The sequence below is a fragment of the Perca fluviatilis genome, chromosome 15, assembly GCF_010015445.1.
Source record: "Perca fluviatilis chromosome 15, GENO_Pfluv_1.0, whole genome shotgun sequence".
NCBI classification, from domain to species: Eukaryota; Metazoa; Chordata; class Actinopteri; order Perciformes; family Percidae; genus Perca; species Perca fluviatilis.
In genome coordinates, this window is record NC_053126.1 from 6272687 (window position 1) to 6416865 (window position 144179).

General features: G+C 41.1%; 7 protein-coding genes and 1 long non-coding RNA gene across 12 annotated transcripts; 7 read left to right on the plus strand and 1 right to left on the minus strand.

Annotated features, from left to right (window-relative positions):
* The first annotated feature begins 10061 nt into the window (after nt 1-10061).
* LOC120573897 (extracellular serine/threonine protein kinase FAM20C-like) lies at nt 10062-22481 on the plus strand. Its single transcript, XM_039823803.1, has 11 exons — nt 10062-10179; nt 12279-12809; nt 14104-14282; nt 16593-16671; nt 16873-16965; nt 17243-17358; nt 18540-18720; nt 20600-20709; nt 20908-20989; nt 21156-21215; nt 21840-22481. Exons 2-11 carry the CDS (start codon nt 12280-12282, stop codon nt 22087-22089), a joined length of 1680 nt encoding a protein of 559 aa, XP_039679737.1. The 5' UTR covers nt 10062-10179; nt 12279; the 3' UTR covers nt 22090-22481.
* A 1489-nt stretch (nt 22482-23970) lies between these two features.
* sp100.1 (SP110 nuclear antigen, tandem duplicate 1) lies at nt 23971-37268 on the plus strand. 4 transcript variants are annotated; one of them, XM_039825218.1, is made up of 16 exons: nt 23971-24536; nt 27362-27536; nt 27744-27959; nt 28307-28426; nt 29145-29278; nt 29415-29459; nt 29566-29602; nt 31842-31931; nt 32063-32191; nt 32290-32429; nt 33421-33489; nt 33653-33813; nt 35216-35333; nt 35417-35491; nt 36437-36580; nt 36711-37268. In XM_039825218.1, the coding sequence occupies exons 1-16, from the start codon at nt 24393-24395 to the stop codon at nt 36810-36812; spliced, it is 1899 nt and encodes a 632-aa protein (XP_039681152.1). In that variant the 5' UTR covers nt 23971-24392; the 3' UTR covers nt 36813-37268. The 4 variants fall into 4 exon arrangements, with proteins under 4 accessions (XP_039681152.1, XP_039681151.1, XP_039681153.1 ...); XM_039825217.1 differs by having other exon boundaries at nt 23974-24536; nt 27726-27959; nt 36711-37266; XM_039825219.1 differs by having other exon boundaries at nt 23974-24536; nt 27726-27959; nt 33674-33813; nt 36711-37266.
* A 2813-nt stretch (nt 37269-40081) lies between these two features.
* Nucleotides 40082-48603, plus strand: LOC120574777. The gene is made up of 4 exons (XM_039825221.1): nt 40082-40540; nt 40694-40762; nt 45399-45691; nt 47182-48603. The coding sequence occupies exons 1-4, from the start codon at nt 40318-40320 to the stop codon at nt 48061-48063; spliced, it is 1467 nt and encodes a 488-aa protein (XP_039681155.1). The 5' UTR covers nt 40082-40317; the 3' UTR covers nt 48064-48603.
* Nucleotides 48604-55607: 7004 nt separating this feature from the next.
* zmp:0000001062 (GTPase IMAP family member 7) lies at nt 55608-59824 on the plus strand. Its single transcript, XM_039824584.1, has 2 exons — nt 55608-55886; nt 58092-59824. The coding sequence occupies exons 1-2, from the start codon at nt 55772-55774 to the stop codon at nt 59057-59059; spliced, it is 1083 nt and encodes a 360-aa protein (XP_039680518.1). The 5' UTR covers nt 55608-55771; the 3' UTR covers nt 59060-59824.
* Nucleotides 59825-60825: 1001 nt separating this feature from the next.
* LOC120574282 (DNA ligase 1-like) lies at nt 60826-69017 on the plus strand. Of its 2 annotated transcripts, none has more exons than XM_039824582.1 (12): nt 60826-60937; nt 62291-62479; nt 62667-62729; nt 62821-62954; nt 63060-63113; nt 63219-63267; nt 63863-64093; nt 64229-64302; nt 66992-67043; nt 67657-68007; nt 68139-68196; nt 68300-69017. In XM_039824582.1, exons 2-12 carry the CDS (start codon nt 62320-62322, stop codon nt 68472-68474), a joined length of 1401 nt encoding a protein of 466 aa, XP_039680516.1. In that variant the 5' UTR covers nt 60826-60937; nt 62291-62319; the 3' UTR covers nt 68475-69017. The 2 variants fall into 2 exon arrangements, with proteins under 2 accessions (XP_039680516.1, XP_039680517.1); XM_039824583.1 differs by having other exon boundaries at nt 60836-60937; nt 61991-62479.
* Nucleotides 69018-72633: 3616 nt separating this feature from the next.
* On the minus strand, nt 72634-77578 carry ccdc97 (coiled-coil domain containing 97). Its single transcript, XM_039824585.1, has 7 exons — nt 77126-77578; nt 76831-77007; nt 76098-76257; nt 74866-74954; nt 74187-74376; nt 73887-74010; nt 72634-73155 (listed from the first exon to the last, which is right to left on the minus strand). Exons 1-7 carry the CDS (start codon nt 77276-77278, stop codon nt 73011-73013), a joined length of 1038 nt encoding a protein of 345 aa, XP_039680519.1. The 5' UTR covers nt 77279-77578; the 3' UTR covers nt 72634-73010.
* A 1357-nt stretch (nt 77579-78935) lies between these two features.
* On the plus strand, nt 78936-115678 carry LOC120574286 (myocardin-related transcription factor A-like). The gene is given in 21 exon segments (XM_039824586.1): nt 78936-79180; nt 81201-81376; nt 94433-94498; nt 101573-101628; nt 101883-101958; nt 102076-102237; nt 105406-105572; nt 106078-106194; nt 106715-106783; nt 106924-107108; nt 107646-107835; nt 108186-108321; nt 108324-108446; nt 108591-108733; nt 109168-110133; nt 110442-110639; nt 111314-111430; nt 113579-113728; nt 113879-113962; nt 114274-114322; nt 114478-115678. Coding segments are annotated over 20 exon segments (3744 nt in total). The 5' UTR covers nt 78936-79180; nt 81201-81237; the 3' UTR covers nt 115029-115678.
* Nucleotides 115679-129633: 13955 nt separating this feature from the next.
* On the plus strand, nt 129634-138278 carry LOC120574684. The gene is made up of 2 exons (XR_005641883.1): nt 129634-129674; nt 138085-138278. It is a non-coding gene; the product is annotated as an uncharacterized LOC120574684 (long non-coding RNA).
* Nucleotides 138279-144179: the final 5901 nt, after the last annotated feature.

The window sequence follows — 144179 nt, forward strand, 5'->3', positions numbered from 1 at the left end:
CCAGATGAAATATTCATGCCCATCCATACAGGGACTGTAGCAGCCCAAGCCACAGGAGTCAATGCTTTCAAAGACTTTGGGCCTCTGAAAGAGAGAGAGAGAGAGAGAGAGGTTGTGGGGGAGGAGGAGAGGGAGTAGGCATAAAACAAATGAGGAAGTGGAGGCAGAAGAGAGCAGGTGAGAGAAGAATTAGAGATAAGCTGTGACAGAGAAAGAGAAGAAAAAGACTAGGAGGCTGAGTGAAAAACCAAGGAGCACCTCCATCACATCAAACACCAAGCAACGCATGATGAAACGCTTCTTTTGCATTTCACACACACACACACACACACACACACACACACACACACACACACACACACACACACACACACACACACACACACACACACCATCATCATCATCATCGGCGGTCACTCGAAACAAGTATGACTGTCCTCTCCGTAGGGTCATCTTCTAGTGGGTCTTTAGATGGCTGTCCAGGCCAATACGTGATCCCCATATTTTGGTGCAGTGAGGACAGGGGAAAGTGGAGGTGGTGAGTGGTAGAGGAGCCGTTTTTCTCTTTTTCCTTGCTGTGCTGTCGCTTTGTCTCTGCGACACAGCGGAGTTCCATTTCATGGCGCACAGCTCCTTCCTGCACAGTTGTCTTCCAGCGACGCCTGTCCAAAGCGATCTGCTCCCAGTTGCTTAACACTGGAATTTTGAACTTCTTTAGGCTGATCTTAATATTAATAATTCATTATTAATTAATAAAATGAGGAAGTGAAGGCAGAAGAGAGCAGGTGATAGAAGGATTGGGGATAAGCTGACAGAGTGAGAAGAGAAGAAAAAGAGTAGGAGGCTGAGTGAAAGACCAAGGAGCCCCTCCATCACATCAAACACCAAGCAACGCATGATGAAACGCTTCTATTGCATTTCACACACACACACACACACACACACACACACACACACACACACACACACACACACACACACACACACACACACACACACACAAATATGCACGCACAGAGAGAGAGAGAGAGAGAGAGAAAGAGAGAGGAAATACTTGTAGTAAATTAGGAAAAATCTAAATGCATGACAACACCAATTTATCTTAATTATTCATCATGATGATAATGCCCTTGCAGTTTTAGATTGGAATAATGTAACTAACTGGGACAATGGTTTAGGGGTGTCATGGTTCATTAATCTCAGGGTCTGAGGTGTAATAGTGGTGTAAACAGATTAACTACGTTTTCAATACAGCATATTTAGGGAATGCCTGAGTGTGTATTTGGATATATTGCAGTGTTTGGAATTGAGTTGTATTGTATACAATTAGGCAGTGCTGTGCAATAGTACTGTAACGTGAAGGTTCGATATGTGGTGGTGGATCACTCTTTATGAGAATAAACAGCAGGATGGAGACGGATAACTTTCTCAAGCCGTACTTTACTGCACACTGCTCACAACAACAACACTTCCTTGTTCGGACCTCACACGTGACTTCACTAACCAATCAGAAGCGAGAACAGACTGAGGTAAACGTGATGGAATCGGAGAGGCAGATTCAACAGAATATCTTGCGTTAAATGTGTAAACATGTAAATATGTAACTAATAATTGTATAACATAAATATGTAAATGATTAACTGACTAAACATTGTAAATACATTTCTAGTAAATGAACTCACATATAACTTATATTAAATTCTATGCCTTGCAGCTTTCAAATATGAATTAACTCCACTTCTAAACCTTACATTTCCTCCCCCTCCCACAAAAGAAACGTCCCCGTTTCTCAGCAAATACATAAGTAAACAAACAAGCAACTGTAAACAATGACAATAAAGGAACTGAGTCACTTCAGAACATAGTCCTCAAGGAATCTGGGAGGCCTAACTGGACGTTTCCCAGGGCGTAGCGAAGAAACAGCATCTTGAGGCGTGGAAGAGGGGACAGTGTCAAACTGGCGTACTGGGCCAGAGGGGGGGGCAGACCAAGACTGAGTCAGGGGAGAGCGGAATTGGGGCTCCGGTCGGGGTTGCGGATGGCCAGTAGGAAGGGTTAATGAGGGAGTACTGCTTTGGCCAGATAAGTTGTAAGCTCTTCGTGGATGCCAACTTTGAAGGCTTAAAGGGCAAAGCACCTGACAATGCAGTCAAACAAGGGAGTTTAGGCTGCAAAGAATCACATGTAAGTGCCTCATGTCCACAATCTGGCACAGGAGCATGGTAGGGTCTGAGACGGTTGTAGTGGACAATCTGGGACTTATCAGACTGATCCAGGAGGTAGTGAATCCTATATGTCACTCCAGGAGAATCCACATCAGATCCAAGGCACTCCAATATTTCAAAGGGGCCTTTCCAGTGAGGAGCAAGTTTTTGCTTTGCTGTAGTGGGGTCATTTAACCAGACAAGGTCTCCGGGAACATAGGGAGTGTGCTTAACACTCTTGTCATACTGTCGTTTCTGCTGATTGTGGGCCCGATCTCTGTTCCATGCAGCTGAACGGAAAGCGGACTGAAGTTTCTGCGTCAACCGTGCAACATAGTCAGCAGGGGAACCTGTAGTAGGCGAAGATGGTGTGTTGTTAGGTAACAACATGTCGGCAGGCATCCTGGCTTCATGACCATGTGTGAGGAAGAATGGAGTAAAACCTGTTGTAGAGTGAGGGTTGGTATTGTAAGCCAACGCAACTTGGTTGAGGCAGTCATCCCATTCACCAGGCTGTTGAAGAAGTGTCTTAGCTAACTGATCAATAAGTGTCCTGTTGAACCTCTCAATCATGCCGTCACACTGAGGATGATATGAGCTGGTTCGTGTTTTCTTCACGCTCAGCAGTTCACACAGATGTTTCACCAGGTCAGACTCAAACTGACGTCCCTGATCGGTGTGGAGCATCTCCGGGATGCCATGTTCACAGATGAAGTTGTCAAACAGACATTTCGCAACTGTTATGGAGCGCTGGTCTGGAATGGCATAGAGGTTGACATACTTGGAGAAATAATCTTGGACAACAAGCACATACCTGTTTCCACGACTTGTGATGGGGAGCTCAGGTATGTCAGCTGCAACCTTTTGGAATGGCTCAGTAGCAACAATTGTTCTCATTGGAGCTCTCTGATGAGGTGTGGGACTCCGTCTTGCGTCACATGGAGTACATTGCTTGCACCACATCCTGATGTCACGTGACATAAAGGGCCAATAGCAAAGTTGCTGAGCACGTTTCAGGACTTTATCAGCCGATAGATGACCAGTCACTGGATGTCCATGCAGTATCTGCAAAACAGTGTCTTTCAAAGCATGAGGGACAATCGTTTGATAGAGCACTGATTTTGTGGATGGGTTGAAAACTTTACGGCAGAGAACACCATTATGAAAGGTAAGTCTGTGGAACTCATGCCAAAGTGCCTTCTCAACAAGTGTGCGTTTTTTCATGTGCCAATAATTTGGTTTCTGTCCTTTAACTTTCCAGCTAATGACCTCTGACAGTATGGAGTCTTGCCGTTGTTCCTTTTTGAAATCATCTTCAGGGAGCCGAAGCACCAATGTGGAGGAGACAGACTGTGAAACACACAGCGAAGAGTCTGGAGGAGGCTGTGGTCCAGTCAGGTTACAGCAAACTGGCCTTGTATCAGTACTGCAGAGACTGTGATGTTCAGAACTGACAGGACTAGACAGACTCACAGGACCTAAACTAGAATGTCCCTCGTCAGAGCGTGGATTACCGGGAGCACTGGAGAAGGTGCTCTGCTCCGTTGGTCTGATGTCAGCAGGGCGACGTGACATGGCATCTGCATTGAGGTGACTGTGGCCATCCTTGTGAATTACAGTCCATTCAAAAGGATCAAGTTCAAGAGCCCAGCATGCTCGACGACCAGTTCTGTCATTGTCAATGGGTATTTTCCTGAGACCCAGGAGAGGTTTGTGGTCAGTGACAATAACAAAGGGCTGTTTGTAAAGGTAGTGGCGGAAATGTCGCACGGCCCAGACAATGGCCCAGAGTTCTCTATCATATGTTGACCATTTTCTTTCCGCTTTTGTGAGGACATGACTAGCATAAGCAGTCACTTTTTCTTGATTCCCTTGTCTCTGAGCAAGCACAGCACCAATAGCAGAGCCGGAAGCATCTGTATAGAGGGAGAATGGCACAGTAAAGTCAGGGAATGCAACCACTGGAGGGTTTGTGAGCGCATGTTTCAGGTAAGTGAATGCATCCTGACATTGAAAAGTCCATTGAAAAGGTGCATTCTTTTCTGTGAGGGCGTGTAGAGGGACACTGTGATGTGCAAAGCTTCTGATGAACTTGCGGTAATATGAACAAAGTCCAAGAAATGCTCTTACTTCTGTAGCTGACCGTGGAATAGGCCAGTCTTGAACACTTTTCAAATTTCGCGGGTCTGGCTGAATGCCGTCTTTGGATACAACATGGCCCAGAAACTGTACCTGATCTCTGGCAAAACAGCATTTTGAGGGATTCAGCTTCAGGCCACTTGACTGAAATCTGGAGAGAATGTCTTCCAGGTGCTGGAGATGTTCACTGAAAGAGCGGCTGTAGATGAGGACATCATCCAAATACACTAGGCAGGTTTTCCATGGGAGGCCCCGAAGCACCATTTCCATCAAGCGCTGGCATGTGGCTGGAGCGTTGGTGAGACCCATTGGCATAACTTTAAAGTGATAAAGGCCACTACCTGTTGTGAATGCTGTCTTTTCACGGTCTTCCTCATCCAGCTCAACTTGCCAATAGCCATGTTGCAGGTCCATTGTGGAGAACCAGGCAGAACCTGACAAAGCATCCAGTAGTGCGGTCGACTCTTGGAAGAGGGTGGGAATCCTTGATGGTCACTGCATTGAGTTTTCTGTAGTCCAGGCAAAAACGCCATGTGCCATTTTTCTTGCGCACCAAAACAACTGGCGCAGCCCAGGGACTGTAGCTTTCTTCAATGATATCTGCTTTTAGCAGGTTTTCAACTTGAGTCTGTATTTCAGCTCTCTGTTCTGGTGTCACTCTGTAGGCTCTCTGTTTAATTGGTGTGGCATCACCGGTGCGGATTTGATGCCTGATGATGCTAGTGCGACCTCTGTCTTCTGAGTTTTTACTGAATACTGCTGAGTATTTCTGAAGCAGTGATTCCAGAGACAGAACTTGGGAAGGTGACAGGTCGCTGTGATTTATCCGAACAGAGGGAGCTAAATCATGTACGGGGGAGGTTGCACAACATGTCCCTCCCTCTGATATGATGTCAACAGATGAAGCCGAATGAAACTCACCCAGGTGTTGACCGGAATGCAGCTCAATGTCATCTCTGGAGGGATTTAAGAGTCGAACAACAGTTGTGCCATTTTGAACCTCACTGAGAGAATGTGCCACAATGATGTCACACGATGGGTTGGGCATGAGAACACCATAGTAGTCAGTTGGCATGGGAGAAGCAGGTGTGGCTGCTGACACACAGGCTGTGATGAGGGTTTCACTCATAGCTGGAATCTTAGTTGGCGTTAACACAGACACATTACAGCAGGCGGCCACTTCATGTCCTTTGGGCAGGAGAGGAATTTTCATGTCCCAAAGTTGCAGCACTTTGTTTTTGATGTCAAGGAGGGCATGATGCGTCCGCAGAAAATCAAAACCAAGAATGACTGGCTGGCAAGCACCTCTGAGAATTTCAAAGTCCTGTTGCCATACCTGATTTCCAAGACTGATCCCAATTGTTAACTTGCCTAAAATGTCCAGGTTCTGTCCATTCACTGAGCGAGCTGGCAGAGAGGAGGGTGTCATGGGGCGTTTTCTCAATGCTGGGTGAGAGTTACGAAAATCTTCACTCACAATGGAGACAGTAGAACCAGAGTCAATTAAAGTGCACACCTCAATGCCCTCAACAATAGCCAAGATCGTAGAAGAGACAGAATCATCATGTTGTGAGTCATCCTTGTCGGGCATTAACTCGGGGGAATCAGTCTGGGGCTGTGAGACAGTAGCTGATGTTTGCCCCTCAACAGCAGCTAAGGGAAGTTTCCCTGATGGTTGGAGCCAGAGTGTGGATATCTTTCAGGAGACTGGAAGCGAACACTGCCTCTAGTGTGCGGACTTGCATCTCTGTTTCTCTGTGGAGCAGGACTAGGGCTGCGTCTGTATCTGTTTGTGTCATCATTGTGATGGCGACCTTTTCTCTGGTGTTTTTAAAGGTGGCCGGAAAAAAAAGCCCTCCCCCCCCCCCCCCCCTTCATTGTCATGCCACTGACGGTCTCTCTGAGCAACAGGTGAAGGAGGACAACGTCCATAGCAGGACCCTGGATCACGACCATGATGCTGCTCAGGTAAGTAATTGTCTCTGCGGTGTTGTCTGTTATGGTAGGGTTGTGGAGAGACACTGCGCGCACTGTATCGAGCATCGTTGGAGGAAAACCCTTCAGGTTTGGAGTCTACACACTGAGCCAGGTAACTGTGTTCCTCACGTAACAGGTGTACTTCACTTTGTAAGCTGTTGACAGTAAGAGTCAGCAGCTCGACTGCACGCAGAAGCTTGTCATCAGTAGGTTCAGGAAGAACCATGGCTACCTGCTCTGAAGATTGAGTGTGTGGAGTCCCTACAGTCGTCAGTTCGAGCGCTGCACGGGCCCTCTCACAGCGGCTGGCGATACGCAGGGCTTCCTCCAGATCCTCAGCTTTTTGACTGAAGATGTGGGTCCAAGCCAGCAACAAAGCGGCGAAATTTTTCCCCCTCTAGTGCATTGTGGTCATAGTTGGGAAAGGCTTCTAGTACAAGACGAGTGATGTCTGCACTGTACACATCCAAACTTTCACCTGGTTTACGAGGTCGAGCATTCACATGTGTCTGGAAGAATGGCAGGGAGTATATTGGTCCGAAAACGTCCCTGAGTTTCTCCTTCAGCGAATCATAGTCCCTCTGGATTGAAGAAGGAAGGCTGTCCCAATATAGAAATGCAGCATCTGCTAGGCGAGTAGGGAGGACGGAGGCCATCACTGCAGGCAGATCCGCATCAGTTGAACTCATAGCCTGCACTGCCACTTCAAAGCGTCGAGACCAACTTGTGAATGATTCAGTCCCATCTCCTTTAAAAGCGTGCGGAAGATCAATTTTCAGGGCACTAGAGACAGCAAGTGTGCCTGGAGAAGCAGCACCTGTCCCTGTGACATCTTGCCGTCGTTGTGAGGGAGGAGACGGCAGCACATCGTCACTTTCATCAGCCGACATGGTAACAAAACGTCCAGTTCAAAAATCACAAAAAGCACGTAAAGCAGAAAAAAAAAAAAGTCCCGTAATATCTCCAAACTACGTTGTAGTTAATCCACTGCTCTCAAAGAGTGTAAAATCCAGACGGCACAAAAAGTGACTACATCCACAGTCCGTAGGAATAAACTCACCAAATGCGCAAGAACCACCAAAATAACACCACGCTGCCACCAAATGTAACGTGAAGGTTCGATATGTGGTGGTGGATCACTCTTTATGAGAATCAACAGCAGGATGGAGACGGATAACTTTCTCAAGCCGTACTTTACTGCACACTGCTCACAACAACAACACTTCCTTGTTCGGACCTCACACGTGACTTCACTAACCAATCAGAAGCGAGAACAGACTGAGGTAAACGTGATGGAATCGGAGAGGCAGATTCAACAGAATATCTTGTGTTAAATGTGTAAACATGTAAATATGTAACTAATAATTGTATAACATAAATATGTAAATGATTAACTGACTAAACATTGTAAATACATTTCTAGTAAATGAACTCACATATAACTTATATTAAATTCTATGCCTTGCAGCTTTCAAATATGAATTAACTCCACTTCTAAACCTTACAGTACTATAGCTCTGTGAGGCTGTACTCAAGCACTGTGGTGCTTTGAGCTAAACGCTGTACCGTACCAAGAGAGGAATATACAGTAAGCCTAACCCCTGACACAAAAACAGGGACTTTAAGGACCTGGCTGGAGATATTCCATATTTCTGTTACTGTCAAGAAATTCCATGAAAACACCAAAACGAGCCATGTGTTAGTCTGTCTCGCAACACTTGCTGTGTCTCTTACCCCCAAGCCCACTGGTTCCTACTGAAGGTGTAAATCTGTAAAAACATGTTTGGAGTAAATAGTGTTTTTGTTGGGGACTGTTTTCAGCTGTGGATTGGTATGCATTAGAGAGCTGTTTTTGGCAGCAGGGCTGCGACAGCATTGACCCAAAAATAATGGTAATGGAGGGAATATGTCACAGTTACCTTTTGATTTTAAAAACCTTGGGATGGGGAGTTGTACAAGCAAAGAGCATAGTAGAGGCTTCAGCTAACTGTGGGGCTTATAAAGCAGGAATGGGCTTGACATCTGATGTCACACAGGGCACAGGCATAATGAGAGCTCGCATACACTAGTGCATCAGTGCAAGGCATTCAGTATGATTAACTGTAGTGTAGCATTATGTAATGTGCTATTTTATTGCTATCTTTTTACATTTCTTCTACTCAAAAGGAAGATCCAAGGTCATTTCTGGGTCAGCTGCTTCACAACACCTACCAAAAGGAAAAATCATTGAAGGCATGGTGTTGCTTTTAATTTCTCTACAGCCTCTCTCCCACCTTTAATGCCTTTCTCCCATCCACACACACACACATAAAACACTCGCATTCAAACAGCCAAATCATCCTTCAAAACTTTGAAGACCCGTTTCCCTCACAGCAGTTGCAGCTTAATGTAGGTTGCTTGGAAACAACCCAGAATTTTGGCACCCAATTGGGGCGTGCGTGTGCTTTATCCAGCAGGCATGCGGACGGCGACTCTGTTGTGCAAACACAGGATAATAAGACAAAGTGAATTAAAGATCACATCTGGCACATGAGAGGGCGCACGAGCAACAGAGGGCATATCGGATCACGTGGAGGGTTGCCTCTGAGACCTTGTGCGTGTGTGTGTGTGTGTGTGTGTGTGTGTGTGTGTGTGTGTGTGTGTGTGTGTGTGTGTGTGTGTGTGTGTGTGTGCGTGTGCGTGTGCCTGAGTGCAAAAACTGCTTAAATGGCCTCATGAGCACCCAAGGGTGTAATAGTTTTTCGCTGTGTTTTAGCCAGTGTTTGAAGTGCTAGAGGATGCTGTATCTCTCTGTGGTTTTCTATCTGTCTGCAGGTGTGTGTGTGTGTGTGTGTGTGTTTATATTTTAATCTCATTTGTGACATTTAACAGTTGTTTACATGTAATGAAACACTCTCAGAGGCTGCATATAATGCCACAGCATATTGCTCCAGGTTTGAAAAGAATATCAGCCCACTCTTCTGGGACCTGCTGCAACATGCATAATGCATCCTCTCTCAGAGCAGAGTTAGCTAATTAACAGAAACATCGAGTCGGCTAATTAGCAGTAGGCGAAAGAACGATTTCTCAACCCTCAGAGGACAGAAAATACTAAAAGTCAGAGAGAAGGATTTAAAGTCATAGCAGGATATATAATGGATGATTTATGATAAAAGGGGCGAGGGAGAAAAGAAGAGGGGACAGGTTCAAAGTAAGACAAAAAGAGAGGCTGTGTTAAAGAGACGGATATTTGATTTGTGTTAGCTTTGGACAGAGCCTGGCTAACTGTTTCCAGTCTTTATGCTAAGCTAAGCTAAGCTAACCTAACCAGTTAACGGCTTCACATGTATTGTACAGTCAGGAGAGTGGTGCTAAATCTCATCTGATTCTAGACGAGAAAACAAATGACAATGGTTTCCAAAATGTCAAAGTATTGCTTTAGAGATTTAAGTTTAAGGTGGTGTTTCAAAATGATGTATGCTATTTTTCAGGGCTACCCCATCGACATTACCACACCTGTGTTAAGATTACTATCATGAGTCAGTTATGTTGTGTTGGCCCTCTGTACAGGACTGCTGTGCAGCACTGCCATAATCAGCCACACTGCATTGATCCAGGCAGACTAAAAGATCATTTGGCACTATAATGTGATTCCCTTTCTCTAAACTGTGGGTCACGTAGACACAGGTCACTGCAACCGCAACATGCCAGTCCTCATACTTCTGTTTGCATTGCAGTGACCGCATGATAACACACAAACAATCTTCCCTGGAAAAAAACTGGACAAAAAAGGGGGTAGAAATGTCACAAACTCTGAATATCTACCTCATTAACAGAGGAAGAGGAGAGGAATACAGAGAGGTCTTCAAGGGAAAGAGATGTAAGTAATTCCTCTAGCCTGATGGTCCACACAGGGAATTTGGGAGCAGTGAGTTGTTCAATAATGTATTGATTTTCTTAGTGAGCTCTTCTTTCTTTGAGAATTTGATGTAAATGATAGTCTGACAGTTTTTTTGTCTGGGTGTGAATGTATGTATGAGTGCCTGTCTCTCTGTCCATTCACCAGTCTGTCTGACAATGTAAATTAATCAGTGGAGTGTTTACTCTTCTAAATGTGTGTGTGTGTTGTGTGTGTGTGTGTGTGTGTGTGTGTGTGTGTGTGTGTGTGTGTGTGTGTGTGTGTAAAAATGTGTCTCTCTGTGAAAAATTGTGCGTATCAAACACATTGTTGCTCTAACTTTGCCTTAGGTACAGAGTGTGGAGAGTTACATGTACTGAATGTTTAAAGTCAAGGTGATGAAGGGAATCTTTTTTCTCTCTTTTGGGGATTCATTGTAGTTGTATATTGTTCCATATGAGCGTCTAGTTTACTGAAGGATAAAAGATGCAGAAATGTACTTAACACTTGTGTTTCTAAACGTCCCATAAGGTCTCCATTATGTTTGAACTTTAAGGTCCCATGGCACGAAAACTTCACTTTATGAGGTTTTTTAACATTAATATGCGTTATATCCCCAGCCTACCTATGGTGCCCCAGTGGCTAGAAATGGTGATAGGTGTAAACCGAGCCCTGGGTATCCTGCTCTGCCTTTGAGAAAATGAAAGCTCAGATGGGCTGATCTTGAATCTTCTCCTTATGAGGTCATAAGGAGCAAGGTTACCTCCCCTTTCTCTGCTTTGCCCGCCCAGAGAATTTGGTCCACCCATGAGAAAGAGACATCATGGCTTTCAAACAAGATAAAGTGGCAGTTGGTCAAGGCCACACCCCCACCCTCCACCTTGCCCTCCTCTCTCCTCCTCAATAGCATTTAAAGCTACAGACACAGAAATGGCACATCCTAAGGAAAGCTCATTGTGGGACTGGCTCTAGTGGCTGTAATTCTGCACCAAGGCTGAATTTTGGGAAAGAGACTTCAGATACAGTATTAGGGGACCACTAAGGTCTATATAAAAGAGACTTCAGATACAGTATTAGGGACCACTAAGGTCTATATAAAAGCATCCAAAGAGCACCATGTCATAGGACCTTTAAGAGGTCAAATCAGGTGTTTAACTGCAGCTGAATTGATGATCTTCTGACCTGACATTTTTGGTTTGGATTGAAATGTTGCCACAACTATTTGATGGTTTTTCAATAAATTGGTTGGACATTAACCCTCTGAGGTCTAAGGGCATTTTAAGACATCTTCTTGAATTCTCCTTTAAGGGTATTTGCATATAACTGATCCATGTGTGTTTCATATCAAAATGTTCAGGACAAACTCAGCTTTCTGCATAGTGATGCCCAACATTGTTCCAGAGCAATGTATAAAGAGATTATTTGGCCCTAAATCAGAAATATTTCTCAAATCTCTTGTGAAAACATACCTACACTCAATTGTTTTGGTGTCTTGGAAATGAGTTTTCAAAAGTCTTGGTAAGTCTATATGAATAAAATTGTTAATAAATGTCTAACGTGAAATTTTGGAATATTTTTTGAGTAGGAGTGTTGTCAAGCATTGCTTGGACTCGCCGCTGCGTCTTTTGTCATCAGAGGGTTGATGGCTCCCGCTGAAAGAAATGTGTCTAAGTTTGGTGATTCCTTAACTTTTCAAAGCGTCATTATCAGGTCACTTTCAACTATCCAGTACTTTGGTTTATGACCAAATATCTGAAACCTGGCTATAGTCCTCTTATCCATTTAATATGGCCAGTACTGTGCAAGTTGTATCATCAAGTGCTAATTGGCAGTTAATACAGGTTAATACAGATACCTTTGTGAGCAATGCAGTTACTTCAAAGTCATACTTCTTAGTCATCTGTTGATTTTCTTATTTTGTCTACTCCTCTAAGTGTGTGTATGAGTGGAATGCAATGATCAGAAAATGTTTCATCATGATAGTGTTTGAAGGGTTGGCAGGTCTGGATTTTAAATGTCTCTCTCTCTCTCTCTCTCTCTCTCTCACTCTCTCTCTCTGTTACTGCCTCTCTTTCCTCCAGCATGATACGACAGAACCTGGGTCGATCCATTCTCTCCATCTATCTGGTTCTGGCGTGTCTGTCTCTCGCTCTCCACCTCCTTCTGGCATTTTTTTGTCTCTCTGTCCTCCAGACAGTCTGTGTCCCTCCCACCTCTTCCTCTTCCTCCATTCCACGAACAGATATTCAGCAGCATCAGTCCATCTCACACTCCTCCTCTTCAGCTGTCTCCTCTTCACATAAACTGCCATCGATCTCCCACGATGAGGAGCATCACAAACTGAATGCCAACACCTTACACCGTAAAGAGAAAGACTCCATCAGTGATGCCACTGAGAGGGAAAAGAAACTGATTGGAGCTAGAAAAGGGATTCAAAAGGTCAAGGGCCATTCTAAGCTGGAGGCGTTGTTCGAGCACCCGCTGTACAACCTGCCACGTCCAGAGCTGCAGGACGATGATTGGCTGCTGAGGGTGAAGACAAATGAACATTCAAGTGATAGAGGAAGCGAGGAAGAGGAGATGAAAGAATCCAACGATGATGACAGTCAGTGGTAGGTGAAACACAACAAGAAATTGATAATAGATCAATCTATAAGTACGAACAACAAAAGGTCTGGACAAAAGCATGTCCACTGTTCTTCATCTGTATTAAATGTCCTTTAGATTATGCAATAACAATGTTTTTTGAATTAATAGTTCTTCACAAGGCTGGGGAATTGGAGAGGCACTGAGTTCCAAGTTTTCCACACTAAAATCTTCCCAAAATGTGAATATTAAAGGTTTTGGCTTGCTTTACAGATGAGATCATAAGCCTCTTTTTAGCCATTTTAGTGGCATGGCTCTGTGGATGGTCAGTTTGCCATTCGGTCCACCACTGGATTGTCATGAAATTTGGCCCAAACATTCAACTTTGGTGAACCCCTGAATGATTAGCAGGTCCGAACATTTAAGTGTCCAATAGGGTTTGCCGGTAATACGGTAATACGGTATACCGCAGGGACTTAAAAATAGCAACGGTATCAGTTTCAATACCGTCATTAAAAAAAAATGAAATGCACTTATATAGGAGACAAGGATTAAATATAAAATATAATTTATGTAATTATGTGTGGTTGTCATCACGTGACAGTGTGGAGGAGAAAGTAGTTTTTTTGTAAGTTGTTGTTATGTTATTATTGTTTCAGTATTAGTGTTTGGTATTCAGTTTCTGAATGGTGCACAAGCCAACAGTTTGGTGATACCGTCTGAGCCTTACGTCATCATTTTTATTTAGTCACGGTAATACCGTATAACACGGTAAAATAGGGAGGAGGTTTGACGGTATCAAAATTTGGATACCGCCCAACCCTAGTGTCCAACATTTTGTTTTATAGCTGCAAAACTAATGGCATTCCCATAGCTTGCTAACACACTAAATAAGATAGTAGACAGTACTTTGTTGTATGTGCTAATTAAAAAAAGCTAGTATTCAAACATGCTGAACTAAAAGGGTGGTCAGCATTTTAGCATTGTCATTGTTAACATGTTTGCTTGCTAATGTTAGCATTTAGCTCAACGCATCAATGTGCCTAAAATAGCCTCAGAAAGCAAGCATGTCTGTATGGAACAACATACTGTATTATTGTTGTCCCACAGTTTCATTAAAAATTGCAAAACTATGTATTATGCGTTGCTTTAGTTGCTAAAGTGTTGCTTTTTATAGAACATTCTTCATTACAAAGGTAACACATACAGCTTGTTTTATACCTCTGAGTCATCCTGAAACAAACTCTCTGAACTTCAGCTTGACTGTAACCTTAACTGGCCAGTTGTGCCTATTTATCACCTCCTCTTCCTCCCCCGAAGGCAGAGTGCCAGTGAAGAGGAAAGCTACGACAAAGTCACTTGGACGAGCGATGTGGAGACCCACCCTCCCTGGCTACGGTTCCACCTGGGCATCTCTCGCTGGGAGCTGTACAACAGGAAGGATCCCAATCTGGCCCAGCTGACTCACTATTTGGCAACGCAACGTGTCCTCAGTGCTGGTGAGCAAATGAGGGGGACGGGGGCTGACAGTTAGAGGACAAAGAGAAGGAAAGACAGAGCCAGGGAAGTCTAACAGAAGCAAAAGGGTGATGTTAGATGAGGATGCACACACAGTGACGAAGGTGAAGGATTACCAGTTCTATATATTAGATATCATTTCTCTCTCTTTAATCTTTCTGTTCCTAAAAATGCTTCCTGAAGTGTCAGCCAGAGAGAAATGCTTCTCAGTGGCACACAAAATGCTTCAGGCAATGATTCTTGAAATAGTATCAATGTTCTGCCAAAACCCACACCTGTATTTGTGTGAAAGCACTTCATTTAGTCATTAACATATTGAAGATCTGGATCTGTATTCGGCACCATATTTAGAATGCGATTGAGAAGGCTTTTACTGAAACAAAGCAGACTGTGGAGCCAGTTTTTATAAGTGGTGTCTAGTTTACTAGATTTTAATATGCATAACATTTAAATTAGATTGTATTACATTAGAACTCCTGTTTTTTTTATTTTCAGTGCCACTATCCCAATGTTTAGCTTAGTTTTACACATTTTGTTGCCTAGGTGGGTTCAAGGCAGCCCAGATAAAACACGGTACTTCAAACAGTACACTTCAGAGCTCAACATTGCTCAATACCCTAAAATTTCATTTCAAAACTGACCTTATCTTTACCCTGAATTGTCCTACAATATATAATAATCTTTATTTACTTTACAAGTGCTAAGGTTTGATTTAAGTAAGGTCTTTCAGATACCTCTTGATGCAATTACACAGTCACAACCAGGCTTGATTTCTCATTTTAACTCGAATCCCTTTATACAAACAAGCTCCTGAGCCAGAGGCAACACAGTATTGACTAAAATTTTCACTCTGTGAATACAGTAAACGGTGCCAAAGTTCATATTTAGAATTGTGAGGATTACAGTTTTTAGAAACACATACACACATTCACTCAAAGTTACACGAATCACAAAGCATATTTACTTAGTATAAAAAAAAAACAGGAGGATTCAGCACATTGTTTGATGACCCACAAATCCTTTCAATCTCAAAGTGAAAGTTTGAATAAGGTGGGAAAGCAAACATAGAGATGGCATGTTTTCTAGGCCATACATTTATTGTGTGTGTGTGCATTGTGAATATCTGTATTACATTTACTGTGTGTACTTTTGGTGTAGTGAAACACCCTCACGCACATAATACAAAGTCAAGGTTAAGAAAAAAGCGATGGCGTCTTTGAAAATACAGATAATCTTAAATCTTATTTTTTGTTGTAGGCTCATAAAAATAATCCTCCCACAACTTTACATTGACACCCACACACACACGCACGCACGTGCACACACACACTGAACCAAGTGCATGCGTCCCTCATATACACACACATAGGCACACGATTACCCTTGCATTAACACATACACATGCACATTTTGTGTTTACTCATCTCAGACATCCCCGTCTCCAGCACTCCGCACAATGAATAATGCATTGAGACGGTGCAGATTAGGCACTAATCTCAGCTACAGGCCGACTTTTCTTTAATGTTTAGCACTCACCACAGTATATATATCTTTACACATTTGAGTTCACATTCCTTTAATCAAAGTTATAAACAGGTATTATAAATAAATATGAGATCTCAGGATTTATATCTTTTGAATTATTTACTGGACTTGATCCTACAAGCATATGCATGCACCAACCAATGCAGTCTCTTCTTCTGAATGTCTGCCCAGTTGTGTGAGTTGAGGATGAGTTGGCTTAAGCCTTTTTTTTTTCTTTTTTTTTTGGATGAGAGACTCAAAAAGTGCCTCGGTGCCTAATTTACAGATCTCAGTGTTGCTAAAAAGAAATGAGTTGAAATGATTTGAAGCTAGCTAAAGTTCACTGTTTATGTGTTGCTGGGGTATAACTGATACCAAACATTCACCAAAGAGACCTTCAAGATGACACTTCATATTTTTTTACATAACAAAATGCATTATGGGAGCATACAACTACTAAAAATGCATCAATGGAACTGATTAAATCAATTACATAAAGCATTTTATCCAGCATATTGCAGTAATGTAACCCTAAATCCTAACCCAAGTGGAGGGTTTACTAACAGTTTGTGGTTTAACTATATAATAGGCTACCATGTCCATGTAGAGAAACAGGTGTACTGCACTGCATTAAACATATACCCCGTTCAGTACTCGTATAACCCTTACATGTACTGTCTCTTTAAAAACAAAATTGAATATGCAAGTGTGTGATGACTGCAGTATTTTAATGTGCACTCCATATTCACTTCATGCATATCTTTCAGTTCAGAAGACGGGAGGCACCCAGCTCAAACTGCTCCTGTCGTTCCCAAACTACGGAAAAGCTCTGCTGAAACCCATGAAGTAAGACTCCACTGTCCTGACACTGAAAACATAAATATTGGATTGGACTGAATGCGACAGTGTTTGTGTTGCTCCGGTTCAGTTAAATCATAACTAGAGGTCACATTTTTCATGAAACAACACAACACACACTTGACTATTACAAATGAGATCAGCATATAGCCTCATGCATTCCTGTTCATGTGTGATTTTGTTGCACAGACAATCCAGAGACGCCGAGACGAATGCAAACCTCTTCTACTTCTCAGACTTTGAAAGACACAATGCAGAGATTGCTGCCTTTCACCTTGACAGGTACGGAGCCTTTACACTCTGTCAGCAGGGCAGCAGGGGTCCTGCTGGGTAGACAGAGCATTCTGTATCCACCACAGCACTGGTGTAACTCTGAGTTTACCCATTCATGAAGCTACTGTACAGCATCGTAGCATCAGGATCCGAGAAAAAAGTGTAAATTGAAAAGAATTATAGTGTTTTGCTCTACTTATTTCTCATTCCATTGTTCAGCTCAGTCCTTTATTTTCGCTGATGCTCTCTGTCCTTGCTTCTTTTGTGTATCTTTCCTTTTTTTCAGATTGTTGGGCTTTAACAGGATCCCTCCAGTGGTCGGTCGACTAATCAATGTCACCTCGGAGATCAGAGAGATTACCACTGACCGCAGGCTGTCTAGGACCTTCTTCACTTCCCCTGGTATGTGTGGCCATGCATTTAGGACAGTATGTATCCATGCCTACACCCACCTGCACTACTTAGCAGTCCTTCCAGAAAAAGAGTTTTTTTGTGATTGTTGCGGGCAAAAATCCTTGATTATGCGGCACGTTTTCTTAAAAAATGCAATGGAATATGCGGGATATTTATGCAATTTTATGCGATGAAATTGCAGGAACTTGCAAAAATTGCGGGAACTTGCAAAAAAAAAGTGATTCCCCCACCACCCTGCTTTTCGATGATGTTCACGTTGCATAATTACGTCACTTCATAACATTCCCATGGCAACAGGGGAAAATGGCTGGTCTTGTGTGAAGTAAACGCAACATTTTTCAACTTTCTGCTAAGATATATGTGACTTTTTTGCAACAAAAATGCGGAGATTATGAAATCATGCAAGCCCCACATATTTTGAGCGGAAATCTGCAATTTATGCGGCGAAAGTGCGGCGTATTGGAAAAAATGCAGCCCCCGCATAAATATGCGGACGTTGGCTGATTATGCGTTGAATTATGCAATCGCATAATCGCATTTTCTGGAGGGACTGACTTAGTAACACCAAGTGACTGGCATACTAGTGTGGACTCGACTCACATAACTTGGAATCGAGTCAGACTCGATTCACAAATTTGCTGAATTTAGACTTGACTTGATAAAATCAAAAAAGATATGCAACTCACCTTTACTCTTTAACACCAATGACTCATGACTTCACATGGACTTGAGCCTTTTGACTTGATACCGTCCCCCAAGCCCAAAGATGAAAGTATATTATTTGAAAGCTGTTCCAATCAATTCATTTCCTGAATCTACTAACATTAACAATATTCATATTTGGTCTTTTCCATCATAGGGCCAGGAGATAACACAAAAAGCACAACCCTATGGGGGAATGCAACAGATGCATTTGTGAGCAACTGTTATGTTTCTCTAACGCCATCTCTCTTTCACACACACACATACACACACACACACACACACACACACACACACACACACACGACTTGGAACTTGCCTGTCTTAACTTTGAATTTGACTTGGGACTTGAGTACAAAGACTTGAGACTTACTTTGTGACTTGCAAAACAATGACTTGGTCCCAACTCTGCTGTCCATAAAAACTGCCCGACCACTAAACTCAACCTGTCGCCCCTCTGACTCCAGTGGGGAACGTGTGCTTCTATGGCCAGTGTGAGTACTACTGTTCAACAGAGCACCCAGTGTGCGGTCAGCCACATGCGCTGGAGGTTTCCCTGGCTACCATGCTGCCTGACCTCGCCATAGCTCCCCGCAGATCCTGGAGGTCACCATGGAGACGCTCCTACAGCCGCTCCAAGCTAGCACAGTGGGTACACTCTCTGATATTTTTGTTTAAAGGTATCAATATTGGTGTCAAAAGCCACGTCATCGCCAACTGCATTTATGCATTCATCCACTTGGTGGTGGACAGAATATTGGAAACACATCTCTCTGTTTTAAATGTTATATATTTTAATGTTTCTATCTTGTTGCTGTTGGAGTTTAAAGTGCTCATATTATGCTCATTTTCAGCTTCACAATTGTATTTAGAGGTTATATCAGAATAGGTGTACGTAGTTTAATTTTCACAATACACCATATTTTTGTTGTACTGCACATTGCTGCAGCTCCTCTTTTCACCCTGTGTGTTGAGCGCTCTGTTTTAGCTACAGAGTGAGGCATCTCACTTCTGTTCCATCTTTGTTGGGAGTCGCATATGTGCAGTAGCTAGGTTAGGACTACTAGCCAGTCAGGAGCAGAGTATGAGGGCGTGCCACGCTAGCAGCTAGGCGAGCATTACAACGTGTGTTACAAATTGGCGCACATTCGTCATGGAAGTAAAGCTGTTTGGAGCAGTTTGTGAACAGTGTTTTCTGTTGGAGATGGTAAGTCCCTTTGGGGTGGACTTTGGGCTTTTTCACTTTGTAAACCTATAATGTGCACAAGATATATATATAACACAATAAAGGAAAGGGGAAAAAGCAAAAAAGCATAATATGAGCACTTTCAAATTAATGATGAGTGTATGTAGAATCATGAGTCTTCACTGCACTCTGGTGGTCAAGATGAAGAAGTGCAACACAACATTAAATATGTGGCAAACACACTAGTTAGTTTAATCAATAAAGATGGCAATACTATCACTCACCATTAGTGCAATTATTACAAACAATAAGAGTAATGTCAGTACTTTCTTACACGTCCCTGTGCAGTGAAACACTGTTACAAGACCATATGCAAATTTTTGATGTGGACACATTTTTCTCAGGAGCTCAGGTTAATGGAGGCCCCTGGATCACAACAAAGCAAAAGTGAATTAAGCTAACATAGCATTTTATTAAAGCTGGAGAATACCAATAGCTCAGCCCACAGTCTGTAGAGTCCTCCTGTTTAAGAACATTATGCACACTGTCATAATCGCTGTCCAAGGTTCTGATCGTGGGACCACTGGGCCGGGTTGCAGGAGCTCTCCGAGGTGCTCACACTAATATGCAGGATTTGATCTAATTGATTTGGCAACTAGTGATAATGTTACTGTGTCATTTTTGGGCACCGTTCTGGCATTTTGTCTTGTTTTCATCATCTATTTGCTTGTATTGGGGCAGCTGTGGCTCAGGAGGTAGAGCGGGTCGTACTTTAATCACACGGTTTGTGGATTGATCCCTGGCTCCTCCTGTCCTGTCCGCATGTTGAAGTGTTCTTGAGCAAGACATTGAATCCCAGCGCTTGTATGTATGAATGTGTGTATAAACGGGTGAATGAGAGGCAAATTGTGAAGGCTTTGTATGGTTAGGTAGAAAGGCGCTATATAAATGCCAGTCCATTTACCATTTATATCAGGCTGTGGCTCCGTAACCAACCTGAGCTTATTTGAATTGACAGTTCCACCAATAGACACTGACGCCTTAATAAATTATATATTCACTATCTTCACCCAAATAGTTGGTAAACTCAGTCAACCTAAACTACAAAGTGGCAGAAGGCAATCAGAAAGTCTCAGAAAGGTTGCATAAATTCCATGAAGAGGAAGCAGGGGCCGCATTAGCCACCATGGCTGAGTAGATGGGGGGTAAAAAAAAGGCAGTAACAAAAGGAACAAAAAATGATCCTTACATTCAAACTAAAATTATTTATTATAAATGAATGGTATCACTGTGGCCCATCGGTATCCATTTTCTTCTACCTAACGTCACTGTTGTTTCCAGGTGGGAGAAGGACCCGGCCTTCTGTGACACGGTGAAACAGACGCCTCCTTACAACCACGGCAACAGACTGCTGGATGTCATAGACATGGCTGTACTGGACTTCCTCATGAGTCAGTTTCTATATTCTAAACTCCACCCAGTAGTCAGTTGCAACTTAAGGGGGCTTACAGGCAGTGTAATGGGGGTCACTGACCTCTACTGTATGTATTACCATAGTGCCATTATGTCTTTATGTGTCTTCTTGCCATTTCTACAAATATGTCTTTCACATAGTCTAAATAAACATGAATGTTTTTTTTCATTCAAAGGCAACATGGACAGACATCACTATGAGACGTTTGAGAAATTTGGCAATGAGACTTTTTTGCTGCATCTGGATAATGGACGGGCGTGAGTACCAGGAACATCTGCTGCTGACTGATTTCAGCTCAGGCAGCTGATAATGGTGTTGTTATAGTAGAAGTAACAACGCATATTTTAAAACAATTGATGTGTGACTTGTTTACTGCCCAAACACTTTCTGATTGGCTGAAATGTTGTCGATAATGTTTTCCAGGTTTGGGCGTCACTCTCGGGATGAGCCGTCTATTCTCACTCCTTTGAAACAGTGTTGCAGGTAAAACAAAAGACAAAAATGTCTTAAAAATGAAGGATGGGCAGAGATGGGGACTCGAGTTTGAGACTCGGACTCGACTCGGCCACACGTGAGAGAGGACGACAAACGTGTCGACTGCACCGGCAGCTGCTGTGTCATTCATCAGAAGCGTTGGCTTTAAAAACTTCATACGACAAGGCCCAAACTAGGGCGCCTGGACGCAGTGGCCATGGGTTCGGTTTCGACCTGTGGCCCTTTGCTGCATGTCATAACCCCCCCTCTCTCTCCCCTTTCATGTCTTCACTCTCCTGTCAAAAATAAAGACCCAAAATGCCCAAAAAATAATCTTAATAAACAAAAAAGACAAGGCCCAAACAAAAGAAGCGCTGAATGCTAAATATGTGGACTCTAGCTCAAAGACTTGTTAGCATCTCTGAGGATGGGTGAAAGAAATTGTGAGAAAGTAGCCACGACCATGTCATTGCAAGGTGTAGTACAGAAAACATTTAAATTAGTAAATATCGACATGTATTCCAATGAAGGACCCAGAGAGGGGTGAGGAAACTTAAATGCTGTTGCAAAAATCTGGATTATTTGGGTGTCAACCTTTCAATTGATTTTGCTCTACACTCGCTCACTTTGTAGGATCCATCGCTCCACCCTCCTGCGCTTGCGTCTCCTGTCCCTCCCTGTCTTCCGTCTGAGTGATGTCATGCGGGAGTCGCTGGTCCAGGATCCTCTGGCGGGCGTGGCCCCCCTCCTCTCTGAACTGCACATCTCTGCTTTGGACCGACGCCTTGAAACCGTCCTGCAGGTGGTGCAGGCCTGTCAGGAACACCACACAGACGTTATTTACGACGACTTGGAAGGTTACGATCAAGACTATGATCAATAGCCTGACTGAGTCAAAAAAATTTAAAAAATTACATATTTCTGTCATATATCTGTGGAAATCATTTTGTCACATAATCTGCATATGAATGCATGATTGCGTTAAGGTCAAAGCTGGTGAAACAGACAAAAACAAAACGTTTCAGATATAGTGCATGTACTACTTCACAAGAAAACTGTGAAAAAATCAGAGAAACATCAGAATAAAATTCAAACGATTGTCTTTCTTGTGCCTTAATAATCTGGGGACCCCGCCCTCAGAATGTATTAGATTAGGGGCCTGACCACTGAGTTGGGAACCATAGGTCACACAGGATGAAAGTAAAAATAGAATTTAAGTAGTGTAAAATCAGGATGACGTAGTGTAGTGTTACACACTCGCATTATACAGTCATTAAGCACAAAAGTGCATGTTTTTGCAATTTCAAATTCAACCAATGTGGCAAGGTGGAGGGTGGGGGTGTGGCCATCAAATAGTTGTGGCGACATTACAATCCAAACCAAAAATGTCAGGTCAGAAGATCATCAATGTCTGTAGACTATATCCAACGTATCCGCATACAACATATATATACTTTTAAAGAAATTCAGCTGCAGTTAAACACTTGATTTGACCTCTTAAAGGTCCCATGACATGGTGCTCTTTGGATGCTTTTATATAGACCTTAGTGGTCCCTAATACTGTATCTGAAGTCTCTTTTATATAGACCTTAGTGGTCCCTAATACTGTATCTGAAGTCTCTTTTATATAGACCTTAGTGGTCCCTAATACTGTATCTGAAGTCTCTTTTATATAGACCTTAGTGGTCCCCTAATACTCTATCTGAAGTCTCTTTTATATAGACCTTAGTGGTCCCCTAATACTGTATCTGAAGTCTCTTTTATATAGACCTTAGTGGTCCCCTAATACTGTATCTGAAGTCTCTTTTTATATAGAACCTTAGTGTTCCCTAATACTGTATCTGAGCTCTTTCCCCAAATTCAGCCTTGGTGCAGAATTACAGCCACTAGAGCCAGTCCCCACAATGAATTTTTCCTTAGGATGTGCCATTTCTGTGTCTGTAGCTTTAAATGCTATTGAGGAGGAGAGGGGGGAGCAAGGTGGAGGGTGGGGGTGTGGCCTTGACCAACTGCCACTTTATCTTGTTTGAAAGCCATGATGTCTCTCTCTCTCTCATGGGTGGACCAAATTCTCTGGGCGGGCAAATCAGAGAAAGGGGAGGTAACCTTGCTCCTTATGACCTCATAAGGAGAAGATTCCAGATCGGCCCATCTGAGCTTTAATTTTCTCAAAGGCAGAGCAGGATACCCAGGGCTCGGTTTACACCTATCACCATTTCTAGTCACTGGGGGACCATAGGCAGGCTGGGGGAACTCATATTAATGTTAAAAAACCTCATAAAGTGAAATTTTCATGCCATGGGACCTTTAAGGATTTAGATTTTTGCACACAAAACACATGTAGTTTATAACATATGTTTTATTATTAATGACTGTAAACCACCCAACAATGCATGGTCCTACAAGTCCAGCTGAGATGATTAGACCATTAAACACAAAACTGTTGGGATTGTTTCCACTTTCTACAATATGAGGATTTTTCTGCATCTGAGTTCTTTTACTTTTAATACTTTAAGTACATTTTCATGATGATACTTACACACTTTTGCTTAAGTAACATTTTCAATGCAGGACTTTTACTTGTGACAGAGTATTTTTTTTACAGTGTGGTATTACTTTTACTGAAGTAAATTATCTGAATACTTCTTCTGACCTCTTGACCAAAACATACAAATACAAAGGGAGTCAGGACTCTGCAGCCCCCTGCAGCCACTGACCAGAACTGCGACAGAAAGAAGGCCCATACTTTATTACTTTCACTTTCCATACGTCACCGAAACCGAGAAGCCAGTTGTTTGGTTGTTTCAGGAAGAACAGGCTGGAGGAGCGGGCGCATTGCTCACTTCACCGATTTAGGTTTTTTTGGGAGAAAAGAGGAACTGAGATAAATCTGGCTTATTGTTTTTAGTAGCAGAGTGAACTTGTTGTTGCTCATTTTAAGTTGCACCGTGTTCAGATTTTAATTTGCACCAGATCAGATTTGTTCAGATCCTGTCAAGCAGGACAGTTTATGCAAAGGGTTTTATTGCATGTTAAAAGAGCGGGGGGGGGGGAGCCTTTCTAAAGTAGTTTATTTTGAGCCATATGGACGTGACGTCGACTTAAAGCCTTTGGAGCAGAAGAGGTCTCGCTGGGTCTGGTGATTCTTTGCAGGGGAGTGTGCTGAAGTGTCCGCCCCGACCACCCATGGACCCGATGGATTGGCTTGAGAATGAGGAACTTTTGCGGTTTTTCCACCGCCATAAAACCGAGATGTCCTGCCTGGAGAAACCGCACACCTTTCTCGACCAGCTCAGGGACCACGACCTGATCGCAGAGGACAAATACAAGGTACCCTAAGTTACGGAAGTGGAAACGTTATGCATTTGTTAATACCGCCTTCACCCGCCAGTAGCGGTTTTTGGCACGGGCGAAGCGGGCAGCCGGGGCGGCATTTTTTCAGGACACATGGGGGGCTGCATGGGCACTTAAAAAAAAAGATCCTTCTCCTCCACTCTACAGAACGTGTGTGTGTGTGTGTGTGTGTGTGTGTGTGTGTGTGTGTGTGTGTGTGTGTGTGTGTGTGTGTGTGTGTGTGTGTGTGTGTCAGTGTGAGTGTGAGCGCCTGTTCTACCAAATATATAATTAGCTTCATTATAGGCTAAGTTTTAAATATATTTGGAATATCCATTGAAATATTCACATTTTACATGAAAAAAAAGTTACTCTCAGATGTGTCCAGTTTGGGACGTCGCATAGCATTACTGTATGTGCTGGAGTACATTTTCACCTAATTCATATACAAGTGGACACCTGAGTATTACCCCCATATTGATATAAATACACCTAAAACATGCTTTTAGGGATATTGTGGTCAAATATAGTGATTGTGATGTCATAACAAAAGAAACAAAGCAATCTGTATTTTCTGTCTTTAAAAAACAACTAATCTATTAAAGGTTAGGGCTGGCGATAGTCTGTAGTTTTTTATCAATAAATCTCATTAAAGACCCAAACCACAGCCTGATAAATCTTCTTCCTCCAAAAACACACCAGTGAGCCACATGTTGTTAGATATTAGTACTGGGGCTGCTCGATTATGGAAAAAAACATAATCACGATTATTTCGGTCAATATTGAAATCACGGTAATTTCACACGATTACTCATTAACTTCTGGAAAGATGTTGCAATTATTGAACTTAAAAAACAGTGGAAAAAGTTAAATAAATCAACATTAAAAAAACACGTCTGTGAAATTTGCCTTAATACTTTTCCTATTTAAACTTTATTTTTTCATTCAGAACACAAGAGAAAATAAGAGTTTACTTGCAAAAAGTAATGAACTAAATAATTGTTTTTCTCGATTATTCTGTTTTTGTGATTGTTGGGAGCCAAAATCATAATCACGATTAATTTTTGATTAATTGCACAGCCCTAAGTAGTACACAGGTCATACTGTACATACTACAGGTAGCTACAGTGCATGTAAATACTTCAGTCATGGTGCATTCATTTACTACAAATTGTTTTAAGACTGACTTGAAAAATTTGAAGGGGGGTCTCGCCCAGGGTGTAATTCAATGTAGAACCGCCACTGTCGCCCGCCCTTATGCTTCCTCATATGGATCCTTCTTGAATGAAGTGCTCGTGCCGGTCTGTATGAGTATAGGCACCAGCATTCACACACCTCGTTATTACTGTATCATGGACTAGGAAACAATAACCCACGCTACACTTTATGTACAAAAGATTACTGATTAGAGCTGCACAATATATTGTTTTTATATCGCGATATCAGCTGGTGCAAAAAACACATTGTGAAAGGCTGCGACATATCGCGAAAGACACTTAAAGACTTTCTGTGTTAGTTGAAAGAGAGCATGAGCGGAAAACTGCACTTTAAAATGTAGGCTATCCTCACTTCACTGTGTAGCAGACTTTTCACACTTAGTCGGGAGGGGAAATTTCGCACTTTGTTAGTGTTAATTTTTTAACAATACCGAGCCCTAATCATCACCGTAGTCCTCCTGGAACATTTCCCAGTCTGTATGGAAACACTCCTGGAGGGTTTCCTCCTCAGCTTTTAGACCTTCACAGTTTTTTTTAGCGGTGGGGGCAGGTCCGTAACCCCATTGAGTTACTATATAGGCCAACTTTGATCTTGACATATAGGCTAAGCATTCTGTAGCAAATAACAATTACTTTATATTATTATTTTTTTTATATTATTATTATTATTAATTACATTATCTTAATGCAGTGTAACTACTTCAGCATGTAAATAATGCACCTAAAATACAAACGTGGGCGAGGTTGTTCAGCAATCGCTATCGAATCAACAGCCACGAGCAATTTAGCTCGCAGGTGAAGAATACAAACAACGAAAATCAGCAGTTAATTTAAATTAAAAGACCAGGCTTAAATGAACTGACAACGTAAGTTATACGACTTACAGTTCTCATGGACGTACACACGCAATCTCAACTGGCTAGATATCCTCGCGTGTCCGCGCTATTCTCCTTACATGCGCTCTAACAACGCAGCCCTATTTCTGATACCGTGGGGGGTATAAATGTTACCGCGGGGGGCCACCACGGTCAAATCAACGTAGAGGAAACACTGCAGTCCTTGTGCTGGCCCCCTGCTGTTTCACCAGTGGCCCAGTGGCTACAAGGTGAATAAGGTGAGTGAGCTCTCTACTTTGCATTCAGGATGTCCTTTACCAATGGTTTGTTATTTGAATAACAATGGACAGTCCTTGCTGGGACTATGCAGTCGACACAGAAGTTGTTGTAGTCTGTGATGCTGCCCTCTGTAAACCGATCAATCTCCTCTTCATGGGGCTCACATGGGTAGGTCTGACCTCAGTGGTCCTGTTTACATTTAGATTAAATTGTGCTCAATTTTGGCTCTTTTCTGAGTCTTTTCTTACTTTTAGACTAGAAGACACATTAGTCGACTAGTCCTTAGTTTGAATTTATGTTTAAACATGAGGGAAATTAGCCAAGTGTTGAGGAACATCCCTAGTGCTGTTACAACCATCCCCGGTCTCCCCCCTGTGTGCAGTCTTTTCCGAAGTAACTGGAGTGATTCATGAAAGAAATAGATAATTGTATACAAAGGCTACTGTTGGATTATTAAACCCTTATTTTCTCCGTACTTTTGTGTGTGCAGAAAGTGCGTCGCATGAAGAGTAAAGACAACATGAGGAAAGGTCTTTATGAAATTTTGGACTTGTTGGAGAAAAAACAATCGCAGCGCATCAAGACGTTCTGGGGTTGCATCTTCAAGGAGACCATCATGAACCAGTATCCCACCCTGCGGCTTCTCCACAAAAGTCTCATGGACGGTCAGATTGTCTTTTTTTGAAATTACAATTAAAAAAGTATGCATATTGTATCCACATTTTGAGTCACCCTGTCAGAAAGGTTGGGAAGCACTGGATTAGAAAATAAGACTTTTTAAAAAAGACATTATTACACTATGACTTGATGTGTACTTGATATTTATATCCTATGGGCATTCATTTAAACTGCAGGGTCTTTCCATTTTGAAGTGCCCGAGAGCGTGGAAAAGGAAGAGGCAGATGAAGGGAAAAGGAAGGAGCTTTCAGAAGATGAGGAGGAGGGAGAGAAGAAGCAAAAAACCTCTGTGAAAAAGAAGAGAAAACTAAGAAGTAGCAGCGTGCGCAATAATGATGAAGAGGAGGAGGAGCAGGCCGGTCCATCATCTCAGTTCACTCCAAGGAAAAAATCCAAGAAACTCTGCTTCTGTAAGTCACCTTCCACTTATGCTTCACTTTTGTTTCACTGTTTCAGTTCTGCATTTCTGCTGCTTTCAGTATTCTTCTACAATACAACAAAAACTGCTGAATTTAAAACAAATAAAAGAACATTGTTCCCATCATTCTTTTATTTAATTATTAATTATATTGAATATAAAAGGCACCACTAAAAAAAAGAACGACTGTTACATTTTAATGTGCAGTTTTCTACTGATATTTTCTTTCAACTTACACCAAAAAAACAGTTTTGTGTCTATCGCGATATGTCGCAGCCTTTCGCGATGTGTTTATTGCGCAAGTTGCTATTGCGATGACGATCCACCTCCCTTCTTCAGCCTCTCCCCTGAAGAAGGGAGAGAAGAACGACATTTGGACCTGGCCCATCTATAAGCTCCAGCTGCCTGTGACCTGCGGAGACCGGAACGGGACACTGAACAGACACCGACTGGCTAAAGGTAAGTACAACTCAATCACTGAAGTATCTGATTATGAAAAAGAAAAACCATCATCATTGTCTTCTCTAGAAAGGAAAACAAAACAGTGAAACCCGTGAATAGGAACCAGGCTCAGAGATCTTAAATCAGATTTCACTGAATACAACTTTTTCTATGATAACATTTCATAAGTAAATTCTGACCGGAGAAGATTGGTCATCACAGCAGATGAGTTTTGGTTGACATTAACCCATCCATAGCCTCGCTTTGCCAGACCTTCCTCCACAGCGCTGCAGAGGAGGGTCTGGCTAGTCCACACAGCACTCCGGGATGGGAGAAAAACGTGCTCTGGTTTATTGGCATTTCTTTAAACCAATCACAATCGTCTTGGGCGGTGCTAAGCGCCAGATGGAGCCACGGTGCCTCTGCAAAATAGCCTCGGGAAGGAACTTGTTTTTGTGGAACGTGTGTACGTTCCAAAGTTGTTTTAGTCGTGCAACAGAAAACTCAGATTGGACAGATAGTCTAGCTAGCTGTCTGCATTTACCCTGCAGAGATCTGAGGAGCAGTTAACCATAGTCCTCAGAAATCCACCGGAGTTTAAAATTACAACTCAAAGAAAGCGGAAGGTAATGGACATCCGGCGGAATTTCCAGTGACACCTGAGCAATCCCGGAAGTGAAACGTCGTGGATGTAGACTAACAACATCCCCAATCCTGTTTGTGTTGAATGTTTCAGGGGAGAAGTGCATTGTGGTTGACAGAAAGTGGTTAACTCCCAATGAATTTGAGAGGTTTGTGGGAAAGCAGAGCCATAAGAACTGGAAGTTGAGCATTAAATGTATGGGCACCCCACTGGCAAAACTAATAAAGGTTGGTTGAAAACTGATTTTTATTTTGGAATCTACATTGAACAAGACTGTGAAACTACTTGTTTTCTTTAACATTGGCCATGTGCGTGTGCCTCTCTAGATCACTTCACACCCAGTTTGTTTTTATTTCACTGCAGGAAGGTCACCTGAAAGCAGGGAAGTACAAAGGAGGGTGTAAAAAGGTAAGAAGAAAAACTGCTGAAAATGCATCAATAAATAAATGATCTAATGTATCTTCTTGTTGTCAGTGTTCCTGATGTGAGCCATGTCCTTTTCTTCCTGTTATAGGCCAAGCAGCCCCTGTTCCCATCTGATCATTTAACAGGTTGGTTGTATTAGTGCAAAACAGTGATGAGTATTTTTGATAGCTTATGAGAGAGTGCTGCATCCTCACAAGCTGTTACAAGATCTGTCCATCTAATGTAATTTTGTTTTCATCTAAGTTGGCATTCATGAAATTTAGAGTTTTAAAAAATTACACATTTGAGAGAAGACCAAAGGGAGCTTCTTAACTGCTAATGTAGGAGAAATAATTGAGGTGTACAACAGGGCTGCACAATATATCGCAATATCAACTGGCGCAATAAACATCGCAAAAGGCTGCGACATATCGGGATAGACACAAAACAGATTTTTTTTTGTGTTGGTTGAAAGAAAATATCATTAGGAAACTGCACTTAAAATGTAACTGTCATTCCTTTTCTTTTTTTTCTTTTTTTTTGTTGTTGTGCCTTTTTATATTCAATATAATGTTCAATTTGTCCATAAAAGAATGTTGGAAATGATTTCCTTTTATTTGTTTTAAATTCACCAAGCAACGTGGCCATGATAGCTCAGTCGGTAGAGCGGGCACACATATACAGAGGTTCATGCCTCGACGCAGAGGTCCAGGGTTTGAGTCCGACCTGTGATGATATCCTGCATGTCTTCCCCCTCTCGCTCCCCTTTCTCATCTGTCCTGAGTTTTTTTGTGATTGTTGCGGGCAAAAATCCTTGTTTATGCGGCACGTTTTCTTAAAAAAATGCCATGGAATATGCGGGATATTTACACAATTTTATGCGATGAAATTGTGGGAACTTGCAAAAATTACGGAAACCTGCAAAAACTGCAGTTTGATGAAAAAGAGAAAAAAAAGTGATTCCCCCAACACCCTGCTTTTCGATGATGTTCACGTCACGTAATTACGTCACTTCATAACGTTCCCATGGCAACTGGGGAAAATGGCTGCTCTTGTGTGAAGTAAACGCAACATTTTTCAACTTTCTGCTAAGATATATGTGACTTTTTTGCAACGAAAATGCAGGGATTATTAAATCATGCAAGCCCAGCATATTTTGCGCGGAAATCGGCAATTTATGTGCCGAAAGTGCGGCGTATTTGAAAAAATGCGGCCCCCGCATAAATTGGGCTGATTATGCATTGAATTATGCGATCGCATAATCACGTTTTCTGGAGGGACTGATTAAAGGTGGAAAAGCCCTTATAAATATTCTTAAAGAAAGAAAATTCACCAAGCAATTTGTTATAAAGTAGAAGAATACTGAAAGCAGCAGAAATGCAGAACTGATTACACTTTAAGATATGTTAATGTATTGCACGTGATATCGTTAGCAATATTTGATTTGAATTTGATTTGAAAAACTTTATTAATACCGATAGGTACCACCAACCATACAGCCATCGAACACAATACACAACAAACAGACAAATAAGTAAATAATTCTGCATTAGGAGATTAATAGACCCTGATTAAGAGACAAAATTTTAAGAAAAAAAATTCAATTTCACAATACATAAATGTAAAAAACAAACACTATAAAAGACAAAAATAATATTCAACAGTTAACTGTGATGGTTAAAATATCTAACCGCTGTGGGAACAAAAGACCTTCTCATGCGCTCACTAGAGCACCGAGGCATTACCAATCACTCACTGAAAGAGCTTCTGAGTCCTTTGAACAAGTAGTGGATTGTGTAGTGGATGGCCTTCAAAAAGCAGGACAATTTTTAGTTTTGAACTAATCCTCTTCTCTACAGTAACCTCCAGTACGTCCGAGTTAAGACCAATAACTGAACGAGCTCTCTTGATTAGCTTATTTATCCTATTTTTGTCCTCAACAGATATACTGCCCCCCCCCCCAGCACAGTACAGCATCAAAAACAACACTAGCTAAAATCCCTTGATAAAAAACATTCAAGAGCTTTGTGCTGATTTTGAATGATCTAAGTTTTCTCAAAAAGAACAGTCTCGACTGAGCCTTCTTCATTAGGACATTCGTATTCTCCTTCCAGTTTAATTTTTCATCCAGATGTACACCTAAAAATGTATATGACTGCACAATTTCGATCAACTGACCATTAATTGTAACTGGAAAGACCTTCTCGTTTTTCTTTCTAAAATCAATAACAAGTTCTTTAGTCTTTCCTACGTTCAGTTTCGTAAAGTTTGACTATGAAACTGAATATTCAACAACAATATCGCACGTTGCATATTTTCCTCATATCGTGTAGCCCTAGTATACAATCAATGGAAAAATGGCAACTCACCTCCTCCATTTCTTAGGTTCTGAGAGAGAAGAAGATGAAGAGGAGGACTGTGACCTGGAAGAACAGGTTTTGTCAAGCAGCAGAGGAAGTTTCACAGATGATACAGGTGCTGTTTTCTTCAAAGTGTTATCCAGGGTCGACACACGCTAATAACCGAAATTATTTTAGATGTGTATGCTATCCCAGTATCATAGCAATGGTTATGTTACTCACGCGTTCCACGTGTGTCCATTACAGATGGAGTAGGAGAGCTGGAGGAACAGACTGAGCAGCAGCCAGAAGCCAGCAATGACAGCGGCAGGAAGGTGTTCAAAGTTACATGTGGAGCTTTAGCGGGGACCTTACACAAAAAACGATTTGCGTCGGGTAACTACATCTTACTATCCACAAAAAGCTAACTATGTATAATGAACAGTGTACATAGTGGGTAACGTGTGTCTCATCTTAAATGCTTTCACCACCAGGGACTTGTGGGAAGAGTATTCGCACTGAGACCAGCTGGATGACCCCAGTGGAGTTTGTGAACAAGGCATCATGTCAGACAAGTGGCTGCTGGAGGAAAGACATCAAGTGGGAAGGGGAACCAATCGGTGTCCTCTTAGAGGTAACCATGATCAGGATGCTGTGTTATTATTGACTTTGCATCTTTCTGCATTTCAGTCAGGACCACTTTGTCAATAAATTGATTTTATTCATCTGTAATTTTTTATTTGGCGGTATTGCTCTGTCCCTGGGGCATCCCCGCTCTTCCACGTGCATATGTGGAAAGCATGAGGCAGGAAGAGCACACCTTCCTGCCCTTCCATGTGCATACATGGAAAGCCTTAAGCAGGGAGAGCAGCAGTGGCAGGATCCCCCTAGGGTACAGAACAGAGCAGCACCAATGACAACAGGATTTGGATTTTTCCTCATTTTTTTTTATTAAGGCATTAAGATCAATATCCAAAAGATGTTTTTTTTATTCCTCTTTTTAGTCAACTTCAGCATGGGTTCATAAACTTATGAGTGCCACTGTATCAGCTGGGGTGCTGGCTTAGGGACTGTCAGCTATGAGCTGAGATAATAGCCGAGCTTGACTCCGTGACCTGCCTGAACTTATGCTATGCTCCATTTGTGATGCAATCTGAGAAAGTTCAAGATTTCAGTCCTGGTTGATTTGGTGACACCCGGTGTTACCATGGTAACATAAAGTGCCGTTTATTTTTAACAAACACTTCTTGAGCAGCTATGGTGTCAGAAGAGAAACGGGTGTATCTGTTTATAGTGCAGCCAAATAAACTCAAGTTGTATCGATAAAGAAGCCAGTCAATAACAATGTCAACCTTTTCCCCAATAAAAGCCGCCACATTTTTTGCCAGCTTAACAAAACGGCAGAAGTAGGAAATATTAGCTCTGCGTTAGCAGCAACGTAATACAGCTCTGATACGGTGTAAAGAGAGCAAACAGTAAGAAGTGGGGCTGCTATCAGTGAGATAAAAATTGTGTTTCAGCTCTAAAATGTAACTGTAGCCAGGGGGCAATGTAAGAGCCACAAGGTTTGTCAAGACCTAAACTATGAAACAAAGAGGAAGACACTGTTGATTTGTCTATTTCAGGCAAAGATCTTGGAGTCCCACTCACTGCTGTGCAAATGCAAACTGTGCAGACCAGATTGTAAAGACCTGGTAAGTTTCTTGATCAGTCAGTTTCTTTTCTGCATAAACAATGTGACGGCCATTGCTGATGTTACAGTGATGTTAAAGAGCAAGAAGCTACAGTACAAGTCTTAACAAGGAAGCGTTTTCTCTCAGACACAACATGTAATTGTACCGTGTGTAATCAGAGTAGCTGTCACGTCTGTCTTGGCAGGAGAATCAGAAAAACGATGATGAGTGTAGCATCTGTAAAACTGGAGAAGAAGAAGAAGAAGAGTTGGTGGTGTGTGATAACTGCCCCCGCTCCTTCCACCAGAAATGTCACCTGCCTCATGTAGAAGACACCATGTTAGGGTGAGCTTTGATAAAAGTTTTTTTTTCTTTTATGTGATATAAGTTGTTCGTTTGTCATGTGTTTCATTGAGACTGAAAGCGATGTATGTGTCTTTGTACGTAATGACACTGTAATGCAATTGGCCGGTTTTCCGGCGACGGGCAGGTCATTCTGACATATGCCGATATCATGCAACGCTACAATTAACTGACAACATAAGTTATACGAGTTACAGTTTTCAGGGACGCACGCAAGCACACACGGACGCGACAGCACAGACTCTTTTTGACATACGCGCTCGCAGTGTGAAGCGCGTGTCCGCGCTATTCTCGCACATGTAGGGAACCTGTGAATTAACCTGCAACATGTCAGCTGTTTGGAAATTCTTCAGCATGTGTGCAGAAGATAACAAGTTTGCAATATGCAACAGCTGCAAGGAAAAAGTAGGGCGTGGAGGGACGACACCAAAAACCCAAATCTAATTTTTTTTAGTTGGATATTGGATGTAAAAAGAAGGAAATGGTTGTAACATTGTACTTTAGAGGTGTGTAAATTTCCAACACCAGGAGTAATTTATATAGTTCTATTTTATAGTCATCCATTATCTGTTCAAAACATTTTCTATGTTATGTGCAAAATATTCTATTAAAGATAAGATAGAAAATAAATATTTGTGTGTGCTGTAAAGTGGTTAGAAAAAATGAAATCGGAATTGGCTGGCCTAACTCAAAGAAAATCGAAAATCGGAATCGGCCTGGAAAGTTGTAATCGGTGCATCTCTAGCTTGAAGATGAGTCTGGCTTGGACTTCTAAATTAGCATAGAAGATAGAAGATCTCTGCAATGAAACGCTTGGTTATGTTAGTAACCTTGGTTCTCTGAGTAAAGACTATTTTTCCAGTCATATTTCTTAATTGAAGTTTTCCTTAAAATAGTGTTAAAATCTCATCTCGTTTTCGTGAACCCAATCGCGTGTCTCGTCTCGCCACACGCCTACTTATCAATATTTTTTTATAGGAACAATCCATCAAATTACTACGTGTGGGAGGTATTGTTCATATTATAAACCCACAGAAAATGATGATCCGACTCTGCAGTTCCCAAGTACGTTCTAATAATCATAATAATAATAATAATAATAATAATAAAAAAAAATTTAAAAAAGTTCTAATAATCCATTTAGTGTCTATTAGCTCATTGTTTTTCGCCCTGCAACTTTGCTGTTAGCGGTAGCTTGTTAAATGAAAAACTATACAAACCAAGTTTCTATCAAAATATTCGTAAATAGTTATTATTTTACACTAGTCCTGTGTCAGTGGCATTCACTTAGTTAGAGTGAAACAAATATTCTGTTCAAGTTTGATAATTGTGGGTTCCTGTGCATATGTATTTTGTTTGTGTGTGTCTGTGTTTGTGCAAGCAGGGACGATAGTCTATGGATGTGTACATTCTGTGTATTTGGAACCAATAAAGGGTGGCTTTACATGGATGAGCTGGAAAGGGAAGCAGCCATGTCTCGCCAAATATCCCGTTGCATGCTGGTAAGCTCACTGTGTGACCCTCTGTCGTTACATCGTAACGCCCGTTTTCTCCGTCTCTCATCAGTCTTTTCTCACATCAACAGCAGTGCCAGTATCTCCTTCTGTATCTGTGCGATGCTGACGAGGAACAAATATTTGCTACAAACCCATGCCTCTATGTAAGTCTTTTTCTTCGCTATTCCTATCAACCTGTTTACTCAGTTCCTATTCATGCCAAAAAGTTCCAATTATTTAATTAATAGCAAATAAGGTGCAATTAAAAGCGCTGTAAAAAAATTCAAAATTTTGCTGTACAATTAGTTGTCTCAAAAATAATCGTGAAAAACAACATAATTGTCTCTGTCAGTCCAATTTAAACACATTTATTTATTTATGTATTACTTTTTCAAACAAATTAAAGTTTTGAATGAATTTCAGGACATCTTTTGGTTATATCACTGTTATATGACCCAGATAATGTAATAACACAGGTACACAGTCTATAAAGTAAACAACGCCTCTTTATTATCATGAAAAAAAATTCTAAGTGAGCTGCAGCAGGCAAAAAAAACAATACAAGAAAAAAAACAAGGGAATCCAAAAAACCAAGCAGGAAGAAACAGGAAGCACGGAAACTGACAGAAGCTGACGCCGACACATACAAACTGACTGGATCAGGACACAAACAGACACAAAACGATCTGACAAGAGACAAGGGAAACACAAGGACTAAATCCACTGGGTAACAGGTAACGAGGGGCAGGTGACCCAGCAGGTGAAACACATTAGGAGTGGCAGGGTAATCGAAAAAGGCGGGAAAACACAGGAAGCAAAACTAGACAGGACAAGACCAAAAACCAGACTATCAAAATAAAACAGGAAACAGAAATACACACAACAGGGAACAGAAATACGCACAACGAAATATACACAGGCCACAGAAACATTATACAGAAACAATATACAAAACAGGAAACCTACAACATTACAGTAACAGGCAACAGAAATGTCCATAACCACAACACTTAGTGTCTTTCGCGATATGTCGCAGCCTTTTGCGATATGTATATTGCGACAGATGATATCACGATTTTATTTCCTTCATTTCTGTTTGTCACCCACAGTTGTTAGACTACTCCGCTACGATCACGACTCCGATGTGGCTGGGTAATGTAGCAGACAAACTTCAGAAGCAACTCTACCAGACTGTTGGAGAGTTTGTGTCCGACATCCAGCTCATTTTCACCAACTGTGCCACATACAACCGAGTAAGAAACCATGCCATTTAAACCCTATTCGATGACATGCAGGGTTAGGAGTTTTCATCATTAACACATATGGTGCTAAGACTACTTTGTTAGGCCATACAGTGATGAGATCTGTTATGTTCTTTTGCAGGACAAGGCTGAATTCCTTGCCGTGGGCAGCAGACTGAAGAATTTATTTGACAAGGAATTTAACAATGTGTTCAACATCAAAGAAGAGACTGTTGAATGGTAAACGTGATCAGTCTTGAAACTCAACAGTTACTGAGGAAAGTATTTAAAAAATCTGTAAATAGACCTTATGTCAAGTGTTATATTATGTGGGTAAAATATCCCAAAATAATGAATTGCGAATCAAGACAAGGCAAGGGACTTTTAACTAAATTAAGTTGGACAAAAATATCCAGTTTAACTTTTTGCATTCCAAAATTTGATTTGTAAATGTAAGTGTTAAAATATAAAGGACAATGAAAATGTTCAATTTTGTTCCTGGAGCTACTCTCCTCCAGGTGCGTGGTTCAAAAGGATTGTACTTAGTGTCTTCATTCATTCATAAGTGTGTTTTGGGCGTAACATACAATAAACCAAGTAGAGTGTCCTCTCCCATTCCCTTTAAAAGCCAGGCGCGTTTGGACCTTGGCGCGCTGCTATTATGATGGCGGATTTGCACTGTAATTTTTTTATTTTTAATCTTTTGCATGTTCGTGTGCTGCTGTGCGTCCCTGTGTGTGTGTAAAAAGCATAGTGTGCGCGACGAGCCTAGGAGCATTTTACTAATGCGCTGTTAAAATAACAATGAAATGCTGCGCTATTGACTTTAGATCCAGGTTTTTGTTGGTCAATTGCGCGATCACTTCCCGCTGCCTCAAGATAGCAATACGCCAAGAATTCACCTGAACACACCTCCCTGTAAGACCACCATGCCCATGGGCGGCGGACAAATGGGTGCAGGTGCATTTTCTTTTTAAACGACGTAGGCGCTAGACGGGAAATTGCAACTGCTTCGGTCTTAAACTAGCAAAGACACTTGCGTCAGGCTTTGCGTCGGGCTTTGCGCTGCGACGGGTGCAAGATAGGGCCCTAGAAGTTTAAAAGTGAAACATATCTGGGGATATTAATTAGAGAGGAGTGAGCTTTTCAGACCTCCGTAGTCCGCTCCTCATCTCTAGTAGTGTTGACGAACTGACCAAAGAGACGGTTAATTAACCAGAGTCGTGGTACTGAACCGGGAGAATCGAGTGCCATACGTCAATGTACCGACTCACTCCTGTTTTTAACCTCATTAGCGTCTCCATTGGAGTGGTGTTAGAATCAATCAAGAAATGGGCTACCTCGAGCAGCACGATTGGCCCGAAAGAGTTGTTGAACAGTTTTAGATTGGAGACCGCGCACCAGGCTACTGAACGAGACCGAATGTAACCGTTATCCCAACCGATCCCAGAAGCCTTTATTTCTCGTGCATCTTAGATGATTGTGTACATAGTTCGTAGGCTACATTACCCATGGATATCACATACAAATCATCATGTTATATTAATAGTTATATGTTAAGTTAAATGTTTTTTACGTGGTAGGTAGGCTGTCACAAGGAGACCGCGCACCAGGCTACTGAACGAGACTGTAACTGTTCAACCGCTCAAGTCTAATGTAATCAAGCGGTGTCTTGGTTCTCGGCAAGTTTGAGTTATCAACCGATCCTTGTTTCTAGTGCATCTTAGATGATTGTGTTCATGGCAATTCACACATTGTCGATGGGGAAGTACATCACTTAGGCTACAAATACACGTCATGTTATCTTGGTAGTTATGTTAAGTTAATGTTAGAGAAGTGAATGTTGCAGTCTGCATGGTAGGTAGCTGTCACGAGGAGACCGCGCACCAGGCTACTGAACGAGACCGTAACCGAGGGTACTGTATGAGTCTATGGAATCAAACGGGTGTCTAGGTTCTTGGCAAGTTTGAGTTATCAACCTATCCTAGAAGCCTTTATGTCTGATGCATCTTAGAATTCCCCCCCCACCCCTCCACCCCTCCCCAGGCACGTGAACCGGTGACCGAATCTATTAACCTGGTAGGCCAACCAACAACCGTCCGGTTGAACCGACTCGCATAAAAGAGACGGTTGTCCCATTACTAACCTCTAGCAGCTCCAGGCTACATTAGCCGCTGCTAGCATAACACACACATTCCCAGGGTGAACTGTTGGTTATTGAGTTGCATTGTAGGTAATTTACGTGCCAGTTTTTTTTAGAAAGAAAAATGGTATTGCAAAAAGACAATATGTCTTGTTCTGCTGGAGTGCAATGCCAAATCAGCAGAGTACTCTGTTTATCAGGTTGCTGAGCTTTTACAAGTACTGTAGTTTGATTGTAACTACAAGTTAACCTTTTCGTTTTTAGTTAATCCTCACCGTATGACAACAAATTTTAATATGAAATTCTACCATAATACATTAAAAAAACAGATTCTTCCCATTATTTATTTTGTTTACATATTGAAGGTGTACAGTACAGTACAGTGCAGTACATCACAAACTACTTGTCAACTTTTTTCGTTTTCTTTAGTGATGTGACAAACAGAGATAACAAGGTTTCATATTTCAATGTTTTTCTTTAATCTTTCAAGTTTTTACAATGTTTTTAAAGAATTTAACAATAATATGAGTATTGAAAAGATGAGAAAAAAAGTAATTTCCTGTATGTTGCTCCCAACATTGTTTTTATTGCCATATGTTTCAAAGGGGTTTGGAAATGTATGTATTATGATTGTATGTATTATAAAACTTGTACTTTTGTATTTGTCTAAAGGCAATGAATAAATGAATGAATTATTTATTTTCGTATCTGGCCGCTTATGGCACAATTATAGGATTATTCAAACACATTTTAAATAAACAATTTCCTAGTGCTGACACAAAACAATATGTACATAAAGGGTACAAGTATAAAATGCAAGAATTCAACACAAACAAGCATTTGCATCATGCAAAACCATCAAACAGGATTTCCATTTCACTACACCGTATTTAAACTAAGATTAATTTGCACTCTCTTTCTGTCTCTCTCTCATCTGTCTGTTGCTGATATCTGTTTACATTTTTTAAATTTGTGTACATATTTAATGACATGGCTTATTTTGATAAAAACCTGCCTCTTAACGGTTAAATCTATATGCCAGATGTAAACAAAAAAATTTACACTTGCTATCACTTCAAATTATGATGAGAAAGACACAACATGACAGGAATATATTTCCTATTAAATTTAAAGATTGGGTTCTCTTTGATAAGACCAAGTACACGTTGAAAGTTGAAATTCTAATCATTTTTAAACTTGTTTACATGTACGGTCAGCTGACGTCACTGTCACAGTTGCCAGCAGCAAATCTGTGCGGGGAGCTGCGCAGCCGCCCTGCGCATCCGTCGGCTGAGGTGGACAGCGCAGCCATTTTTCTCTCTTTTTCTCTCTCTCTCTCTCTCTCTCTCTCTCTCTCTCTCTCTCTGCCCCTTACAAGAACATACAGAGGTGGGGTTGGGGCGGGGGGGGGAGCCGTTTGTCCATCACGCACACATATCAAACCCGACACGCGGGAGTCATGACGTTAGCGGCACATACCGAGGCTGAACTCATCACCGTGCGTTTGACATCCGCGAGCTCCAAACTTTCTGCCAGTTGAACGCCTGCGCAGACGAAACGGGCTCTCCCTCGCCTCCATTATTAGGCTCACGTTTTGGTGTCAGCCATGGAGGGGCATCTGCAAAGAGGCTGCAGCGACGTGGCGACTATGCATGTGAAAACTGAAGCGGTCGAGGAGAATCCATCTGCGCTGGTTTTGGGCAGCCGAGAGTCGCCTGCGCCCTGCGGAGATACCGCATGCAGAGGAGGGGGGGGAGGAGGAGGAGGAGGAGGAGGAGGAGGAGGAGTGGGGGGGGATCAGACTGCAGAGGAGCCTCCCGTACTGCTGTGTGAGTGCACACATCCGCTGATTTCAAATGCTTCGCTTGGCTTCATCTTTATTTCCGTAGAGTGCAAAAGAATGCAATATTCATTTCCGTTTCAAATTCAGATACACATGTAACATGTTTTTAACATGTGCCTTGTATCTGTGCCACCATTAGACCCCGTGAGTACAGAGCGCTTCTTCGCCACATCAGTGGATGGAAAAACGTACCTGAAGATAGCTCCAGGTGAGTGCATCACACTTTTACTATTCGGATTGGTGTGTGTGTGTGTGTGTGTGTGTGTGTGTGTGTGTGTGTGTGTGTGTGTGTGTGTGTGTGTGTGTGTGTGAGAGAGAGAGAGCTCCTGCAACAGATTCTGACATGAAATAAAACACACTCTATAGAGCTATAGTGTTCTGTGTAAGAAATGTTGAACTCTCACACATGACCATTGTCGTCCCGTCAACCATGAACTTGTCCTTCCAGGTCAAAATTGAAAATGAACTTCTTTTGTGCTTTTTCTGAAGTTTTTGACGCTTTTTCTGAAGCAGAAAATTCTGAATTATTTTGACTAATAGTTAAGATCCAACCCAGTCTCACGGCAGTTCGTGAAATGGTCACGTAATTTCATGTAATTTTGATTTGTGTACACGGACACGTTTATATCTGGGTTTTTTCTTTTCGTGATGGTCAGCACGTTTTTTTTAAAACTAATGTATTTCAGTGGGACGCATCTTCCGTGATCGCAGCACGATTCTCAACGAGAAGATGACGTAGCATTAAGAGCGGCTACGGTAGCGAGTAGTATGAAAGCCTGAAAAGGGAGGTTGGTTGAGATGGTGGATCGGTCAAACAACACAGGACTTTCACCCAGTAGACCGGAGATCGTGTCCCGCATGTCACGTTTCCTAAACCCAACCGTGCCGTTCTTCTTTTCCTAAACCCAACCTGTCCCGCTGTATACAGCTGTGCAATTGTTGGTATTATAAAAAACGTGCTGACCATGAAAAAAACGAGATAAACGTGTTTGTGTACAAAAATCAAATAGATAAAATTACGTGACCATGTCACAAACTGCTGTGAGACTGTTTTGTAAGATCAGAGGATGTTGATCACAGATGGGTATATGTCAAAGTTTAGTTCGAATACTGTTTTGAACCCATTTAAACATTTATTTTTCAAATGCTATAAAATTGAATAAAACACGCAAAAATTCACTCAAAGTAATCATTAATTTTACCTGAAGAACGTTGTATGGAACCATCCATGTTATTTTTGGCCAATTTGGTTGAAAGAAATCCATATTTCTTAATTCTGATATACAACACTTTGGGGAAAAAAACGGGTCGAATTTGACCCGAGGACAACACAAGGGTTAATAAGTTAGTACATGTGAGTTCACTTCTACAAATACAGTTCTGTGGCAGTGAACATCTATTTAACTTAATTAGATCTCAAGCTCTACCTGCCCCAAATCAAAAATATATATCTTCCCTTTTACATGTAGTGCTATTGTTTAATCTGAGATTGTTTTGGTGTGAGTCGACCAGTGTTGGAGATATTAGTCATAGAGATACAGTACAGGCCAAAAGTTTGGACACACCTTCTCATTCAATGCGTTTCCTTTTATTTTCATGACTATTTCATGACATGAGATTCTCACTGAAAGCATCAAAACTATGAATGAACACATGTAGAATTATGTAATTATGTATGTAAAAGTGTGAAATAACTGAAAACATGTCTTATATTTTAGATTCTTCAAAGTAGCCACCCTTTGCTTTTTTATTAATAAGGGAAAAAATTCCACTAATTAACCCTGACAAGGCACACCTGTGAAGTGAAAACCATTTCAGGTGACTACCTCATGAAGCTCATTGAGAGAACACCAAGGGTTTGCAGAGTTATCAAAAAAAGCAAAGGGTGGCTACTTTGAAGAAACTAAAATATAAGACATGTTTTCAGTTATTTCACACTTTTTTGTTAAGTACATAATTCCATATGTGTTCATTCATAGTTTTGATGCTTTCAGTGAGAATCTACAATGTAAATAGTCATGAAAATAAAGGAAACACATTGAATGAGAAGGTGCGTCCAAACTTTTGGCCTGTACTGTATATCTTCCCTCTTACATGTAGTGCTATTGTTTAATCTGAGATTGTTTTGGTGTGAGTCGCCCAGTGTTGGAGATATTAGTCATAGAGATATAATGGAACCTTAAGTGGCACTTGGCTTGTGGTGCTCAAAGCGCCAAAACGATACATTGGAAAAACTCAACAGCAATGTCTCTTTCCAGAAATCATGACCCAGTTACTCATGATAATCCACATCACCTTTTCCAACTAAAGCATGATTTATGCTTCTGTGTAAAATATACGCCGTGGCTACGTACTTAGGTACGTGGAGACACGAACCTACGCCGTAGCCTGACGTGCACCTCTCGACGCACGTCGCTCGGCCGTGGCTTGGTAGCGTTGCATTTCCCCCGACTCATTTCCTGCTTCTCCTTCTCCATAAACCGCATGAAATCAAGGAGAGGGTTAACTTTTCCTGCTACAGATTTCCCACCGTGGTCACAAAGCACTGAGGAGACACTTCTCTCACTACAACTCTAGAGTCGGCACTCTCTCCGAAGCTAATCCTCATCACTCTTACTCTCTCTACGGAAGCAATAGTGGCCCAAATCTGATTTTTTTTTTTCTTTTTTTGGGGGGGTCAAGTGACCAGGTCAGACTTCTTCAGAAATAGTGTGAACACTCAAATCTTGCCCAGATCTGATTTTTTTTTTTCAAATCAGATTTAGACCACTTCCATGTGTGGTCCTGAATCAGACCCAGGTCAGATTTGTTTTTCAATGCGGCCGCAGTGTGAACAACCAAGACGGATTTGATGTGACTTTTACGTCAATCTACATCGACATTTGTCACAGTTATGCGCTGGCGGGAGTTAGCCCTAGACACAGACAGTAAAATTTAAAACTTGACTAGTCCTACAAAATGGAGAACAGTGATGGAGCAAGTCAGTGGAGGGAGAATGAGGTGTTAGACCTAATTAGTGTATGGGGGAGATACTTCAATTCAGTCAAAACTAGAAGGATCATACCAGAACTGCTCCGGTTTTGAAAAAATAGCAAAGAAAATGGAAGAACGGGGACATGGGAGAACGTGGCTGCAGTGTCATAACCAGCCTGACTTTAGTGCAACAGCGTGCTGATGTCATTGTTATTGTTCTTTTGCGAGTGCGGGTCAGTTCGGAAACGCAAACCGTTCACACTGGAATCTGATGTAGACCACATTCTAAAAGGTAATGTGAACAGCCAAAGAAAAAATCGGATCTGAGCAAAAAATCCGAATTAAGAATTAAAGGTCACATGGCATGAAAATTTCACTTTATGAGGTTTTTTAACATTAATATGAGTTTCCCCAGCCTGCCTATGGTCCCCCAGTGGCTAGAATGGTGACCCTCCACCTTGCCCCCCCACCTCTCTCCTCCTCAATAGCTACAGACAGAAATGGTACATCCTAAGGAAAGCTCATTGTGGGACTGGCTCTAGTGGCTGTAATTCTGCACCAAGACTGAATTTCAGGAAAGAGACTTCAGATCCAGTATTAGGGGACCACTAAGGCCTATATAAAAGAGACTTCAGATCCAGTATTAGGGGACCACTAAGGCCTATATAAAAGAGACTTCAGATCCAGTATTAGGGGACCACTAAGGCCAATATAAAAGAGACTTCAGATACAGTATTAGGGGACCACTAAGGTCTATATAAAAGAGACTTCAGATACAGTATTAGGGGACCACTAAGGTCTATATAAAAGAGACTTCAGATACAGTATTAGGGGACCACTAAGGTCTATATAAAAGAGACTTCAGATCCAGTATTAGGGGACCACTAAGGCCTATATAAAAGAGACTTCAGATACAGTATTAGGGGACCACTAAGGTCTATATAAAAGAGACTTCAGATACAGTATTAGGGGACCACTAAGGCCTATATAAAAGAGACTTCAGATACAGTATTAGGGGACCACTAAGGTCTATATAAAAGAGACTTCAGATACAGTATTAGGGGACCACTAAGGCCTATATAAAAGAGACTTCAGATACAGTATTAGGGGACCACTAAGGCCTATATAAAAGATACTTCAGATACAGTATTAGGGGACCACTAAGGCCTATATAAAAGAGACTTCAGATACAGTATTAGGGGGCCACTAAGGTCTATATAAAAGAGACTTCAGATACAGTATTAGGGGACCACTAAGGTCTATATAAAAGAGACTTCAGATACAGTATTAGGGGACCACTAAGGTCTATATAAAAGAGACTTCAGATACAGTATTAGGGGACCACTAAGGTCTATATAAAATAGACTTCAGATACAGTATTAGGGGACCACTAAGGTCTATATAAAAGCATCCAAAAAGCAGCATGTCATAGGACCTTTTAAGACTTGCGGAGTGACCGTAGCGACCACACACTCCCCCACGCACACACGCCGGCCCTGCTATTCCCTTAAAGAGATCAACGCACACTCCAACGCACAAGTATAAACTTTAGGCCACTTACGTAGGCTACGGCGAAAGCTCTGCGTAGAGCCTCCGCACAACCATAAATCAAGCTTTAAACCCACTTCAAACCAGGAAAGAGAGCACAGAGAAAACCGAAAATCTCTCATGTGAGACAATCCAAACTTTTCTCACTTTGGCAGAAAATAATGTTTTTATGGGTTATAGTAAGAAACTGGTTGAGAAATTACGTTCTCAGGGCCTTTTTAAATATATTTCAATATATCTCCTCCATAACCATTTACATATAAAGTACCCCACAGCTTAAAAAAACAACAACAAAGTCACCTGTGTCCTCTCCTTTCCACCAGCTTCAGCGATGCCACCTGCTCCGTCAGAGAAGACGCTTCCGTCCGGCTCCGATTTCTCCTCCAAAGCCGTTTTGTGTCTGATAGAGGCCGTCGGGCGCCGCTGGGGCCTGTACGAGACACGGGAACGCTCACAGCTCTTCCAGAGTGTCCAGGAGGAGATGGCCTCCAAGGGGCACGTGCTTCCTGTCGAAAAGATCCGCCGCAAGTGGAACAACCTCATCGTCACATACAAGAGGGTCAAAGACCGCAGCCGGGAGACGGGACACGCTAAAACGTCCTGGGAGTTCTTCGATGTAAGTCTACATTTTTCTTTTTTTCTACGTTTTCTCTCTATTTCCCCAAAATGTTGGATTGAATATGAAGGGAAGGACTTTATCTGTATAGCACATTTCATACACTAGGGCAATTCGATGTGTTTGAAAATATCAGTTTTTTAAAAACCACAAGACACTTCTTATAGTTTCTAAATGATTTTGGGGCTAATTTGGACTTGCAGCTGGCTCGGGAAATGGAACTGGATCAGGTCTGAGTTCTTACCCAGAAACCAAGTTCCAACACCAAACCATGTTTACCCATGATGCCTGCAGTGCAAGCAGATGCATTTTTTGATGAGTTTTATAAAGAAAGTTATAATAAATCAGCTCAAACATCCCACTTACAGACTATTACTTTCTACTCATTTTGACTCTCCTTCCAGGTCTCCCTTGTCACACCCTTGTCAAAGTCCAGACGTCATTGACTGTTTGCGAAACCCCGCCCTCCAATAACAGTGATTGTGCAATCATAGCTTAGCAACCAAACCGCAGGCCTGCCAAACTTTGGATTTCTCCACATGTTGACGCAGTGTACATAGTGTGCTGTAGTGAGATAGTCTGCATCAAGGAGTTTGGAGGGCGGTGTATATCTTTACAAAAAAGATGAGTTACAACACTTACAGTAGCATGGAACCTAGTGTATGAATGGACTTCTCTGTCATGTGTCAACGTGTGTGTTCCTACTGCCGAGAGATCAACTGATGGTGCCACAAATAATAACTTTATTTGCTATAGCACCTTACGGACAAAGTAACAAAGTGCTTCACATGATAAACATTGTTAAAGTGCTCATATTATGCTCATTTTCAGGTTCATAATTGTATTTAGAGGTTGTACCAGAATAGGTTTACATGGTTTAATTTTCAAAATCATCATAATTTTTGGTGTACTGCACATTGCTGCAGCTCCTCTTTTCACCCTGTGTGTTGAGCTCTCTGTTTTAGCTACAGAGTGAGGCATCTCACTTCTATTACATCTTTGTTGGGAGTCGCACATGTGCAGTAGCTAGGTAAGGACTACTAGCCAGTCAGAAGCAGAGTATGAGGGAGTGCCACGCTAGCAGCTAGGCGAGCATTATAACGTGGGTTACAAAGTGACGCACGTTTGTCTCTGAAGTAAAGGCTGGACTACAATAGAGCTGTTCGGAGCAGTTTGTGAACAGTGTTTTCTGTTGGAGATGGTAAGTCCCTTTGGGGTGGACTTTGGGCTTTTTCACTTTGTAAAACTATTATGTGCACAAAAAAGATATATAACACAATAAAGGAAAGGGGAAAAGCCAAAAAGCACAATATGAGCACTTTAAAAACCCCAAGTTTAAACAAGTGAGTGAGTCAACCGAGACTGCAGAACGTAAGACAATAGGAAGGGCGGAGCCACCACTTCAAAGGAACGGTCACCTTTAGTAACCTGGCTTGTTTATTTCCTCTCTCCATCTCTCTTTGTCTTTCTTTTGTCTTCTCTTACACTAGCTGATGGACGCCACACTCTGTGACACGGTTGGCACTCAGATTGTCAACACCAAAAGAAACAAGGGCAGCAACACGGTTTCCACTCTGCCTGGCCCTTTGGCAAAGATTGCTGCAAAACCACAGTTTCCGCCCACCCCCATCATCCGCCCCGATGGGGACTTTGCTTCCACTGGTGGGGTGGACTCAGCGGGTCAGGGAGCCGTCAGCAGTCAAACCATCAGTAGCGTTGCGGCCATTACCTCAGTGACTACAGCCACCATGTGCCCGACACATGCTCCGGAGCTCAAGCCCCTGATCGTCCTCAACAGTGACATTGTTCCAACCAGCATCCATCCAGCCACCATTGTGCCATCTCCATCTTTTATCTCCTCGCCTTGTTTCACAGAGACAGCTTCTACTTCCCCTTCCCTTGGCTCGACTGGCAACACAGACCTCAACACGTCGCGCTACGTTGGCCGCAAAGCTCCATCATTCTCGTCAGGCGTCGTCGCACCCTTTCGCCTTAGCAACGCGCCGCTCGGCAACAATCCGAGTCTCCTCGGCCTCTCCTCCTCTTTCATCCCGACCTCCTCTTGTCTCACTTCTTCCATTTCCACCTCGTTATCCACAAGAACCGCGTCGGGAACCGAAGGAGACAACGAGAAGGGAAGCGAGGGGCGGAGCAGCGCCACTTTGTTCCAGGAGGTTCTGCAGCGGCAGGAGGAGCAGGCCTACCTCGACCGAGTGGCTCGCCGCAGGGTGGAAGCCCGAGAGAAGAGGCGCGAGAGGAGGGAGGTACGGATGGCAGAGTCCATCGGCAGGATAGCCACCGCCCTGGAGCTGCTCTCCTCCAAACAGGACACGGTCATCGCCCTCCTGCAGAGACTGGCTGATCGGAAGTGATGGAGGCTGAAACTAGGGCTGCACCTTTCATCGCAATTTTATCAAAATCGTAATATGGACTAATGCAATCCATCCAAATCGCAGGGCGGGCGCAATATTTGTTAAAGGCAAAATGTGTTAAAACATTCTGAATTAAATATTGTGGTGCTGCAGAGACAGCCCAGCCTACAAATTGCATCCTACAGAGTAAAGAAAACAATCCTATTGGTAAAGATCCTTGCAAAAATCACACTATAATCATTTTAATTTTGATATTTTTCAATGAAAATTTGAATAACGATACAAAAATGGTCATTCCCTCCAATATCGTGAATTATATAGTAATCGCAAAATCAGTCAAAATAACCACAATTAGATATTTTCATCATATCGTGCAGCCCTAGCTGAAAGGCTGCAAAACAAAGGCGCTCTCATCCTGAGATCACGCTTATGAAAACTTCTCTCAATATGTCTGCCATGTAGTGAGCCAGAGTTCCACATGCTACTGAGAAGGGTTTTACTCTCTTCAACTTAATGTAAATAAAATTTTATAAAATCATACGAGCTGGTCACTTTTCTACATTAAGCATATGTGATATGGGTAGGATTGGGCATCGAGAACCGGTTCCATCTTGGAATTATTTAAAAAATTACGATTTCAGTGGAATCGTTTGGAAAATGTTGGTTTTGAATCCGATCATATGTTCCAAATTGTACATGCGCATGTTTTGGTTTCCGTAGCAGCCACTATATTTCCAGGCTTGTGGTGTGGCAGCCATGGAGCACAGTAAGTGGCACTCTAATGTGGCTTTACTTTACATTGAAAAAGCCCGGTAAAACTGTAAACCACCATTGAATAAAAATAAAAATGGCCTCTTATCTGTGAAATAAGAATATGGCCCGTTAACACTCCACCCCTCAAAGAATCCGAATCGAGAATAGATAAGAACCGGAATCGAAAGGAAGAATCGGAATTGGAATCAGAATTGTTCAAATCAAAACGATGCCCAACCCTACATTATGGGATGCTATTGTTACATGCTTTACATTTCAGTGCATTACAGTGTGCTGCATGATCATCCAATAAAAACGTTCTCTTTGAACCTTCAGCAAGATTAGATTTTGTCTGAGTAGTTTTGAGTAAAATGAATGATAATTACTGTGAGCTTTCATGTAAAGATGCTAAAAATGATGTCAGCATTTGCTCTGGGCAAACAATCTTTAAATTAATGATTGACAATGCTTTGACAAGGAGAGGTACATATTGTTTTCAAGTCTTATCTTTACAGCCAGTACTGATGTGCCCTTATAGACATTGGAACAGTTTGTTGGCCAATGTAATCATTCCTCCTCTCATCTCACAATGGCCAAGAAGAGATCTCTTCCTAAATGCATTTATAATGTAAGAGATGGGGGACAACCCAGAGTCCATTTTCTGTACAAAACTGATTTCTACAGTTAAGCAGAAGCTATATGAGCAGCCTGTTTTTAAAAGGAAAAACCAAGCGAGTATTTTCTATAGTTAGTCAATTTTGTACCAAATTCCCTGCTTGTGCTGTTTCTCCACTGCAACTCAGCAAGAAAACACAGTCGAAGAAACCAAAAAAATGGGGATTTTCTACTTAAAAGACCAAAACGTTTGAAGTTACCCACTTGATTTGTTTAACGCTGACTTCTAAAGGCTCTCATTAGCTTCAGCTGAACTCTAATGTATTTCTGCACATAAGAAGGATGGGGGAACACATTCCAGGTATTTCTTCGCTGCCAGTAGGCCTATGGACAGGAGGAACAATATAGCCATGTGGGTTTCATGTATTAGAACATCTTCAAAATGAATAAAATCATTTCCCCACTAGATGGCGCTTTCTGTCTACCAATAAGTTTTTGGTCAGTTAAAGTTTTAAGACAAAGTAGTGCAACTTTTCAGTAGGGCACTTTTCCACCGATGCTTTTGTCACTTTTTCCCAATGTTTTTTTTCTGCACCTTTTGACGTTTTCCCCCTCCCCCACCTTTTAAGCTTTTCCCGACATTTTTGTCACTTTTTTCAACGTTCTTTTATAAAAAATTTTTTTTTTCAAATGCTGTAAAATTGAATACAACTTGTAAAGAGCGTATGGAGCCATCCACGTTATTTCTTTTGAAAATGTGGTTGAAGGAAACCCAAATTTCTGATATAGAAATTTGACCCGAGGACAACAGGAGGGTTAGGACTGATCCATTGCCCAATTTTGACATACAGTAGCCTATGTGACTTTCATTTGGTTATCCATTAACAACCATCATGTTGTACTATGTATTGCTATTTCAAAGTGGTACTACTGTTTCAAAGAGAAAATCCTTTTCTAGGAAAACATTTTCAGACTCTTGAACATGTAAACGTGTACAACTTTTGCTTTTAGGGTATTTTCGGTCAGGGCCCTAAAGTATAATCCGTTTTTCGTTTCAAACCAAAAACGGAAAAACAAAACTATGAGCTCCGTTTCCTCGTTTTTCCAATGTCCATACAAATTAATAATTAACTGGAAAACTGCTCGTTTTTCAACTGTTGTTTTTTTGTTATTCATGTTTCCGTTTTAACCCAAGAGCGAGAATACGGGCTCATTTTTATAATGTGCATAATCATTGAAAATCTGATGGAACACAGGTCTCGTTTATAATGTTATTTTGGTCTTACGTCTTAAGATCAAAGTTGACTAAAACAAATCCGCTCTGGACAGGAAGTAACATTAACGTGTCAAAATAAAAGTATGAGAGCTGTAATAACTGCCAGAAGAACAATGTACTTTAGCTTTTGCCTGTAGCTTGTCAGATTAAGCTACAGTTAATTATTTAGGGTTATATAAAGTATTTAATTGAGCAACATTCATTAATATAAGCCACAAAGGGAGTAAGAATGGATATTGTTTTAAAATAGAAATAGGATTATAATAATTTTTGCCAGAAGAATGAGGCACTTTATGAATACATTGTTTGCCTGTAGCTTGTCAGATTAGGCTCAAGTTAGCTATTTAGGGTTATATAAAGTATTTAATTATTAAATAATAATTTTTAAATCACATGAAATCTGCATTCATCTATTATTAGCCTATGTGTGGCAGTTATTGACTAGTTACTCTAATCTTACACCAGCCAGTAAAAAGGCATCTAACACTTGTGTTGTCTTCGGGTTAACTTTGTCGTGTTTTCAAAGTTTCTTATAAGAAATTTGGGTTTCTTTCAACCAAATTAACCAAAAACAACATGCATTGTTCCCTTCCAATGTTCTTTGCAAGTAAATTAATATTCACAACTTTCATAACATTTTGGGTGTTTTATTCAAATTTATAGTAGTTATGGTCTTCCCGGGTGAATTTTGACCTGGTAGTGCAATAAGGCACCATTGAGCTTTACAGAAGATATATTTACAAGTACACACACACACACACACACACACACACACATATATACACACAGACACACACACACACTCAGACACATGCACACACACACACACATAAACACACACAGAAACACACACACACACACATAAACACACATACACAGACAGACAGACATAAAGACACAGACAGACACACACAATTGTTGGGTCTTTGTAAATTATAGAGTGTGGTCTAGACCTACTCTATTTGTAAAGTGTCCTGGGATAACTCTTGTTATGATTTGATACTATAAATAAAAGTGAATTGAATATATCAGTCTGTTATAATCCAAAACAACTAATAGTATATCCTCATTTTACTTAGAAATTAGGTATAATTCATGTAAATTAGGTCTGTTGACCATGAATGCAAAAAATAAGTGTAAAACTAATGAGTGGAATGAAGTTGGATAAAAGGGGTAACCCAGAATTGAGTGATAAATTACTTCATGCTTTATGAAATGGTCAATTTAGTTATGCCAATAACATTTATAATGACCCAATTTATAAGACAACACAAGGGCTAAACCACCTGACCACTTAAATGAAAAGGCTTCTTTTTGCAACTCTGCAGAATATTCATGTGACATGGTTGACCAACTTAACTGCCAATACAGTTTTTTACAATCACTTTGGCACTAATTTCAGAACCTTGACGTCATTTTTCAAAACTCTAGACACAAAACTCAAAACCAATGATCGTTTTTCAAAACTCTAACACTTGTTTCAATTGCTTGGATACAATACACATAAACCAAAGATCATTTGTTCATTTAACAAAGATCATCTGTTCAATATGACACAACTTAACATCAAAGTACTACTATTTCAAAAAGCAATTCACACATTACAGTTCGGATGATTGTCTATTCATTCCATTACAATCATCTAACTATCAATTGATACAACTACTCAAAATGATAAGTAACTGTTGCATTACCATTACAGCTTTTTACAATCACTTTGCTCCTAATTTCAGAACCTTGATGTCATTTTTCAAAACTCTACACACAAAACGATCATCACTTGTAACACAGGCTGTCCAACGTTCAAAACATTGCATTGTGCATTCATATCTTTAAAGAAATATTGCACTTGCACGATCACTGGTTCAAAAAACAAATTTATTGTGAAATACCATTGAAACATTACATTAGATCACCCACACACAAGCTACCCATAGTTTCACTGGGTCATCGTTCTTACAATCATTAAATATTATAGTACAAAATAGGTGATATTTGTTTCATTATGGTTATATATATATATATATATATATATATATATATATATATATATATATATATATATATATCCCTGTAAAAGTACTGCAGTAGTAGAGAGAATACTACAGACCAATGTGGTACAAGTGTATATATATATATATATATATATATATATATATACACACACACACACACACACACACACAGTACTTTATATATAAAGTATATATAAATTATATATCTCAATCATCAGTAACAAGTTGGCAGAATTGGACCAGCAATTCCAAGGGCCTGCATCCATACAGTGCAATACTGTCAATACAGTAAATAGTCTTAAAGGTGGTACATGGGAGCATAGCAACAGTGTCTGATAAACAGTAGTATATTACAGTAAAGAAGGATGATGAAAATTTACATCCATAAATAATGTAGTCTAATTGGTTCATGCTCCACACTAAGTGGTGACAATGAATCTTGTTATCTAGAAACTTTCATGATCTAAACATGGAATATTGTTTGTCTGTTTCCATACAACTAGTCATTAAGAGTAATGCAACAGTTACTTATCATTTTGAGTAGTTGTATCAATTGATCGTTAGATGATTGTAATGAAATGAATAGATAATCATCTGAACTGTGAAATGTGTGAATTGCTTTTTGAAATACTTTGATGTTAAGTTGTGTCATAATGAACAGATGATCTTTGTTAAATGAACAAATGATCTCAGCTTTATGTGTGTTGTATCCAAGCAATTGAAAAAAGTGTTAAGAGTTTTGAAAAATGTGCATTTTGATCATTGGTTGTGAGTTTTGTGTCTAGAGTTTTGAAAAATTACGTCAAGGTTCTGAAATTAGTGCCAAAGTGATTGTAAAAAACTGTAATGATTGTACGAACGATGACCCAGTGAAACTATGGGTAGCTTGTGTGTGGGTGATCTAAAGTAACATTTCAACGGTATTTCACAATCAATTAGTTTTTTGAACAAATGATTGTGCAAGTGCAATATTTCTTTAAATATATGAATGCACAATGCAATGTTTTGAACATTGGACAGTCTGTGTTACAAGTGATAACCATTTTGAGTTTTGTGTCTATAGAGTTTTGAAAAATGACATCATGGTTCTGAAATTAGTGATTGTGAAAAACTGTAATTTGAGTGTGATTAAGAACTCCTGCAGATACAACTGGGCCACATTGCAAACTTCTCAACATATTAGTGAGGAAGCTGCCATGTTGCTTCTCTCATCCTGGTCTCATCTGGCCCTGCAGACTGGACCACACTTGTGGTTTACTTCTAGAATATTACAGTAGGCCACTTTGCTGATTCAGATTTGCCACTTGAGTCCACAGCACCATACTATATATGATAAACATGCACCAGCCTTTGTGAAAGTGTATGTTCTGAGAGAGAGAGAGAGAGAGATATCTCGGTTGTAACATTAAACATTTGCATGATTCTGTGCCATCTGCTTCTGCTCCAACAATACAATGGCAGTAAATATTTATATTGCTTACAAGGAGATGTCAGTTATCTTGATCAGAAAAATAATGCATTGCAAAGTCAGGACTGGTACCAATTATTTAATTTACAACACACAAAAGCACACAAGCACACAGCAGCACATCGTTTTTGTTATTTAGTTCTTTGAGTTTTATGTTGTTATGGTGTTATGTTCTAAGTCTTATTATATGTGCTTTAGTTCACTTGTTCATTCCATTCCATTACATTAAATGACATGTCATTTAGCTGGTGCTTTTATCCAAAGCGACTTACAATTAAGTAAAAGGGAGAGGGAAATCGGAGCACCTGGAGAAAACCCCATGCAGACACGGGAAGAACATGCAAACTCCAAGCAGAAAGGCCCCGGGCCACCAGGGTTCCAACCCAGTAGCTTCTGGCTGTGAGGCCACAGTGCTTACCATTGACCATTCCTTATTGTAATTCAACCACACAACACCTATCATGTATTATATTTTATTATCCAATATTGGCCAACTACTGTTTCAAGGGCTTAGTATGAGCAGTGAACCTCTAACGAGCTGGGTGATCCAGGCACAGGTCCAGCAGTGAGGAGGTCTACCATGCTCACCGTGAACTCTGGTCCAGTCTGCAGGGCCTGAGGAGACCAGACCAGAATGAGAGAGTCTCCAGTACACTTTAACTTGTTAATTTATGTTCTTCATCACATTGACATGTTCACTGGCAACTAATGTGGTCAACCATGTCACATACAATATTCTGCAGAGCAATTTAAAAAAAGCCCTTATATTTTTGCCTTTTTTTTTACTGGCTGATTTAAGATTAGAGTAAAACTATTCAATAACGCCACACATAATGCTAGGGGAATGCAGATTTTATTTAAAATGTGATTTAAAAATTATTATAATCCTATTTCTATTTTAAAACAATATCCATTCTTACTCCCTTTGTGGCTTATATTAATGAATGTTGCTCAATTAAATACTTTATATAACCCTAAATAATTAACTGTAGCTTAATCTGACAAGCTACAGGCAAAAGCTGAAGTACATTGTTCTTCTGGCAGTTATTACAGCTCTCATACTTTTATTTTGACACGTTAATGTTACTTCCTGTCCAGAGCGGATTTGTTTTAGTCAACTTTGATCTTAAGACGTAAGACCAAAATAACATTATAAACGAGACCTGTGTTCCATCAGATTTTCAATGATTATGCACATTATAAAAATGAGCCCGTATTCTCGCTCTTGGGTTAAAACGGAAACATGAATAACAAAAAAACAACAGTTGAAAAACGAGCAGTTTTCCAGTTAATTTTTAATTTGTATGGACATTGGAAAAACGAGAAAACGGAGCTCATAGTTTTGTTTTTCCGTTTTTGGTTTGAAACGAAAAACGGATTATACTTTAGGGCCCTGACCATTTTCCTGCCCTCATTACGTTTCCTGTGCAGAGTTTCACTTTCAGTTGTTTTACTGCGCAGCGGAAGGGAAGGAAAGGTGGAGAGTGGGCCGATCCGAACGAAGAAACTTTACTAAGACCAACCGGACTTCTCAGAAAGTTACCCAGAAAGTGCTGTAAACACTAACATCACTATACAGATATGGTAGTCGGCAGCTTGGGTGAAAACTGCCCTGACATCATGCCTGGTTCAGAGCGAGGTAGCACGGCAGACCTTCCTCCGCAGCGCGGCGAAGAGATGGGGGATCTGGGGGAACGTAAGTGTGAAGATGAACTCTTAATTCAAAAATCTTTAAGTCAGTCTCTCTGGTTTTAGCTGCCCATAAAGACAAATGCCACATTTGAAATAATCTGAACTTTATTTGAAAGTCTTTTTAACTTTTCCGTGTCATGGGACATCCCATCACCTTGTTACTCAATAGGCCTAGTGTTTAGTGTAGCCTAGAGTTTGCGCTGTAGTCACGTGTCTCCCTTCAGCTCTAAAGCACCAGGGGTTGTTAACCCTTGTGTTGTCTTCCCGTCGACCTGCAACTTTTTTTTTTTTTTTTCGGGTCAAAATTTTTTTTGTCTCTCTTTCCGATATTTTTGTGGGGTTTTTTTGCGCTTCCCCTCCTTTTTTAAAGATGTATGACATGCAGCAAGGGGCAGGTCGGAGTCGAACCCGGGCCCGCTGCGTCGTGGAGTAACCCTCTATATATGGGTACCCGCTCTACCAACTGAGCCATACAGGCGGCTTTCCCCCCTCTTTTAAATCTTTTTTTTTTATTTATTTTTTTTTTTTAGACATTTTGTCCATTTTTTCAGTGTTCTTGTATCATTTTTGTTTTTCAAAATGCTATAAAATTGAATAAAACACCCGAATTCAATGAAAGTATTGAACTGACCAGTTATTTTGTCGACAGTGTGGTTGAAAGAAACCCACATTTTCTGATATGGAAACTTTTTGAAAACGGGTCAAATTTGACCCGAGGACAACAGGAGGGTGAGCTGATGGTTAGGTGTTTTTTTTTTGTCTTTCTAAAACTGAAGTTTCTGCCTATTAAGCAACTCTGAAGGCAAAGTAGCCTAAGGAAAACGAAGGTCCTGTCACCACATGTCCTACTGTTGTCTCAGTTACTTTGGAGCATTCAGGTTCTGGCATTTTATCTGCTGCTGTGATTACTCCTCTGCTGTTCTTTGTGTATAAAGCTTTTTAAGTAAATAATGTTAATTATAAAGGCTAAATATATATATATATATATATATATATATATATATATATATATATATATATATATATATATATATATATACACACTATGGGGTCACTTAGAAATTTCCATTCTACTCCATTATAGATAGAATACCAGCTGATCTGAGTGGGTGTCTGATCTTTAATGCAATATCTACATTGCCCATTATCAGCAACCATTCATCAAATGTTCCAAAGGCACGTTCTGTTTACTAATCTGATATCATTTTAAAAGGCAAACTGAAAAAACATTGGAGAACCCTTTTGCACTTATGTAAGCACATAATGAAAACTGCTGCCCTGGTTAAAAAAAAACAATGTAACTGATCTCAGCTGGTATTCTGTCTATAATGGAGTGAAATGGAAATTTCTAAGTGACCCCAAACTTTTGACCGGTAGTGTGTGTATACAGTATATATATATATATATATATATATATATATATATATATATATATATATATATATATATATATACATTATCTCACAAAAGTGAGTACACCCCTCACATTTTAGTAAATATTTCATTATATCTTTTAATGGGACAACACTGAAGAAATTACACTTCGCTACAATGTAAAGTATCCTGGATCCATGAAATAACTGGCCTTTAAAAATAAAAATCTGCCTGCCTCTATGGGAATTTAACATACTGACTTTTGTTGCCAGCGGTTTAGACATTAATGGCTGTGTGTTGAGTTATTTTGAGGGGACAGCACATTGACACTGTTATAAAAGCTGTACACTTAATACTTTACATTGTAGCAAAGTGTAATTTCTTCAGTGTTGTCCCATTAAAAGATATAATGAAATATTTACTAAAATGTGAGGGGTGTACTCACTTTTGTGAGATACTGTATATGTCGGGTGATTAGTGACAAACTGCAGAAGAAATTTCAGTCAATAAAATGCAAATAAGGTTTGAGGGCATTCAGACACAGCGTCACGGTTAGCCTACATAGTTTTTTACACTGTAAAATGTTCAGTTCTGTATCTTGGTCACAATTAAAAGAAGAAAAAGAATCAAGGAATTCACGTCAAGATTGTTTGTAAAGTTTATGTTTGAAAATATTAGAATCCGATTTTTCAAGCTCTCCAATATCGATGTCAGCATTTGCCTAAAGAAATCCAGTATTGGTTGAGCTATAATGATTAGAAAAAAAAAAAAAAAAAAAAAAAAAAAAAAACTAAATTAGAAAGGGTGACCAATTAAAAAAAAAATGAATTCGCAGAGATGGAGCCCTTGAGGATCATGCTTCTTGGGAAGAGCGGGGTAGGCAAGAGCTCGAGTGGGAACACCATCCTCGGGCGGACGGTGTTTGTCTCAGACATGAAGCTGAAGAGAGTCACCAGACACTGTGAGAAAGAGACTGGGACGGTGAAGGATGTGCCTGTTGCTGTGATCGACACACCCGGCCTTTTTGAGACCATAAAAACCAAGGAGGACATGGTGCGAGATATTCTCAAGTGTGTCAAACTCCAGGAACCGGGCCCTCACGTCTTTGTGCTAGTAGTCCCCGTAGGACGGATGACTCAGGAAGACCAAGATACCAACACACTGATCCAAACGATGTTTGGCCCGAGGGTGTGGGACTACACTATCGTGCTGTTCACGCACGGGGATCGCTTGGGTGGGAAAACGATCAACGATGTCATCACGGAGAGTGAGATCGACCTCCGCAACTTCATACGCAAGTGCAGCGGCGGCTTCCATGTCTTCGACAACAAGAACCCGGGGGACCAGGAGCAGGTGACGAGCTTCGTGGCCAAAATCCAGACCCTGGTGGCCCTGAATGGAGGCCATTATTACAGCACGGACCTGTATCCCCAACCGGAGAGGAAGATTAGGGAAAAACAGGAGTGCTTACTGGCGGAGAGAAATGCTGAGATCAGCCGCAAGGAGACACTGCTGAAGGAGGAACACCAGGGACAAGACCTGGAGGCGAAGAAGAAGGACCTGTGGAGGAAAGAGGAGAACAAAACGAGAGCAGAGGCAGAGAAATACATCCGCACTACCTTCATTTTGAACTGGATCACCTTCCTGGGACTGATAGGAGTGCTAATAGGTCTGGCTCTTCAGGCACCAGTTGTGTTGATTCTGGCAGGGATTGTGATGTTCATTGGGTTTTTCTTCAAGGAGTCAATTCTTCGTCTGTTTATGTCTGGAAAAATACCGTGGCTTTCTAAGAAAATCCAATAGGTGTGCTTTGAGATAGGGAAGCGTTGTTAACAATCAGTCATCTATTACTCACATCTGTAATAGATGTTCACCTGATGAGATTTTATTTCAGAGAAATTGTTTGGAAAATGTTTGTCTTTAATGTGTCAGTTTATAATTCGAAAAGAGAAAAGAAAAAAAACTTGGGGGATTTTGTGGCTTTCTCACTCCCTTGTTTTGAATAAGGCTCTCCACCAACCCAACTGTAAAAATGTGCTAATGATGGGAGAAAAATGTAAGGTTGTGTATATTGACTATGTTTGAAGTGGTATTTGGTGTTTTATCAGCAAGTCTAGACATAAAGAATTAACTGATTTACTCGAGAAACTACTCTGTGTATTTTACGATTATATATGATTATATTGTAGTGTACAATGTGATCGTAAATGTGATGCCCACTGATGGTAGTTCAGACCATAGACTAGGGCTGCACGATATGAGGAAAATATGCGATATTCAATAACATTGTTATTATATTACTTGATATTAGTGTACTCGGTTTTGTATTTCTTTCAGTATTCTGTTAAAATACAACAAATTGAATTTAAAACAAATTTAGGGAAATCTTTTCCAACATTCTTTTATTTTCTATTTATTTTATTGGTTTGTGATTTTATCAATGGTTATTGTTTATTACTTTTTTTAAAACTGGTTGTTTAAAAAAAGTTGTTTTTCTGGTCTCCTGTAGTCTACTGCAGTCTTGTGAAACATTGTACATGGACATAATAAACAGACAATTGCACAATGCATGGTGTGTTGGCTAAAGTGTGCTGTAAACCAGAGAATTAGAATAGAACCACACCATAGCAGCCAGAGATGCCTGATGAGTGTTATAGCATGAATGCATTGTTAAAACGGTGCACTGGTGCAGTGTACAGTAGCCTACATAAGACTTAGGCCCATAGTCTAGTATATTTTCCCAACCAGACAGTGGTGTAGTCTATGTGATACGCAGGTATATGCACTAAGACAGCTCCAGGATTTCCATATAGCCTACCCACTTAAAAATGCCCAATGACACGCAACAATACACTTCCCATTATATTTTTATATATTTGGAATTGTCATCTGTGTTTTTCTTCTTCACATAGGCCAAATAAAGGAATTTCCACTGTAAATTGGTGCATAAAAGTGTATCCGAATACAGGAAATGAAGTAACTGATGCTCAAAACTTCCCTGGGAGAGGACACCCAGACCCCCCACTATGATATGCCCCCCCCCCTCCCTCAAAGGCAGATTCTGGCCAATATACATTTCAGTGTGCCCACTACAATACATTATGATTAGACTACACCACTGCAACCAGATATGGCATGTGGGATTATTTTCTGTCATCTGAAATGATGCACATATTATGCTGTGGATTATGAACATATGTCTCCCTAGTGTCGTGTGTCATTTAACGGTTGTATCTCTCTCTCCAACTTTCTAGATATAACAATCGAGTTGATAACTATGTAATATTAACAAAATAAAGCAGGCTAGGCCTATATGATCAGATTGTATCTTCAAAAACCCACCAGTCATGAATGTACAGGAAAGCGTTTAAAAGATGACTCAACTTTCACTTTCATTTCTTTTCATTTCAGGGCAGTGTTTAAACTCAGTTCCTCCACCTCCCTGAACGCACATTTCCGCCTCCATTCGCGGCTTTTTTGTCCAGGAAACGGAGCAAATCTGCCCGACACTTCTACAGATAAGCATAGGATGCGATAGTATGTTTGGGGGGGGGGGGTTTGGCCGAAGAGCCCATATGGAGCTCGCGGGGGGACGATCATCTTCAACAATGACCTGTAGTCTCTGTTGGATGTGAAGTTTCCTGCAGAAATCTCTGTATTTCCCAGTCGAAAATAAAACTGGTAGGTGCAATGCTGAATTTATTTACTCGCCATTTATTTTTTTATTGTTTTATTAAATGATTAAATAACAAGAAGTAACCCTATATGCCCTCTATGGGTGTGAGCAACGTCTGGAATGTGGAATCTATTAATTGGAAAAGAGTTTGGGAAATTCAAGTTTATTGTCAGGAACCACATGAATGATACAGTGATTTGTTTTGTACCAAGGCAGGCACTCACAGTTTAAAGCACAGAACACAACTTTACTATATAGCTTTCTAGCACAAGGATGAGCACAATATTTACATTAGTGTGTGTGTGTGTGTGTGTGTGTGTGTGTGTGTGTGTGTCAAACATGTCCATTTAATGATAATTATACCTCTCAAGTTTGTTCTGTAATTCTGTAAATCATCACCAAAGAGATAAAGGTCTGGCGAACGCATTGATGTGGTTTTTATGTTTGTGGTTTCAAATAGATGCTACACAGAGCTGGTAACAAACAGGATATTGTTTTTCGTTGTTTTTATAGGCAGTTGGTATGAACAGAGCCAAAAGTTTAAGTTCGGTAAATCTGTCTGCGACCGACACAAATGTCCCTACTACATTTTGACCTAAAATGATGTAGGCTAAGAAGGGTGAAAATTGTAGGAGAGAGAGAGAGAAAATTTGTTTGGAAAAAATGTCAGAGGATCGTGCGGCTCCCTCTGTCCTCCCCTCTAGCTCTGAAATTTGATTATAGTATCTGAGACATGTAAAAAATGTCCATTAGATGATTATTATACCGCTGAAGTTCCTCCTTTAATGTAAAAACCGTGAGTCCAACACTCCTACTAATAATACATAGCCTTAAAAATGACTGTGCTTTAAGACATGAATTCTCTGGATACATCCTGCCATGCTAACAGGAGCTGATTAGGAAATCATGAACAAGGAAAGGCTAGAATAAAACAAAATTGATGTGCATATACAGTTTATCGTCAGGGAAAAAATCTTTACCTTTCCCCCTTTCTGCTCTACTGTATTGTTCCAATTCATACTGTCCATAGGAGACTCACTGTACTTTCTTCCTCACAGTCAGACCACCCGCTTCGAATGTTATCATTGGATTGAATGGGCGTTATCAGTGGTTATCAGACCACAGGGACAGGATCCCCCACTGGCTTCCCACCTCTTAATACTGCCATTGGTTATCTGTAGGGCCAAACCAGAATCACCAGTGTCACCATCTGAAACTGGATCTGTGCATTGGCGCGCAAAATATTTTTCTTCTTGCGCCATCCAGTGGACAAAAGTATACTTTTCACAGTATACTGTTCTTCTGTTGTACTTCAATAAGACTAATAAGACTAAATCGGTTAACTTACTTTTGTAAAGAAAAGGAAGAAGAAGAAGAAGAAAACGATATGGACAGGAGAAGTAGCACAAGGAACAGAAAGATACCCAAATATCAAGAGTATTATGATGACGAGGAGGAGGAGGAGGAAGAAGAGGAATATCAGGAAGACGATGAGCAGCCAGCCACATCCACCCAGAACACTCATAACCAGAGAGCAGAGGATAATAGTGAGTCTATAGAGCCATGCCATACATAGAGCATCCATTTATCCATTTGCTACTTTTTTTTTTTATTATGTGAGTAGTTTTTGACAACACAAAAAAAGAGGGAAAATACATACACAATACTTTCTTGTACTGATATGTGCTACATGTCAACTGTGTGTGCTACTCTTGTATGATCCATTATACAAAGGACTCTTGTCTGTAACCTGTGGAAACAAAAATGGCATCCTGCATGTGAAAAAGCTATACAGGGGTAAGCAGAATCTATAATTCATAAAGAAGTAGACACATTGTTGTTGTTTTTTCCTATCCTATATGTTATTAATTTGTGTTGCTGTGTTTAGGTGAGGTGTGTATCGAGTCTGAGGGCCGCTGGTTTTCTCCCGGTGCCTTCGAGGACTTTGGGGGTAGAGCCTCCAGTAAAAAATGGAAAACAAGTATTTCCCATAATAAAAAGCCTCTGCAGTTCTTGTTTGAGGTAAGGTTTTGTTGTTCTTTATGCAAAGTGCACTTTTCTTTATTCAAGAAAAATCAGAACAAACTGTAAATGAACTGCCTAACCAACTTCTGACTTTTATCACAGCAAGGTTTGTTGAACACCAGAGGATTTAAAAAGAGAAGAACTGAGACTATCAAGGTAACTGGACGTCCGAATACAATGGGATATACAGTACATTGATGCAACTCGGTTACAAAGAATCTTGTATTTTATTTTTTATTTTTATTTTCTTCTTTCTCCCAGCAAAAGAAAATCCTGTCACGTAATTGCATATCAGAGAGCCAGTCTGAAGGTTTGTTAAGTTCCTGTACTGTCACTTAAACAAGTAACTAGATCAAGGGTGTAACTTTGGGTTCAACATTGTGGGGGGGGGAGGGGTTGAGATCTCCAACTATCAAGTGAGGTGCCGGGACATGTCTGCGTGTATTGATAAAAAAAGCTACAAAAACATCGAAAGAATTGTAGAAAAAAACGTGTGAAAAGCGACAAAAACGGTGAAAAACCTTGGAAAAAAACTCGAAAAAAAGAGACAAAAACTTTGTAAAGAATAACCTCAAAAAAGGCGAAAAAAAAACTCTGGAAGAAGCAACATAAACTTTGGAAAAAAAACTCCAGAAAGGTGTCGATAACGTGGAAAAATTGTTAAAAAAAACAATGAAAACGCAAAAAAAATACGTCCAAAAAAGCTACAAAAAATTCGGAAAAAGCCCAAATTGGATCCCCTATGTAAATTACGCCTGATGACCATGATTTAGATTAAACAACAACAAGCAGTGTGCATGCCAAGTTAATATTAATTTGATATACATTCTTTTTAAATGTTTAGCCCTACCAAGTAATAAATAACAATTACCTAAAGTTGACCTTTTATTATATCCCTTTCAAAGAGTCAGACATACAGTCCACGGAAGAATCGGAGGAAGACGACGTTAAAGATGACAGCTGGTTTCCAGGCAGTGAAGAACTGACACAGGAGACAGAGGAGGGAGATGAGGAAAGAGTAGAGGTTGAAGATGGAGGGGACGTGGTAGATTCAGGAGTTGACGAGAGCAAAAAAGAGGAAGATGAAATGGAAGCTGAGGATATGCCTCCTGTTGCTGAAAACGACGAAGACGACGGTGTGTTCGAAGGCGATGTTTCCTACAGAAGTCATCGTCTGTAGAAAAACTATTATTGAAATGAATGTGAGCATGTCAGGCCACTACAGTAAGTGTTTACCTGTGGATGTGTGATATCACTCCTTTTTCCGACAGACGTCATCCTTTTGACATCGGAGAAAAATGAATTGCAGAAGGAAGTAAAAGTCGTCCTCAAAAGGCTTCCAGAGGTAATGTGGGAGAGAAACTGTGGAGTTGTTTCCTGCTTTAGTGTGTGTGCATCAGCCTCTGTATTACAGTATGTCTCAAAACACTAAGAAGCTTTTTGCCGTGCTTACGCTGTGGCTCTAGAATGGCAATGTTGGTCTGACATTGGTTTGTTTGGCGCGCCACTGCTCATGGTGGGGGGGATTCGTGGTCCCCAGTGGATCAATCGTAATGACTTTGGTGAGCCCCTGACTTTCCTCTAGCGCCACCATGAGGTTGATGTTTGTGGTTTTGTGTGAAATATGTCTCAACAACAACTATTGATGGATTCCCATAAAACCTAGCAAACACTTTAAGGACTTCCTCAGGATAGTCTATATCGACAACGTTGCATTTCCGGGATTGTTCAGGTGCCGCCGGAAATTCCGATGGATTTTGCTCATTTTCGGGCCGGATGTCCGTCACCTTCCGATTTCTTTGTGTTGGAATTTTAAAGCTACATTGTGTAAGAATTTCTCCCATCTAGCGGTGAAATTGTATATGACAACCAACTGAATATTACTTTCTAGCCCCTCCCATTCCGATCGCGTTTTAACTCCTACGGTGGCTGTGTTATTTAAGAAGAACGACTTTGTCCGTGAGTGTTCCTTCCAGTGTAATAATAGTTTGACATTTTCGTTATTTTGGTACCATTTTATTGCTAAAATCAGCTATCAGGTTCCCAAATGAATGCAAGCTAATGTTAGTAAAGTATCAGCGTGATCCTCTATCTCCAAAAGGCTTTCAAATCTGCCGGCAGATCGAGTAATCTCCCCCTGGCATTCGTCATCGTGCCAGCGCGAAAGGCGGAGGTATGTCCCTCTTTGGCTGATGTATTTTAAAGATGGAGGCGCAACATAGCAGAATACATACAAGCGACTCGCTTGTATGTATTCTGAATGTTTCGGAATGGCAGATTCTACGCTTACGAGAATACTTTCTTTAGTTGGTGGAAGTAATTACACATGAATGAGCACACATTTGTGAAAGAACAAAGGGGTTTTTGCTAAGAATGAACTCAAAAAATAACACAATGGTGCTTTAAACAGTGTATTTCTGAGGACTATGGTTAACTGCTCCTCAGATCTCTGCAGGGTAAATCCAGACAGCTAGCTAGACTATCTGTCCAATCGGAGTTTTCTGTTGCACGACTAAAACTACTTTTGAACGTGCACATGTTCCACCAAAACAAGTTCCTTCCCGAGAATATTTTTGCAGAGGCACCGTTTCTCCGTCCACCCAAGACGATTGCGATTGGTTTAAAGACATGCCAATAAACCAGAGCACATCCCATCCCCGAATGCTGTGTGGACTAGCCAGACCCTCCTCCGCAGCGTTGTGGAGAAAGGTCTGACAATGCAGACTATCCTCAGGTTCAACTGTAATAACTTTGGCTAACGCCAATCATCAGGTCAAGATTTTAATTTGTCAAATACTTTGAATTAAGATTTAATAACTACAAAACTAATGACATTCTCATGAGCGTTTAGTGCTCATTAGTAACCGTTAGGAGTAACGTCAGACGTTGTCATCTACTGATCTTATGGAGGAGTTTTATTAACTCCAAATAAATAAGGGAGTAAACTACACAGAGGAACCGCTTGTTAGGCTCTCGTTTTTGACCCAGAACTCAAGAGACAGGCAACACGGACACAGAGGAGCAGTTAAAGAGTTTATTTTACAATCTGGAAATGTGCAGAGAGGAATTAGTACAGGTTGAGTGACTCCTGGTTGGGACTGAAGCTGGAGGGGAGGCGGACTGGAGTGTGGTCAGGCAGAACTGAGACTCGACGTAGGGCGGCGAAGAGAGTCCAGTCTTCACTCACCCAGGTGGTCAGTACGAGGGAGCGAGGAGAGCTGAGTGGCGAGGTGAGCAGGCAGCAGGCAAGCAGGTCACAGCAGGGGAGCAGCAGGTAGGTAGCAGGTTCAGAACGGGATCTGAGTTGAGGAGACAAACGTTAACTGGGGCACAAAGAAGTAATCAACACTGAGCAAGAATGCAGGGAAACTTAAGAGCAGAATCTCTAGTTGTAAATTGTGAGCCAAGTTACCACTAGTATGGTTGTGACGAACTGGCGCTGAAAAGGTGAACAGCCCGGGTAGATAAACTGCTAGGTTGATTAGTGGAATGTGCTGCAGCTGAGCTGGAACAGAGCAGGAGAGAGTGGCCACGCCCCTTGACCTAGATCCTCTTGGAAGCACCTCTCGCCACAGACAAACACACAGACAACTAGGGCTGTGCTCCACTGAAGAAATTCTTAGTCGACTAACACTCATTCAATTGTATCGACTAATCGATCAGTTGATTTAATCGACAGATCTGTAAATATGAGTTTCTCCGCAAAGAGTCATGCAAAAGCACCACTTTAATTATTGTGTTTACCAGAGATGTGCTCGTACGTTTCTTGGAAATAACTCATTCAGCATGAAAAAGCATAAAACATGACTAATCGACTAAAGAAATCTAAGTTGACTGAGACCAAAACGACCGATTAGTCGACTAATCAACTAAGAGGGAGCAGCCCTACAGACAACAAACACAGGGAAAAAGGGAGAGGACAGGAAAACAGACAGACCCATGACACCGCTATACTCCTCATACTCTCTGTTAGTGATAGCACATTATTGCACCATTATTATATAGTGCTCTCATGATTCTGTATGTGCTCTAAGTTTCAGACCACGAGAGATTGTCAGCCCAGCGGCATGGAGCATCCACTAGAAGGTTTGTAAATATTCATGTAATATTTGTCCTACTCAAACATATTGGTGAGTGAGCAGTGTGATTAAATCAGTTGGACACATTTGTGGGGTAACGCTCATAACGCATCTTTCCCGATATGAGGAAAATATGCGATAGCGTTGAATATCGCGATAACGATATTACCCGCGATAAATAAACAGATATTAAAGTGTACTCAGTTCTGCATTTCTGCTGCTTTCAGTGTTATGTTAAAATACAACAAATTGCTGGTTAAATCAAAAACAAATTAAAGGAAATAATTGCCAACATTCTTTTATTGAGCAAATTGAACAACTGAATTGAATATAAAAGGCACAACAAAAATAAGAATGACAGTTAGATTTTAGAGTGCAGTTTTCTACTGATATCTTCTTGAGTGTCTTTCGCGATATATCTCAGCCTTTCACGATGTGTTTATTGCGCCAGTTGATATGACGATTAAAAAAAACGATATATTGTGCAGCCCTAGTTAGTATGTACTCTGTTTTAATATCTTGACAGACCAAAGTCAAGAAAGAAAAAAATTCCACATTATTATTTAACTTTGTAATCCACGTTGATTCTGTTCTGTAACCTCAGTTTTGTTTGTGAGCAGACAGCTGGTGTAAGCCATTGGATGGGGATGCGGAAAGTGAAGAGGAGAGAGAGCACAGTGGTTCGGCAAAAGATGACCCCGTTGATCCCTCACACATGTCGGACCCACCCATCCTTGGGGGACAAAGTAATGAAAGAAACGAAGATGGACAGAGAGAAATCAAAACTGGAACAACTCTGTGCACACCAGTGGCCTGGGCCCCGGACATCCAACCTGAACTCCTGAATAAACCTGAAGACATCGGCTCAACCAGCAATCACACTGCCGAACTCCGAATCTCCCCTGTTCTGTTAGTCACACAGGGAACCGAAAATAGAGATGTCGCCACAAACACAGAACCCATTCAGAGAGGTATTAAGGATGAGAGCGTTCAGGCAATGAATATGTTGTTCAGAAACCAAAAGAGAAGTACATTTTAGTTGTTTGTGCAAGACAAAAACTGCATTTCAAATTGAAATACATGTTTTATACTATCTGTACAGATGCCACCTCCTCTGGCCATGATGCAGCACAATCACAAGTGATCAAAATAGAGAAAAGGTAAGGTCTAATAGTCACATTATTTGGATATTTGGATTATTTTGGATTATTTGGATAAACAAAGATGCTTCAAGGATGTTAAATATGTTTTTTTTCCACGCAGTGCCTCAGACAGCACTCAGGCCTCCGACATAGTGGAGGGTCCAATCTCCACTCAGTCTAATCTGGATACAATGGACCTTGACCAGCTGAAGAGAGAGAAAATAAAAATGCAACTAAAAGTTTTTAAGTTGCAAGATGAATACTACACTCTGAAAATTAAGAAACTCAAAAAATGAAATTCTTTTCATTGGAGCCTAACTGTAAGGTTGACAATATGGACAAGCTTGCATGGTGCAGCCACAACCAAAACAACCCTTTGACAACTGGATACAATCGTGTTGGCTAGTTTTAAAAGGACTATGACAGTGACATCATCTTTTTCCATTAAGAAACTGAAAGCAAAATACAACCAAGCATAAATTGTTATATATGACTATAAAAAAGGTAACAGAAATGAAATCTTACAGATATGTATTGAAATCTGAAATTGTTATCCCAAGTCTTGGCAATCAGGGGAAACAAAAATAAACTCTGTAACTAACAAAAATATGAAACAATTTGATTTTTTCCCCCCATAAAAGTCCATACGCTTTTATCCAAAAAGTTATTTGTGTCATCCTCGATGCATTATCTGTCTGCTATTTGACATCAGTAGGCCGAATCACACTCAATTCAATCTCTAGGCTCCTATCTGCTAGGACCAATGGTGGATGAGATCAATAGACCTTTTTCACGGCAGACATGTTGACATATCATAGTAGGAAAAGCACGGGTGTATTCCAAACCATTAATGATGGCTGCGTTCCACTTAGGAGAGGCCCTGGTATTGGGCATGCTGACTCACTGAAATATCTTACTGGGACACTTGATGGAATTGAGCCATCGTTAAGGTTATCAATTTCAGCTGTGCTTTTCCTACTATGACAAGTGTTAGGTTGTAAAAAGTTAAAACCATGCTTATGTTTTGAAAACATTGTTTAATGGGGCCTGCAGCTAAATCTAATCAAGTAACTACACTAATCAGCATTTGTCAGGCTCACACCTTCTCTAGCTTCTAGAGAATCAGAAGAGGTCATATCAGTCATTTAGCATACAGGAGAAAGCTCCTTGTCTCCACACATGGAGATCTATTCTGTTTTGGGGGAGCCACCCCCTGTTGGGCCAGACTTGTTTAGAACAAAGAAAATGTGTATCTCTGTAAACTTGAATATAATCAGCACTACCATGATAAATGACCTTTGTCTGTGACCTGTAGTAAACTTGAAATTCAGAGGTGTGTCCTTAACCTGAGAAAGAGAGGAATAAATGTGGGATCAGGAGAAAGATTCGGGGCTTCAATCTGTGACCCCGCAAGGGAAGCATTTTGAAGACCGTTGTTTACAGTGTATTGTTTTGTCATGTCGCATGGCTGCTAACTGTGACCCGACAGGGGAAGCATGTTTTGCAGTCTGCTGCTGGCAGTGTTTTATGTTTTATGTTTGATTGAGTTTTGACTGTCGTTTTCATCGTGTTGTTTTATTAAACCTTTTGCTTAACTTTCAATTCGACCCCAGCCTCTCCTTCCTCCAGAAATCAAACGATCACATCTCTTAGAGTATTCTTCACACACACACACACACACACACACACACACACACACACACACACACACACACACACACACACACACACACACACACACACAGTAAATAAGGCCTGTAAGGCCTCTGTATTCGCTGAGCAAACTTGATCATATAACTTCATGTGATTGGTAGTGGTGGGCAGATCGAGGCTTCGTGAAACAATGAAACAGTTGAAGCAAAAGTGCCATATTGTGTCGAGGCTTCGAAACAATCCGACCCCCGTCTCAACGGTGACACCTAGTGGTCACTTGCAGGTGTTGATCTGAAACAACCTTGACAACAAGCCATTAGAAAAAATATGTGAAGCTTGTAGGCTCCTCACTGTGCATAATGTTATTTTGGTCATGAAAAATGAATTAATAAAAGAAATCAAGCCACAATGTCTCACTTTTTTATAGATTTTTATTCCAAAATATTCATTTCTCTGCTGTGGAAGGACTTAGCCTACTTCTTTTTTTACAGATAATGTCTCCAGCCTTTGAAAAAATCCTCACACAAGGGACACTTGTTGCTGGCATGCAAAGATATTTTTTTAGCAAGGACATACAAATGAGGAAAGATTACTGCTCTCTCTAAAAAATGTTATGAGGAATATTGTTAGATGTTCCTTTTAACATATGGTTCCTTTAACATATGGTCGTATTTATCTTCTCAATTCTCAGCTGTTTAACCAGAGCTTGTAACATCAAGTATTTTTATGTAGTTTGGTTTTGCATTTGTGACTGTCTTGTGTTTATGTCTTGCTGCAGAACAAATTGCCCTACGGGGACAAATAAAAAGTCTAATCTAATCTTTCCAGTAAGTTAGGGGATCATGAGTTCTGGGCAAAAACGCATAGTTGAGGTATTTTCTCTTCCACTGTAGCATCAGCTACATGTAGCATTGTGTATCATCTTGGTTTCACGGATACGATCATCAAAACGTTCCCATAAACTGTCCTGTGTTTCTACTGGTGTTGATGTTGATTATGATGGGCCTGATGTTGACATTTGTGGCTCTGAATGAAAATGAAAACGGAGCTTCCATTTTTATCTATCTATCTATCTATCTATCTATCTATCTATCTATCTATCTATCTATCTATCTATCTATCTATCTATCTATCTATCTATCTATCTATCTATCTTAATCTATATCTATGTAGCTATATATGTATCTATCTATTAATGTGTCACTGTATGTAGGCTATGCTCTGTCTGTCTCTAGCCTATCAGTCAATGTGTAAATTTAAATGTAAGCCTAAATATAACTAAACAAATCGCACTATAAATGTCACTATATCACCAAAAATCCGCTATCTCAACAAAGCTTCGGAACGTCAGTTTCGCGTCAGCCATCCCTAGTGATTGGTTGACAGAGCTGTCAGTCAAGGCGTCACTATCCAAGCTGTCGTCCGGCTAACGCGAATACATCGGGGTTTTTTTGTACAAAAAGATGACTAAATACAGTAAATAGCCGTTCAATCGCGGATTTATCGCTATGAAATTACTTGTGTTAGTCTCCAAAAAGCCTCTGTCTTTCAGGCCGGATTACTAAGCTTCTGGAAGGGCTACAAAGACACCGAAAGCACTTGTTGAAAAGCTGAAGCTATCAGCTAATGAGCTAAAAACATCGAGAAGCAAAACGGAGATTACATGAGGTGATTTTTGGATTCGTAATTGTTTATGTATGTTACAACCACACTGTAATTCCATGATGAATTAGAATTATAGAATTAAAAAGCTTCTGGATGGCCTACAATTGTTACACAATTGTGTAATTTAGAGGACCTCATTGAAACGGCGAATCTCTCCGCTTCTCAACAAAAAACCATATAAATTATGTATTGTTATGTCGCAAGCGACAGCATCGACTTTAGAAGGTGAAAGCTAAAATGAGTCCCTCCCAGTAATCTGGGCCAATTTAATACTCGGAGCCACTTGATGAATATGGACCAAAATGTCAACTTGACCTTAATCATTGTGAAAGAAAATGATTGTACCGTTTACCGGCCATGACTGTAAGTAAAGATGGTACCAACATGACCAAAGATGTGCATCAGAAGTGTAGTTTGTGAAATGACATTTTGTCTGTGAATGTGAAGTAAACCATATATATATGTATATATATATATATATATATATATATATATATATATATATATATATATATATATATATATAAAATTTCAATATGGACTAGTGCAATATCCAAATTGTATTCTACAGACAAGAAAAAAAATCTTTTTTTGGTACAAATACTTGCAAAATAATCTCACTTTAATATATATTTTCAATGACAATGAGAATAATGCTAAAATGAGCATTCCCTCTAATGTTGTGAACCATATTGCATTTGCAATATCAATCAAAATATATATCAAAAATAAGATATTTTCCTCATGTGTGTAGCACTACTTTAAAGCGGGGAAAAAGCAGGACACATCGTATTGTGTTTATATAACTACTCTAGTAAAGAAAACAAATGAGTGGAAAAGGATCAGAGAAATTAGTTCCCCATAATGTTCAGTATGTTTTTGAGAAATGTTAATACTTTCTTTACTGGAACTCCTTATAGAACACATGCTATTTCCTGCGTGTGTAAATTGATGACCGTAAAGTTTTTGCAATATTGTTAAGAATTAACATTGATGCCTTTTATTGTATATTATACGCATGGCCTTTGCCCACATGGTGCTGACTGTGGCAGAAAACAATATTGTAGGAGTAGCAGTTAATTAAAAGTAGTGGTTCATGTTTGTAAAATTTTAGCAGATGAAAACAAAATGCCAAAATGACTTTGCTAAATGTTTATTAATTGCGTCTAATTTTTGAATGTGTATTTCAGCCAAAACTTTATTTTCTTCCTGTAAGGTGATTTTATCCTTGTTCTTCGTTTGGCTTATGTTGACATTTGTAGATTGTATTTGTGCAGGACGTAAACAAGGTGAAAAGAAAACTGCAATCAGTCATCCGGTCTTTAGTCCTTTTGTCAGAAGGGCATTATATCTATATTTGCAAAGACTCAAAAACATTACTTATTACAAGCTACAGTATGTTTGCATTCACGTTAAAAAATGAAATACATATCCTTATTTTGTACATTTGTATTTACAGTTCAATCAAAGCAGTGAGTGTGACAGTTGTTACTACAGTTCTAATAATACAGCCACTATTCTGTCATATTTTCTTCCTCTTCATCATTTTCCACCTCGTCTTCCTCCTCCTCCTCATCATCATCTTCATCAAAGTATTTATCCTCCGCATCTCTGCTGACTATGTCCAAGTTGTCGTAGTCCGGGTTCTCGTCCACCTCACTGTAACGGACGGACGCACACACACCTAGTTACTTTTTCTGGACATAACTTTAACATAACATTATTTTAACAATATTAATCCACTGTAAATTAGCTACTATGTTGTTCCTAATTTAAAATGTAACCGTAGTAGAATAAATCTCGCAGGCATCTGTGGTCAGGATACCAGTATCTGCAATGTGTTTACATATGAAATTTGCCACTAATGACATTAAATCCACTTAGTTTTAATAAAAAAAATATATAGGATCTCAATGTTATTAGCACTTTAAAGCAACACTATGTAACTTTTAGCTGCAGCTGTAGTTCCAATGAGACAACCTGTAGGGGGACCGAAGCGGGAAAAATTACATAGACTACAAATCAAGTTTCTCGGTGCCACTCTTATTTACAAATGAAGCTACACGGTGGCGCTACAAGCAAGTCCACCAGCCACTTATAGTTTATTTAAACGTTTTTGAAACAACATAACCATGTTTATTGTCAAAGATTAAAAAAAAAAATCCCACTCACTCAGAAGTTATTTACTTATGTTATAAAATATCTTTCTGTTGCATTTTTCATAAAATATGAAATAAATCACATGTATTACTTATTTTAAAGCCCCAAATATCCTGAGCAGGACCAAGTAGATGTTTATATTTATAGTGATACACTGTTCAGTGTCTGTGTAATCCAAATGCAGGCTTTATATATCGTAAAGTTGCCCATTAAGTGGTGGTTTGGCTGACCTGTAGTTGAAATCCTTGTCTTTGCCATCTAGGAAGCGCTGGTGCATCTGACTGATGAACTCCTCCCTGAGCAGAGCCTTCTCCTCTGGCGTGGGCTCCCATTCCTTCTGCTGGACGGTAATATCTACAGTGGGAACACAAGAGAGCGACACGTGATGGCTGACAGAACAGAGAGGGAAGCAGTCAGAGTAAGCCAAGGAAAAAAGGAGACCAGAGACCAACCCAGTTTCCTTCTTTGTCTCTTCACTTCACTTCAATCCACAGGCACTACACTTATTTTATAACTTCGGCCTCTCTCACCATTGTCTTCATCCTCGTCTTCCTCCTGTGCTCCCTCCTCTCTCTCCTGTTCCTCCTGCAGGCGACTCTGGATGAGACGCTCCTGGTAGGAGTTGAGGAGGAGGTGGGCGAGCCCTCCTGTGCTTCCTGCTGGTGCCCCTGGTCCCCGCTGTGCATCGTCCAGCATGGCCTCCTGGGAGCGCTCCAGCACCTAAAAACACATTTAGAACTTACTAAAAAGAATTAGGGATGTCCCGATCGGATCGGAGCTGATATGGGCTTTTTTTTTTTTTTTTTAACTGATCGGGGATCAGTAGTCACCTCAATCACTTTACTCCGATCTTTTAACGTCAGTAAATTCTACACCATTCTAAGTAGAAGTTGATTTTAAATGTGAGTTTTACAGAAATGCACTAAATGTATTGAGCTGAAGACATCTTTTAGTTACTTTGTTTACTTAGTTATTTTTGTAAATAAAAAAAAAAATTGTATGGAGCTCTATTATCTAGGCAAATACAAGTATCGGATCGGGACTCGGTATCGGCAGATATTCATTATTTAAAAATGGGATCGGGCCAAAAAAGCTGGAAGGGAACATCCCTATAAAAAAAAAACAAGCCGAGTATAAAAATGCTTCCTAAACTGAACATTGAATGACGAACTAAAACTGTGACAGCGCTGGCGCTACATCTGCTCTCACCTCCTCATCAGTCAGGTACTGGCCAATATATTGTTCATACAGCAGCGGCTCCCTCATCCGCATCTGCTCATCGTTGAAATACTCGCCCTCTAGAAGAGGAGGTGGGGCAGAGGAACAGAGGGATGACAAGGTGGGAAGGAAAGAAAAGCACAGCGGTTGTGTTGAACGCATAGTTGACATACTTCATCTAGTATACAGTACATACAACTGCCAGTAATTGGTGTAGAGATTGTTGGGGTGGCAGCAGATAGTATCTCAGCAGTGGATTTCTTAAAACCTTAAACTATGTGCTTGATACCACTAGTGGCAATTGGAAAATATGTTATAATACGGTATCTATATTTGTGTGAACCTTTAAAAAAGGTCCCATGGCATGAAAATGTCACTTTATGAGGTTTTTTTTAACATTAATATGAGTTCCCCCAGCCTGCCTATGGTCCCCCAGTGGCTAGAAATGGTGATAGGTGTAAACCGAGCCCTGGGTATCCTGCTCTGCCTTTGAGAAAATGAAAGCTCAGATGGGCCGATCTGGAATCTTCTCCTTATGAGGTCATAAGGAGCAAGGTTACCTCCCCTTTCTCTGCTTTGCCCGCCCAGAGAATTTGGCCCACCCATGAGAGAGAGACATCATGGCTTCCAAACGAGCAAAGTGGCAGTTGGTCAATTGGTCTATATAAAAGAGACTTCAGATACAGTATTAGGGGACCACTAAGGTCTATATAAAAGAGACTTCAGATACAGTATTAGGGGACCACTAAGGTCTATATAAAAGAGACTTCAGATACAGTATTAGGGGACCACTAAGGTCTATATAAAAGAGACTTCAGATACAGTATTAGGGGACCACTAAGGTCTATATAAAAGAGACTTCAGATGCAGTATTAGGGGACCACTAAGGTCTATATAAAAGAGACTTCAGATACAGTATTAGGGGACCACTAAGGTCTATATAAAAGAGACTTCAGATACAGTATTAGGGGACCACTAAGGTCTATATAAAAGCATCCAAAGAGCACCATGTCATGGGACCTTTAAAAGAAAGCTTTTTTCCCTAGTTTTACCAGATTTATGTTGCTTGCCTACACCATTTAAGAATGATTTACAATAATTTTAACACAGCTATGGTAAAATGAGTTTACAAAGCAGAGCATGTCTTATTGAGAGAGCCAGTACAATTCTTGTACTAAAGAAGTCTTAACTGGGATGAATGTATATATATATATAGCCCCTACCCCTCTGGAGAGCCCTGAGGGCAGCGTAGCGCTGGTTGCGAACCCTTGTTCTGTTGGTTGATGCAGCAGATCGTTTCTCTATCACATTGCTGTAGTGAAGAGCCCGTGGATCTGAGCTGACGTGGGCAAACGCGGACAGGTTCTGGGGTTTGAGGTAGGCCTAAAAATAAAAACAATTCAAATAGGTTAGCACAAAAACTATGTCGCCAGTATGCTAAATATCTTTGCCAAATGGTGACTGTGCTGTGCCCCTTTAGGCTATTTTGTGATTTGTGATATTGGGATACATTTTTGCAATTTTAAATAAAAACATAAAAATACAGAGACTAATACTATCTTTATTAACAATTCAGAAAATGCATGAAATCAGAAGGGCAGTCCAATGTGCAAGGATCAAGCCTAGTCTTAAACTAAGGTTGCTTTTTAACTGTATTACTTTATTGTCCACAACTAGTTTTAATTTTATCCTGGGAACTGCCTTTGTCGGATGTAGAAGCTGATAGGCCTGCTTTGTGGTCTAAGAAATTACAGTTAGACCTTTCATACCACTAGTAACAACAGTATCCAAAGGTGAATATTTTTAAGAGTTTTTAATTTATCATTGTACTCGTATTGTGTGTTAAGATGTACCTATCAGCCTACATAAGAGCCCCTTTCAGCTGCTGCCCACATAGCCTACACACAAATGTGTGGGTAAATAAACACATACACACACTGAGCTGTGTACACGTACATGGTACCTCTCCAGGAACACCAGAGGCCTGCTCCTGTACTGATGCAGTAGCTCTTCTCTGCGCTGCTTCAGGGTCAGTTCAGCATCTCCTTTCTGCTGGCTCTTCACTGGGCTTCCACTCCTGGCTATGGACTCTACCATGTCATTTACGCAAATGGACTCAGCGTGGCTCACGTACTGTATGATAAGCAGACACCCAATCAGTAAAACTGAAAGATAATGCAGTGTGCAGATATTTGCATTAACGTTATACGTAATTATGTATACAAAACAGAGGTAACTGGTTATCTCTCACCGGAGTGTCTTGTCGTGGCTGCTGGGTGTCTGCGGGCTGGTGGAAGTCACATCGCTGGGACCGTGTCACCGGTTCTTCTGGTAATTCACTCTCGTCTTCACTTTCACACAAACTCGGTTGTGTTTTAACTGGAGGATCGATTTCTCCCCACATAATGGACTGTTAACCAGGTTACTAACTGGTTTCCAGTGGCTCCTATAGTAGAAAGCTACGGTCAACGAACTTTAGCGATAAACTAGCTACCTAACGTAACGATTACGTACGTTGTCAGGTTATTCTTGACCTTAACGTTATAGACCCCGAAAATGGCTGGAAATTTGTCTCTTTAGTGTGAACATTCCCGCGTGAAAAATGTAATTTTAACAAGTTAATTACAAACATTCGCTTCTCTTGTTTAGCATTAGCTATGTTTTTCCGCCATGTTGGTCCGTCATAATTATTGCCCCCCCCTGTTTCTGTGACTGAAAGAATGGTTCCGCCCCGGTCGCTGACGCGCCTATGCTGTTGATGTTTGATTCTAAAAACATAATGCAACATTTAACAAAACGTGTTACTTTCATATGAAGCAGGATGAGAGGCGGTTATATATTAAGGTTATATATTTAAGGTATGGCTACTATTAAAGATATTAGGTCCAAAGAGTTTATTTTGAGACATGAAGTGCTTTGGTGTTTTGAGTGAGTTTTGAAAGTGAGGTTAACTTTTTGGCCAACCAAGACACATAATGGAGACTGTAGTGGTTTGAAAAAATGGCTTCAGTAGGCCTACTGATTGATGCTTTATTGTGAAAACAAAGCTATAACAGCACTAGATGACATTGATGACTGAAGACAAGACTAGCAATAATTCCATACTTAGAGTGATGTTTTTTGTCTAGTGCACTTGTTCCCAAAGTAAAATAGATAAAATAGAGGAATTGCGGAATGCTCCAGACCAACTGTGCAAATTATTTTGTGCTAATTTAAATGGAAATCCCTTTTGAGAACATACATAAAGCATAATATCAACTGACATGATATGGGTCCTGCTTTATTATCTGAGTTTAAATCCCTGTCTTGAAGAGGGTGCTGCTATCAAAGTGTAGTTTTAAGAAGATCTTCTTATATGTCAGTTTTGTGCTTACTTGTTGCATATTCCCAAAATAAATTGTGCTTAATTGAAATACCATGCATAATGGGGCCAGGGACTAGCACACAAAGTACATATTGCGCAGAGTGGGAGTAATTGGGGTTTAGGTTGGGGACCCGCACATCTCATTTTTTTGCCAAGGGGTCCCCTAACGTGTTAATCCGGCCATGTATATATGCATATGAGTGTGGGAGAATTTTTCACCTCTTCTTTTCTTTGTTGAAAGGAAAAACTGTTAGTCTCTATTTATATTTATGATTTTCAATGTGTCTGTCTTATGTCTTGCTATTGATTTTTTATATTTTTTTATATTGTGAACCTTTCTTTAAATTTCATGGCCTCCTTATCAGTGCTGATTAATATTTAGCAACCAAACAATGCTAAAAGTAACAAAAATGTCGTAAAGGCGCATCCCATTTTTATCAGGACAGGTGTGCTGAGCGAGTGAACTTTTCACTGTGGAACCTGGAAGCGCGCGGCAGCAGAGAGATGCCACTCCATGGTGTCACTCTTTTAGAAATAAAAAATCAGTTTGGCCATTTCATTCTCATCATGAGATAAACTGTTACGGACAGACAACTGACTGGTTGACTGGTTGGTCGGTCGGTCCCGCGCGAACGGGACTTTGTCACGGCGCGAGGAAGTGTTCATGAATCTGCGTATGTCAATGGCGTAGGTAGGTAGAGACACAATACCGGAGGTTAAGCGGCGTTCCTTTCAAAACAATTGTATGGATTATTTCCAATAAGAGTTGTATTTTGAAAGTGTTAACAGGAACTTATAGTTCTCTTATCGTTTACTTCACCATGTGTATCGCACAAACTTGTCAACTTCCCCGGACTAGCCAAAAACTCTGCTAGTTCTTTGGTTGTATCCGTGTAATAGCCAATAACATGGACGTCATACATGAACAAAGGTAGTACTCAGGTACGTATTTACAACAGAGCTGACTGCAATGCATGCTGCGTAATGCCCTTAGCACATGTAAATGCTCTTCTTGTGTGCGGAGCTGCTTTCAAGTAGACTGTCAAACCAATATTGACAGCTGCTGCTGGACCTCGTTTAGTTTTTTAATTTAATTTATTTATTTTAATTTTATTTTGGGCTCGAAGACTTAATTGTCATTGATAGTTTAGGCTCAATGGCCTCACTATCCTTTGTAAAGATGGTTGTTAGGTTTCAGTCACACTGGATCAGTCGGTCCCGGCTATTTGCCGCAGGGTTGTACGGTGGTGGGAGGGTCACTATCGCCCATTTGTGTAATGTCCTGTTGTGTTTGTATCACACAAGTAACTTTATATATTCTTTTCTATACAGCATATTATTGCGATATTTTCCGTTGCAATACTGTATCAATACACACACGCCAAGTATGGATCTATTATTATACAGTATGTGTGTTGGTCAGTCTGTCTGCTTGACAATCCCGTTTTGCGACAACAAAATTGAAGGGAGATGAACAAACAGAGAAATTTATCTTTTTAGATAAAACAGACGTTGACAAAGTTAGACATAGTTTGAAATTGGGAACAATTTGAAGTTGGAAAAAAAAGTTAAGAAATTGCAATATATCGCAGAATATTGCAATATGTTTAAAATTGCAAAAATATCGTATTGTGACATAAGTATCATGATATCGTATCGTGAGGCCTCTGGTGATTCCCACCCCTAGACTATACCATAGACTATAGTATATATAATAATACTATTTTCTCTCCAGCTCTACCTAGGTCTAACTCCACCTCTGGTTTGGCATAGAAATATTGGATATCTTGGAAAGGAGTTAGGTCTGATATTTAATCAGGTTATTATATTTAATACAGTCTAAACTTTGTTCAGTAAAAAGGATCTGTACTCAATGTTGTCCGATACACACTGTTTTATTTTATAGAGTATTAAAAGAGCTCACCTGAAAATATGGGCTGCAAACGATAGTAGTTAAAATGTAATTTGAGGCCTCTCAGACTTTTTCTTTTGTTTGTTTGTGTGTGTGTGTGTGTGTGTGTGTGTATGTGTGTGTGTGTATATGTGTGTGTGTAATTGGCCTCAGGGGTTGCCTTTCTTCTCTAATTAGCCAGAGGCTGATTTAGTAATGTGTTTTCACTGAGAACGTTGGTTTTTACACAGCAGCTCATTGGCTCCACTGTTACAGCAACTCTCCCAGTTCATGGTGAGTAGGGCTGCATCTTTCAAAGCTTACCTGTACCGCTGCCAATACCGTGACTTTGATACCAGTTCTTAAACAATACTCTTTTTGATACCAGTTTTAATAAATCCATTTTGACAAAAAGAAATTACATTGAACATTACGACACAAATCTTTTAAATTAATTTTTCAGCTCCTACTACGTGATCCCCGTCTCGTAACGTAGAGTTTTTCCTGCGTGCCTCTACGACGTGTAACGAAGAGACAGCCAATCACCAGCATTATTAGATCTTGATAGAAGCATGCTGCATGCTTATTGGCTCACTGACTCTGATGAGATTTACTACTTGGGTATTGAAATTGGGTATTGAATGACAAGGCAATTTTCGATACTCAATACTTTAGAAGTAATTCGTTCGGTACCTAAAAAGTATTGAATTCAGTACCCAGCTCTAATGGTGAGTTGCCACAACAACAGAGTGGGTGCCCCATTATCAACCCTGGGTATCGGTTACCTCTGTTATGTCTTCACTGTTAAATACAGGCTCATTTAACTGGAAATGAGTCATTTACACAGAGAGAGAGAGAGAGAGAGAGTTGGAGGGAAAGACTGAAGGTGTTGTTTATGATGGGTAGAACAGGGAGTATGGAAGGAAGGAAAAAAGTGGATACAGAGAGAGAGCATATCATTTAAAGAGCTAGCACTAGCACAGTATTTGTGGGTGTTGGTGGTTCATGTGGCTCTAAAACTTAGTTTTTCACCATTCCAAGTGTGCATTCATGTGCTTCTTCACTTCCTAGGTCTGTCTACCAGCATCACTCTGAATACCTAGTAACCATGGAGACCAAGTTGGGAGAGAGATCAAATGCAGGTGCCTTCATCCCCAGCCCTCAGAGTGAAGCTGTGGCCAATGAGCTGCAAGAGTTGTCCCTGCAGCCTGCCCCCAACCTGCTGCCAGTCAGAGAGAGGAAGGATGGTAAGTGGCAGTTTTTACAATCAAAATGAAGCTGCTTTTTCTTATGCAATGACATGTTTGGGAAACGTGTCCATCAAGTGGCTTTAAGGGACACACACATTGTGAAATGACTAAAACAGAGGAGCAGAAACCCCTTAAAATATACTCTGATGCATGGTCCTATTTGATTACATTTTAACATGATTGGGGGCTATTTTCTTTTGTTTTGTTTAAACATGCAAAAGAGCAAATGTTCCCAGACAGAGTTTGAGGTGTTTGTGTGCCATGGTTTTTCCAGCATCTGTAGAGCTGCTAGCTGCTGCCAGAGTTTACATTTCAGACATAATAGGTCTCCCTTCCCCTTACTTCATTATAAACATCAAGTGCTGTCTTCCAAATGCACAAACACTCTCAGCGGTGAGCTCCGTTTGCAGTGTTCAGACTGTAGCGGACTCTCTCGGTGATCAGCATCAGTATTAAATTGAGACAGTTTCATGACCGGTTAAAAACGTCTCGTAGTCACGTTAAATAGTAGTCCAATTCGGTGTTTTGGTACAGTTGTGTAGGCCTACGGGTGTACACATGACCCCGAACAAGCGGCGTCGTTCCGCACTGTCTCTCTGCTGTGCCCCCTTCATGTAGTGTCACTTTTTCACCAAACTCTGCAATTTATCCGCGGTTCACATGTATGCATGAACTGTGGTGGTCCGTAACACTGTAGGCGCAACATTACTGATCATTATAATGTAGTAAACATTACACTTCATAACGTTTTGTATCCATAACATGATTGTATTATTGTACAAATTAGCAGTAAAACCAGTAGCCTATGTAAGTCGGTCCTACATTTTTCAACTTGGGAGCATAACATGCTCAGTGGGGGGGGGGGAAAGTGACCATAAGCCCTGTTCATAGGCCTTCTGATTAAACAACTAGACTTTGGGGTCAAGTGTAGTCTATCCGGGCCCATGTCCAGGATGTGGAAGCCCCCTTACTGGAATACTGAATATAATGATATTCCATTATATTTTGTATTGTTACCTGCCACCAGAACATTCTAGCCGTTTTTACAATAAACTGGTGCCTAAAAATGTATCAGAATGCAGGAATTGAAGTCTTTTACGCTCAAAATTTCTTAGAGGAGGACCCCCAGACCCCCCCCCCCTGCTTAATGTGTCCTCCCCAAAGGCCCATTCTGAGCCAGGAAAACCCCTGCTTGTGTGTCTGTGAGTATACAGTACATACACTGCTTATTAGAGGAGGGTCTTAAAGGTACACTTCATAGGATGATACTTTTTCTGTCTGCTTCAGCTGTGTTTCTGAGGCAGTCTGTGGAGACCATTCTTGATTTTGAAACTGGCTTAAGATATAAGGGCTGAGGCCCATTTGCCCCTGTGTATTAAAGGTACCTTGTGTCTTTGCCACTAGTAATGCTATGGAGAATGTTTTAGTGTGGCTCCCTGTTTTCTTATGTGCACAAGGACGCACATTTAAATATTTTTTTGCAAGCTATAGCTGCAACTTCTAGCTTAAGCTAGCAGAAAGAACTGGAGTTGTGTGGGTGTATATACATACATACATACATACATACATACATACATACATACATACATACAGTACAGTACATACAGTACAGGCCAAAAGTTTGGACACACCTTCTCATTCAATGTGTTTCTTTATTTTCATGACTATTTACATTGTAGATTCTCACTGAAGGCATCAAAACTATGAATGAACACATATGGAATTATGTACTTAACAAAAAAGTGTGAAATAACTGAAAACATGTCTTATATTTAGAATTCTTCAAAGTAGCCACCCTTTGCTTTTTTTATTAATAAGGGAAAAATTCCACTAATTAACCCTGACAAAGCACACCTGTGAAGTGAAAACCATTTCAGGTGACTACCTCATGAAGCTCATTGAGAGAACACCAAGGGTTTGCAGAGTTATAAAAAAAAGCAAAGGGTGGCTACTTTGAGGAATCTAAAATATAAGACATGTTTTCAGTTATTTCACACTTTTTTTGTTAAGTACATAATTCCATATGTGTTCATTCATAGTTTTGATGCCTTCAGTGAGAATCTACAATGTAAATAGTCATGAAAATAAAGAAACACATTGAATGAGAAGGTGTGTCCAAACTTTTGGCCTGTACATTGTAGATTTTATGTGCAGCAGAGATACAGATAGAACAATGCCATCAAAACATATTGGGAATATTTGAATGCTTTTTTGCTTCTGTACACAAATACTTGTGTTTTTCTATAAAAGTATCTTTCTGTATGCGTAACATCAGTGAGCCTTCCACGTGTAGATTATTTAAACTACTTTCATAAACACTGCCAGGTTTCACTTATTTCTTTTAATTTATAAAAGAATAACCCCATGTTGGGTGAATATGAAGAGTAAGACACAGGGATTTTCATAATATTTATAGCAGTATTATTTTTGCTTTGGAAGTTTTTAGCATGACTATTTGACCAATTAAAGTAAACTCTGGAGCAGAAACAATAACATTGAATTTACACAGAGAGCTCTGGATAATTCATAATAAAAAGACAAAGGACACGGTGCCTTAAATGTTAACCATTTTCCACTGAATGGCTAAATGTTCCTCTCTTTCTTCTTTTCTTTTTCCCAGAAAGACACAGCACAGTGATCTTATGTTTTTCTTTAGTGTTTCAGTAGTGCAATATGAATATATCTGCCACAGAAAGTTAACAGCTGACATTAATCTAATACATATGGGCAAAGGCCTGTACCAGTTAGACTGGTGCATGTCTCCACCTTCTGGCCAGTACAAGTACTACAACCAGTATTTGTTTTGTAAGAAAAAACATTTTAATTCATGGTTCATGAATATAATACCATCTGATGGACTCAAATTTAGATTTAATCCCCTTAAAATCCTGTTGATCAGCCCTGAATAACCCTTCTGTATGTGGCAATGTGTGTCTTTGAGTGCAACCTTAGCCTCAGTGTGTGCACAGATAATTTGTAGTGAAGAAATGATATTGGCTGAGGAAATGGGGCAACTGTGGCGGCAGGAGTATTCAGGCGACTGCAAAATGGAATACAAAAGTCAAAGGAAGAGTTCATCCGTGAGTTTGAGGAGGTTGCATGTAGCAAACTAAGCCACAGAGGCTCAGTGAACAATTACAAAGAATGTGCTCATGGAAATTCAATGTTGAAGAAAAGATGGAAAACAACTCTGTGAACTTTGGGTTTTTGGACCCATAGTGCAATTTATGGCCCCGCTCATACAGACATTTATGCTGCATTCACAGGCCCTTCAGATGGTCCCAGCTCCTGAGTTGGGAAGTCATTCTTCCAACTTCGGTGTGTTCATGAGCTTTAAATCGTAATCTGGAGGGGAAAAAAAAACATAGAAGCTACAAAGAAGATATGTTCTATGATACTGCTCAGAGCAATTGATTGCTATAAAGCAGTTGTAGAAATATTCAAGTACTTGTATAGATATAAAAGGAAATACCCCATTCACCTCCACAGGACCTCAGAAACCCTACCTCTCCAAACTGTCACATTTAGATCTTTTTTCTGTGTATTAAAGGAACACGCCGACTTATTGGGAATTTAGCTTATTCACCGTAACCCCCAAAGTAAGACAAATCGATACATACCCTTCTCATCTACGCGTTGTGGGTCGTGCGTTCGATCGGCTCCAGCATTAGCTTAGCCCAGCACAGATCCTGCAGGTAACTGGTTCCAACTAGCCTACTGTCTCGAATTGTAGAAAGGTGACAAGTACGCCAACATGTTCCTGTTTACATGTTGTGATTTGTAAAGTCACATTGTGTACAAAAAACAACGTAACATGAGACACAGCCATCTTCTAACAGTAAACAAACTGGGAACTATATTCTCAGACAGGCTTGCTGCGAGCATATCACTCCGCCCAAGTACTATATTCTTCCGCCTGAGAATATAGTTCCCGGTTTGTTTACGGTTAGTCTCATGTTACGTTGTTTTTTGTACACGCTGTGACTCTACAAATCACAACATGTAAATAGGAACATGTTGGCGTTATTTTGTCACTTATTCAGAGCAGTAGGATTACTGGAACCATTCACCTGCCTGTTCTGTGATGGGCTATGCCGCTGGATCCGTCAGACAGCCTTACAGCACACACAGAGATGAGAAGGGTATGTATCGACTTGTCTAACTCTGGGGGTTACGGTGAATTAGCTAAATTCCCAATAAGTCGGCCTGTTCCTTTAAAGGTGCCCTGCCACACGTTTTTCATTACTTTGTGGTAATGTCTGAAGTTCTACCATGGACTCTGTAACATTTTTTTGTGGAAAAAATGCCTTGGTTACCTTGTTTCAAGCCATTCTAGCGTGGTATAGAAAGCCTACAGGAAGACTCAACTCGATTTCTGCCAGTTCTCATTAATATTGAGATTCAGATTCAGATTCACTTTATTAGCCATTTGCATTGTAACCCACATTGGAAAAAATGTGCAAGAAGCTCAAAGTGCAAGGTCAACACATAAGAGAACACAACATAAAAACAGACAAACAAAGCCACATAAAACCTCAATATTAAAATACTGTACAATAAAAATCCATACATAAATTTAAAGTGCCTAGTTTAAGGTGCTTTGTTTAAAGTAATCATACCTTGTGGAAAGAAACTGTTTAAATGGAGAAAAATGTAGAATCAGAACGATACCTTCTCCCTGGGGAAGCATCTGAAATGAAACCCCCCTTTCTTTAACAGGCAAAAAGCAGTTGCAAAGCTTAGATTAAAAGAGTTATATATGTGAACTCCATTAGCGGTAAAGTGCAGCCAATAATTCTGCTGGCTGAGCGAACCACTTTATTCAAAGCCTTCTTCTCTTTCAGAGTGAGATTACCAAACCACACAGTAATACAACTGGTTAGGACACGCTCAATTACACAATAGTAAAAGTTCATTTCATATTCAACAAGCTAAGCTGTTTGAATCTGATTGGCTAACAGCTAGCCAATGAGAGCCTGGTTGTCAGAATCCTTTACCCAGCCCAACTGGGCGAGCTCATGAATAGTAATGAGCTCAGGCAATATGATGTCAGACTGACCAGCTTTTGGAATTGGCCTGATTTCTCCGCTTATTTCTGTTCAGTGGCTAGAGCTGACAGAGGAGGTAGCAGTTCATTTTCACATTCACAACATAACACAAACACATATGGACCTAACATATTTTAAAAAATGCAAGTAAAAACGGTTTTGTATGGCAGGGCACCTTTTAATAAACAGCGATTAACATCTTCCTCCACTGACGGAGCAGGATCAGATCTGTGTGTGGGAGAGAAAGGTAGGCAGAGAGAGATGGAGATTTACAGTCCTCTTGGAGCCCTGTTGGCTTTTATCTCAGCATTTATGACTGATACGAGCACACACTTTAGAGACCTAACTGAGTCCGATTCAAACAAAGATGTGCAGACACATCTTTAGATACTTTTACTTACATAAATTATCAAGATATTTTAGTCAGAGTAACACATTTTTATACATACATATAGATACACTCTTTCTGACAATAAACACACACCTACACACATGCACACAAACACCCAGCAAAGTGGGATAATCCTTGCCAGCGTTTTGGCTGGGGCCTTATCTGAAGTAGTGGCGGATCACAGTCCTGATTAATTTCCCCCTCTTGTCAGACTGAGGAGTTCTTTGCCTGGGGACACCACATCTTGCAGATTAACACCCTCTGATACAAAAAACGCACCCGCAGACACGTCATCCTGCATATGTTTTACGGTGCACACCAATACGCAGCCTGTTATTTGTGTGCATGAGATCACTTAAACAGTCCTTCTTTATGCCTGCAATCATTTCTTTGTTTTTGAAGCACTGTCACCGCTACCTAATTTCTTTCATCAACATAATGTGAACATGACCGTCGGTTCATTGTAATGCTAACCGACAGATGAGTTTTTTTCACCTTGAAAGGGCCCTCTCTCACCTTTTTTAATGTCATGTCATATTATCTGATGTCACCCGGGACAGAGACTTAATAATGGAGATGAATGGAACTGTCAATGGACGGGGACAGGTGTTTTATACTGAGAAGGAGAGGAGAAGCTGAACGAGGGAGATAAAGGGAGTTTAAAGGCATGCAGGCGGGTATACACTTTATTGACAAAACAGATCATCTGCTAGTTAGATCATGGATGCAGATATACATTTTGTTTTTCTCTTTTTTTTCCAAGTCTTTCCAAACCACAATGGCTAAATGTCAAAGTGACTTGTAGTCTTCTAATGTTCTAAGATGCTGGCTTCAAAGTAAAGGCTTTCTCCTTTCTTTATACTTACAGTATGGGTGTATTTGCTTGATTGACTGTTTGTACTAGCATTTTCAGATTTTCTGGCTGTCATCGCCTGTCGCAAACAAGTGTTTTTTTGGTAATAAAATGGGAGATTTTAGAAGTTAAGATTCAATATATGTATATAAAAACATTCACTTTCTTTGTTAATGAGCATGCATACTGTACTTGGGCCTAATCAAAGCTGGCGCTGTGCTACTTACTAGACTATGCAGCCTGTTGACCCCGATTTTCTTTTACATTTGCTAGACAATATAAAGAACACAGTTATGTAAAAGTGGACTTTAAAGTGCCCATATTATGAAACAATCACTTTTTCCGGGATTTGGGGTGTTCTTTTGTGTCTGTTGCTTCGACAAACTGTTTGAATCACGTGAATGAATTACTTTTGGGACACTCTGTAGCTAAAAGAGAGACCAGGTGAAAAGAGGATCTGCAGCAGTGAGAGAGAGCTGTGCAGTACAACAAAAATATGGTGTTTTTTGAAAATTAAACCATGTAAACCTATTCTGGTACAACCTTAAAATACAGTTATGAACCTGAAAATGAGCATAATATTGGCGCTTTCAAGCAGTGGTTTTACTTTCACCAGCTGTGATGCTCTATGTTTTTGTGTAAAAAGAAAAAAAATCTTTTTTGCTAACATCAACACGAGGAGCTTGTTTAGAAGACCTGTTGTGTCACTGCTGATTGCTAGCATGGTAATCTGTCTGCATTTCAGATGGTCTGACAATTTTTGGTGCTGCTGCTAATGTGTTCCCTGCCGTGCTAAACTGTACTGGACAAGCTCCTGAGTTTGGCTACACTTCTCCAGACATGGTTAGCAGGAAACGGCAAATACAAAGGTCAGACAGGTGGGCAGAAAGACAAAAAAGTGGAAACAGGTGTTGTTGTGTTTGTGTATCTGTGTGTCAGGATTTTAGGCCTCAAGGCATGGCGGCAGAGAGGGGCTCACACAGGTGCATATCATTGACACCACACTGAGCTTAGACCAGAAGTGCTAAGTGAGAGGAATTTGGCGAGTAGGAAAGGGGCTCTGCTCAGAACGTGTGTGTGTGTGTGTGTGTGTGTGTGTTGTGTGTGTGTGTGTGTGTGTGTGTGTGTGTGTGTGTGTGTGTGTGTGTGTGTGTGTGTGTCGTGTGTCGGGCGCGCCTGTTGGTGTCTGTCAGCAGATGAATGACTTATTACAACAACAGCTGGGACAGACTGCTTGATCACAGCTTCACCGACATTTGACACACGCACAGGCACACACGCGTCTTAGTCAGTCCTGTAGCTGCAAATACAGCAGAAGCTCTTCTAAAGCTGTGCAGTAGCTCTGATACAGTAGCTTTGTATTTATTCATGCTTTATTAATTTCAACGCTGTGCTACATTTAAGGAGGACTTTGTTGTAGAGGACACTGCCAAAGCTTTCATTGAATCTGATCAAGGAGCTATTTCAAAAGACCTTTTGATGAGGAGGAGAAATCTCTTTTCATAGTCTTTGATTCCAGAAATTTGCGGATGTACAGACTTGTGACCGCTGCATAAATCCAACACCTGCACTCAGCTGTAGCCCACTTTGCTTCTTGTTCTGAGTCTCATTCAGAATAAGTTCCTAGTTTAATCGCCATGCTGGAACAACTATCCTGTGTCCGCATCGACCCTGCCCCTCTCAGACCTCCGCCAATCAGCAGGAATATGGATGAGAGAGCCCTACGGTTTGAGATAGAGCGCCAGGCCTGTCAGAGTATCAGAAAAGGTGGGCTACCTGTTGTGTGTCATGCTTTATTTATTTATTAGGAATTTGCAACACAAGCAGTGCTTTTAAAATGTATGTAGCTTGTTGGGTGGGTGAATGCTGTGTTGACTGTTTTAACCTCCGAGTGTTATCCAGGTTTATCTTCTGGGCTCAAGTGTTAAGTGAATCAAATACTCAAGTACACCACACGTGGCGGGGTTACAGTTGGGGCCCAGCCAGCCCGGGCACAGCACACTTTGCCTTGAGCACATGAACTCAGGAACCTGTTCATGGGCCTAGGACCAAAGTAGCTGCACTGAGAGCAGTTTGGACCGATTTAGGAAAGGGCAAACTCCAGAAGACTTCCAGAGAAGTCTAAGTGTAATGACATAGATTCAACCATACCCCTAAAAATAAGATATAGAATAAGGTTATTTTTTTCTCTCTTTTTTAAAATGACATTGTGGTTGCTTGTGGTTGTTTAGATATGTGAAAGTTACAGTATAGTGCACCAGGTCCTTTTTAAATAGGATTCTGATTGTTACAGATGTATGTATTGCACAGTATGATTTTCTGTGGACCGGCTAGGCATAATTTTAAAGCGAGAGAAATTGAGTTTTGGTACATTTAGTCAGAATAATGAGATAAATTGACAGAATTTTAACCCAGGTAAGGTGAGACTTATTATTGCTATAAGTGATCAAACTCTCCTGAACTGTCTCTCTCCTCTGGGCAATTTACAGTAATGTTCCTTTTAATTGAGCTGGCTTTCCAAGGCAATTGGGTTTCAAGCGGTTACAACATGGACACAAATTAAGTAAAACTAAGTGAGGGGCAATAAAGCGAGGGAGGAAAACAAAACGGAGATACAGTAGTATGAAATATAGTTGACCGAAACACTGGTAAACATTGCAGTACAGAAACAGGCAGCTAAGGAAGTGCATTTAACTTGTATAGCTTAGTAATGATTTTAACAATGGGATCATGTGCAAATAAAAATGAAAATTTAGTAAATCCATACGTGTCAGAAAATATTTAACAAATTCCAGCCAATCGAAATGCGCTTAAAGTCCACTTGAGGCCGTGTTTTGAAAGATTACAGTTGTAGTAGTTGCACGTGTCTACAATATTTCCTCATGATTAGACAGCTGTCATGAGGTAGATTTTTTTTTTTTTTGTTGAGAAAAGTGCCTGCAGTTTTGCCAAAGATCATTTAGAAAATCCCTGTTTCAAGTTGCTTTGAAATCTCACAAATGCCAATCGAGTATTGGCATTAGCCTAATTGTATATGTGAGTTCAGAGTTTACATACTTTTCAATCGAAGATCCCTTGCCTGCGTTACACTGTTGTTGAGTGAAGGTACACTTGCTGTATGTAGTGGCATTTGAGCAATGAGCACACTTTCCCAGAATAGATTCTGCATCAGCACATTGCATCACTTGCCTGTCATCTCTTGGCACAAATTGTCGGCCTCGAAAACGTGTGCGCATGTTTGTGTTTCATGATTGTGTATGTACAGTATATTCAACCGTAAGCTGAGGTATTTAACTGTGCGTGTTTATTTCTCCATGTTAAATATGCACTCCCGTGTATGCTCGCAAATGTTTTGCATGTTTTGTTAGTCCGGCCATGTTTGCCTACAGGCTCTAGTTAAATCCTCCCCCCTGCCAAAGGCAGAAACTGCACCATCCTGCGTCAGCCACATTTTCATCACGGAAATCAAAGGAAGATGACTGTTTATTATTTCAGGCTACTGTAGGACACACAGAGGGCCACAGCGGCAGAGCCTGCTCTCATTATTGCCAACCAGTTCTGAAACGTGAGAACACACAGATCTTTTCTGTCTTCTACTGTGTAGAAAAAGTGACATTTAAAAAACAAGAATGTAGAAGCTACTCTATGTAGACTTGTGATAACTGAAAAAGAGGAACAACAGGGGCAGATTCATGAGAAAGATAAGCACTCTTCACCTGTTGCTTGAGTATGTGAGATTTAAGGGGCATGTCGTGGGGAACTAATGACATAGCAGGCTAGTTTTTTTTTTTAGTTGACTTGACAGAGACGAACAGAAAAGAATGTTTCGGTATCTGAGGGTTAATGTCGCTTTGCGTAGAGATGGAAATAGGACCGGGGATGTGGACCAGAGGATGAAAGAAGTAGATGAAAGGTTCAAGCGAATGAGTTTGGGATACAGTTTCAGGCAGGTTCTGGGCAAAATAATAGTGCCAGTCCTCGGCACAGTGCACAGTGCATTCATATTATAATCGGTTTAATGTAATCCCAACCAGTTGGGACACTTGTAGTGACAAACCCACATAATTATAACCCGACCCTGCAGCTCCCTTCAGCTACAGAGCTTTAAATCGTCTTTCAGCTCATTGTTTTGGTTTTCCTGCCCCCAACTTTACTACTTTTAGTTCACGCTAGCTGCTTTCATTATTGTTTTTAACGCCAGCAGGCAGCTGTTTCCATCAAGAAAGCTCTGGAAAAACCTGATGTACGCTTTATGTCCAGCACCAAACAGCAGACACATTTAGTGACTGAACACTAAACATAGCAGCTTAAGAGCCAGATACCGCTAGGGCTGGGCGATATGGAGATAATCAAATATCACGATATTTTTGACCAACTAAGTGGGTAAAGGCAAATAATAGAACAGTTACAACAGTCTGGTAAGTTTAGAAAATGACATCACTTTACTGTAATGCAGCCTTTAAAACCAGGAAAACACAACACTCATGCCATATTACGATATCCAAAATCTAAGACGATATCTAGTCTCATATCACGATATCGATATAATATCGATATATAGCCCAGCTCTAGATACCGCTCATCCAAAAAGCACTACTCATGCTATGACATAGTTGCGTCCCCTAGCAATGCTAGAGTATACGCATCATTTGTTAACAGCTAGCTATTTGGGACCAGGCTATTTCCAGGAACAAAAGCATTCATTCAGAAAGTTACATCGTTGAGTCTTGTAATGCGATGGTGAGCGAGCTGTACCCAGCATGCCGTTTGGTGGTGTAACAGTTTAAAGGTGTCCCCTCTCAACACACTACACAATGTGTAGTAACGCACCACTAATGAATATTTCCTGTAGATCTCAAGAGGTCACACTCAACACTGCACTTCCTTATGTCCTCACAAAGTCTGTACATCCGCCAACAGTTTTTTAAAATTTTTTGCTGTATGTTAGGGCTGTCAAAATTGGCCCAAAATTACATTTGAATATTCTGTTTAAAAAAATACATTGGTGTGAATATAGTCGAAGATTTCTTTGTGCGCATTACGTCGATAAGAGCGCAAACCAATACAACGGGAGACGTAACTACTTGTATAGGTATATTTATTTCAACATAAACATGAATAAACTAATAAAATAATGTCCTATGTAACGTAAAACTTAATTTAAACACCGTAGACCTCTCAGATTGTTTCTCTGGAGAGTGCAGGATGCAGGCCATGACCACGGACGACAATCGCATATCTGGTTGGTCATTTGGTTATAAACAACAGAGTCTCTTGCCCTTCCTTGAGTGTGTCTGGCGATTTCGGCGTCGGCCCTTACCGGCTGAAGTTCCCGAATCTCGTCCTCTCCCCAGTTGAACATTTTCGGTGGCATCTTTGTGGCATATTAGTTTGTTGGTTTTATGAACTGAACCTGACTGCTGATCATGTGACCCCATGTGAGTTTCAGTCCATGGTGTAGGATCGCTGTGCTGGGGAAAGTTGAGCTATAGTTTGAATGCCATTGGGGTGATTGGCTTCAGCCCAGAAGAGGCAGCAGTAAATTTGGACTTTATGGATTTGTCCTTTCACATCATCTCTGATTAGAATGATGCAGCAATGAGGGTTTTTGTTCACACTACGGGAGACTTTGTCCCCTACATCAGAGGAGAGAGAGAATTGTATCCTTAGGTGTAAATATTTATGAAATTAGGAACTGGTATGTATTTGAATAATAACACCATACAGTTTAAACTTTAGGCAAGCTCATGTGTTCTAAATACCTATCCTATTACTGGTTGGTACGACAACGTATAACCCTCTTTGCAGCACCTCAGCCACAGCTCTGCAGTGGAAAGGTGTGAGCTAAAATTGTCACTGCAGATGGTCAGGGTGTGGGTAAAAGAGCCCTCTAACAAAAATGTTTCCAGATGCTATATTTTGTTACACTTTCATGCTCATTTCATGACCCAGATATACAGCAGCCGCGGATCTGCATTTTGGAAGTACGGTCCTCAGACTTTTTGCTGACATGTTTTTTTTGTCTGTGAAAATGTGAGATTGGCTCAGACCGCGGTGAGTCAGAGCAAGTTTGAAAGCTTTTCTTAGCGTGTGAACATGAAGCCATGACCCCCAAACGCAAATACCAGTTAGCTTTTATTAATAGTGTTGAAAGTTGTCGTTATCTGAGCCCTCATGCACCTGAATAGACAAAAAATAACTGAAAATGATAAACATCTGGATGAATCAAGTTACATTGAACACATGCATGTAGATCTCTTTCCCTTATCGCTCTTTGACACACATTCTATGTCTCTGCGGTGATGAGTTGTCACACATCAGCAGCGAAGTGCATGTGTGCTGTCGTTTAATGAAATACTTGAAACAGGAAACTGTGCACGTGTGTGTTCATGTTTGTGTGTTTCCCTTCCCTCCGTAGTGTGTGATATAACTTTTGTACGTCTTCTCACAAGAGGACCACAGAGAAGTAGTTCTGATCAGCAGCTAACAGGGTAGATAAAAACCTCTGTGGAGCACCTTAGATGTCACCATTATTACTTACATTCATAACCAGAAAGCCTTCTTATTAAATGTTGTGTAAAGTGGTGTTGTTTTTTGACTTGCACCTAAATTATGAGTAATGTCACTGCCTTTGTGGCTTTCTGTGACCGGGAACTGACGTAGACGTGATGTGCCGTCGGTTTGATGCCGCTCTCTGTTCATTCTGCATCGACTGACTTTTGTTTCTTCTTCTTTTTGTCTGTCTCTATCTTGGCGTTCAGTTCTCCAGCTGAAGCTGCAACAGAGAAGGTCCAGGGTAGAGTTGATCAACCAGGGGATCATGCCGCGTAAGTAGACAGCAATGTATTTTAGAGAAAAATGTTGGTCCATGCTCTGAAAAAGTCATTGTTTCCATTTTGTTTAGTAGATTCAGACTATAAATTGTTCCATATGTCAGCCTTTCGTGGGATTTTAAAATCACCCCAACCATTCATACGTGGCTCATTCATTCATGGCTCATCCAAAATGTTCTCAATCAGTGGGATAATGAAATGGACAGAAGTCAGTAAACATTTCCATAACTCTGATGTAGTTTATGGTTAACGCGGATTACTTAATTTTTAAGATTATGTAATGCATCATGCAGCCCCAGCGTTGAACACCGTATAGAAAGAATATTATTGTATTTTTCAGGACGAGTTTCAAATTAAATTATAAAACAGGTAAAGTTGGCTTTTCAAACCTTTCACTACTACTATTTATTCGACTAAGCGATTAACCATTTTGTCTCTCAAATGTCACTAAATAGTAATAAATGCCTGTTATTTGTCACAGCCCAATGTGATGTATTCAAATAGCGTTTATCTGTGTTTTAAGCCCCCAACGTCTCCTCCCGGGCAGCGCTGCCTGGAGGGCACTAGGATTAGGCAATGGTTAGGTTTGGGTTAGGTGCCTTGAAGTCAACGGTCGCAGCGCTGCCTGGAAGGAGACGTTGGGGGCTTAAAACAAGTCTAATCCATAAGGCCATCCAGTTTACAGTGACAAATCCTGAAAAAATTGTGCTGAAAAAATGACCAAACAATAAGGTGATTATTGCAACAATTGCAGATTCATTTTCTGTTTTATTGTCCATCAAAGTGCGACATTTACTTTTTCTGCCTCACCAAAACAAAAGCAGCAAAATAAAAACCCTGAAACACTTAAGTATTAAGTAGACAAGTATAAATATCTAAAAAATATGAAATATCTAAAATAAAGCATAAAACCTTAAAACACAATATACTGCGGAGCAAATGCTGTGGCTCCGTTTTCTTTTCTGTCTGAATGAATCATTTCCAGTTTTAGCCCCATTAGCTGGATACACCCAGTTAATGAGGGTAAACTAAATATTAGAAGCACTTCTCAGTATAATGCAATACAATTCAACATTCTCAATAATAAAGTAGAATCGACCCCTCTGTATACAAAAACTCAACACGTACTCATCCTGAAGGTAGGATTCATTGCTGGGCTATTGTTCTACACTACATTAGTTTGAGCTAGGTGTACCTAACGAAAAAATGGGGCAACTGAGTGTCTATCCCTTTCATTCAACTGACTGTTTCATGCTGAGGTTTTTCATTCAGTCGCTGCCTGTGAGAGTCTGCCATGTCTCCTGTGTGTAGCCTCGCTTCTTGCTACACAGCAGTTCTCTGAAGTGATTTAGACTGTGGTTGAAACGGTGCCATCGTCTCCAGACAAATAGCACTTTCAGTCTTCAAAGAAAGGTGAATCAAGGTCATACTTCAACTGCCATCATGAACATCCGTTTACTGCTTTTTATCTGATCGAGAGATTTCCCCGTACGCCATCCAACTCCAAATGTTTAGATGCTTCAGATTGCAGCCTGTTAGTGCTGCTAGTATATGCTTTTGGCTCTTCGTTCACATCCATTCAATAGAAAATGCTTCTGCAGTGTTATGTGCATGTGTCATTTTCATGAAATGCCATAAGAAGAACATCTGTGCGTCTTATCTGCTAGTATTTCCTGCCTGTAAACTATTTACTAGTTCATGCATTCACTTTTCTGTTGCAGGAAACTATTCTGTTCTGCATCAGCAAATAGACATACTATTTCCCCTTTTACAATACAATAACCAGTTTCTTATCGTTGTGGACAGACAGCTTAAAGAAAGAGCACGGCTCTGACCTCATCCGGTGGAGAACTAATTTAAAATGGAAGGATGTGAGTTGAAATGTACTATTGTTAACAATTAGATGACAAATGGTGCTGTTGAGTTGCATATTGTCTGTGGAGTGAGTATATCAGGGTTTCCGCATTGTCTTAAAAAGTCTCAAATCTTATAATCCGTCTTAGGCCTTAACTCATTTTAAAGAGGTCTTCATTTTCCTACATCCATGCAACACTACCTCATTATCCTCATTTTTAAAAATGCTGTCGTGTTGTTGTTCTTTCGTTTGCTAGTCCAAATATAATTTCGCTGTATAATGAGACCTACATCGGGGCGGCTGTGGCTAAGTGGTAGAGAGGTCGCCTGCCAATCGGAAGGTTGGTGGTTTGATCCCTGGCCCTGCAGTTCCATGCCGAAGTGTCCTTGGGCAAGACACTGAACCCCGAGTTGCCCCCGATGCTGCGCCATCGGAGTGTAAGTGTGTGTGAATGTTAATGTGATGAGCAGGTTGCACCTTGTATGGCAGCCTCGGCCACAGTGTATGAATGTGTGTGAATGGTGAATGGTTCCTGTACTATGTTAAAGCGCTTTGAGTAGTCGTTAAGACTAGAAAAGCGCTATATAAAAAAACAGTCCGTCCAGTCCATTTACATGTAATTTATATTGCAGCCAATCAGCTTTCGTGTTATTGGTGCGAGTCTCTTGCAGATTGTACCACAGACATAAAACAGATTTTATTCTACAGCTACAGGGAAGTGCAAGTTTAGAGGCTTGAAAAAAAAGCAAAAGAGTTGATGTTGTGATACAGGTCTTAAATGTAATTCATAATGGTTTTTAAAAAGTCTTAAATTTGACTTGGTATAACCTTCAGAAACCCTGATATACCCATGTGGGTGTAAGAGAGAAACAGAGAGACATTCTAGCTGTGATCAGACCAAGTGTGACCAGAGGTGTTATCACAGCTCTTGTCTGTCTTGGCACTTGTGTTTCTTTGTAGAAACTGGAGGGGATGTACAAAATGTTTTGGTCGCATGGTCTCATCCAATTAGCCTACGCCTCTCTACGCTCCTTAACCAAAGGCTCGTTGCTTGATAAGGTGCTTGTTTTGTCCCTGTGTCATGTCTCCTGCAGTGTTAAGGGGAATTACAGTATGTCTCAACAAGCCCTGCTGATAGCATTTGCAATCTAAACAGAACAGAGATGCTTATGTAAAGACAAGGGAGAGCCCATTTGGGCCGTTGTTTTGTTGTCATTGACCACATGTTTGACTGCCAATTGAGCTACGCTCCCTTCACTGGTTACCAGTTGCTGCCCGCATCAGCTTCAAGACACTAGTACTTGCATACCGTGTCACGAACGGATCAGGCCCAGCTTGCATCCTGGACTTGGTCAGACCTTACACGTCCCCAGCCCCAGCTGTTCACTCCGCTCTGCATCGGCCAACGTGCTTGCTGCTCCCTCGCTGTGAGGGACACCCAATCACTCAACGAAATCCTGACTGTTTGCTGTCCTGGTTCCTAAATGGTGGAACAAGCTCCCCGTTGACATCAGGACAGCCAAAAGTCTAAACATCTTCCGCCGAAAGCTAAAAACACATCTCTTTTGATTGCACCGTGGATAAAAAAAGATAAAACAATGAAAAAAACGTTTTTGCACTTACTGTACAGTTACACTTACATGTGACTCTTTGGGATTTGACTTATTTGAAGCTAATGTGCTTGCACTTGATTCTTGCTGTCCGGAGTTTGTACCTTCATGGTTGATCGCACTTAATGGAAGTCGCTTTGTAAGGTAATGTAATGTAATTTCGAAATGGTTACCTTCAGGTTTTAATGTGGTTGATGTCAGAGCAGGGACATGGCAGAACAATTAGCCACAGACATTTAGGCTACCTTCTTGTGTTACATGACCTTTATCATTGTCCTCGTAGTCTCTAATGTAGACAGTTGGAAGAGAGACAGCACACACTGTAGAACGGCAGTGATCCCCCCACTAGAGCACACTAGAGCACAACATCTCTACAACTCCCATCTCTGTATCGCTGCGCTCCCTCTCTGACTCATCTCCTCCTCCCGTTCATTTCTTTTTTTTCTCCCACTTGACCTCTCTTAGCAATAGTGATGGTTCCCTCTCTCTGTGCCCTCTTCCTCTGTCCACCCATGTCTTTTTGTCACTCACCGTCTCTCGATTCTCCCTCCCACTACACATCCAAAATAATCTTTCAAATGCCTGCTTTGTGTAGAGAAAGCTTCTTTTTCTTCCATTAGCCGTGGGACTGTGGTGTGTGTGGTTGGGTGGTGTTCATTTGACTCAGTGCTATAATAAGCTCACAGTGTGATACCCTGCCTATCATCAGGTTATTTATACACTTCTCAGATGCTTAAAAATGTTTCTCAGTTCATGCTCATCTACACATGGTTATCAGGTTAGCTAAGCTAAACCTTAATGGGCTGGTAAAGCCTTTTCCAAATATCTGTCAGCAAGAGCAATAAAAAGAGCAGAGTACTAGTTTTACACTTTCTGGTGGATCTGGAGCAGCTCTCACAATGTTCTCACATATGAAATGGCTACATCTCTGGTCTATGTATGTACTGCCCTCAACAAACCTGACATGTTTTGCAGTAATATTTTAGTAATTTTGTGGCTATTTTATGAGGTTGACAAATAGGTCACACAGTTTAAATGGACTGTAAAGTAATATACAGGAGAATATTATACAGGAGAGGTTTTTATTCAACAAGCTAGTCGGTTAGCACATTATAAAAAACAAAGCCCAGGTCAGCTGCAGTCCGAAAATAAAAACCACTGCCAGAGGAAGTGATGCTACTTCATGTTCTCAAAGTTTAAAGACCAGGGAATGCTGGTTGCGGGGTGGCAAGAAGCCATGATGCAGCCACTCATGCACATAATGGGGTCTTTTCTCTCTGACCTCATCCAACCACTCTCTATTTCCTCCTTTTAAGTTGCCCTTCGGTCTGTTGTTCCATTTTTCTTCCAGCTGCCTCTCTCCATTTATCTTCTCTCCCCGTCTGCCCGCATTCGTTTTTCTGATTCTCCATCTTCCTCCTAATTATTTCCATCCCTTTCACTTCCCATCCCCACTTCCAAAAACCTCATTTTGTGCTCATCCATCTATCCATCCCGCCATCCCATCGCTCATTTTCCATGTAGCTGACTGACAGGCAGGTTCAATCTCCCTTGTGGATGGGTGATTAGAGGTCTAAGAGGGTTAATGTCCCCAGGGTGTGCAAGAATGAGTGTGTACCAACAGTGTGACAGTGCTCAGCGACGTGAACTCAGGCTTAAGCAGGTACCAGCAGTTTTCCCCCAGGGTGTGTGTGTGTGTGTGTGTGTGTGTGTGTGTGTGTGTGTGTGTGTGTGTGTGTGTGTGTGTGTGTGTGTGTCTGTCTGTCTGTCTGTCTGTCTGTCTGTCTGTCTGTCTGTCTGTCTGTCTGTCTGTCTGTCTGTCTGTCTGTCTGTCTGTCTGTCTGTCTGTCTGTCTGTCTGTCTGTCTGTCTGTGTATAGTGCATAGTGCAGTCAGAAAGTATTAGCGACACACTTTCTGTTGTGTTAGCTCCAGCACATTGGATTTGAAATGAAAGTGCTGACTCTCAGTTTTAATTTGAGGGTGTTTACTTCCATACATGTGCGAGGTGTACTGCAGTCATCGGTGACTGACTTGGACACAAATAACCCACTGTTTAGCCATTAAAAAGTTTTTGGTTGCATTGACTGTATATTTGAGATATAAACCAGGCAACAGTATTTTCCTGAAGTTGTGGAGCTGTAATGCAAAGGGCTACGAATCACACGCTGCCCACCCAATATGGATGTGGACACCCTCATTAACATCTCAGTCATTGGTTCATTTCAATTCCAGTGTGCGTCATTGTCTTGGCTCTCCCTGATGGGAGAGCCAAGACAATGACAAACATTTCGGTGTGCATATCCTCCATGTGTGTTTGTGTAGCACTCAGAGATAGTTAGCTTGCTTTAGTTGTCTGTCACTTTCATATATCATTTTATCTGCATGCATCAATATGCAACAATATGATGAAAAAAGATCGGAAGTACATGTTATAACTTGATTATATACATCCCAACCCACAAGACTCGTTTCATTGTACACCACATTTTATAATTGTAGCTACTCCACTGGTTGCAAAGAGAAGTCTGATTGTTTAGAAGTCTATGAGAAAATGACCCTATTTCTCACTTGATTTATTACCTTAGTGAACGTTTTCATAATTAATTCATGGTCTCAATCGCTAGTTTCAAGTCTTCTTCAATACAGCATGATGTTTATTTTGTAAACTGTGGTCCCATTTATTTTAAAGTAGACGATGAAGGAGTCCACAAACCAATGGGTGACGCTCACTTCTTTTATACATTCTGTGGTTTACACCAACAATTAATCTATGATAAGTACCTTAATAACTTCCTAAAACGTCTTATCTTACAGCCTCTTCCTCGTTCATAGGGGTTTGGTCAACAATTAAACATTTACCAGGTATGAAAAATACGATTTAAAACTCTGAAGCGGACGGTTTCTGACTCTGTAAAGTGTCATTGAGCAGATCAAATCTTAAATGGTGTTAATAAAGTGCATGATTTTATCTATTTGTGTGATGGCCTTTACACTGATCCCCATCATGATCAAGTTGTGTACATTGCTACTCAATAACCTGCCTGTATATGCATTCATTACATTCAATATAACATTATTTAATAGTTTGAGGTTTAGATTCTTGTTTTAGAAACAAAATCATAATGCCTGTACTGATAAGCTGTATTTAACTCAGCATTTCGGTGTCATCACAACCCTTTAGGCTTTTAGGTATGCAGCACCACTAATCCCTGGGTTTTTGCATAATCGTAGGCCTACAGCAAGTCTTGCTTGAGTCATTTGTGAATGCTGTACAGATTCTATAAATTCCACTGCTGTGAAGAGGCTTGTTGGACTGGAACCCTCAGTGTCCATCCCATGTCTCCCTTTACCTGATAATGTATTTTGTTGTTGTTGTTATGTGAGTCTGAGCAAGCATTAACCACACTGACATGGCACTCAAAATGTGGGAAAGGAAAAGAGCACCATTAGTAATCTTATTCAAGCTGAACTGTAGAAGCAAAGAGCCATTCAGAGCCATTTTGCTCTCCATTTCCCCCTCAGTGGCATGAATGTACACACTGCCATCTTAATGTCCTCTTTCTCTCCATTTTTGCTCTGCTCTCACTCTTTATTCTTCAAGCCCTGAAAAGTTCAGCTGCCTTCCACGAACAGAGACGGAGCTTGGAACGAGCACGGGTGAGTACGCCATCCTCGAATCAGTCACTGGAGTCCAAACTGGCCTGTTTCAAGCAGACATTCAATCTCTCTCAGCTTTGTAACATCTGAGATCCTTATAGCAACTGTTGAATAACAATGTTATATAAAATGGCTGGAAATGACAAATAAGCGTTGAGATAAGGCCATGTTGGGAAGAAAATAAGCTTTGGAAAAATGATAGGCAGTTGGTATAAATCTTATAAATATAAATTTTGATCTCTCTCTTTCTCCAGACTGAGGACTATCTCAAGAGGAAGATCAGGAGTCGACCGGAGCGTTCCGAGCTGATCAGGATGCACATCCTGGAGGGTGAGTACCACCATGTATAGCCTCCTTCCTGTTTGTCTGTCTGGACTCTAGGCATTTCTGACAAATAACCTTTTAAGAATCCTAAAATAAAATTGTTTGATTTCTGCATGCCTCCAGAGACCTCAGCAGAGCCGTCAATTCAGGCAAAGCAGATGCAGCTGAAGCGAGCTCGCCTTGCCGATGATTTGAACGATAAGATCTCCCACCGGCCGGGGCCCATGGAGCTGATCCACAAAAACATCCTACCTGTTCACTCCAGCATTAAACAGGCCATTATAGGTAAGCCAGGCATTATTTATGTTTTATGAAGTTGACCATGGGCTCCTTTACCTTGAACACCTGCAACACCAACAATGTGGCAGGAACAAGCTTTGGCTGTAGACTGTATACTAAACACACCTTTTAGATAAAATTTTAGGCGTGCACGATTCAGAAAATGTTTCGATTCGATATTGATTTTTAGGCTCAAGATTCGATTCTAAATCGATTTTCAATTCAAAAACGATTCTCGATTAAAAAAACGATTCACAGTATGTAAATGTAGTTACTTTTCCCATGTGATTGCAGTAGACATACAATAAAAGAAATTTAAAAAGTAGAGCTTGAATCACGATTTGAATGTCGATTAAAAAAATAAATAATTTGCACACCCCTATAAAATATGTCCTGCGTGTATGTGGTGGAAGGAGGTGTGATATAAATGTAAACGTGTAATATATCACAACACACTCACAGTTTTAGGCTCCTGACAGGATGTCCCTCCTGGCCCCCTCCTCCAGCTATCATAAACATACTGATGCTCCCTCTCAGATGTCTCAGCTGTGCTCGCCATTCACACAGATGCCTGGCGACACACACGTGAAACATATACGCATTCCCATCCAATATGTACAAAACAACCACATTACACCCAAACCCCCCCTTCACCTTGGTATTCATGCTTCAAACAGCCACAAATGTTAAACTAGGATATAGTAAATCATGTATCCCCTTGCATCCCTGCTTGACGGACTCTTCCCTCTTTGCTGTCGGTGTTAAATGGCCACACTGTCTGTTAATAAAACCCATTATCTTTTATTAGGAAAATTATTATATATTAATTGAAGAGATAGGACTCTAAATGAATGCATGGGACTTTAATCAGTTGCAATATGGACATAGTGACACAGATATAATGGCCCCAATTTCACCATTTTCCATTATAACAGCAACAATAAAAGAACTGCTGTACTGTCTAACTTTTATTGTATATCTTTAGTCCAGTGCTGTTAGACATTAGAGGATGAGATCAGAGACGGTGGGTCCATCTGCTTGATTGAAGTGTGGAGGAAAGAACGCTGAGATTACAATAATGTACAGTGTCAGCGGATTATCCATCTCTGTCACCGCCGCACAATAAACACAATTGCATTACCGGGCCTTTATTGTAGGAGCACTGGAGAACACAAGAGTTACACAGAGTTGACATGCACAGATACAAACATCACACTGGCACAGCACAGCAGTAGAGAAGCCATCACATTATTGGATCACAGGGTATTAAATCAGCCCCATGTTGTCTTTTCATCATCGCCTGCTGATGTTGGATTAATGACCAGCGGTGTATTTTACATAGCTGTCTGCTGCAGCCCAAAGCAGCTCCTGTAATTAAATAACACACATCCACCAGCAAAAGAAAAGTCTCTATCCTAGTCCAGCGTATTTTGGCAGCTACCTTTTTCTACCTTAAATCCCTGTAAAGGCTCAAAAGTCTGCTTAATAATGAAATCATTACGTGATATCCCTGAGGGAAAAATTAGCAGGAGAACCACGACTTGGATTCATTCCTTTGCTGGAGGACGTTTCAATCTAATGCAGGCTGATATGGAAACATTTGTCCTTGTTTTACACAGTTGTTTTTTTAAATACTTTGCCAGATTTATACGTTTTTTTTTTTTAAACATTCAATTAGTTTATTTGTAGCCTGGAAAACACTTTGTAAGGAGAATACCATTAGTAGCACAGAAGGCTGGCATAAACAGGAGGATCCCTTACATAAACAGTTAATGTATTCATATCATAAATTGCGCAACTGATCCTCCAGAATTCTCAGCATCACACCATTCCTTAGAGAGACGCCATCTGTTACATTGAAACCAGCATGAATGAGGTGGCCAGCCTTATTTGTCTGCACTGAAAGTGAACTTAGATTAATGAAAACTATCAGTGAGCTAAAGCTCGGCTCCTCTTTGCCACACTGTGGACAGAAGCATTATTCTCAGTAAAGATATAATCTAAAACTGTGTTTTATGGGCACGATCTGCAGGCAGAGAGGACACGCATTTAGGTTACTCTGCAGCAGCCATCACATAAATACACTGGCTGAGGGGCGGACATCAGAGAAGAAGCTTGCTGTGTGTATTTTTGTATAGACTTTTATAGGACTTGACACACACAAGCAGTGATGCATTTGCTGAAACCCATAGAGGACATGCTGGTGATTTTGGCTGACTTTAGGGATGCTCACAGGTTGTTAGTTCAGTGGCACAGTGCAGTAAATTTGGATTGTAGGGCGTAATCCGCTGGCTCAACACCTGTAAGTGCAGGTGATAAAAGCTTGCTGTAATTGTCGTGGCTAGAGATGCACCGATAGACCGGCCGGTGACCGGAATTGGCCGGTTTTCATGTGTTGGGCCATGACCAGCGACCGGCAGGTCAGTCTGACATATGCCGATTCCATGCCGGTCAATGCTACAATTAACTGACAACATAAGTTATACAAGTTACAGTTCTCAAGGACGCATGCACACACGGACGCGACAGCACAGTCTCTTTTTGACGTACCCGCTCGCGGTGTGAAGCCGTGTCCGCGCTATTCTCGCACATGTAAGGAACCTCGTGAATTAACCTGCAACATGACAGCTGTTTGGAAATTCTTCAGCGTGTGTGCAGAAGATAACAAGTTTGCAATATGCAACAGCTGCAAGGAAAAAGTAGGGCGTGGAGGGACGACACCAAAAAACGAAATCAAATTTTTTTAGTTGGATATTGGATGTGAAAAGAAGGAAATGGTTCTAACATTGCACTTTAGATGGGTGTGAATTTCCCACACCAGGAGTAATTTTTATAGTTCTATTTTATAGTGATCCATTATCTGTTCAAAAAATGTTCTATGTTCTGTGCAAAATGTTCTATTAAAGATAAGATAGAAAATAAATATTTGCGTGTGCTGTAAAGTGGTTAGAAAAAATGAAATTGGAATCGGTTAAAATCGGTATCGGCTGGCCTAACTCAAAGAAAATAGGAATCGGCCTAGAAAGTTGTAATCGGTGCATCTCTAGTCGTGGCCCTGCAAGGCAGGGGATACATATTCAGTAGGTGTTTCCTTTGTTACGGGGAAAAAAACAAGTTGCATTACGTTTTCATCTGCCTAGAGATCAACCATTTCCTCCCTCCTCTCCTTCTTAGAGACACGGTTTCCAAAGGCTTCAGGTGATAACTCATCGTGTGATGAGGACAGCATTTACAGTCTGTCTCCAGAACAGCTGATGGGCCAGGAGTCTCCTCTGGGCCTGCTTCCTCTGCCCTCCCCACCTGAGACGCTGGCTGAGAGCAGCATCCCATCTCCTACACAGGTAGGATCACTCCGGAGAAAGGGTGAGATAGTGTGACTAACATGTGTCATGGATGCAAGATTGTCAAACATGAGCAGAAGTTGAATTGTGTTACAATAGCAAACTCGTATGTAGCATGAAGCGTCATCTGAACTAAAGTTTAGTTGTAGAATGGCAGACTCAAGTATAGTAAGTATAGGCCATACATCGATAGCCTGGACAGGAGTTTTTTTAAATATTAGATTAAATAGACTTTATTGATCCCAAATTGGGAAATGTCAGACACACAGCACACATACAGAATATACAAGAAATAATAAATATGATAGAATACAAGAACAAATAAAAAACAAAGGAAGAATGTATAAACGAATATACAAGTTGGTAATAAAATGTACAACTACTAAGACTAATATGGGGCAATTTATTTGCCTGGCTCATTTATTGGTCTAGTTCTAGGCAAGGCCATGGTGTAGCCAGTGATTAGTGTTGCTCATTTACAGTATATTTTCATCTTACCAATTAGGTCTCTCCCTCTGCTCCTGCTCTCCCACCAATCTCTGGATCCCCCCCCTCATTCAAGCTGACCAATGGGACGGCGGCATCATCTGCCCAGAGGACAGGGGTGACCTCACAGATCAAGGTAGGAGACATCTGTCAAGGCCAACTAAACAATAAAGGTGTAAAAGTGTCTGGGAAAGAAAACATGTACTTGATACTCTGATTTCAAGCTGCTCTCATATTTTTATATTAACAATGGATCAGATGACTTTGTGTAATAAGACAGCTGCCACTTGTAGAGATGAGCAGAAAGAAACATGGGCATGCAATACAGAACTTGAACACAAGATTCTCACCCATCTCTGCTGTTCCACTACGTATAGCGTCTTTCAGTTCATTGTTTTTTGGTTTTATGATCAACCTGTCATCAATCAGCAGTTTTCAAGAAAAACCCTCTTCATGCAATTACCCAAAACCAAACAGTAGACCGACAAAGTGAGGGACCAGCTGGTGAAAAGAGACAGATATTTCCCTCAGGAGTTGGTAGAGACCAAAAACACAGCTACAGTACATGGAGAGTGAATGCTGGACTTACATTGATTGATGTTGTTGTATAAAAGTTTACAGTACACACTTAACAGCATCCCTTCTCTTTTTTTCAGTCCCAGCCTAAACCAAACTCTGACCGCTCTGCACAGAGACACAAGAAACCTAAGGACAACAAGCCAAAGGTAGGGTTTTGTTTCTGTTTTTAGACATGCAGACTATACTGTTGCTAATGCTCAAAGAGGTAGTAAATAAATACTAATGCTAGCATTTCAATGAACCAGTAAATCCAAACCTAAGAGGAAACATGCGTGTTGCCTTCTAGATTAAAAAGTTAAAGTACCATGAGTACATCCCTCCTGACCAGAAGGGAGATAAAGAGCCTCCTCCCCATCTGGACTCGTCTTATGCCAAAATCCTCCAGCAGCAGCAGCTCTTCTTGCAGCTCCAGATCCTCAATCAGCAGCAGCAGCACTATAACTACCACGCCATCCTGCCTGCACCACCCAAGTATGTACCTATTCTTTTGTGGATGGTGGAGTTTGTAGTGTGTAGTACCAGCTGGGAGAAACGCAATTCAAGGTGGTGTTAAAAACTAGGGGTGTGAATCTTCACTGGTCTCACGATTCAATTCGATAACGATTATCCTGTCAACAATTCGATACGATTTCGATATCACGATGCGTCACCTCCTCAAATTGATTATACATTGCTACACATGGTTTTCAAATTCAAGCAGTCAGATATATATGAACTCCCATTTGTATTGCATCTGCCCTTTTAAAAAAGACGCTTCCTGAATGTAGCGGAGTCTGAGCAGCAAACAGAAAATCACAGAGAAACATCAGAAGACAATAATCGATTATTGTCTTTCCATGCATCGATGCAGAATCATCCACGTCCGCATCACGATGCATCGACGCAATGATTAATTTCAACACCCCTATTTAAAACTGAGGCGCTGGTATCTTTTGTAAAAGTATTTCATTGTCTAAAGACTGTAGAGATCATTATCTTCTTCCTCCCCTTTGACTTTCTCCCCAACAGACAGATTCAGACAGATCAGCAGCCGTCTTCCTCTTCCTCCTCCAATCCCACGACTACCTCCTCCCCACCTCGACCTGTTGCTGCCCCTTCAACAGCTGCCTCTAACCAGGGCGGTCACAGCTGTCAGAGTTCTGCTCCTATATGTGGGCCAAAACCAGCGTTTCTACCCCCAAACCTGGATGAAATGAAGGTTAGCCTCACAGAAACATAAAAATCCCAAAGAAAACTACATGGTTAGTTCATGATCTTATGTCTCATTCTGTCAGTACAGTGAACAGCAATAGCTCTCTCTGCTGTCTACAAGATATGAGTCAATGAAGTAACTGGTGTATAGAAGTTGACATATATAAACGATTCTACGTTAACAAAATGTTGTGTCAGAAAAGTGGCCTGCCAACTCAGAGCTGACAAAGAAAGGGACAGTGATGGATTATGCAGTCTTTTTGTTTTCGCTCTTCTTTCCTCTGATATCAGTCCTCATCTCTTTGCTTTTCCTCGCTCTTTAAATCTCAATATCTCTGTTACTCCGTCTTCTGTCAGGTCGCGGAACTGAAGTCCGAGTTGAAGCTGCGCAGCTTGCCGGTCTCCGGCACCAAAAACGACCTAATTGAGAGGCTGAGGACCTACCAGGAGCTGAATGGAGGCAGTGACACTACCTCGTCTCCAACAGCAGGGGGGCCACAGGGCCAGGGGCTGAAGGAACAGCAAAATCCTCCAAAAGTGCTGCAACCACCACCACCAACACATCACTACAACAGCAATGGTTTCAGTTTCAGTGCCATCAGACATCTTCTCGGACCGGTTAGTCGAGCAGAAAATGTACCTGTACTTCCTCCATCACCTCTCTTCACAGAATGATGTATTCAAGTGTTAAAAGATAAGGAAGATATAGAAAACATAATGCGTTGTCTCTGTACTTTCTTAACCTCTGTATACCTGATGCAGGTAGCAGCGCAGCCACTCCTCAGCAGCTCATGACGTGTGGTGGCACCGTCTCCCCCCAAACCGCCTCGCTCCCCCCCTCTGACCGCCTCCGGCGCATGAGCCCAGAAGATACCAGCTTTAAAAACGACCCCTTGATGGAAATGGTCTGATTTTTGTTGTTGTTGTTGTTGACAATAATATCACACAATCTTGAATCCTTGAATGCAATTCATTATACATTAATGATGTTTCAAAATAGCACAGACAGTCAAGATTTGTCCAAATCTTTGGTTTATGACCAAATACCTGCAAAACTAACATAAACATTCCCTTCGGCCTCAGCTGTACTTTGTGCTAATTGTTCTGATTAGCAAATGTCCGAATGCCAACATGCTAAACGAAGGTGGTGAGCATGGTGAACATTATACCTGCTCAACATCCGCATGTTAGCATATAGACGTCAGCATTTAGCTCTAGCATGTCTGTAGGCTCTCAGTTTACATACAAAGAAGTGTGAGTCTATAGTCTTAAGCTCTTGCACTTGTCTTTTCATATCAAGGTTTGTTTACCTATTTTTATTTTCTCTCTTTCTGTCCAGATGAGTTCACCTCTCAGCCAGGTGAGCCTTCAGCCATGTTCAGCTGCTCAGCTTGCAACCAACATTAAAGAAGAGCCAAAGAGTTCCACCCCGGCGCCTTGTCGATTCGCTTTAAAGACGGCCTCTCTGCAGAACCATTGCCTGGTTCCCTCAGCCGCCCGTACCACTACAACCACAGCTCCAGTAGTGACTATGGACAAAGACCGGTTGCTGCTGGAGAAAGACAAGCAGATAGTGGAGTTGACCAGGTTGCTGAGGCAGAACCAGAGGCTGGTGGAGGTGCTGAGGATGCAGCTGGAGCAAGGGAACAGAGGAGGAGGACCAGAGCCACTGGTTCTTGTAAGAGTTAAACAAGAACCTCCTGATAAGCCCAGTGTCCCTCTCTCATGTGGCCATCCACAATTCCCCCCTCCACCGTCATCCGTTTCATGCGAGATGGATGTCAGCAAGGTAACTGTCAAACAGGAAGCCATCGAGGCAGATGGAGTGGAGTGTGAGACAACTATGCAATCAGACACTCGTGGATTACCGCAGCCAGAGCAAAGGAGCACACAGACAAACCAACAACAACTACAACAACAACAACAACAACATGCACGTCTGCAGCAAGCCGCTCTGCAGCTGTTACAGCAACAGGCCATACAGAAACTTGTGCTACAGCAACAGCTAAACCTTCAGAACCAGCAGCAGATGAATCAGAACCACAGTCAGACGGCGGAGAACCTGCAGAAACTTTCTCAGCAGAGAAAAAGGAAATCTCACAAGCAGCAGCACAAGCAACTCCAGCAGCAGCAGCAGCAACTGTTGCAGTCCCAACAACAGCATCAACAGGCGAAACAACATCACCAGCAGATGCAGACTAACCAACACATTCTACTGAAGCAACAAAAGTCATTTTTGCAGCAGCAGATTAAACAACAGGTGGTAATACAGCAGAAACAACAGGCGCAACAGAAGTCACTACAGGTCAGAAATGGGATTTACAATATCCCTTACACTGCATAGACTTTGGTGTCAGATTTACTCATTATGCCAGTTCTGCAGTTAGGGATGCTAACGCTAATGGTCTCCTTATCTGGTCAGATTTTACACTGTAACAATATAACAATTTATAGAATTGGACTTAATTGGAGGTGGCTTGGGATGAAAGCGTCAGCTAAATGACATGTAATATAATGTAATAGCAAGCGCAGCTGGCCAGCATTGAATTAGTTTAAGCTGATTTTTTTTGGCGAAAATTCTTCCTCTAAAAGTTATTGTGGGTTTTTGTTCAGGTATCTCAAGCGTCCTTCAACCAGCAGTCAGGCTCAGCCCCCACTTTCCAACAGGATCTCCCCAAGAGCGACTCCACCCCGACTCTGGTCACCGACGGCAACGGCAACCATTTCCTGATCGCACTGACCAGTCACATCACTGAGAAGCAAAGAACTGATGCACCTGGGAGCAAAGCAACCAATCAAATTGCACTGCAGGTACATGAATCATTTTTAGTAACCCATTTAAAAAAAAAAAAAAAAAATCCAAATGTATTAATTATTAGCTCCTCCAAAGAGGGTATGTTTTTCGGCTCGCCTCATTTGTTTCTGCCAGCAGGATTACAGAAAAACGACTGGCCCGATTTTTATGAAACTTGGTGGAAGGATGTCGCATGGGCCAAGGAAGAAAGAGAGGATCAAATCACAGACCTGATACACAAATTATTTTTCATTTTCGTTAACATTACAGGATAGGGGATTTGTGCTGCATTCTTGTGGTGTCGGTATAATCTGAAAAATTTGCTCCCGACTGGGAAAACTCACACTGCATTAACACTGTGAGATAGGGCATGCCTTGGCGGAGGTCTGCGCTCTCTGAGTGCCCCTCTAATTTGTTGTGCCTCAGAATGTGTTTATGACCATTTGTATGCTTAATAATAACAGATCAAACAATTGCCAAATTAGAAGTGCAAAATCTCAAAACATCAACACCAACCATGGTAGCATTATGGATCAGAATTATATACAGTAGAGTGTGTGTGAATGCAAAGACTGATTCATAAAAAAGCTATTTTTTGCTGATGTACTCTTTTTTTAAAATTATTATTATTATATTCAGCACTTTAAAACTAATACTAACAAAATTGTTTACATTCATCATTTTCCACTAGCGATTACAGTCTACTCCAGCCAAGCTCCCCGGCCACAACCCCATTCAGCTGCCTAAAGCGGATATTCAGACCAAACAAAGCACACACGTGGGATTTTTGAAACAACAAGAGACAAAGGTGAGATTTAAAGCAAGATATTGATTATCTGAATTTTCAGGCAGACTCAAAAGTAGCTGAAATACTGTTGTAAAACAGGAAAAGATTTTAAATAGTCATATATTTAACCAATGGGACAGTTTTTCTGTAGCAAAGTGCTGTAGTAGTTGCATTAAAGGTGTCCACAGTGAGGTTTGTGGATTGTGTATTGTGTAGTAACAAGGACAATGTTTTTGAAATGCCACATTCAAATGTTATTTTTCAATGCTTCAAGTGCAAAGTTACATTCACCTCCGTTGTATCTTTAATATCTCAAAACCGTTAAATAAAATCTGCGTTAGCTATGAAATGGGGCAAGTGAGAATGTGTGTTTTTCCTACTCAGGTTAACTGGCTTTTTAAAATGTCTAGATGGGGCATTTCCGCCACCACAAATAATAGCTCAACAGCAGATGTTAATCGTCTCTTTTTACACATTTCATGGACCCTCATCCTACTACATACACAACTCATTGTCAAAGAAGCCCAGGAGCCTCTGTCACTGGAGCACTAACAGACCAGTGTCTGTTAATGCTCCATAAAGAGAGAGTGAAACATGAGAGTGAAAGAGAAGTGCTCCAGTGAGTGCAATAGCGGTGGGAATTAATGATGTATGCTGTCTGACACAGTGACAGCAGTCTTTGATAAGAGTGTCTGACACTAGCCCGATGCTGATTACTATTGCTTGGCTAATTACTCTAACGACATCGTCCATTAATATGATCTATGTTGTTAACAGAGCAGGAACAAAAAACTCCATCGCATCTTGGCTAATTGAGATGTACAGTATCTCTCAGCACGGGCAGGTGGTCTGGGAAGTGAAGATTTGGTGGAACATGCTGATTGCTGGTATCAGCGGTCTTACCTGATTGTTGCACCCCTCTTATCACACTCTTAATAGAAATTAATCGTTTGTGATTTCAGATTTACCAGTGGTGGAATGTAACTAAGTACATTTACTTAAGTACTGTACTTAAGTACAATTTTGAGGTACTTGTACTTTATTTGAGTCTTTTCTTTTCATGCCACCTTCTACGTTTATTCCGCTACATTCTAGAGGGAAATATTGTACTGCTTACTATACTACATTCACCTGGCAGCTTAAGTTACTAGTTACTTTATACCAATTAAGATTTTTGCACACAAAACATATGCAGTTTTTAAAATACGTTTTATTATAAACGAAACCACCCAACAATATAAACTAGTGCTGTCAAACGATTAAAATATTTAATCGCGATTTATCGCATTGTCATAGTTAACTCGCAATTAATCGCACATTTTTATCTATTCTAAATGTCCCATGATTTCTTTTTGTCCCATTATTTTTTTCTCATTTTAATGCTCTTATCAACATGGAAAAGTGGATCGGCTTGCATTGTGCTTTTGTCGCCTGGCTTTCACGAGGGGGCGGAGAATTCACATCATCTGTGTGCTTGGTCATCAAGTGGTATTTCAGACTGGACGTGCTGCTCAGTTCACAACGACAAAACACACACAGATCGTTCCATTTGACAAGACCACTCAAAACGTAACGTTAGCCTACTACTCTTTGGCCGGCTCGCGAGCCCAAACAAGTGTGTGCGGCGTGCCTGTTGTTTTGTTCCCGGTCTAGCTAGATCCGGTGTGGTGTTGTAGTTTTTCTAACGTTACTAGTTGTTGCAAAAGCATGTGAAAAAAACTACAAAGTTTGCTAGGCCAAAAAGAACGTTAATCTCGTGATAAAAACAATTTACGCCGATAAAATGTGTTTGCGTTAACATTCGTTAATAACTGACAGCACTAATATAAAGGCCTACAAGTCCAGCTGAAATGGTTCGCCGATTAAACACAGAACTGTTTGGATAATTTCTTCGATTTTTCTGCATTGAGTACCTTTACTTTTAATACTTTAAGTACAATTTCCTGGTGATACTTACATACTTTTACTCAAGTAACATTTTCAATGTAGGACTTTTACTTGTAATAGAATATTTTTACAGTGTGGTATTAGTACTTTTACTGACATGTAAATAGAGGATCTGAATACTTTTTACACCACTGGATGTTACTGAAAAAACTAGTACTTGCATGTGAATACTGTTCCCCTGTAAGGAGAACTTATCTTTCCACTCTTTGTAATGATTTGAAGCCGCAGAATGGGAGACTCCAGGTATCTGTGGAGCAGCCTCAGCAGGACATTGCTCAGTGTTTGTCAGCACCTCCCAGTCTGCAGCCTTTCTTCAACAACCAGGAGACTGCTCCCTCCGGGAAAGATGCCACATCACCTTTCTCTCAAACTGTAAGTACTCTCCAGATGGCATGGATCATATTTCAGTGTGTCTTGTATCACCCAGTCACATTGTAAAGGATTTTGTGACAACTTTGGATGCACAAAAATCTAACTTCTTTCACATCCAGCTGGCTTTCACTTCCTTGTCCTCTCCTCCAGGAGTTGTGCCCTAGTCTGGATGTCTTGTTTAGTCCTCTGTCTCCAGCTTCCATTAAGACAGCGGCCTCATCGCCTGATAACAAAGTATGACGCTCTGCATGTCTGATTGTGTCTTTGCGCAAAACAAATGAATATGTTCACTATCCAACATGTGTGATTTATTTGGGGGGGGGGGATTTTTTTTTTTTTTTTACTGCCCTTGGGGTGTTTCTTAGATTTTGCTAACCTATACTAAGCTAAGCTGCATTGCTCTGCATTGCGGTCCGATATGTTGTTTTGCATTGCATCATTTCACGTTTCACATCATCGCGCTTGTGTCCCAGTGTCGTGTGCTATGTGAACTTTACACACAGTTTTGAAGGGTAATGTGTTGTTCCCTCTGTGTGTGTCCTCAGGATACAGAGCATGACGATGATTTTGTTGACATCATTTTGCAGACAGGAGGTAAGATGCAATAACATTGTCTGATCTGTTTCTTTGTGTAATAACTTTTCTGTTTTTACATTACACTCAGCAGTTTGATGATTATTGTGTTGGGAGTACGCGCCCAACCAAATGTTTCATTTTTGAAATTCTGTGGATTTTTTTTTTTACTTCAGATACGTCGACCTCCTTTAAACCAGTACCGGACCCTTCTCTGGATCGTCTAGATCCACAATCTTCTCCCCTTCCCTCGCCGCTTCAGCTGTTGCTATCACCCCCGGTCCCACCCAGCTGTGACAGCCCACAGTCGGCCTCCTCGATGCAGTCTGAGCTTCAGGCTCTGGCAGACACCATAGAAGAGAAACAACACCTCGGTAGCGCTGGGAGCGGACGCCTGGAAGACTTTCTGGAAAGCACCACCGGTAAGCCTCTCCTGGGGGTGGAGCCTGGAGGCCTGTTGACGTTGATCGATGACCTGCACAGTCAAATGCTGTGCACCCCCAGCATCCTGGACCATCCCTCGTCTCCCATGGATACCTTCGGCATGGCAGGGGACGGGGAGCAAGGGCTAGACGGTATGGATTGGTTGGACCTCACCATGGGAGGAGAGAGGGGAGAGGAAACCTCTACACTGGCCCCGCTGTGCCCTCAAACACCCCATAGTGTCTTTTCCATGGACTTCCTGGACAGTGTTGACCTGCAGATACACCTGGACTCCTGCCTATAGTCTATAACAGTCAGGAAAACAAACATGGGGGCTCGGCACACGCATGCACAAAAACGATGTTTTGCGGACGGGAACATGCGTCTAATGTTACATGTAATTGATTGCTGAGGCTTCAGTATCCGATTAGAGCACTCCTTCTGTATCTTCTCACACACTGGTGTATTGAATCTTGAAGCACTTTGACCTTCATTTATTTTATTTACGCGCTGGTGTATTGATTTTTGTACATACACGTATTAGGCAGGTCCTACATCTGTTTGTGCTGCTTTAGAAGCAGTTTTGCTAACACATGAAAGGCACTGCTGTGGATTTGGACCCGATAATTGATGAGACATTTTTAACTAAGCCATAAACCCACAAATAAATGAATCTCATCTTTTCTTGACACCGTGTTGCAGTGAAAGATTAGATCTGTTTATTTGACCTTTTTTCTAATTAGGAGTGCAAAGTGCCTTAGTTGCCTTTTGTAGTAAAGATAATCAATAGTTTACCACCACTTCAGCTAATCAATAACCAAAGTTTAGGTGAAAGATAAATAAGTTTGGTTAAAGGTCCCATGGCATGAAAACTTCACTTTATGAGGTTTTTTATGAGTTCCCCCAGCCTGCCTATGGTCCCCCAGTGGCTAGAAATGGTGATAGGTGTAAACCGAGCCCTGGGTATCCTGCTCTGCCTTTGAGAAAATGAAAGCTCAGATGGGCCGATCTGGAATCTTCTCCTTATGAGGTCATAAGGAGCAAGGTTACCTCCCCTTTCTCTGCTTTGCCCGCCCAGAGAATTTGGCCCACCCATGAGAGAGAGACATCATGGCTTTCAAACGAGCAAAGTGGCAGTTGGTCAAGGCCACACCCCCACCCTCCACCTTGCCCCCCTCCTCTCTCTTCAGATACAGTATTAGGGGACCACTAAGGTCTATATAAAAGCATCCAAAGAGCACCATTTCATTGGACCTTTAACATAATGGTTTATTGGATGGAGTAGAGATACATCTCTCCAATTCATGGCCATTATTTTGAAAGATGTAATTCGAGGTGACACTCAGAATCTCGTGTGTTTTTATATCAATTCTTGAAACGTTGTGGCAGTTACAGTATCCTCGCTTTAGACATCATGTTGGTTCTTGTGTAGGTTACAGCACTGGAAGTATTACTACAGTTTGTATTCTATTTAGTATTAAGAAAACTGGCATTACATTAGATACATACATACTGTACATACAGCAGGCCCCAACTACTTCTTTCCATTCATTTATATTTTCTCCAGTGATAGTTAATTGGTAGAGAAATACAGCTTGTTTTTAAAATGTCTTGATGGTTTCAATGTGCCATGTCTCTGAATCCGGTATCTGTTTGTACTGCCAAGGTTTTTACCCACTAATTGAAAATGAAGAGATTTTCAATTCTCAAAATCTTGACGTACAATGTTCAAATAATGAGAGTTAAAAGGTTTCACACAGCTGCATGAGTTACATTAGAGTGACATTATGAAATAAATTGTCATTTTATTTTAGATTCCTGCAGATAATGATAATGAAATAATGGTCCAATTTATTTGGGACTAAGAGTTGACATAAAATTGCTATTTAATATTTATGCATATTCAGAATATTGCGTGTTTGTTGATAGCATTGCACTTTGACTACGTCAGATGTGAAGCCGAGTGTCTTAATGTTTTATTTTACATAATGGGACTTAAATGTCTTGGGTTGGACATTTTCTGAATGTAAACATGGGAGTAATGTTTGTGCATGATTGATGTAAGCGCTACATCTAGGCTCACAATGCGTCATGTCTACATACAGTATGGTACCAACATGGGTTTGTGGTAACTTTAGACTCTTTAGTCTTGAAAACTGCCATACTGTAGTTTCACTCCCTTTACTTTTGAACTTGTAAATGCACGTACAAACATAACATGAAGGGAAAATGAAACTCCTGCACAAATGCCTTCTTCATAAGGATATTGTTGCTCTTAATGGTGATTTTTGGTGGTCCTGTACTGTATCAGTACTTTTTGCCAATGTGGATTTACTTATGTCCTTTTCCTCTTTGAGATTGTTACTGTGCTGTAATTACCAGTTTACACTGAAAATGTATTATACGATCCATTTTTTTGTAGTTTTTATCTGTGGAACACATGTTTGTGTGTACTCTGACTATTTCTGACACAATGTCTGTATTGTGAATCCAAAACCTCTCTTGAGAAAAACTCGAAGACTTACTACAAACAAACACAAGTTTATTTCACAAAATCTTTTGAATTTATCATTTTACACTTTCATGCATTTTTCACATAGACTACAGATAAAGATGGACGGCGTGTCTCCACCTCCTTCCATTGATATGAAGCCAAAATATCCCGGATACAGGCGCTGCCATCTTGCAATTTTGGAGCCTGAGTCGGCACAGTAGTGATTGAACAGAGCCGCGGTATCAAAGTCCCGCCCATACTCCAGCTCAACCAATCGTGAGTAATTCACAGCTGTCAATCATGACGTTATACCCCGTTTTAATAGCATCAAATAACTTATTAAAATCAACTTTATCAGAAGACGGATGACTTGAATAAACAGCGCAATCACAACTACCTTATATCAAACAGTCTTTGACGTGTAGTTTAATTTTTTTTATGTCCCATCTGCGAACATGGAGGGGGCGGGGTTTATGATCTATACTGGCGCCAGGCACCAGAGGGGCAATCAAGATGTTTTGTCGTCACTTTTGGGGAGCCGTCAACAGAGATGGACCCGGAGTAGTTTCCTGTATGTGTCAGGTAGGCTCCGCCACGGCCACGCCTTTTTAGGAGACCAGCGGCAGGTCCGAGTGTATTGATTCCAATGGGAAAAGTGAACGTGAACACAGATTATGAGCGATTCTTTAACCCCATAGTCACCAAAGTAGATATTGGACCCATTTCTCACAAGCCACATAATCTCCAGAACATTCTGACACTGAAATGGCATTTTTCAGACGGACACATAAGGAGAAAATTAACTTTGTTTGAGACCTGTTTCTGTCTCAGGACCAAACTCTCGCAAGATCTGGCAACACAGAGAAGCTAACGTCAGCTAGCGTCTGTGAACGCCCTAACAAAACTAATCTCCGTGATGCTAAATGTCTTTTAGCGCTGTAAATATATAAAGTTAGCTAAATAACTTATGATTCAAATATAACTTTTCAGCCATCCACACGACGTTCACTACACGTCCATCGAGGCCACGCCCCTTTAGGAGACAGGAAGTGTGTACCGTTGGCACTGCTTGAAATGCACCATCTTTAGTATAAGGATCTTTGCTGTCAAGCCGTCCATCTTTATATACAATCTAATATGTTACCACAGACATACTACACCATACTTCAGCTTCTATTGTGTTTCCCTCCTTGATTTTCTAACTTTTGCTCTTACAGTCTAGCTGCTTAAAGAATAGGTACACACACTTTCAAGTCTATTTTAGGTCACTCCCAAATGCACTTTCAATGGAAGTGATGTGAAAATGTGAACCTATCCTTTAAAGGAGCGAACGGAGGGACTTTAAGGTAGTCTCCAGTAAATAGGAAGGTATCGTATGCCAGACCTCGGCTAAATACTGCAAACTCTGTTATTTTAAATAGTTATAATCACATCCGTGATGCACTCACCTCTTATGTGGGTTTTGTGGATATACTTTAAGGAATTTAAGTGCCTGGCGCGACGTATCAAACACACTTCAACTCTGTCAAAAATATGAGGATTGTGTTATTTCTGTAAGTGTTGAGGTGCCTCATGTAAATGATTGTAAAAGCATTAGGAAAAAAGTCATTGGACTTTTTTTAGTTTGAGCCATTTGTGTACTTTTAATTGTGAGTATTTTTTTTCTAAAAACAAAAGGGCATTTGTTAATAAAAGAAAAAATATTTAAGTCTGGTGTTAGTGTAAGTTCTGATTATTTCAATAATGAGACAAACACGGCTGGTATATGAAACAACAGCAAGCAGCCAGTTTGCAGTGGAGACTCCAGGAAGTTACTGGTCCCAGCCAAGAAATAGAAAAGCAAATAATCATTTTTACACTTGCAGATTGGGGAATTTTGTTACCATTGGACAGGCTACAGTATCTGTTACCCCCTGTTTCCAGTATTTATGCTAAGCTAAGCTAACCAGCTGCTGGCTTCATATTTACTGAGAGTTGTGTCAATCGTCTCATCTTAGTCTTGGTTAGGAAGAAAATAAGCGTATTTCCTAAAATGTCGATCTAAACCTAATCCAAAACAGTGAGTAAGGTAATTGTTGATAGGAAAATGGCATTTTTGTACAAATGTACCCAAAAAACTGCAGATAACAGCTGAATAATTCACACTGTATATTACTGGGGAGCTGTCCGGCAGATGCAGTTTTTACTTGTTAAGATATACGTTACATTTACATCTTGGAACTGTCAGACAATATATCGTTTGTCCATGAGGCCTTTGAATTTTCCGCGACATTCTGTGATTTAAGAAAATGAACGACATTGAACTATGGAGCTGAACATAATTGCATATTCAGATGCGCAGTTATGTTTATCTTCACACCCACAACCTCGCTGCTTGTCTCGGAAGACACCTAAAATTACAGACATAGAAACAACAAGCAAGCTCACACCACTGTAAGCCTAGTAAGAGCGAGCGATGCAACACCGGCTTCATGCTACATGCTATCGCTACAGAATCATACACACATACACAAGCCTCCATCACACAGACACACACATTCTAGGGCGGTTAGAATGTGTGTGTGGTGTTTTTAAAAAGGGAATCAAGAGAGGGCGGAGAAGTAGCACACACATACACACACACATCACACACACACACATCCTTGCCAGACCAGGATATGGGTGGGCATTTGGGGTAGGCGGATGATTGGCTGATAACAACTCTCTAGCTACTAATGGAGGGGAGCAAAGGATGCCAGGCTAACATCTACTCCACAGTGGGCATCCCAGGCCTCCCACTGAAGCTCATAACAAAAGAGCATGTGTGTGTGTGTGTGTGTGTGTGTGCGCGTGCGCACGCGCATGTGTGTGTGCGTATGTGTGTGACTTGTAGCTGTTGGCCGTGCTGGTTGTTCTTCACCTCCATTTCGCCTTCTTCTCCCCTATTTCCTTTCATCCACCCTCAAGCTTCCGCCAACAGACGCTAGCGCTGAAGTGGTGTAGGTGGAAAAGCAATTACATCTTAATCCTAAGGATGAGACTCAGGCACATAATGTGTGTGGTTGAGGAGTCATTACTTTTTTAAAGGAAAATAATTGTAAAATGTAGCAATGTACTTTGTCATATTTCTGATTGTAATACCTTCCCTGCAGTGCTCCAACTTGTTTACATTGAAACTGTTTATCAATTCTGAGTGTAGTCATGATGATTGTCTAAATGTTCTTCTTCCAGTCTCACCACAACGTCCATTTAGTAGCTGTTGTGTAGCTTTTGATCATATTACATGATCTTCATCAGTTGCAAAGTTTCCAAATTTCTATTTTTTCTGAATGCTATAATGACCTTATAATCTATTTATTGAACCTTGTGGTGAGATCACGATGCTATAGAGAACGATACATATAAACTGATGTTTTCTGATCTGATGCCACTATCAACAGGATGGCATTTTAAAAAAATGTAACCATTTTCGGATTGCTGTAATTTGCGAAAAGGTCTGGGTCAAAATAGCTCCTTTAATTTACGTTGCTATTAGGGTAAAATTAATAACCACTTGGTTACAGTTAAAAAACAACCACAGTCATGCTTAAAAGAATCCAACCTTGACCTCCAACCTCTATGGATGTTGCGCCTCTATAATAATGTCTCCTGAATTCCTCCTTTGCTCCCGACGGACAAGAGTCATGATTGGTGAGATTGTTTGACCAAAACAACCGAGTCCACTTGAAAACTACATTTTCCTTGTTGGTGATGACTAAGCCAACCCAACTGTTGAAGTGAAAGCCCCCACTGTTACAAAACAGAAAGCTGTGGCGTGGAGCTGATGTTGTTCTTGATTAGATGTGACAGTCCTTTGAAAGCTTAGGTAAATTTAGACCAAACGTCGTGACATCTCCACAGTGGATCAGAGAGTGAAATTAATTTGTGGTCAAGAGGGGTGAGGTATACAGTATCTGCCTACTGAATCAACTTCCTTTCATACTGTACAAGTATTCTTAGTAAGATCCTCAATGCAAAGCAGTCTCACTCCAGATGAAAACCTGCTGTGATGACATGTTCATACTGACGCACACACGCATGCATGCAACGCACACACGCATGCACGCACACACACACACACACACACACACACACACACACACAGTTGCGTGTACAGACAAAAGTGCTGACAGCCGCCTTCAGATACACATGCAGATAAGTAAAACATGGCTACAAGCACAGACACAGCTTACAAAATGGTCTTTCAGTGAGGACATGATTTAGCGTGCCATATTAAAGGGAGCAATAATGCACTGTTGTCATCAAGAAGAATAGCTGATTCATTGTGTTTTAATGAATCAGTTATTAAATGGGTCTGGTCTCCACCCACTGGCCACCTGGCTCACCTTAGCTCTATAGAGCCACAGGGAGGCAATCGGAGCATACAGGAATTACATGAAAGTGACGCCTACACTGAGGCAATAAACTGCAGAGGTAATGGGGGAAAAAAACTGTAGCTACTGATCTGTCCACACCTCCCATCCAGCATGAGTTCAAGTGCATTCCTTACAATTAGGCCTGGCTGCTTCTTAATTAGCTTCATGAGTTAATTATAACTTAAACTAACACAAGGATCAGTGATGATACAGACCATCTTGTGTGCAAAAAAAACCCCTAACTCATTAAATTCTGTTCATTAGTAGCCCAAGTTACTATAGTCCTAATGCTGCCATTCATAACCAAAACTGTTTATCATAAAATTGCAATTCAAAAGCTGCTCTAAATGATAGTTTTACCTTGAAAGTTAATCAGTCAATGATTCATGTGAAAGGGGTCACTCGTAATGACAAAGCCACAGAGAATTATCACTGCACTTCTGCAACTTAATGACTTAATAAATACCTTTATGAAAATATGAAACCCATCTTTTACCAAATAATCACTGCAAAATTTTTTGAACCCTATGAGCTCCCAACTTTAGATATGTTTCACCCAGACAATGGTCCTGCATGTATTTCATCACCATGGCACTCTTAATTGGTGTTATCCAAACATTTAGACGAGACGTTTATTAATGGGGTAAGTATGGGTTTGGTATATATTTTGATTGGTCAATTTATTGCGGCATTCAAAAGTCTAGATATTTCTAAATCACCCTGTCGGGATTTAATTCACAATAATGACCCACTCACTCTACATTATCTCTAACTTAAACTAGCTACTTCAGCAGTCCGTAGAAATGCATCTATTTGACTATTTACAGAGATTATCTTTTTTTTTCTGCCCGCCAGTATGGAAGGTAGGGTGATGTCACTTTCAGGGAAGACACAACGATGCAAAAGCAACAAAGCCTATGGTATAACCTCTACCTTCCCCCCCCTCTGCAACACAGAGAAAACTGACTAACGAATGTGATGAAGCTGGAGGAAGTGCTAACATCACGTCAATTCAAAGTGACACAAAGGGAACAAAGGAAATTGCGATAGAAAAGTGAGAGATCAGTAAGAAAGAAGGGAAGAGAGGGTGAGGGTGTGTGACGTGCACGTGAGTAGGAACATTTCAATTCCACCTGGAACAGAGTTTGACGATGAGAAAGTATGTGAGCAGTAGAGAGAGAGAGAGAGAGAGAAGACAGAGAGGTGAGAAGCAAGAGAGTGGAGAACAGAAATAGCTGCGGCCCATTATCATTACCTCTACCTGTCTGGCTGTCGCACCTCTAATTACTGCTGCCACATCGCTCCAAATAGCACACAATGAGGTGTGTGTGTGTGTGTGTGTGCATGCGTCTGTCCTCGTGTAGATGTATTTGAGTACAGAATATATATTCATGTACAGGATGTGTTTTTTCCTATAGTGCCTTTACAACACAGTTTCTGCATGCTGAGACGCTAGTATTCTGTGCCTGTGATTCTTTTTGTGTTCTTGTCACTGTGTGTGTGTGTTTGTGTGAGTGTGTACGTGAGTGAGTGAGTGTGAAGATTATACATCTCCTGTTAACCACCTGGAGAGAGACAGCCTAGTGAGAGCAGCTTAAGAAGAATTTAATCCTTGCCGTAATGTGACAGCAGCATTTTCTGCGAAACTACCATCATTACTAAACTGTTGAGCCTTGGTGTGTGTGTGTGTGTGTGTGTGTGTGTGTGTGTGTGTGTGTTGTGTGTGTGTGTGTGTACATGGTCTGCTTAAACAAACACACACACACACACACCACCCTTGAAATCAGACATTTAGCAGGAGGACACAGTAAGTGTGACTTCATGTGTCGTCTTAAGCACACATGCGAGCAGCCGATGTAGGTCAGGCGTATTGCAAACTGAGTCCCTGACTGTTCTCTGACTTATGCTGGAAACCAAATGCTACCAGGGGGATTATACAGCGACATTGGCAGTCCACCCACACACACAAAACTCACACACGTGCACACCATCACACAGACACATAAAGGGCCATTGGAATCTAGGTCAGCCAATGTGACGGAGCCAGTTTACACAACACACATTACCTGACATAAAAAAACAACTACAGGTATGAGGAAGAAACAATACAAGGGTGGGAAAATACATCAGCATGAGTTTCACTTGTGTCTTTTATGTCTACCTTCAATCCTATATGTATTAGATGCACTGTCCTCTGGGATGTCTCCACATCCCGTGCCATCAATCTCTCTTTATGTCTCCATGTGTAAACTGCAGAGGCAGCATCGTGTGGCCCCTGACAGCTTCCATACTTTCTCCCTCTGCTCAACAAAACTGCTGAACCTTTGCCAGAGAGAGAGAGAGGGAGAAATAGAGAGAGACACAGAGACAGGCAGCTCTGCATCCAGGGTTCCCATCTGTTTATGGTGATACCATTTGTCTTGTCAGGGTCTCTGTCAGGTTTATACGTTTCATCTCATAACTCAGTTGTGTCCATCTGCCTGTATTTATGTCAGTCCGCCTTTGGTTGTAGAGTTCAGTGTGTCTCTCCGTGTATTGAAAATCACTGGCCTAGGTAGCTACGCACTTATGATGTATGACTTCATCTCTTGTTTGGATTGTGTTTAGGTCCCTTCCACTTTGATGCCGCGGTGGGCAATTCAGTTCCCAGACATCTTGTCAGTACAGTACATTGCAAAATGAAGAGCAGCACACAATCCTACAAATTAGCTTTTGGGATGCTGTGGGCTACAGCAGAATGTCGCAGTATCACAGAATCACAGTATTCATTTTCTAACCCTGGTTTCCCCTCTGATTAATGCTTGAGATTTTTTTTCCACAAATCCCGACAGGATCGGATTGGGTCAAAGTTCAATTTGGTTTTTGTAGCTTTCTCACTCAAAACTTGAGGGAAGGTGTGCTCTACTGAATAGACTTTTTATTCCACAGCTGATGTTTCTGCAAAAATATGCCTCCTTCAGAGCTTCCGTTTAGGTGACCCTGGGCTGCAAAGCCAAGGGGAAAATCAGCGCAGTGCTCAAGACTGTGAATTGCGCAGCTGCCTGGAAGAGCACAGCCGTCACCGTGGAAATAATGGCCATGCTGCTCTGTGGGCTTTTGGTGTGGAAGCCCTGACAGGGAGTCAGAATGGACCTTTTTCACAGCAGACATTTTTGACTCGTCATAGTAGGAGAAGCACAGCTGAAATTGATAACCTTAACGATGGCTCAATTCCATCAAGTGTCCCAGCTATTCAGTGAGTCAGCATGCCCAATACCAGGGCCTCTCCTAAGTGGAATGCAGCCATCAGTAATGGTTTTGAATACACCTGTGCTTTTCCTACTATGACATGTCAACATGTCTGCCGTGGAAAAGGTCTATATAGCAAGCATTCAGCTAGTCCCATACTATGTGAACCTGTTAGTGGCTGCTTTGAGAGCAAGTTTCGGACTCTCAAATTTCCATTCCATTGACCAGTGACCATTTCTGACAATAAAAAATTAAAAGAGATAATAGAATAATTTGCAAATGGGGAACAAAACAGACACACGTCAGATCTACAGTTCAGCCATTTGTGTTCTTCTGTGTGAGAGCCCGGCTTTGGGATTCATGATGATAGGAAATGTGTATTTCCATACAGAAATCCTGTTTTTAATAAATTGGGGCAACCCCACACTTTATTAGATTATGCAGATATGCAGTTCTCCTGGTCCCTTTCTCCGTTTTTTTTTTTGTCAGAGCCGTTGCGTTCTCTCCACCCTACATCATCTGTCGCGAGATGTATGACTGATGCAGGTGTTGCCTGACCGGCCTTCTTTTAAGTAAAACGCTTGACCGCCAAGCAGGAGAAGGACTGGGAAAGAAAGAGTGGAAATACTATCAAATTACTACAACTGGAAGTGTTGTGGATACATAAGCCTTAAAGATGCAGTAGGTAAGACTTATACAACTAACTTCCAGTTCCAGTTCCAGTAGAATTACATAAAGCATTTAATTTAACCCTTGTGTTGTCCTTCGGGTCCCAGTGACCCGAAGGACAACACAAGGATTATGTACTTCCGTTTACTTTGTTGAGAATTGCTCTCTAAACAAGGGTTAATACAGCACCTTAGTTCTTGTTTGTACAGCATTTTGGTCAGCTTAAACTGTGTTTAAATGTGTTCTAGAAATAAACTTTACTTACTTACTTTACAAGAAACAGGGTTTAGAGAGCAATTCTCAACAAAGTAAAGGGAAGTACATAATCCTTGTGTGGTCCTTCGGGTCACTGGGACCCGAAGGACCACACAAGGGTTAAAATAAAAAAAAATCCAGCTCCTTCTGGCACCATCTACAGCCTGTAGTGTGATGAAATCCACCGCTCCCTGTTCAGATGCACCAATCAGGGCTGGGGGTGTCTAACTGCGTGCCAATCACTGCTCATTCACACACATTCATTCTCCCTTGTGGGGGGAGGGGCTTAGGAGACCGTTTGGGCTCTAGCAGAAAGCGGGGGAGGGACTGAGAAGTCGTCGATGTTAAAAAATTTTGGCTAAGTCCTGGATCTTTACAATCCTACCTACGGCACCTTTAATGTGCTATTTATACATATTTTTGTCCACTGAATGCGCACAGAAGCCAAACCGCATTATGATAAGGGTTTCTGTTTTACCCTCAGTCTGCCCACACTCTCTGAAAACCCTCCGGCATAATCAATGAGTCAGTTACTTTCCCCTGTATTCTCAGTCAAGCATATTAAGAGGCATTTGTGATATTCCCAAGGAGTGAAGATCAAGGCTCAAAGCTTATCCACCTCCTGTTCGGCAACCGCACATTTCCCATGACATTCGGTAGAAGGTAGAGTTTAAATGTTATTATTCTCTCTCTGATCTCTTCTCTCTCCTACAGGACAACATTTTATGTCCTACCTACCGTACAGCTAGTTGTCTAACTACTATTGATGTTGCTAGTAAAGCTGTTTCTGCTCCTGTGTAATGTTTTTTTTCCCCCTTTCAAACAGGCATGTATTAAAAACTGCATATATGTATAGTCTAGCTGCCAGTCTAGCTTTTTCTCTCTGTCTATCTTTTTGTGTTAGCTGATACCAAATGGAGTGCTGTGTAGATTTTATACAGTATACTTATGGTATAGGCCTACTATAGGTAGAGGAGCATGCAATATTGAATTTTACCAATACATCAGTACATTTTAATTTAATATTTTATTTGCATTCATTATATGTCCATAGTCCTCTCAGGGGAAGGGAGAGGAAAAGGTTGAGTAGCAAGGGAATGAGGTCAGCTTCACACATACACAAATGTACACACAGGGGGGAAGCACACACCCACTTTGCGCAATTACTGTACGTAGAAATGTGCGCACACTAACCCACACAAACTCTTAATTTTTTGTCTCTCTGCTCTCTAATATATCAATATCTAGGATCAAACCTTCACTTTGTATCTTACGTCCCTCGCTCTTTCTCTTATTCTCTCTTCCTTACTCGTATACTCCCTCGCTCCCTCAGCCATTCGCATTTCAGACATCCTCTTCATTTCCTCTGCCTGTCTCGCTCCCTCTCATCCTCTGGCTCCACATTTCAACCTGTTTCCACACATGGGCCACAGACGAATACTGTTACAGAAAGCGCTGCTTAAAGGAACATGCCGACTTACTGGGACTTTAATTAAGTCCATGCATACCCTTGTCAACTCCGTGCGTGTTGTAACTCTGTCCGACGGCCCCACCGGTAGCTTAGCCTAGCACGGATACTGAAGGTAACCGGTTCCATCTGGCCTACTGCTCTGAATAAGTGACAAAATAACACCAACATGTTACTATTTACATGTTGTGATTTATATAGTCACAGCTTGTACAAATAACAAGGTCACATGAGACACAGATGTCTTCTAACCTTGGAACTATATTCTCAGAAGGCGAAGCACTGCTACTTCTGCTACTTGGGCGGAGTGATATGCTTGCAGTACCTGAGAAGCCCCGAGCAGATAGTACCAATGCTTCGCCTTTCTGAGAATATAGTTCCCAGTTTATATACGGTTAGAAGATGCCCTCAGACTTTCTCACCTGTCCCAGTCACCTGACGCTCTCATTCACCGGCTCACCTGTTTCCACATCCCTCCTCAGCCCTGTCAGTAAATAACCGGCCCATTCCCACTCATTCCAGGCCAGATTGTCAATGAGGCTTATGCCTTTGCTCTCCAGCCACCCGTACCCGCTTGCTTGTGTGTGTTTGTCTGCGATTGAGTCCTCTCTTTGTTGGTCGAATTCATCGAATCTGTCAATAGCTGTCAAATAAATGTGGAGTGGAAAGTACAATATTTCCCTCTCCAGAAGCAGCAGTATATCCCCCTGCAGTACCAAGACACTACTAGATGATTTGAACATTTCTGTTGCATTCACCCTCATTTATATATCATTATTCATCTCTTCACCTTTTGTTCTCTCATTCTCTCTCCTATATTTCCAGCTCACAACCTCATACTGTCACATTCCCCTTCTTTCACTCTCTCCTTTGAAAAGAAAAAAAATCACCTTTTTCTCAGTTCACAGCTAACACATGAAGAGTCCAACACGTTCACAACAACACGCTGAGTGGATCTTATAAAGAGGTGAAATAGTATGAAGAAGGAAATGGGTAAGAGTTGCAGTGACAACAGAGAAGAAGAAAAGAGAAGAAGAGAGAAACATGTAACAATTGACATAACTCTTCTTAAGGCTACATCTTTCCCCTTCGTTACAAGAAACGTTGAAGACATATGCACACACACAAATACAGATCAAAGCTTTCGCCTGCACAAACTACAGGTGGTTTTGTATGAGATTATACTTAAAATGTTGTTGACACGCCGAAGAATTTCCAAAGCACTTGTTTTTTACTACACTGGATCTGGATGACAGCTCGGATAGTTTTGCAAGTCTCCTTATATGTCTGCATCAGTTCTGAAACTGTCAGACTACAAATTATTCTTTTCTTTCATTAAGCACAAATGTAGATGATCACATCTGATGTTAACAGATAGGGTGTCGCCAAAAGTCCCGTTCAGCGTAACCTATTTAAATCCTTTTTGTTGGAGATAAGACAGAAAGAACAGTTGGTTTGAGGAGAGGAAGAGCTGTAGCAGGGCCAGTATCGTCCCGCTTGTTCACGTCGGAGGGAGCGCACTGAAATCACTTATCAGGAAATTGAGTTATTGCTGAGAGATGGAAGTGAGAGAGAATCATCTAATTAGAGACCGGGAAATGTGAGGTTATTCTTTACGTACAGAGACCTCTTGTACACAAATACGCAGCAATTGACCTTTTTGTACTTTGTTTTATTCTAGGACGCAGAGTAAAACATTGTGGTAGGGCTCAATGTGCACAATGGATGTCCTATGCTTATTGTCCATGAGTTTTGATGTATTGATATTTCTCTTTCTCTTATTTAAAGACAGCAGCTTTTTACCATGAGCAGAAGCATGTTCACAGAGAGTTCTGCTCCAGACCTGTCTCCTGGAAATTACATTTATATAACTCATTTTCAACAGCAAACATGCTTTGAAGGAAATGTTATGCCGACCGGTTTTACGAAAAATGTTGTTAATTAACATTTCTGACAAGTCTCGATATGTTGATAGTGAACGTATCAGCAAAATGTTCACTGACAATCGTTTTTGTTTTGTTTTTCAGCTAAAATATCTAATCCTGCAACACAACATCTAATTGTAGTGTGTGGGGGATGGAGCTGGCAGACGTGAGAAGTCACAGGGTTTTATCCACCCAATAATGACAGATGGAATTTAACATAACATGCAACAAAGTTCTGGGCCCATAAAGAGGTCAGCTAAACTCAGGCTGTGCTAACTTTACATAAACTGAACAAAACTGAACTGAACACAAAGGGGAACATATATAACAGCTGATCAAACCATTTTTTAAACAAAAGGGGTAACATAAAATACAATCCAATCCCCCCTTATGATGTGTCAGGCACTTGGTACATTCTGATTGGCCACTTCCTGTATTTAAGAGCTTTTTAGGGGGCACATTTTTTGCTCCGTCCTGACAAGATGACCCGCCAGTGGCAGCGGCACCCTCAGCACTGGTAAGTCAAAAGAAATTTAGAACGACTAAAGGCAAACCGAAGTGTGACTGTACAGAAGGTAACTCAGTACAAATGTAAAAGTGATGTACTGCCAACAATCCCGAACATGATGTGTGAAAGAAAAGCTGTGTCATTGTTCCTGTTTGCTGATGTACTGTATGTGCAATGTGAATGGGATGTGCATGAGGTCAAAATGGCAGCGAACTCAATGAGGAGAAAATTAACTAAAGTGTAAACCATAGAAAACTAAGGTGTGTGCAGGAAGGTTACTGTGGCAGCAGCTGTTGCCATCTCAAGAGGCTTCAACATTATTCAACTTTTGTATGATAATGTTGAGGCACAGGCAGCACTACGTGTATTTAAAAAAAAAAATTAACATTTAAATGAAACCACAATGTTTCTGTTGCCTAAACCACATAACAAAGGCTAATATAGGATACTGCAGATTTTGAAGAATACAAAGGCTAGTCCCATGGAAAGGCTAAAACCAATAATGAGTGAAGTATAAGCCAAAGCATGATATAATATGTAACTAGCCATGGAGCTCAAAGACTATTAACAAGACAGAGTCTACAGCCGTGCTGTAGCTTAAAGCTGTACACACACAGCGGTGCTTTGAGCTAAATGCTAAACATAAACTACAGCTGAGGCTGATTGAGATGTCTTTAGTTTGGCAGGTATTAGGTCGTACACCAAAATACTGGACCAATTCAAGTTTGGAACTGCTAAGGGTGCTACTGTGTATGGATTAAAACCCACAAATGTCAAGCTCGTGGTGGCGCCACTAGTGTGGCTTAAAACACGAGTGAGCCAAATTTTTGCGCTGCCTGGAAGACGACATTGGGGGTTTAAAACACCAAACGCCGTGCACTGTCCTGCTGCTGTAGGTACTCACTAGTGCACTATGAAAACAGTCTCCAAAGAATCCACTATTTATTCCTGCTTGTGTAACATTTTAGGAAATTATTTTGCCTTTTTTAATAAAGATTACTAAGCCCCACAGACTGGGGGAAGTCAGCAAATACTGATAGACGGACTAATGCAATGTAAAGAAAGATGTATTCCGAAGTTCTGACGTTATCTTGAGCCAAATTCAGGTATGGCTGATTCACCGATGTTTCATATTGTGACTGGTTTGGTCTGTCGATTTAATAGAGATTTTAACGATTCTGACAGTTGGACTCTTTACATATAGGACAGGAGCAGTGTTTACCTCTTTAGCACATAAGGTACAATAGGGACACTGCAAAGCCCCGGTGCAGTGCTGTCTGTATAGTTTGCCTGCACAAAATTGATTTCCAATACATGCGTCAGCAGAGTGGGGAGGGGGGGAGTGTGGCAGGCGGCATGCTGTTTAACTAGCAAGCACTGTATCAGGCCTACCACAGAAATAGACAGTGAGCATGTCAGAGATGGGGTACAGTAGGAGTCTATTCCCATCCACCAAGGTACTGCCCCAGTGACAAGCCGTTGCACCCCTCAAGGTACAAATTTAGCACATTATTTCTGACAGTAGGGCTGGCAGTGATTGCTGCCAATTGGAGCACACCAGTGTTTTGTTTTCTGTGGAGAAGTGTTGTGTCCCATGTGACTGCAGACAGTGTGTCTGTGTGGTTCTGATGATTTTGAGAATAATTATGAATGAGAACAGAAGATAGTTTGTGGGTTATTCTCCAATCACCGCCTTGGATTGTCATCAGTTATCACAGGGCTCATTGTTGCAGTTAAAGAAATATTTTCTAAGCCGGTATTTTTTGTTTTTTTTGCAGCCTTGCCTCAAATGCATTTTCTTCTCTTTCTCTCTCTCTCTTTCCTCTTCTCTATCCTCCTGCTTGTTATCCTGATTACTGCCACAGCATCAAAATACTGCAAATACTGGCCTGGAAACTGATGCTGTCATGCTATGAATTAGGGAGGTCTGTGTCTAAGAGATGAAAGTGGACGATTAAACAGGATATGTCAGCAAACTAAAGTATTCCACACATTTTACCGCTTTCTGACTAGCATGAAAATACATGTGTGATGATGCCATGAATGCATGACAAAAATACTTTTCTGTTTGCTCCCATTTAGATGTTGGTTGAGAGATCCGTTGTGTTTAGGAGGCAGTTGGTATTGACAGATGGTTGAATGTTCTCTGCATGTCCTTAGTTTCTGTTATGCTCTGTTGACTGCATGAAATGTATTTAATATCTCTTGACAGGAAAGTAAATGACTAGCCTCTATACCTTGAATGTATTCCTAACAAAATATCAAATTTTACATGGAGCCTGTCAAACAGAATGGCATTTCTGCTCATTTCATAGCACACACGCTCCACCGCAATGTTTGTTTGTTCATGTTAATAAGACACTATGTTGTTAAGGCTCTTTCCTGCCATGTGGTAATTGGCTTGTAGACAGGGATGCTGTTATTCTAGAAGTAAGGGGGTAAATATCAGATTTTTCCTCCTTTCTGTCATTTTTCTGATTCCTCCTCCCCACCCTCCTGCATAGACCATCTCCTCTCACATAATCTTACACTCAACAGTTGTTGCAGCGCAGAGTGACTCTTCAATGTGGATGTATAATTCAATAAACTATAATATGAATCGTAATTTCTGCCTGAACTAACGACTTATGTCGAAGTCTTTTAGGGCAGTTTATTAGGTAAACCCGCACAGTCTATTGCAATTCAATACAAAGGTTATCTTAAAGGGTAACTACCGTATTTTCAACCTGGACCCTATTTTCCTATGTTTTTGTGTCTAAGTGACTGATGGGAACAACGATCTTTGACATTGGTCCAGTATTAAGCAAGATCGCTGCAGTCGGCAGCGGCAAAACAAGCTACAATGTAACTTAAAGTGATGGTTCGGAGTAATTTCACCCTAGGGTCCTTTGCACCATGATCTCGAGCCAAACACCCCCCCAGAAGCTTTTTTCACCTGGGTCGAACATTGGGAGCGTTAGCGTAGCGTAGCGTTATCAGCTGAATAGCTTAGCGCAGAGGCTAATGGATCCGAAAGTGTCTCTTAACATTACCCCACTAATAATGCCCGAAATGATACCAAACGTCTACAGTAGTACAAATAGGTTATGCACTCATAAAACGATGGATTGTAAAATTTGTAAGTACACCAGAAGTTTATGTAAATAACACTTGCCTGCTGGCTTCTGCTCTCTGCTGCTGCTGCTGCTGTTACTACCGGGCAGTAAGAGTGCTTAGGGACATCTACAAATTACAACACCGAAAAGAGATGCAACAAAAATATTTATTAATTTAATGATTAAATAAGGTAATGTCTCCAAACTTACCTCAATTATTACTTGTCTCCTGCTAGTTATATTACAGCACTTACTTAAAAAAAATAAGTTAAATTAAAAAAATTTTTTTTTTTGCATCTCTTTTCGGTTGTTGTAATTTGTAATGTCCCTAAGCACTCGTCTTAACAGCAACAACAACAGCAGAAAGGCGAAGCCCGCAGGCAAGTGTTATTTACATAACCTTCTGGTGTACTTACAAACTTTACAATCCATCGTTTTATGAGTGCATAACCTATATATACTAGTGTAGACCTTTGGTACCTCATTATCGAGCGATTAGTCGAATGTTAAGAGCACTACGACATTAGCCGGTCCGGCGCCTAAGTAATATTAGCGTAACGCTAACCTTACGTACGCTCGTCAAGATTAGACCCAGGTGAAAAAGCTTCTGAAAGTTGGCTTCAGGTCATAATCAAAGGGACCCAAGGTGAAATTACTCCGAACCATCACTTTAATAGAGCAATTGTCCAGCTTGTATTTACCTTCACAAAAGTGCTCGTTTTGCTACTGACAGGCTCAGATTAATATTCTGACAACATTATGGAAAGGATCCCTTCAGGGATAGACCTTTAAAACCTCTTAGAGACCTTTCTGTTTAACCAGAAACCGCTCTGAAGTCGCTAGCTTAAACCATCAGACTTGTGCTGGTTGGAAAAGGGGAAGGACGACCCAAAACGGCTTTACATAGTTTTATTTTGTTTCTGTGGACTTTGAATGAAGTGTATTCTACGATGCTAAAATTACTATTTTTATTTACATGGAGTCTGGTGGGTTTAGCGACTGCAATTTCGAGGATGTTTTTATGTTTAAAAAAGGATCTTACTCTTCAACAGAAAGGTCGACCTCCTTAGAAATCCTTTCCATAATGTTGTCAGACACTTTGAATATTAATCGGAGCCGGTCGGCGGCAAAACGAGCACTTTTGTGAAGCTATATACAAGCGGGACAATTGACTTACATTGTAGCTTGTTTCGCCGCTGCCGACTGCAACGTCGTGCTTAATACTGGACCAATTTCAAAGATTGTTGTCCAGGTTGGTTACCCTTTAACAGAGCTGTTAAATGTTTTGGTTACATTGTCAGAAATGTTTAAATTCAATCATGTTTATTATTGAGGTCCTAGTTAAAGATGTTTTGCTGGGCTGCATGATACTGCTTTTTTCCTTCCTATTTATGAAGCTGAATATTAGAAACACCTCAACAACACAATTGAATCAACACCTCTGCTTTTATAGGCATTATAAAAGTGACTTTTATGGCAGAACATTTATTATAGGTATTGGATTGCATTACACTGTACAGGTGTACCCAATAAAGTGGCCACTGAAAATAAACTGCTGGTAGTCACTGGTGCATACAATTGAACTCCACCTGATGCAGTGATCTTGCAGGAAGTTGCAGGTCGATCAAGTGCAAATGTCTACAGCCACATTCATTTTTCATCATCAGTATTATGAAAAATGAATCTTTAAAATAATTTAGAAGACCAAAGAGTTTTGACAATCAGGTTCACATTTAGTTGTGACTGCTGTAGTCTATATCCACGGCGTTCTACTTCCGGGATTGCTCCGTTGCCGCTGGAAATTCCGCCGGATGTCCCTCATTTCGGCCAGATGTCCGTCACTTTCTGCTTTCTTTGTGTTGGAATTTTAAACTCCGGTGGATTTCTGAGGACTATGGTTAACTGCTCCTCAGATCTGTGCAGGGTAAATCCAGACAGCTAGCTAGACTATCTTTCCAATCTCAGTTTTCTGTTGCACGACTAACTCCTAATTCCCACTGGTTGCGGAACAGCTGCGTGCTCTGCCGTCCGTCAATACCCACCAGGTCCGGATTTGTTGCGGAACGGCTGCGGCCATGACTGACAGCTGAAGTCACGAGGACCCACGAGATCTTGCGAATTCACGTAGCATAGAACCACAAAACCAACAACAGTTTGTTTCCATCCAGAGGAGTAGAGGGGGAAACGACTCTGTGCTGTGTTTTCAAGGTGTAGTGCAGGGAAATATGATCTGCCGTGAGCATGGTGTATTTTATTTAGAAAATTAACCGGATCTTTTATTTTGTTTCTGTGCTCAACTTCCTGTCCCGCACAATCTGAAATGTGCTGAATTACTGCGGAGCTCTCCGGCATCCGACAAATATAGAAGTTCTGCGTATCTGCGCCGGAGGGCTGCGGACTGCCTGAGCTGGGACGCAGTTGGAACGCAACCGGTGGAAATTGCCAGTGAAACAACCTTTGAACATACACATGTTCCACCCAAACAAGTTCCTTCCAGAGGCTATTTTGCAGAGGTGCCGTTGCTCAAGACGATTGTGATTGGTTTCAAGAAATGCCAATAAACCAGAGCACGTTTTTCTCCCATCCCAGAATGCTATGTGGACTCGCCAGACCCTCCGCAGCGCTGTGGTGGAAGGTCTGGCAATGCAAGACTATGACTGCTGTGACTCATTACTGTTACTTTCGTCACGCTACTGCCATGATACAAATGTCTACATTTAGGTCCACATTACTTAAACGTGACCCTTTTCATCTCTGTTAGATGCTCAATGATTGCATCAAGGGCTTTTTTTATTTAAATTGAGTCATAAATGTTACAACCATTTGTTTCTGTGATACAGTTTAAGAGAGATTGTAGTCTCAGATGTGAGGGAAAGGGACTTTTAACTGCATGCTTGTTGCAGTTAACATTCTTATATTTCCTAACCTTTAACTGGAACAAGAAAAAATTGCAATGGCAAGGAATCTAATAAAAACTGGAGATCCATTTCATCAGCATATTCCTGTGCTCATACCAGTGATAAGACAGACTGTCCTACTTACTAACAGTTTTTAATTGGCTGCCTTTCATTTTTGCACGCGTCTCATGTCACGCTGCACTGAGACTTTTCCACACAACAGACACAATGCAAAAATGCAAATGGCATGCGGCTGAATCGATGCACATCGACAGACAGCCAAGCAGTTAAACTGAACACACGAGTGCGTGCGTACACACACACACACACACACACACACACACACACACACACACACACACACACACACACACACACACACACTTCTCCTGCATATGCCAATGCGGCATACAGGCTGAGAAAATGCTGACACAGCGTGTGGTAGGGGGGGGCGTGATAATGGGGCAGTGGGGCTGAGTGTAGAGCGGCGAGAAAACACTAATCACAGCTATTGGCATCGTCATGACCTCATTGGCTGCTATGACGACAAGCTGAGCTTGCGCTGATCACGGTTCTGCAACGGCACGGAGAAGGGCAGGAAGAAAGAGCAGTGTGTGATTAGATCCAGAGGACAGAACATGTTTACATGCTAATGATATCAACATGTTGACATGGCCACAGTATACTTCTCAAGGTCCACACATCAAGGCCAAGAAGCTCACGCTGATGTACATGCCAACTTTAGCTTGAAAAATGACATGTAATGTAAGGCCATGTATCTGTTTTTTTTAAAGTCAAGCAAATAATTCTTTAATCATTCAATGTCGTAGAGACATTTTTAAAGTGACTATATGTAACTTTTTAATGTTTCTGAATGTAATTTTCCATCTGATTATCATAAATGGCCTGTAACAGCAATCGAGACTAACAGTGAAAAGAACGCTATTTTTATATAGTACAAAACCACTAAAAGCTAAAAGGGAAAGAGACGACGGGCGAAACCGGAGTCCATCTCGGTCGGGCTTTTAACAGATGGAGACAATTACAGGATTGTAAATGACTCAAAACTGACCCTGAATTGGCCCTCTGGTATGTAATATGTATATTTCATTCATAAAATAACTTTACAATATGTGATGTGGTTGTACGCCCGTAGCCTAGATTAAATGACGTCCTCCTTCCATTTAGCGCCCGGTTTTATTTCTTTTCGGTTTGTGTTGGCCTATTTTCTTTTCCCTTGTCCCCCTGTACTTGTACGTGTAAAGCGTCCTTGGGTCTCATGAAATGCACTATATTAATCTAAGTTAATATTGCGTTGGTTACTACAAAAATCTCTTAATGCTGTGGCTCGTGACACAGTGACAGGGATACTGTCAGTACCCGATCCGTTCCACCGGCACGATCCGTTCTGCGCATGTGCAAGATGATACATATGCCATGACGTATGCGCAGATGATAATACCTTTTTACGACCTGCCCAATCTGTTCCACGCTAGCCTCCACCGGGATGGCTAACAGCTAATTCGGCTAACCGCTAGCCGACAGCCTTCAGTCTAAAATGACTCATGCGCAGAACGGATCGTGCAGGCAGAACGGACAGCTAGATTCAGTCTAAAATAACGTTAAGTCAAACATAATGGGAAAAGCAGGCTACAGTTAAATTAAGACTTTACAGTAATAACAAGAAAGTCAAGTATTGAGGATGATTTATTTTAATGAAACAGCTGTTATATATGTTAACGTTTATTTTCAAGTTTTATTTTGAGGGTCTTTTAAAGTTTACATTCGGTCTCAGCTAGCGGTTAGCCGAATTAGCTGTTAGCTAAACTAACGTTAGCTTCCCGGTGGAGGCTAACGGCAGACCGCTATAATCACCTAGCGGTCCGCCGAATTAGCTATTAGCTAAACTAACGTTAGCTAGCGTGGGAACAGATTGGGTAGTGTCGTAAATCCTCGTACCACAGCGCATGCGTGAACGGATTGTGCTGGTGGAACGGATCGGGTACTGACAGATACCTGATTTAGCTCCCGACACATCCAAAGTAGGCCTATGTGCCATGTCGATGATGTCGTCATGGCAGCCTATGCTGCTTCTTGTTCTGTGTGTTTTTTTATTTATTTTTTTCACTCATGTTCTCCCTCCTGTGCTGATTGCTGTGGGCGTGGCTTAGCTGGCAGGTGGCTCCAGGTGAAGCTCATTCCCTAATCAACCTCCTGCAGTATTTAAGGCTGGCTCTGTGATCCACTCATCGTCAGATTGTACGGTCTACTAGTGTGGTATAGCGGCAATCCTAGTTCCTGTGTTTTCTGTGTTTTTGCTTGTGCAGCTGAAACTGATTGTCTCATGTTGCAGCCTGCCTTGCTCGTTTGTGTGCCTGCCTGCCTGCCTGCTTGCTCCTCACACCTGCTCCTCTCTCTCTCAGTAAGGATTGGACTCAATTGTTTGTTGGACTCTGGAGGAGGCCTACCACATGGTCACCCCCACCACGTCACGGGGCACGCTCTGGAGAGCACACAGCACCCACCACTCACCACTGGATTCCCTCGACACAACTTCCCTTTTTTTTTGCCACCAGCACATTTTATTGTATTTATTTCACGCATTAAATCATTTACTTTTACTTTTTGTGTTGGTCATCTGCTTTTGGGTCCCACCTTCTGTGTCGTTCCATAACATAGGCTAACTTACCGTATGCAACACTTGAAATGCAACGATGCATCTGCAACTTATTCTTTAATTTTAAATGAATGATTTTCTGTCTGAGCAAAACCTTCATCGCAACTACACTATATGACCTCCCCTTAATGCTAACTCAGTAATCCAGTGGGCAATACAGCACCGTAAAGAAAAGACCTTTACGACAGCAGGTGGTAAAAACACTACCACTTTTGTCCAAAGCGGCCGCTAGAATCAACACAAACTGAAAGTTACATATAGCCACTTGAAATTGCTTAATATCTTTGACCAACAATCCGCAAATGCGTTCAATTTATAATTGTATAATAAAGCAAAACGCAGCCTCACAAGTGAATCGTTGCTTTGTCCTCTGGTGACCATAAAGCTCTGTGCCAAATGTCATGCCAATTTTAAGCCTAAAGATCTAAATGTTGAGTTCACACACTAACTGAACCATCCCTTTATCGTGGCCAAAAAGGTGATTGCAAGGAAAATGGGGAGAAATGCTTAACATTTGTGTGAGAGGTGGGACAGAGTGAGAAAGAAGAGTGAGGTAAAATGCAGACGTTCTATATTTAGCAGAGGAGCTATTGTTTTCTGGCTGGGGGGGGGGGGAGGCGGATGGCTTGCCAAACTGAGCTTTCTCAGTAAACCTAACCAGACCCTCCCACACACAAACATACAGTATTGTGTGTGTGTGTGTGTGTGTGTGTGTGTGTGTGTGTGTGTGTGTGTGTGTGTGTGTGTGTGATTAAATGACAAAAAATGTAAAAAATACATAACTTTTATTTGCCCTCTAGAATGACACATGTAAGTGTTTTCGGTCATTTGATACCATGATCAGGACCGGATGGGGTAGGTGTGGCTCACGGAAGGTTGGTGGTTCGATCCCTGCCCCTGAACCCTGAAGTGACCCCGATGCTGCGCCATCGGTGTGTGTATGTTTATCTGATGAGCAGGTGGCACCTTGTATGGCAGCGTCAGCCACAGTGTGTATGAATGTGTGTGAATGGTGCCTGTACTATGTTAAAGCGCTTTTGAGTTGTCGTTAAGAGTAGGAAAGCGCTATATTAAAAAGAACTACTTAAATAAAGTTGGGAAACATTCTTGAAACGCTGAAACAAACGGTGATCTGTCATGCACAGGAGAGCACCGTCTGTAAAGGCAAACCAGGCAAATACCAGGCAGAATGTAAGCCCCCGCTGGCCTCAAACAGCCTACTGGAAAATGCTTCAAACTATGCTGCACACAGTTTAGCAGCATCCGCCCGATCAGGAAACAGCATGTAAGATCGATCGCCCCGGTGTTTTCCCTTGATGTGTGTTCGTGCTAAATGGGCAAAAGTTGGAAGTGGAAGTTGTGTAAAAGTTGAAGCGATGTCACACCCGGGTGTCATTAGCATTGATCAGGGGCCGCTGTAGTCGATGGCTGGGAGGCACCACCCATGACCCCACACAGTCAGCTGAGAGAATCAATGGTCAGCCGCAGCCTGATGTGACATGACACGGCAGGGAGAGAGAGATGACGCGAAGGAAGTGTTGCCACAGGAGGGTTTTTCCTGTATGCCAGTCCCTCCAGAAAAACTCGATTATGCGATCGCATAATTCAATGCATAATCAGCCAAAGTCCGCATATTTATGCGGGGGCCGCGTTTTTTTCAATTACGCCGCACTTTTGCCGCATAAATTGCCGATTTCCACGCAAAATATGCGGAATCCCCGCATTTTCGTTGCAAAAAAGTCACATATCTTAACAGAAAGTTGAAAAATGTTGCGTTTACTTCACACAAGAGCAGCCATTTCCCCCTTTTGCCATGGGAACGTTACGAAGTGACGTAATTACGCGAAGTGAACATCATCGAAAAGCAGGGTGGCGGGGGAATCACTTTTTTTTTTTCTCTTTTTCATCAAACTGCAGTTTTTGCAAGTTCCCGCAATTTCATCGCATAAAATTGAATAAATATCCTGCATATTCCATTGCATTTTTTTTGTGATTTTTGCCCGCAACAATCACAAAATAAACTCCACATTTTTCTGGAAGGACTGGTATGCGTGTCTTAAAGTGGCACTGCTGAGTTGGCGGATGAGGCAGCGAGTGACAACTGAGCCTCGTTAACCTTAACGATATATTTCTTCCTAGGAATGTGAGAACCCAGGGGAGAGAGAAAGCACCGTAAGCCATACGTTTACGTTGAGTTTTTTTTTTTTTTTTTTTACAAATTGACTGACTGTGATCCAGAAAGGAAAACAAAAACTGCCTGCTTCTCACTTTCTCCAAAAGTCAGCAGAGAGTTTCTACACGAGGAATTGAAAGGGAAACGACATGTAGCCTGAGGCCTGAGGTAAGCTGGGGAAGCTGTTGGTGAATTTAAAATAAAAAAAAAACAACAATTTGAACAGGTGGCTTGTCTACTTCATTTCAACTTTAATGTTTTTGAATGCTTTCATCTTTATTCATTTAAAGCTTCTATTTGATTTATTTAAACATAAATAACAATTAAATAATACAAAAAAAAACCCATTCAAGTTGGTCAAAACAATTTAAGCTCATATAAACACCAGATGACAATCATTTCATGGATGTTTCATCTCAGAAAGCCCCATCCTCATCTTCCCTTTTTTATCGTCTTGGTTTCCATGGCGATGACTGCACCGTTACTTGAGGGCCACCAATCACGTCTCGACATGAAGGGCAGAGGGTGCACCCAGTCTTCAGGTTGAGTCAGGGAGAGAAGAAGAAAACGGAACATGACCACAGATTGAACTCTCGGACCCCAACATGGATGAGGCTTCAGCCGAGTGGGGTCAAAGAATTAAAAAATAAATGTATACACACACACACACACACACACACACACACACACACACACACACACACACACACACACACACACACACACACACACACACACACACACACACACACACACACGTATGTTAGCATGGCTGAGACAGCAAAGAGAGCTAAAGGCAAAAGGGCGAAGGGTAATGAACTGTACAGTACATTTAAAGGACCTACATATTGCTGGAACACAAAATAATATACACACTGTGACATGTGTCCCTACTGCTGCTCTAAACAAATGTTAGAGGTGGACCTTTTCCCTAGATTTGTTGTGACAAACCGAGGCATCACACTTTATTATCATAATTGGATTGGAGAGCAAATCAATAGAGCGTGGGGCTTTGTGTCAGCCTGTGAGGTCAACTTGTATTTTTCTATAAGTTTTCTCAGTCTCTTGCATCCACTTCTTCCAGCAGTACTTTCTGAATGATGAGGACAGAAAATCAATCTCTGCACGAAAACCTGGCGTTTCTGCACTGGATTTCAAAGCACTAATTCACTGGTTTTAGAAATGCAAACCTTATTATATTGCAGATGCAGTCATCTAGAATTTACTGCAGGGTTGTTACCAGTCCCCCACCCCTCCCCCCCAATCCCCTACTTTGCAGGGCATCTCATTCCAGCCAAGGGTTGAGCACGGTCCAAGCGGGAATCCGCCACAGATCTGCATTGGGCCCCAGCATGGAGATAAGAAAACGTGTTGTAAATGTAATCATTTGTTGTTAAAAGAAAAAGTTTCTTTTAAAACTATTTCAGTACAAAGAAAATTAGGTGTGCTCTCACAATATCACAAATTAATCTAGCTGAAGTTTAGTGACGAGCTTTACACTTTTTGATTTGACTGTAATCCTAAATGGGTAAATTTCTACTAATACTTCCCACTCTCCATCACCTCGTATAAATCATAAGCCCTATTCGCACGGGATTAGTATAACCTGGTGACCTCTAGTTATTTGTAATAATTATGAAGTTTGTTTGTGATCTTAAGTCCGTGCGAATCAGCCATGTCTAATTTGTCAAGTAAAAATTCCCCTGCAAATGACCTACCATATTTTGCCGACCACAGAGGTCCTGTGATAATATTAGTCCCGTGCGAATCGACATGTCTGTGATCTGGAGGGGTGGTATATAATTTTTCAAGATTTTTGTTTCCTGGGCGCCTTTTTATCCCTCTCACGAAGACGGATATGGGATCGCGCGCGCGGTGGCTGCAGACGCTGCTTTCATAGCCAACCTAGTCTGGACCACTGTCCGACCGAGCTTTGTCCAAGGGCTGATGGTGATGCTGTGTGGGTGCTGCCGCGGCGGGGGATAGGGGATGCGCCTCTGTTAACCTCTAACAGGCCTGGCCCAGTGCGGTGCCGTGGCCTCGCCCTGGCCGTCCTCTTTCTCCGCCTCCGGGTAGCCATCTCTTGGGGTACAGGCTTCGCTTATCCCGTGCGAATGCGCCACACTGAGAGAGATATTGATAGAAAGTTGGATTCAAGAAGCATTTAATTGCTAGTTAAAAGGATAATGTTTGTGCTGCAACAAACTGTAAAGTCTTATGGGATCTCGACAGTGGCTCCTTATGGCGTTGCCTTTTAAACTGCCTTTGGAACACAGATTAGTTCACATCCTGCTGCTAATTAATTTGCCACCGCTAATTAAACTGAAAGGCACCTTCTTTACACCCAGTCCCCTCTGTCCCTCAGCTCCTCTCCTCTTTACAGTTTCTCCATCTTTGTTTTTTTTTTTTTGCCTCCCCTGATTCAACGGCTCATCCAGCGAGCTCAACGCTCGCTCTCCCTGCAGTGTCTTCACGGCTGACAGCTGATGCTATTGTTGTGTTGTATGCCCCTAGCTAAAAGTGAAACATCTTGCTATTTGTACCTATTTATTTTTTTTAGAAAAAGAATATTTTTTTTACCAACAGGGGGATTGTTAGCAGGATGTCAAATATAATCACGCTCTAAATCCCAACACCATGCTCAGCTGATAGGATCCAGCCTCCAGTCTCCCACACAGGCAATCAACGACAATGTACGTGGCAAATGGCTCCTGGAATTACGCAATACTTGTTTTTCCTTAAAAATTTAAAAATACTGCTAATCTCTATCCTTAAAAAAACACAGCTGTTTCAGACTAAAATGTCTTCAGATGACTCACGACAATCCACAATGTGCTTTACTTTCATGCCTGTAATCATTTTGTCGGGCATCATCTCTGGATATCTTGCTTTGAATGTATTAGAAGCATTGCACTGTGGTTGAACTGTTGAAAGAGAGAAAGAGAGAGAACAAGAGAGGTCCACTGAGAATTCTTCAGCCTTGCACATAAACCTTGATGCACAGCTGCTGATTTGTTGCTGTATGCTATACGTTGACTGATGAGAAGAAGGCAGATGTACCGTATGGGGGTGGTGTGTGATTCTGGCCTCGCTTGGACGCGCTCATAGCGAGTTTAGTTCCCCTGCTGACCCTTCCTCAATAACTCTGTCATGGAAATGTATTGCATGTCAAGTGGACCAAGGCCCTATACCCCCCACATCCACACGGGAACTAATGTGCATAACAGGGCATGGCAGTTCAACCTCAATATGAACTCGTGTGAACCTCACACTAGCTGAATGGACGCATTTCAAAGAATTTATTATAAGTCATGCAGCATAATGTGGATTTCATAATAACCAATTGCAAGTTGTTATCATTTATAATAATTGAAATGACCATTATATCTGCAATTTAGTTTAAATGTAAATGGACTGTTTTTATATAGCCCTTTTCTAGTCTTAACGACTACTCAAAGCGCTTTAACATAGTACAGGAACCATTCACCATTCACACACTGTGGCCGAGGCTGCTGTACAAGGTGCCACCTGCTCATCAGATAAACACTCACACAGATTTACACTCCGATGCACAGCATCGGGGGCAACTCGGGGTTCAGTGTCTTGCCCAAGGACACTTTGACATGGGATTGCAGGGCCAAGGATCAAACCACCAACCTTCCGATTGATTGA

Bases quoted from the DNA above. Each gene is read 5' to 3' on its own strand.
- sp100.1 (XM_039825217.1), top strand. From the start codon at position 24,393: ATGGACCCGATGGATTGGCTTGAGAATGAGGAACTTTTGCGGTTTTTC. The intron at 24,537-27,361 runs GTACCCTAAGTT...TTGTGTGTGCAG, and splicing joins TCGCAGAGGACAAATACAAG to AAAGTGCGTCGCATGAAGAG. The intron at 27,537-27,725 runs GTCAGATTGTCT...TTTAAACTGCAG, and splicing joins CCACAAAAGTCTCATGGACG to GGTCTTTCCATTTTGAAGTG.
- ccdc97 (XM_039824585.1), bottom strand. From the start codon at position 77,278: ATGTGGGGAGAAATCGATCCTCCAGTTAAAACACAACCGAGTTTGTGT. The intron at 77,008-77,125 runs GTGAGAGATAAC...CTTATCATACAG, and splicing joins AGCCACGACAAGACACTCCG to TACGTGAGCCACGCTGAGTC. The intron at 76,258-76,830 runs GTACGTGTACAC...TTTTATTTTTAG, and splicing joins TGTTCCTGGAGAGGTACCAT to GCCTACCTCAAACCCCAGAA.
- zmp:0000001062 (XM_039824584.1), top strand. From the start codon at position 55,772: ATGGTAGTCGGCAGCTTGGGTGAAAACTGCCCTGACATCATGCCTGGT. The intron at 55,887-58,091 runs GTAAGTGTGAAG...ATGAATTCGCAG, and splicing joins GATGGGGGATCTGGGGGAAC to AGATGGAGCCCTTGAGGATC.
- LOC120574777 (XM_039825221.1), top strand. From the start codon at position 40,318: ATGGAGGGGCATCTGCAAAGAGGCTGCAGCGACGTGGCGACTATGCAT. The intron at 40,541-40,693 runs GTGAGTGCACAC...TGCCACCATTAG, and splicing joins GGAGCCTCCCGTACTGCTGT to ACCCCGTGAGTACAGAGCGC. The intron at 40,763-45,398 runs GTGAGTGCATCA...CCTTTCCACCAG, and splicing joins GTACCTGAAGATAGCTCCAG to CTTCAGCGATGCCACCTGCT.
- LOC120574282 (XM_039824582.1), top strand. From the start codon at position 62,320: ATGGACAGGAGAAGTAGCACAAGGAACAGAAAGATACCCAAATATCAA. The intron at 62,480-62,666 runs GTGAGTCTATAG...CATTATACAAAG, and splicing joins CCAGAGAGCAGAGGATAATA to GACTCTTGTCTGTAACCTGT. The intron at 67,044-67,656 runs GTTTGTAAATAT...GTTTGTGAGCAG, and splicing joins CATGGAGCATCCACTAGAAG to ACAGCTGGTGTAAGCCATTG.
- LOC120573897 (XM_039823803.1), top strand. From the start codon at position 12,280: ATGATACGACAGAACCTGGGTCGATCCATTCTCTCCATCTATCTGGTT. The intron at 12,810-14,103 runs GTAGGTGAAACA...CCTCCCCCGAAG, and splicing joins AACGATGATGACAGTCAGTG to GCAGAGTGCCAGTGAAGAGG. The intron at 17,359-18,539 runs GTATGTGTGGCC...CTCTGACTCCAG, and splicing joins GACCTTCTTCACTTCCCCTG to TGGGGAACGTGTGCTTCTAT.